Source organism: Eleutherodactylus coqui, chromosome 7, assembly GCF_035609145.1.
Source record: "Eleutherodactylus coqui strain aEleCoq1 chromosome 7, aEleCoq1.hap1, whole genome shotgun sequence".
In the NCBI taxonomy this organism is placed as follows: Eukaryota; Metazoa; Chordata; class Amphibia; order Anura; family Eleutherodactylidae; genus Eleutherodactylus; species Eleutherodactylus coqui.
Genome location: NC_089843.1, coordinates 73,227,999 through 73,351,196, shown reverse-complemented (window position 1 = coordinate 73,351,196; position 123,198 = coordinate 73,227,999). Strand labels below are relative to the sequence as shown.

At 43.3% G+C, this 123,198-nt stretch overlaps 1 protein-coding gene across 1 annotated transcript; it reads right to left on the bottom strand.

The window, feature by feature from the left end:
• Positions 1-43,341: 43,341 nt before the first annotated feature.
• CCKAR (cholecystokinin A receptor) lies at positions 43,342-105,210 on the bottom strand. The gene is made up of 5 exons (XM_066574628.1): positions 104,998-105,210; positions 104,016-104,267; positions 59,415-59,676; positions 51,597-51,715; positions 43,342-43,917 (listed from the first exon to the last, which is right to left on the bottom strand). Exons 1-5 carry the CDS (start codon positions 105,128-105,130, stop codon positions 43,373-43,375), a joined length of 1,311 nt encoding a protein of 436 aa, XP_066430725.1. The 5' UTR covers positions 105,131-105,210; the 3' UTR covers positions 43,342-43,372.
• Between the last annotated feature and the right edge of the window lie 17,988 nt (positions 105,211-123,198).

The window sequence follows — 123,198 nt, the reverse complement described above, 5'->3', positions numbered from 1 at the left end:
AAATTTAGCTTCATTGGGGTGATACATTTCTGTGAAGGTGGCTACTGCCTTCAACAATATGGCCAGTCATGTTGTATAGCAAGGCCACAGTTCAGGATGCTCATTCGCGAACACTGGAAAGACGCGTTTCACAAACTGTTGTGCCAATCTTTTTCTACATATGGGCATATTCCCTATAGAGGGTTGGAGTTGTTACAAGTTTCCCATGTATGTACAGGCTTTTTCATTTTTATAGAGGCTGTAATTTGAAACCCAAAGGTCCTTTCCAAATCCCTAGTTATAGCATCATTTGTACCATATTGGTGCAGATTAATACAACTTGTCTTTTAGTCTTCTGTGATTTACGACTGTGCCATATATGAATGAGATCTGTTATTCTCTAGTCTAGATATCATAACCTTGGTCAGGCTCAAGCACTCGGTGTGTCATGGCTGCTTTTGAGGGTAGGCTCTTACGTCAGTTCGGAGGCACATACTTGCTGGTCTTTACCAACCACGTTGAGCACTTAAACATAGTTTAGCAAAGCGCTTTCCTCCCCTAACTTATTCCTGTCCTCACTACAGTCAGTAGATGACAAGTACTTTTACACAAGACTGTTTCTCTTGAGCTTTCGCACAGAAACGATAGTCGATCGGTGAATAGAGACGCCAGAGATCTTTCGGCCGCCTGTTTCTATTCACTGTGAACTGTGTCCTGTGCGTTTTACACGGGGCAGCTATCGTTTACCATCACTTGTTTGAGCGATTTTTTTTTCGGTTGCTAGTCCGTGTAAAAGTACCCTGAGATAGTGTGATGATCGAGGCTTTTTGTTCCACAACTAGGACCCCCAATAGTGCCCTGTGTTGTGGCTGATATACCTCTACATCAAGGTTTCTCCATTACAGTTCTCCAAAAAAAAACTCCCAAGAGGTCGTGTTTTTCAGATCTGAAGAGGGAAAATCCGTTGCAATAGTTTCACTCAATCGCTAGGTCATTTTAAAGTCCTAGAGGGAGGTTCCCTGATTGGGAGGTCCCTGTTGCATCGGAGGGCTGTTGTCAAACATTTGAATGACCGCCATGTAATACTACTATTTCAACTGTAGAGGGCGCTGCAGGGGAAATGTACAGCTGACTGCAGTTTCCTCCTGTTAAATTCAGTGGTGGTGTCCTTTAAGCCTCGCTGTAAACCTGTTGAGGTTTCTTGGGGAACTAGAATTGAGAAACATTTACTCTGGACCATCAACAATCAGGTGAGGAGTATTTTGGCCAGTTAGAACAATGTTGCATCATCTTTGAGGTCAGTTCCCCATTTCTTGATCACTTTAATTATAATTCTTTCATTGCCAGCCTGGGCGACCCCAGAGACCCAGGAGTTGACACCCTACTTTTGTTGCACTAGAACTTGGTTATATTCAAAGGGCAGGTCCTCAGAGTTGCTCATTGTAGAAGGAATGGTCTTGATGTAGCTCATTAACCCCTTCAGTGGCAGGTTTCTTATTACCATGTCATGCCTCACAGGGCAGGTTTTTTAAATAAGAGTCAACAATGCAATTTAATCTCGCAAGTATTTATTATGGAATGCAACAATTGCATTGCAACATTTTTTTAGTGAAAGAATACATTATAACAATTTTGGAAAATAATTTCCAAATTTTGGAGGAAGGAGATTTTCCGGGTGTGCCACTAAAAGGTTTTTTTTCGGGATAATAAAAATTTTTGCCAAAGAGCACTGAGTGTTAAACACAATGACTCTTACCTGGTGACTCTACCACTATTTCTGCCGGTCTTGATTAGCTGTCCCACGGTAATGATATGCCGGCTCTTCACTTGTGGTTGCTGTAGGCAATCGCTGGCTTTAAAGGTAAGAGTTGCATGGTCTGCACATGACTGCTGAGGCCAGTGATTGGCTGCGGCGGTCACTCGTTGGCATGTCATCACTACGAGCTTCCTGAAAAGACCGATGGGAGGACCGGAGCAGCGGGAGACCTGACAGTTGTGTAACAGTAATTTAAATGCATTTCCTGCTCTCCGGCAGATATTTTAACATCCAGTACAACCCCTCTAATTATATTAGGACTGCTTCCTTCCCGAAATGGCGCTACTCTTCATGGGCTGGTATTGCAGTTGGGTGTCTTCAGGTGAATGCAGTTGTGTGATATTTTTTTTTTCTCCCTCGGCTTGTATAATCCCTTTTTAACAATAATGGTATACTGAGAAAAGCATTGTGGGAGAATCGTGGTACATATTCACAATGCAGCGTGTCGGTTCACAAGGAAATGATATTTTAGTGTTGTCCTCATACGTTGATAGGTTTCTCGGTATGGCACACTGGCGGCTTTAACTACATCCCTACAAACTGCCTTTAGCTGTACAATAACCTCTGGATAGAACCTGTAGGATAGTCCTAGTGTGCGGAGAATGACTTTCTAGGTCTCTGTCCTCGAGGCAGTGGAAGACTGCTCGTTGCTGTAGACCATTTGTGGTTAGAAGCCTCTCTATGTCCGTGGGCCCCCCTGGTTCATTCCCATAAGGGGTAAAGACTTCAGGTTGTATTGTTGATCACTGTGCCTGTCGCACAAAAGAGAAAAAAGTATAAGAAGCATTTTTATAAGGTCATTTATTTGACGAAGCCTAATTTTTTTTAATTATTTCTTTGCTAATTTACATAGCATCACGTGCCTTCTCCGTGTGCTTCTTATTGACATTAACCAGCAAAAAAAAAAAAAAAAATCCAATGTTTTTCACTAGCGTTATAATCCGATATGTCGTGTGTGTCACATTTATTCCCTGTATTTGGTGCAAATGAAGTAAATACATTCACAGCTAAGAACGTTCTCTTACCTGCGGACATATATCTTGGCATTAGCCTTTCTTGTATATGCTATGTTTTTGTTTTTCAGTTGCATTTAGAAAAAAAACTGCCTTGCCCTCATCTCTTGTCAATGACCAAGAACTGAATCCATTGTGGCCTTATCTCTTGGCTTTTCCTTTGACTAGTTTACTGGAATTCATGTTGTCTTCTCTTAACTTTCTTCTGCGCTACTAGTAGTAACGTGAACGAGTCTAGTGAGTTTGACGGTGGGGGGAAGTGTTTCTATCTTCACTGTGCGCCGATTATCTTGGCTCAGCATTGCAATTGAACTTTTTTTTTAACTGCAAGATGTATCATAATTACCAAAGGATTTTTTTTTTTTTTTCGGGGTTAGGCGGGAGGGGTCAGCTTTTTTTTGTTAATCTTTTGTGGCTAAGCGGAAGGGTAGACCGTTAGACCAGCGATGATGTTACTTTTATGTCGTGTTAAGTCTCTTGTATATATCACCAGCAGATATGACCCAAACACTACAAGACATTAACGTGTAAAGTTGTGCCTGCCTGAGTTAGATTATGACAACGCTGTATCTCTAGGGCTGTCTTCCATAGTTTGTGTCCTCTTTAGATTTCGGATATATAGCCTTTGTTCCATAAATGGTAAATATGTTACCGGCAATTTGTACTCCTGATGGTCTGCTGCATTGTAACTGTGTGTGGTCTTCTGTATGTAGAATCTGTGAATGTGTGTTGGCAAACAAACGTATCCTCCTTTTTTTTATGCTGAGTGGATGGCCATGTTTTACTCCGCTACTGGGCAATTTTGCGTCAAATGTACTTCAATATCTACCTTTTTTTTAAAAACGCCTTTAATCAATAACCCTTTAGATGTTCAAGTGTCAGATGTCATTTTGCCAATCACTCAAACGCCAAGAATAATTTACTTTTTTTAATTTTATTTACTACAATAGGGCTGCAGGTCCCCCAGTATGAAACCCGAGCAGTTGTAATATGGAGGCTTGATGTATACCAAATAATTTTGCAAATCCTGTTTTAAGATCATATATTTGTGTTAATTTCCTTTTTTTGTATGTGTGCTCTTATGAATTGAACAAATGTATGAACCTCTTTTGCCAGGTATTCGTTTTGTTGAGAAATGTATTGTTTCACTTCAGTGAGGTCAGCCATTGAGTTACTCTAATATATTTGAGAATTATAAGTTTTTCTAGAAGCATCTCCGTGGAATGAACCACTAATTGTCTTCATACCTCAGGGATGACTTTAGTTCATAGATAAGCCCTGCCCAAAGTAAGCTGTGAATTGTACCGGTCTGGATCTGTTACATGAGAGCAGCAGGTGAACTGTAGGGGTCATTTGCATGACCGAATTAGAGGTTGCTATCAAGGGCCCTCCTACACGGAACGATTATTGCCGGATCGTTAGGTGTGACCGCTTCCACCGACTGGCAATGGCAATTCTTTTGCTTATTGTTCATTGTTCAGATAATGCTGGCACAAAAATCACACCGTGATTGACCAGCCTGTGTAACCAGGCAGTTGTCCATCTATGAATGGAGGCGGACAGCTGGAAGAGATCTCCGGCCCACTCTGCCTCCATTGATTGACTGATCGTCAATCCTATGTCAAAGTATGGGAGCGATAATCGCTGGGATGTTTGTTGGGTGCTTAAGCGCCCCATAGTCTTCCCATATAAAAGGACCCTTCTGTTTCCTCTTTGGTCATGTAAATAAAGCCTTGAATGGAACTAAAGTCGTGGGCGTACAGAACAGGGTTGCCAAGTCTGAGGGGTGACTTATACTCCCCTGCTTCCCATGTGAAGCTGCCGCTTGGTGCATTGAATGCACATCTTTTCATTGTGGTCACATGCACACACGCTGTTTATAATGTAAGGACTTTATCTGCATGCTCATCCAATCAAGAGAGGAGTCTACTCCATGCACTGAGCAGTGGCTTTGCATTGGAGTATAAAAATCACAACCTTGGACTTGGCAACCACTGTCCTATGAGCCAATCACTTTGGTTCTATGAACCCCATAAAGTAGACAGGTTCCCTTTTAAAAGGACCTGCCATGTGCAGTGGAGACTGGTATGTACACGTATGCAAGCAATTGCTTTATGCAAATTGCTCCATGATTTTGTGTCGATTGGGGTGTGTCATCTACTTTTGTTTATTTTTATTTCGGTTCTTAAAAAATTGGACAAAAAAAAAACACCCAAAACTTTTTGTATTCCTTTTTAGATGAAATCTGAGACATATGAAGGTATAGTAGTCCACCATAGAAGTGTATGGGTTTCTTATTGGGACCCCATACAAGCCATATGCATTAAGTTCAAATCAATATTTAATATTTGCAAGTCACTAGTTCCTGGTGAATTGTTACATTCTTGCAAATTTTACTTAAAGGGGTTGTACCACAATGCACTTACCACCTATTTATAGGATGGCTCATAAGTCTGTTCAGTGGGGATCTCAGTATTGAGACACTTAGATACCAAGTGTGGGGGTCTCGCAACACTCTTCTCACTGCACCCACATGTACAGAACTACTTCCATTCATCTTTATTCTGACTTCTGAAGATATTAGTCAGCCCCATTGAAGATGAATGGAACGGTACTGTGAATGTACGACCACCGCAAACCACCTCCTCACTGCGGGTGTTAAAGTGATCCCATGGAAAGGGATCAGTGGGAGTCTGAGGTCAGACCCCCAACTACCATTCAGACTTTTATGACCTATTCTATGGACGGGTGAGAAGTCGATTGTGGTACAACCCCTTTAATTGCTGCCTTCACTGTATATACATGACAGGTCTACTATAAATCCCAACTTTGGTGAAACAATGTCCTCCCAGGTTATAGTATCTCTTGCATGCTATAATGGGTTAATTACAAATGGGGTTGCTGGGTGACCCTTTCAGAATTGCGTCGTCGTCTTGTTCTCCTCTAGCTTTGTGTATAATCTGGCTGCCTAGGAAAACTGCTATACAATGTTTGTAAAATTTTCGTCTCATCATAGAAGCCAAACTTCTTTCCAGTCTGCGAGCGGTTACCTTGTACAACTTTGGTTTTCTAGCAATAAACTAGTTCGGCCACAATTATCATTTTCTTTTTTTTTTTTTTGTAGGACTCTGGTCAAATTTTCATTCAAAAAAGCAAATTCCTGCTATATGGGTAGTCTCAATAAATGTTAAATGCAAACACGTTAACTGTTGTTACTTCATATGTTTTCTGATGATGTCTCGCTATTACATAAAGCACAGCCACATAATACAGAGTAACTAACAGCTGTTAAGAGCTTGCCGTCATTAGTTTTGCTTAATGTGAGCCAGATCTTTAGTCTGGATTCAAGGTGCACTCTATTCTCCTAGACCTTGGCAGCAAGGTTACATTTTTATACCATTGTGTCTAATCCTTGTAACTGTTTTATTTGTGTATATATTTTTGACAATTTTACACATTAAATTTTGTTAATGCTCTATTTCCACAGACAAGTGTGTCGTATTCCCTTTTTATGAAGAAAGTCGGCGCTTAACATTTCTCAAGACAAATTTGGTCTTCACATGTCGCCGCAGTGTCCACTGCGTCACAACAATGTAAACAGAAAACACTTTTCCCCTCGTCATCATGACGCCATATACATGGAGGTTGTCCTCTGGACTCCTGTAGGGACAGGAAGCGGAAGAGTATAAGAATACTTTTCTCATCACCTCCCCCAAACCACCTGATCACCAGGTGTCCCTACAGGACAGCCATAGCGGAAACATCCATGAATGCTGCCTGGCCTGCCTGAGCGGGTGGGCCTTCACTTGTGCCAGCATGGTCATGGACCCAAGGAAAGGTTCCCTGTCTGTTGTGACCGCTATCCAGGCGGTCACTATTCCTGCAGCCTGGCCCCCCCAGGAGGTGAAAGGCCTACCTGGCCTCGCGCGGGCCAGGGCTCAAGGAAGAGTCTTCCGGCTTGCAGCCACCTCGTGGGTCTTCTCAGCAGTGAACTGCTTCTGGGTTTTGACACCAAAATTATGTTAGACGCCCTGCACGGGGGCGCAGGTTCAGGCGCAGCCCGATGGAGGTGGCGTGGCCTAGCGGGAATCCCACGAAATTAAAAAAAAAAGTTTAAATGGACGTCTGCCTCCAGTATGCTAACCTGTGGCTCCCGAGCTTACAAGTCGAATCTAGAAGGCCGAGCAGAGGAAGAGCTCTGAATCCTCCAGTGTTCGCTAAGGCCCTGCTGGATCTGCCAATGAGTTGTCCGTCAGAGAGGACTCTGAGAAACCACAAACAGTGAGTGATCTGGTGGGCCGACTAATGCACACTGCCACCATGTCACACACTAGAATATCTGCACTCCATGTCTTGTATGCGGCATGTACCACAAATAGTTTGCAAGGACACTCCACCAATCCTCTCTACATCGCTAGAAGGGCAAGGCTTGCAAGGTTATCATGGGAGGTGGTGAGTTCTCTTTCAATGGAAGTGTTCAAACAAAGGCTGGACAAATATCTGTCTTGGATGATTTATCGAATCCTGCATTGAGCCGGGGGGGGGAGAATGAACAATGTGACCAACATTGGTGATCATGGTTCCCATATACGTGTCATGAAGAGGGCGGGATGTAATGACAGTCCAAGCTCTGCAGCCTGATCCACATGGGTAAGGTTAACGGCTGGAGGCTCCATCTCCCTATCATAAGAGATGTGTGTATGGGTCTCTCCCTCACAGTGTGAATCACTGGTTGCTGCTTAGCTTTACAGGACATTGCTAAGAGCATGCCGTAAGCCGTTGGCAGTAGTGGATGGGGGAGTCTTTCACCCTAGGGGTTACTGCCCTCCACCCCTATGTGTATATCCTTGAGTGGTGGCACGGGGGATGTGGCACATACTTAGATGTTATGTTTTGCCTGTTTTCCTTGTTAGGCCGGCTTCACACAGCCGTGACGTGCTCCGCGGAATTCCATTGACTGCAATGGAAGCCGTCTGCGCGTACACCCGTGGCAAATAGAGCATGCTGCGGGTGAGGACGGGAGATTTTATGGTGCGGAATTCCGCACCGTAAGCATTGTGCTATTAGGTTCAATAGAACCTAATAGCTGCGGGCAACGCAGCCGATTTACGTGGCGGAAATCTGTCCGTGGGAAGGAGCCCTTAGTCTGTAGCCCTCAGTTTTAAATTGATATCAATAAATGTTAAATTTTAAGGCACTCTTCTGTGAAATGGTCCCTTTGTCATTGACCTAACAATTGGGTCTTGTAAGTTTGGAAGAACTTTTAGGCCCAATCAGCCTATGTAAATGGGTTGTACTGGAATATCAAGTTATCCCCTATCGCCTACAGGATAGGGAATAACTTGCTGATCGGCAGGGGACTCGCCACTGAGACCTCCGCCTATCTCCAGAACAGGACAGGGTCCTGTTTCCCATTATCCTCCTCACTGCAGGGTTACTGCACACCCACCAAGGAGGGAAGGAGACTGAATGGAACACTGATGGGTTTGCGCAACCTGCATTCTATTCACTTTCAATGGGGGTCTGTAAGGGTTTAAGATTGATGTAGTAGAGCTGTGTGTGATGTCTGGGGATCAGGATGGATGTAGTAGAGCTCTGTGTGATGTCTGGGGATCAGGATGGATGTAGTAGAGCTCTGTGTGATGTCTGGGGATCAGGATGGATGTAGTAGAGCTCTGTGTGTGGAGGTCAGGAAGGAAGTCCAGTCGGCCGTGCAGTGACTGTGTCAGGACCCGAGGAGGAGAGTGGAGGAGCAGTACATACAGTACAACGAGGTATGTACCATGTACTGCATGTAATCTTGTAGGTGGTATATGTTATACCAGCTGTACATATAATTATGTACAGGACATAACCAGCTGACATCAGCATCACTCTATACAGGGGATGTTGGGGTAACCTGGGTTTCTCCTGTATATAATTATATATGTACTAATGGTATAAGCTAAACATCTGTATATAGTAATATGGAGCATGCTGGTATATCACTATATACAGCAGTTGTACATAATATACAGGAGATACCCAGGTTAGGGCTCCTTCATACAGGAAGCGCGATATCTGGTTGTGAATCACAGCCCAATATCAAGCTCCCCACCATGGGAAAGCCCCATGGATGTGAGGAGTTTTCATGTAATAAATAGCCTGCAGGGATGGAGGGAATCCCCACTGCGGCTGTCACAGTTGCGGCAGAGGATCGAGAGCTTAGCTGCAAGTCAGCAGGGAAACTGGAAACATGATGCAAATAGCGCATGTTTCACTTGCGTTTTTTGGGTCAGTGTCTATTTTTTGTTTTTTGTTTTTTTTTAGATGTTTTTGCTTAGATTTCTCCATGACTAATGGCAGAGAAGAATGCATACTACACATAAGTAAACAAATAATCGCCACCCAAAAAAACACTTGTGAAAAACTCTTATGTCGTTTAACAAAAAATCTTTTTTGGGGGGGGTGGGGGCCGGGGGGTGCCTGGCCTATATACGCTACCATCTGAGCTGTCTTCCCCATTCCCTCGCCGGCTCTCCGCCTCTCTCCTCCCCTCCGGCTGTTTTCAATGGGAGGGAGCGGGACGGGGCGGTGGGAGCTAAGCTCCGCCCCCTCCCATTGCTGGCTGCGGGGAGGTGAGGAGAGAGGGAGAGAGCTGGGAAGGGGGAAGACAGCTCAGGTGGTAGCGTATATCGGCTGGCCATAAGCCCTAAATCAGAGATCATTTTACATGGACTGACTTTGTGCTGGTATCATTTACAGAGAGGTGTGCCTATCCGTGTTGTCATTTACAGGGAGGTACGTTATCATGTCCATGGAGCTATCCGTCTGTGGATTTACATGGAAGCAATAGTATCTATTTTGATATTTTGCTAATCTGTTTTTATTAAGCACTATGCTGCCATTATTCTGGTCCCAACTAATCACATTAATGCCCCTAGCTACCATAGAAAGAAACAGATTCATAATGCTTTGGACTATGGGTAGCGGAACATGTACACTTTTGCTAGTAAACATCAAACCAGCTTGATTACTCCATGTTTCCATTACTTTGCATTCAGTGCCTTCTATGCCACCTGCTCAAATTGCTGTAACTTGGATATTCTTATTGTGGGCAGGTTTCTCAAGAAACTCCGATTTAGGCGTTGTAGCACCAAGAGACACTTTTGCATAGAGAGTAATGTAGCTATCAAAGCTTGGAAATTCTTTATATTTGATATTAAGGAATTGCATTAACAGAAGTTATCAAATATCCTTTTATTAATTCTTTTATGCCTTTTTATAATAGAAACACCTGTGTTAGCAACAAGTATGATCTGGAAAAAATGTCTCTAATTGATGAAGGTTGTCATCCAACTGTAAGGGTGAGTTCACACATCGAGGATTTGCTGAGAAATTTTGGCTGCAGATTTCACACTCATTCTGCAGCAATGTACAGTACAATGTAAATAAATGGGGTTTAACAAACTTCATTCACTTACAGCAGAAAAAAAAAATCAATATCCAGTCCTGTAGTGGGAACTGACCAACAAAATTGGAAATAGGGCAGGCTGAATGACTTGTAGAACACAAGGGGCTTTCTGATTAACCAGATCAGGAGTCCCCAACTCCAGTCCTCAGGGACCACCAACAGGTCATGTTTTCAGGATATCCTATGGTAAGAACACCTGTGGCAATGTCTAAGGCACTGACAATAATTACATCACCTGTGCAACACTGAGGAAAGCCTGAAAACATGACCTGTTGGCGGTCCCTGAGGACTGGAGTTGGGGAACACGGAACTAGATGTCTAAGACTACAACTGATGGTGGTAAAAACAGAGATGAGGCCTAGAATCTTTCCCCTTGATTTGCCCAGACTGGACCTGACAATAAAGCAGAACACCAGCCCCAAAAAGGGCAACCCCACCGCTAGAGCATAAACTAGTTCCCTATACATCTATAGGTATAATATTGAAAAGAAGAAATTAATGAGGAAAGAGAAGGACAGAATAAATAAGCCAAGGACGAAGTTTGAGAGCGACTAAAGTCAGTACCAGAGAGAGAAGCAGATAGTCATAGTCTGAAGTCCAAACTCTAAAAAGAAGGCACTCCGAAGCAGAAAGGCAAAACACTGCAACCACTGAGCAGGGACCAGTATACAAATGTATTACCAGCATGCTCTACAAAGAGTAGGTGGAATAAATATCCCAAATCAGCCACAGGTAGGTTTGTTGAGATGATAGAGAGCTCAGCCAGCCTATCAGGGCTACAACCGAAGGGACCTCGGCATCCAGTGGCAAGTGCCACTGCGCATGTGCCAGCAAGAGCATCATGTGGTCCAACACAGATTCCATGACATCACACTGAAGCTGCGCAAGTGCCAGATCCCCGATGGTGCCAGCGGAATCATGGCAATCTGCTGTGGATTTTGGAATCCACAGCATGGTCTATTTGTTGCAGTAATGGTGAGGATTTTCCTTGTGGAATCCATTCATTTGCAACACAGTGAGTGAATTCTGCAATCAGAATCTGCACCAAAATCCAAGTGCAGATTGTGGTATGGATTTTCTCAGTGATGTGTGAACCTACCTTAAATTTTTTTTAAACATTTCGTAGTCTACATTGTTTCTGCTCTAATGGGCAGCTATGTGTACTCTTAAAGGGGTTGTCTAAGTTGTAATATTTCGCTTCAACCCCTTCCCCGTGCAGTAACAAGAACTTGCCCATCACCCATCCCACTGTGTTCCACGGCAATGCTCAGTTTCTTGCTCCAGTCTGTGTTTACAGCTACAATCCTACCCAGTTTATGGGACATCACAGAGGCTACAGCCCCCGTGATGTCCAGTAAACTTTGCAAGACTGCAGAACGCAGCAGGGGACCCGAGCATCGGCATGGGATAGAGCAGGAGTGGTGAGTATATTGCTATTTCTTATGTTACGGCATGGGGAAAGGGCTGTGCAGAGATATTACAACTCCAACAACCCTTTTAAGATTCCTGCAGACAGGTACTTCAAAGCTCCTGGGCCTTTGATTCAACATCTGTAACAGGGCCCACATCTATCATGAGCCACTTCTAATACTGGTGTCTTCTTAAGTGGCAGAGGGGCCTTTAAGCACTCTAGCCTGGGTGTGACTATTATCTACAGCTACACCCCTGCTTATCTCTCCTAATTTACATTTGAAATTGCAATAGTTTTATGCAGTTACTTAATATGTTATGTGAACCTTGAAGGGCGATTTATGAAGGTTGGCCACAGAAAAGTATCCTGGCACCGCAGCCTTATGAAGGCAATTTTATAGAAAATCTGTCGTAGTAACCAATCACAGTGCAGCTTTCACTTTTTATACTGCTGAGGTAAAATGAAAGCTGTGCTGTGATTGGTTGTTATGGACAACAAAAACACATTTTCTTTCAGGCAACTTTCACAACAGTGTGGTGCCCACTTATTTTTCCGTGGCCCGCTTTGTGTAAAGAGAGGCTGGAGGCATGTGATCCACCAGCCATGCCGTGGTGAGAGGAAAACCCATCCATCCTCTCTTGTGTTTGGTGTTATGATAATTTAGTGGTTTCTATCGTTAGTTTCGTCTGAGTTCTTTTTCTTACAGATTACACAGCTTGGCTGTATTTCCTTGCATTGATGTGCAGTTGAGTAGGTCTACATGTCCGCTTCCTGGCAGCATCCATGCACAGTTGAAAAGCTCTTAACGAAAAATGGGACTTGAGAACATGGATGTTTCATCGGAAGATGTTTATTTGTTTAATATTGTTTGTTGTGTTGAAAATAAATATCTGTGGTCTATCTTAACCATACGAGACTCTCGGCGTTGTCTGGGATCCAGGAATACTTGGGGAAGTTAATCTTACATCCCCAGTGTTAGATGGTGCAAACCGAATCTCAGAGAGATGGGGCCAAATCTTGTGAATGCTATAACTAAATTAGTGCTGTCGCTTCTTCCAGGTAGAGTATTGCATGCAAGTGTCATGACAGAATACTGTGAGCTAGGAACATACAGCCAATAGCAAATGGCACCATTGCAAGAACAGTAAATAGACCTCTAATTTTTGAGCTGCCCATACAATGACAGTCGGATGCTAGACATAGGCCACATCCCATGGCACTCCGGAAAATCATCTCACTGTTGTGCTAATCCGCCATCTGATAATTCTATTAGATCTTTGGGACCCACATATCTCTAGTTACACTCCAGCCTGGTTAAATGTAGCAGCTGTTACAATACTTGTAGTATGCACAGGTACGCACGATGCAGAACCATTACAATACTAGTAGTGTGCACAGGTACGCACAGCGCGGGACTCCCTGACCCTCACCCACACCAATGTCCCTTCCTGGAGGTATCCCCAAAGGTGGACAGGTCCAGGCCACCAACACTGACCCTACGCTGCCTAGTGGCAAGACAGGAAGGAACTGCCGTACCTATGCAGAAGACATCTTACTAGGACCGACAGGCTAGGCCGAAAGAATAGACCAACATGACAGGAAAACCACAGAAAACAGGCAGAGCTGGATCGAGATAAGGTAACTTCCACTGGGGCAGGACCGCAGTCAGACACACAGGGAACGGATCTAATAACTGGTAAGGATGCAGCAGCTACTTAACTGCAGTAGCAGAACACCTGGCACAAACAGGGAACAGGTCAAAGCACCAGAGCCAGAAACTCAGCAGGACTGCTCAGGGATCACTGGAGAATAATCGGCCACTGCCAGGCAGCAAGAGCTGGATCTTATAGGGAGGCGGGAAAAGCTGATTGGCAGACTGTCAAGTCAATCACCAGCACCCCTCTCAGACACTAGCAGGGTAATTAACCTAGACTAGAAAGCACAGGAGCTGTTAACCCTGGCTTGTCTGGACAGAACCTACAGAAACAAGGTGTGCTGGCAAATAATTAACCTATGTGCTGACTGAGACATGACAGCGGCTGGGCGTGCTTGGGACTTACAAAACATCCAAGTGGGCATTGCTATGCTGTTTCCTTAACTCCCAATGAATTCAGTAGGAGTTGTGGAAACGGTGTACCACAGCAAGCTGCTCTTGCTCTGTTACTCCCAGGTTCTAGTAGACAGTAGAACACACTATTATTCTTTTAAGATAGCACCCTACAGGGTGTAGGCTGCATATATGGTATGTCTGCCTTTGCTGAGAGTGCTACAGATGGCACAGAGCAGAATGTATGTGGCACAACTACTCTTATTGTATTAATGAGGAAAAACATTGCTCATGGGCATGTCTCCGTTCAAAAGAATGGAGTTCATATTCGCGCGAGACTTGTGAGTCTCGCAATAGACAAATCTTGCATATTTTTCACGTTCGCGTAAAACCGGCCGCAGGGCCCGTTTACACGGCAAAGGGCCCAGCAAATATACGCCGATGCCATGGGGCCTGGGGAGACATTCCCCTTTCTCTCCCCCTTGCCTACTCATCTCCTCTCTCCTCCCCTCCAGCTATTTGCAATGGTAGGGGGTGGAGCTACGCTCCTGTCCCTTGTCCACAGCCAACAATGGGAGGGGGGAGCTAAGCTCCCATCCCTTGTCCTTAGCCAACAATGGGAGGGGGCAGAGCTTAGCTCCACCCCACCCCTCCCATTGCAAACAGCAGCAAGGGGCGGAGAAGAGGAAGGGAGTTTAGCAGTCACGCTGCTAAACTCCCTCCCACCTCCCTTCCCCGGCAGCTAGCATAGGCTCCCATAGGTGAGGTGAGTTCCGTCCAATAGCGATAGTGACAGAACTCATGCATGTAAAGAACACATTGATTTAATTGATTTTGCACTCGCAACAATGCTGCGAGATTGAAAAATCGCTGCATGTTCTATTTTTGGGCAATTCCTTATTATTTCCTATGGGATCTTAAAAAAAAAAAAAAAATGACATAGCACTCACGTGCCATGCAATTTGTATGCGAGTTCGATGCAATTTTTACCACTGAAATCTAGTGGAAGCACTTAAAAACATCCTTTCATGCGCAAAACTGCATAATGCTCAAATACAGAATAGCAAGTTTACAAGTGCGATATTGGTCCGGGTTTCTCGCCCATGTGAGTACAGGTAAGGGTAGCATGCAAATTGTGAGTTTGTAGAATCTATTCGTACATATCTATCTCTAAATTCTTCTGCGGTCTTTCTTGTATCCATTACAGCGCCTTATGCTTCCTGAAGAATGTGATTATTACCACATTCATACATTTAACTGGTGAACTAATTACATGGTGCAGCTGGGCCCAAAGTATTTAGCAGCACTGTCACATAATCACTATGCACAGCGGTTCTGTTAAGCGACACTCAATGGGACTTGTGTAGGAAAACTCATCTGCAGGTGACTGGAAAGAAAAGGCTGCAGCTCATATCCAGCAAGCTACTACCGAGGTCTTATTTACTAACTGTATAAGCCTTTATATAAGACCTGAGGCACATTTAAGGTATAGGAATCTATAACATGCTTCTTTGTATGAGAGCTTAGAACATAATATGGTACTGTATGGAAGCAGTGTATTCTTTTTGCTACAAATGAAATCAGAGTAACTTTTCTGAGTAAACCTTCTAATTAGAATGTTTTCCTGATTTTTAAATGAGTTTCCAAGCGGCAGCAAGAGAGGTGGCAACATTTTCCTACTTCCATTCTCGGCTATACTCAGTGTGCAAAGTGTGTGATGTATTGCATGCAGAAAGTTGGTAAAGTGCGGTGTTAAGGTCCCCAGTACACTAGTGTTGCAGAAAGTTGGTAAAGCGCGGTTTTAACCCTTTCCAATCCTATTTGTATCCTGGTTTTCCTAGGGGGCTTACTCTTTTTCTGCTGTTATACAATGGCGCTATATGCTGGCTAAAGCCAGTACTGCATGAGGTGACACATTGGATAGGCTCCGCCAGCAGAGAGGCTGGCAATATACAGTAAGAGAACCCCAACGGACGTCTTCTAACATCGGAGCTGTACAGCCTTAAATCATAATGTCTTCAGACGTCAGACAGTGGATTGGAAAGGGTTCAGGCCCCCCCAGTACACTAGTGTGTAGTCTGCATGGACAAAACTCACCACATGCGCCATTCTGAGTCAGTTTACAGATCAGGCAATTAAAGTCAACAGGGAGAGACTAGTAATCATTCTGATCCACCATTCTGATCGGGTTTATGGAAAATAAAGTCAACAGGAAGAGACTAGTAATCATTAGGAAATTATAGTGCCAGTATTTCTGGTGGCGCAATGCGCCACATGTTTTGCTACGTTGCTTTCGCATATGAGCTGCATGTGATTTACGAATTTCAGCTGCTCACTTAGGAGATCTGTTCGCTCGTAGCTTTCACATATTTGCTGCCCGCGATTTACGAACTTCAGCTGGTGGCTGAGGTGAAATCCTGGCTTGCCGCTGTCATGTAAGCTGCATTAGCTTCACGGCGGTGTTGAACCCTCTGTGGTGATGTTTGCACGACAGCGACGGTTTGTTTCAACACTGGACAATGGTTGACGATTAAGGCTGGATTGGTATTGGTGGCATTAACACTTGAGATGACATGATATAATGTTCAGGAGATGTGAAGATAGTGGTGAAGGACTATGCTTCAATGCTGTTGGTTAATATGCACCACCAGCTATATATATGTAAATTTGTGAGGTGTCATTTATTAGAGTCTCCACACAGGGGTCCAGCAGACTCACAACCAGTTACAAACTGCCAGACTGAATACTGCTGTATCCATAGCAATTGAGGCCGCAGGGGTTTGTGGGAGATGTAGTCCACCTATAAGCCCTCATTCAGTGCACAAGGAGGATAAAGGACCTGTCATGACATCACCATCATATGATCAGCGGGCAGGGCTAAGAGCCGATAACTCACATCACAAATGCTGTTAGGCTCTGCATGTAACTCACACAGCAACACACAGACTGACGGACAAGTAGTCATTAGCACTTTGAAATAAAATGAAAATGGCCGTTTAGTCCGGCTTCTTTTCAAATCCCACGTATATTGCTATATGTTTATACTTTATATAGCTCTAGTGCTAATTCTGACCTTTTTATGTCTAAGCTTGAAAAGTGACTATTGGATGAACCGATACCCAACAGTCTACAGGAGGCAACTTCAGCCTGGTGCTTGATCCTACAGAGGATGGGTCACCAACTCTTACATGGGCTGGTACACAGCAAACTTTTTTGTTTAGCTCAGCTTCTTAGAAGTCATCAAGCTCTGAGATGCTTGGCGGCTGTTGTACCTGGCTAATTGTGAGTTCACATTCTTCTCCCATTTACACAGCTTATTATCCCGCATTAGTTACATGCTGGTTTCTCCACTTGTGCTGGCTCAAAGGTGAATGTGAAATCTTTGATAGGGTTATAACTAGAGATGAGCGAGCACCAAAATGCTCGGGTGCTCGTTACTCGAGTCGAACTTTCAGTGATGCTCGAGAGTTCGTTTCGAGTAACGAACCCCATTGAAGTCAATGGGCGACCCGAGCATTTTTGTATATCGCCGATGCTCGCTAAGGTTTTCATTTGTGAAAATCTGCAAAACACAAGAAAGTGATGGAAACGACACAGAAACGAATAGGGCAGGCGAGGAGCTACATTTTGGGCTGTATCTCAAGTTCCCAGGTCCCACTATTAAGCCACAATAGCGGCAAGAGTGAGACCCCGTACGCGGAATGAATTGTCGGGAAGGGCTTAAATATATAAGCCCTTCCCTACAATTCATCCAGAAATGTGTAAAAATAAAAAATATATATATACTTACCTGGTCCCGGCAGAACGATGTTAGCCCATTGAATTCAATGGAGCCGGCAATACAGCCGACTCCATTGAAAGCAATGGGCTGCCGGCGATCGCGGGATGAATTGTCGGGAAGGGGTTAAATATATAAGCCCTTCCCTGCAATTCATCCAGAAATGTGTAAAAATAAAAAATATATATATACTTACCTGGTCCCGGCAGACGGAGTTCAGCGCGGCAGGCTGCAGTTCTCCTGAACTGCTCTGAACAGCTGTGAGTAGTATTCAGCAGCCGGGGATTTAAAATCCCCGCCTGCTGAATGAGATGCCTCTGATTGGTCAGGCTGTGACCAATCAGAGGCCTCTCATTCAGCAGGCGGGGATTTTAAATCCCCGGCTGCTAAATACTACTCACAGCTGTTCAGAGCAGTTCAGGAGAACTGCAGCCTGTCACGCTGAACTCCGTCTGCCGGGACCAGGTAAGTATATATATATTTTTTATTTTTACACATTTCTGGATGAATTGCAGGGAAGGGGTTATATATTTAACCCCTTCCCGACAGTTCATCCCGCGATCGCCGGCAGCCCATTGCTTTCAATGGAGTCGGCTGTATTGCCGGCTCCATTGAATTCAATGGGCTAACATCGTTCTGCCGGGACCAGGTAAGTATATATATATTTTTTATTTTTACACATTTCTAGATGAATTGCAGGGAAGGGCTTATTTATTTAACCCCTTCCTGACAATTCATCCCGCGATCGCCGGCAGCCCATTGCTTTCAATGGAGTCGGCTGTATTGCCGGCTCCATTGAATTCAATGGTCAGTGCTCGTTTAATCGAGACGAGTACCGCGTGGTGCTCGTCTCGAGTAACGAGCATCTCGAGCACCCTAATACTCGAACGAGCATCAAGCTCGGACGAGTATGCTCGCTCATCTCTAGTTATAACTGATCATCTGTATGTAGGTTTACTGGCCTAGAGGAGAGTGAGATGACTTTGTAGTATTTTTCCTTCTATTTCAAAGAAGACCCCAATTTATCTGACCTACTGCATGGTTGTAGGCAGGACCTTTGTCTGGATAATGCTCAAAATGTTGACAATCCACTGCATAAATGACCTATGATGCAGGTTTTGAAGGGGTATTCTTATCTCAGCTTTTCATGGCTGAGATGAGAAAGCCCGGAAGCTCTGTTCCGAAATCTGTCAGAAAGAGCTGAGAAATTAGCGCAGTGCTGTTTCCGTAGCCCTCATTAAAGTAAATGGAGCTAAAGAAACGACATAGTACAGCGAGTTACACTGCTTCTGTAAGTTGGGGAGTTATGGAAACAGTGAAGCGCACTGTGCTACACTGTTTCCGTAGCTCCTATTCACTTCAACAAGAGCTACGGATACAGCACCGTACTAATTGCTCAGCTCCGTCCGAGTGGCCAATAACCATAGCAGTGGTTTCCCATCTTGGCTATATGAAAAGCTGAGATGAGAATACTCCTGTAAATCCACAACATGCCGAATTATGCTGTGAATTTTCACTGTGGATTTCACCTCTTCAGATCTACTTATTGCATGTGGATTTTGGTACAGATTTTGACATAAATCCACACCAAAGTCCACCATGGTGGATGTAGCCTGAAGAGCTGCAACATCTCAGTGATGAGCGAACACCCCCTTACACACACACTTTAGGACACACACAAACACAGCGGCACACTCAAGGCCCATACACAGCTGCATTTAGGGCTTCAGTCACAATTCCCTTTCCCCATTCCATTTTTGGAGCAGAAAAATGGAACTGAAATCAAAATATTTTTTTTTCTTTGAATTTCAATGACTTTTCAAACAAATAGAGACCTCTTCTTTTAGGTTTCTGTTTTTTTGGATGGAAAAATAGCGCAATTTGCAGAGTTATTCTCCGTCCTCAAAAAAATGAAACCCTGATGGTACGGAAGCCTTTCCGCTTGCTTTCCATTTTTTTGAAACCCTATTGAAATCAATGGGGAAAAACTGATCTGTTTTATTTCAGTTTCTCTCCTCGAAAAACATAGGAGAGAGACGGAAACCCTGAACTGACCCTAACGCAGGTGTGGAAGCAGCCTAACACACACAAGTACAAACAAATATGCTTCTACACATACATACATATACACGCACACAAATAAATATGTACATACCTATAGCATATTTTCCCTTAGGCAGCCTGCATTCCCCACAGCACGGTGAGCTTGCACAGAGACAGGGGTTTTAGTTCAGTAGAAGTTTATTTATGTGTTTTTAAATCTGGCCTCCAACTCCATCGGATGCTGCACCACCCTGAGCCGGTTGTCGCACCACCACCGGTTATACATATGGTGCGGGATAACTTTGGAACCTAATTGTGTTGGTACTGTACACGGACTCATTAAGAAAAAAGGGAATTAGAAATGATTGATTTTTCACCCCTGCCAGCCAATGAAGTTAGTTTTAGGCCTCTTTCACATGGGCAATGCGTTTTCAGGCTGGCCGCATCGCAGCCGGAAAATGCATGAATGAAGAATAGCCACAATCAAGTCCCGAGCTTCAGACACATTTTCTCGTCCATTCACATGGGCGGCTGCGGCGTTTTAGTAAAAATATAAGCTGCTGCTGCTTGGAAACCCCCATAAAAACCCCCGGAATGACTTATGATAGTTAAATAGAGCCAGCTGTAATCATTTTGCAATGTTGGACGCAGCTAAACTCCCTCCCCCTCTGTTTTTTTATTTACAGCTCCCATAGGAGTTTATGGGAACCTCCAGCATATCTCGGCCAAAGATAGGACAAAGACCTATTTTTTGCAGCTGTGTATAAAATCGTTTTTCCGTTTTCGGTCGCCGATGTCCTATTATTTCTGGTGTGATTTTTTTACGCGGCTAAAAAGTGCTCCTCTGAATGAATACATTGGTAACCAATGCTTCAGATGGTCGCGATTTTTATTGCGGCTACATTAGCCGCGTAAAAACGCTTGTGTGAATATGGTCTTAGAAGTAAGATGGTGGTGACAGGTTCCCTTTAAGTAGAGAAAGTTGTACTGTTAAAAAGATAATTATAATTATGCCTATATTATGTCCCCAAGAGCCAATGGAACTCTATAGGAGGCTTTATACTCAAATGGCGCATAATTGTTTACCAGCATTCCATGTTAACAAAATGCCTCAACTCTCGGAATGGTGAGGCACTTCCATCTTTCTGGTTACCGTCCTTCTTCAAAAAAGTACTGCATACTTCATTTCCGGAGGTCCACGGCACACACTAATATCGCAGCCTCAATACACCGTAAGTATGCACATACTACAAACCGTCATCTATACATACTTTCAGAGCTCCGCCTACTTGTGCACGCGACACATTATGGGTGCATAAGGCACATTAAATACAGCCGCATTAAATGCGGTACATCACTTCCATATTACAGCTTCTCTATTGCGCGTAGTGCCTCCACGAAGTGCCCTGACATATACAACATTAACCCCTGTATAACCAATACTCCATGTTGACCCCCACATTACCAGGGTACATATCAACACCTAATCATGTATGTCCATCAGAGTCCATAAAGTCCGTCAAGTCTACACACACTTAGTCACTGTAGCCTGGCCTCACATATCTGTCAGCTTTCCATGTTCCAGATCCATTTTGCGGTCATTTATTTCAGGACCCAGTTGCTGCAGGAAGGAAGCCTCCCTCTTCTTCCAAGCGGTCTGTGTCTTTTTCGGCCCTCTCGGTTGACCAGCTTCGGCCCCCATCATCGTTGTTTCTTATCGCTGCATTGTTCCCCCAGCATGGCGACAACGCTACGGTCACAGTTCTTAGATGGCTGCCACTATGTGATCTCATCTCTAGGAGGCTTCTACAAAATGGTACTGCCCAGCACTTGCACAACATGGCCGTCGCTTGCAGATTTTAAGCAGCAGAGTCATCTGGACGAGAAGAGTCACGCCAATTCATGAGCTGCCGAACTAAGCACACCCTTTGCAACCCAATTGTCATGTTGCATGAGCACATTAGGATAAAAGAAGTGATTAGAAGTGATAGATTTTCCATTCCTTGCTGGCCAGTGAACTTAGATCTGGGAGTAAGAGCTTCTCCTTAAAGGGGTTGTCCCGCGAAACAAAGTTGGGGTATACACTTCTGTATGGCCATATTAATGCACTTTGTAATATACATCGTGCATTAAATATGAGCCATACAGAAGTTATTCACTTACCTGCTCCGTTGCTAGCGTCCCCATCTCCATGGTGCCGTCTAATTTTCAGCGTCTAATCGCCCGATTAGACGCGCTTGTGCAGTCCGGTCTTCTCCCTTCTGAATGGGGCCGCTCGTGCCGGAGAGCTGCTCCTCGTAGCTCCGCCCCGTCACGTGTGCCGATTCCAGCCAATCAGGAGGCTGGAATCGGCAATGGAACGCACAGAGCCCACGGTGCACCATGGGAGAAGACCTGCGGTCCACCGAGGGTGAAGATCCCGGCGGCCATCTTCGCAAAGTAAGTAAGAAGTCACCGGAGCGCGGGGATTCGGGTAAGTACTATCCGGTTTTTTTTTTTAAACCCCTGCATCGGGTTTGTCTCGCGCCGAACGGGGGGGCTATTGAAAAAAAAACAAACCCGTTTCGGCGTGGGACAACCCCTTTAAAGTCTAAGTAAACTTTTGCAGTCATTGCTCCAATGTATCTAAAGTATTTTTTTTAAATATATATTTTTTAAAATAGTATTAATGAAAAACCTCTACAATTGTGTGTATTCAGTTCCCATGTAACTCTGTGTATCCATGGTTAAAGCGACCCTCAGGGCCTAGACAAACAAAGATGGCTGCACCTGCTTCTCTGACTACCTGATGTAGACTGTACAACTTCTCATTCCCAAGTTGTTGAGGATAATGGCACCAACTCTCTGACGTGATATCCCCAGATTTGTAGCAATACTTTTGGCTGATATTCGGCGGTCCACCATGATGATGTCATAGATGGCTTTCAGACTTGAAGGCAAGGAGACGGAGACAGGGCTTTAAAGGTTAGACACAAACTCTCATCCTCCAGTCATGTAACAAAAGTAGAATTTAAAAAACGCTCCATAGTGAAGAAGGGCAAAGGATATCAAGAAACGGCATAAAGGATGATAGGAGTATTGGTACCCAGCAGATTTGGGCAGTGGCAGAACAACTAGATGAACCTGTCCCCCCGCAGCAGCCCCCCAATACGGACCAGCAAGAACTACCATCAAGCAGCTAAAGAAGGTATGGAGAGAAATGGGTGGATTGAGGCGCATTCACAGGGCCAGAGGGTTATGTCAGGATCAGCAGGATCATCTTATTAATTGGTAACAATTCCAGATTAGAACCTTCATCAGGCCTACTTACAGCAACCTGACAGATCTTTAAAACCCGCAGTCAAAGGTAGCAGGTGCCGTCAGCAAACCATGTGATTGCAGTCACATGATGTGTTACACAAAGTGCTACCAATTAACAGTTAAACAGAAACATCTTATAAAGTCAGAAGAAGTAATTAAAACAAAGTAAAATGAAGAATATAATGTTTGTGTATCAACAGCAGCAATATAAATAATTACTTAAGACATAAAGGAAATAACATGTGTATACCTCTAATTAATTCTCCCCTCCTTTCCCTCCTTTCATTATTTGTACAGTACCAATTAGTGCTATTCAGTAACACTCATTGCTAATTTTAATTGGAGTTTCTTTGCATTATTAGTTCATAAGTTTGTTTATCATCTTTTGTTTACCGTGCTTTTGGAAGTTTCTCGTAATTGCTCATTTTATGTGGACATGTTTCCTTACGTCACCTTTAGAGATGAGCGAGCACGCTCGTTTAAGGCTGATGCTCGAGCGAGTGTCGGTCTTTTCGAGTAACTGATTACTCGTCTGAGCACTATGTGGGGGGGCGGGAGGGGGGAGAATGAGAGAGATCTCTCTCTCTTCCCACCGCTCCCCCCGCATGGTGCTCAGACAAGTAATCGGTTACTCGAAAAGAGCGACACTCGCTCGAGCATCAGCCTTAAACGAGCGTGCTCGCTCATCTCTAGTCACCTTACATTTGTTTGCTGGCTTTAAAGACCTGTCTATTGTTTGTAAACAAACTACATGAGGATTCCAGTTCGGAACAGAAGTGCGCTGCCAGGTTAATAAAATGATCCCGCTAATCCTGACGTTCTCTGCTCCTGTGAATGCGCCTTAAACCCCTCCAAACTGGCCAGCAGAGGGAGGGGGAACGACTGATATTCGTTCACCCAATTTAAAACTCAGATAGCTGCGCTGTTTTAGCGCGGCTATAGCGTGGCTATCTGAGCGTTAAAATGACGCTCGTATTAAAGAGCCCTAAAGTACACCGATATGCATGCAAAAAAAAGCCTGTGAAGCCGGCCTAAGAAGGGAGGAGGATAAGAATTAAAGATTGCAAGGGCTTATTCACACAGGCGTATGCAGTTTTGGTCCAAGAAATACACAGCATTTTTGCTGCACATGTATTTAGTGCATATGCATATTTGGCGCACAGAAACTAATTTTTTTAAACCACTGTTTTCTGCCATCATGTGTAGAAACGCAGTGAATAGGCATGTAACTGCTTACTTGCTGCATTTTTACGTGATCCCATAGACTTTAATAAGTCATTTCGGTCCATTATGCAAACCAAAAGAGGACATGTTGCTATTTTTTTACATGCAGAAAAAATGCATATCTGAATAATTCCATGCAAATCAATGAGGTTCCTGCTGTCCGTATTATAGACCGAAAATACACTAGTGTGAATGAGCCCTAAGGCTGGGTTCTCACACGCCAGAATCCCGGTGGAAATCTCGCGGTTTGGCTGCCGCGAAAAAACGTGAGATTTCCGCCAGGAAAGCGCTGCTTCAAAGCCCGCAGCACTTAGCCACGGGTTTTGAAGGGGCTTGACTACACACTTTTCCGCTACAGTCGGCGCTCCCATAGAGGTAAACGCATCCGCAATGGAAAAAAATGAACATGCTGCGACCGATGAATCCGCGCCGCAATGCCGGCTTTGCCACAATGGATTCGCTGTCCCGTGTGGATGAGATTTTTGACAAATCTTGTCCACACAGCCGGGCAATACCGGGATAAGCGGCCGCAGGCGGATGTACCACAGCGAAATTGCAGACGGAATTGCGCGGCAAATCCGCCCAGTGTGAACCCAGCCTAAGCATGCAGGCTTCTTCACATGGGGGTGAGAATTATGGCTGCATAACAAGACGACACAAAACCATTAATATCATTAGCGGTATTCTCACCTCTTAATAGTATGGACGAGAAAAGATAGAACTTGCCCTATCTTTCCCACCTTTAGCATTAACTACACGCAGGAAAGATGGGGCAGGACCTGTCTTCCCGTTGTTTATATCAAACTCACACACACTATCGGGGAGTTTGTAAAGCCGGAGAAGAAAAGAGAAAACCCGTTCATGTGCAACTACACTCCATAGCAGTGAAGGTGTACATAAGTCTGCATAAGAGCTGTATACACAGAACAATATGGTATTTTTCATCCAAAAAGCACCTTTATTTCTTATTTTAGATGCAAGGGAACAATAGAGCAAACTGGCTGCAGCAGCGTACGCACTGCTTGACGGGGGCTTGAACTCCCTCTCCTGCTCTATGATTGCATTGAGCCCATTCAATTTCCACTGACAGAAGTATTTTAAAGAATTACTAAATATGCCGTTACCTGATATATAAGCATGTAGTGACGGAAAGTGAACCTTTAGGCCTGTGTCGCACCACCGTATGCTTGCATGCATCTGCGACCAGTTTTTACACATTGGACGTTGCATATTTGTGCGCGCAACAGCATATTTTTTTACTGTACTTTTCACGTCGCAAGTCAAGGGCACTTGCATGCAAAGAAACACGCACCAATGCCCTCACCTATTGAAATGGCTAATTAGTTTAATGGGTTCACGATGTGTTCTGTCCCTGCACAGATGCCCAGAAAAATAGATCATGCTGCGGCCTGTTTTGGGAATTAACCCATTGAAATCAATAAGTTCTATTTCCTGCATATTGCATGCACAAAATTTTCATGTGCAAATACATTGATGTGACACAAGCCCTAAGGCTTATTCACACGTCCATATATCGGCCGGGTTTTCACGCCCGGCCAACATATGGTGTCCCTTTCTACTGGGAGAGGAGAAGGGACGGGAACAGTGCATAGAGCTCCTGCCCCCTCTCCGCCCCTCGCCACTATTTGCAATGGGAGGAGGCGGGACGGGATGGAACTTAGCTCCGCCCCATCCCATCCTTCCATTGCAAACAATGGCGAGGGGCCAGAGCTCGGTGCACTGCTCCCAGCCCGGCCCGACTCCTTCCCATATGTTGGCCAGGCGTGAAAATCCAGCCCATATACAGACGTGTGAATAAGCCCTTAGGCTTGATTCACACGAGTGTAAGCGTATCTGCGCCCCGTTTTTGCACAATGGACATTGCGTATTTGCACGCGCATCAGCATTTTCTACTGTACTTCTTCCGTGAGCTCGCAGCTATTGATATGACCAGTTACTTTAATGGGTTCAAGATTAGAGATGAGCGAACGTGCTCGTTTAGGACAATTACTCAATCGAGCATCGCTTTTTTCGAGTAACTGCCTACTCGGGCGAAAAGATTCAGGGCGCGGCGGGGTGGAGCGGGGGTTAGCAGGGGGGAACAGGGGGAAGCTCTCTCCCCCCCCCCCCCCCCCACTCTCCACCGCAACCCCCGCTCACCCCCGGCACCCCCTGAATCTTTTTGCCCGATTAGGCAGTTACTCGAAAAAAGCGATGCTTGATCGAGCACGTTCGCTCATCTCTATTCAAGATGTTCTGTGCTTGCACAGGTGTCCAGGAAAACAGAGCATGCTGCAAGTTTATTTTTGCAAAACTACTCAAGCTCAGGTCATGTGCATTAAACAGACTCCCAAATGCTAAGCACATTGTTCATCGCTGATAGTATCACAAATCTGGGCTGCACAGGAAATGACCTGTTCGTTTACCACAGCTGCCACTAGATGGCAGTATTTAGATGCAAATCCAGTTCTTGCATATGCAATGAGGGCCATTAATCACTTTGGCAGTGTCATTTTGTGTATAAGTTTCTGTATAATTCAAAGGCACCAGATAAACAGGCTTCACGCGGTACTTTTTATTTTTAATGTGTTAACTAAATGCATTGTGTACAACGGTGTGCGGCGAGTGTGAGTGCTGCGAGATAAAGAGCAATGGCTGAAGGTTACACAGGTGCACTCAATCACACGGGGTTGGAACTAGCTACAAAGCACAAATAGAGATATACTTCCAAGCAGTGCGCAAGGACAAATAACAGCAAATAGGAGACAAAACATCACCCGGCACTTGGCAGAATGTAGCCGATCATGTGGGGCTGATGGGGCCAACCAGTCTAAAGACATGGGGGTTTGCCATCAGTTCAGTGACTTACAACGGGCGCAATGTCCAAATAAGTGCCAGCATGGGGAGAGCTTACAGAAAAACAAGTCTGTAGATTATAGCCACCTCACAAGACACTCGTAATATCATCTCCAGGTGTAGAACCATGTATGTCACTGGGGGGTTATATGGGCAACTACAGCATAGACAAGGCCTGGAATCCGAGGCATTGTACTTCAGCAGCGAAGGCTGATGTCTCCTCCAACGTCTACACATCGGAACAGTTACTGACACCCCACTCTTATTATAGCTGTCTGGAAGCTTTCATTTTACCTCAGCAGTATAGCAACCAATCACAGCACAGCTTTAATTTTCCCGCTCACTATAACAACCAATCACAGCGCAGCTTTCATTTACCTCAGTAGTATAGCAACCAATCACAGCACAGCTTTCATTTACCTCAGTAGTATAGCAACCAATCACAGCACAGATTAGTATAGCAACCAATCACAGCACAGCTTTCATTTATCTCAGTAGTATACCAACCAATCACAGCGTAGCTTTCTTTATCTCAGCAGTATAAGAAATAACAACCAATCACAGCGCAGCTTTCATTTTACCTCAGTAGTATAGCAACCAATCACAGCACAGCTTTCATTTACCTCAGTAGTATAGCAACCAATCACAGCACAGCTTTCATTTACCTCAGTAGTATAGCAACCAATCACAGCACAGCTTAGTATAGCAACCAATCACAGCACAGCTTTCATTTATCTCAGTAGTATACCAACCAATCACAGCGTAGCTTTCTTTATCTCAGCAGTATAAGAAATAACAACCAATCACAGCACAGCTTTCATTTTACCTCAGCAGTATAAGGAATGAAAGCTGAGCTCTAGGAACCAATCCCAGGACAGCTTTCATTTTACCTCAGCAGTAAAGCAACCAACCACAGCGAAGCTTTCAGTTTACCTCAGCAGTATAGCAACCAATCACAGCGCAGCTTTCATTTTACCTCATCAGGATAGGAACCAGAGCCCATCTTTCATTTTATCTCAGCAGTATATTTATGAAAGCTGTCCAAAAGAAAATGTGTTTTACCCATTGCAACCAATCACAGCGCAGCTTTCATTTTACCTCAGCAGTATAAGAGAGGAAATGTAGTGACCCGAAGGGCCTGCAGAGTAGTCAAAAAGAGTTAATAAGTTCCTGTGACCTCACTATGAGCCTGTCTGCCTCTAGGGGACATAGGAGGTGCCCCACCTGAGATAGGCGCTGCTATTGCTGGGATATCTACCCCAGCAACAGCTTAGTGATTGGTGCTTTGATTGTTTAGCAACCCCAGCGCCCGCATAGAAAAGGTAATTTTTAGTGTGCGTACGCTGTCAGTTGGGAGTTGGAGATTGGGAGCAGGAGGGGGATAGCGCGGTGAGACAGTGAGTGTGTCATCAGAGGAGATAGAGGGAGGAAGAATGGAGAGTAGTGGAGTTTCTCCTCCATCCTGAGTAAGGAAATCGGAGCCAGTCAGAAAGAGAGGTCATCATAAGGCTGGGTTCACACAGGGTGGATTTGCCGTGGCCGCTAATCTCGGGATTAGCCAGCCATGTGGACGAGATTTCTCAGAAATCTCGTCCACACGGAACGGCCAATCCGCTGCGGTAAGTCCGGCTGAAACCGCGGCTGTGGCGACCGCAGCTGCGGTTTCAAAGGATGCAGTATGTCTATTTCCTTTTTTTTTTTGTTTATTTTCGTCGCGGCCGCGCTCTCCTCTATGGAGCGCTGGCCGCAACGGAAAAGCGAGCGGCCAAACCGCGAGATTTATGACGGGAATACGCCCCATGTGAACCCAGCCTTATAGTTAGTGTTCCCTCCCCTTGTGCAGTTAACTAACAGTGGTATATAATCTACCCTGCACGAACCCTTCCAGCCTGTCTCTGACAGCCCCGGACAAAGTAAAGGGAAAATCTTTATTGTAGCCAAATAACCTTCACCCAGAGAGAAGTAAAGGCCATTTAGACACAACGATAATCGCTCAAAAGATGTCGCTCAAGCGACTTTTGAGCGATCATCGTTGTGTCATTTACAGCATAAGATGATTGCTCAAGACATTGTCCCCACTTGTCTTCTGCATCCAGCTGTTTCTTCGCTCCGAGCGACGACTGTCATACAGCCGAGTGCTCCCAGCGGAGGATGCAGAAGACAAGTGGCGTGTCCCCGCTTGTCTTCTGCATCCAGATGTTTTCTGCACGGAGCGCCCGGCTGTTATACAGCCTCCTATCAATGTGGGGATGAAAGGAATCCCCTGCCTCAACTGGCACAGCCACGGCAGACGATTGTAGAGTTCTCCCATTGCTTTCAATGGGGCCGGCGCTGCGAGATCTTGCAGCAATATAGGACATGCTGGGATTTGTTTTTTGCATAGCATCGCAGTGCATGCAGAAAAAAATCATTAATGAGAATGAAGCCCTTCATAAGAATGGGGTTCATATTTGTGCGTTTCGCAATGCACAAATCTCACATGATTTTCTCACCAATATGAAGGCGCACGAAGAGTACTTTCACACAGACTGGAATTAGCCTGCAGGACGCAGCCAAATCTGCAGCTGCGAAATTCCATACCAAATTCGGCAGGTGTAACTGTAGATTTTAATGCAGAATTGCAGGCAGATTTTAGGCCATTTTCAATTCTGTATCAAAATCTGTAGATAGTCTGTGGATTTTGGTGTAGAATTTAGCGCAGCTATTGGTGCACCCTGTGGGCTAATTCCAGCCTGTGTGAAAGCACCCTAACTCAGTCTCAGTGGGCTCTCCAGGGGATCTTTGCACCTGCTATGCTAACTGCCAAGGCTCCACTGCTAAAAATCTTAACTAGAGATGAGTGAGTATACTCGCTAAAGGCAATTGCTTGAGCGAGCATTGCCTTTATCGAGTACCTGCCCGCTCGAGATGAAAGGTTCGGGTGCCGGTGCGGGGGAGCGGTGAGTAGCGGCTGTCAGCAGGAGGGAGCGGGGGGGAGAGAGGGAGAGAGAGATCTCCCCTCCGTTCCGCTCCGCTCTCCCCCGCAGCTCCCTGCCCGCCGCCGGCACCCGAACCTTTCATCTTGAGTGGGCAGGTACTCGCTAAAGGCAGTGCTCGCTGGAGCAATTGCCTTTAGCGAGTATACTCGCTCATGTCTAATCTTAACCCATTAAGGACCGAGCACTGTAAATTTACGGCACTTGGTCCCGGGCTTTAATCCCAGCCAATAGTAAAAATACGGTGGGGGATTAAAGCCCCTGCTTTTGCAATCAATCAGAAGCAGGTCGGGCTGTCAGTTGTTAGTCACAGCTGATAACCCAGAGGAGGACAGAGAAGTATTTTTTAACCCTTTCTGCCTTCTCCTTTCTTTAGTACACACCGCTCAATGAGTGCTATGTACTAAAGAATGCAAGTGAAAATGTTTCTTCCACTATGCGAGCTGGCAGTCATGTGACTGCCGGGATCCCCTGGCACAGCAGAGCTACAGGGTCCTAGCAGACCCTGCTCAGCTCTGCCAGTGACTATTGTCACTACAGGGAGATGTTTCCCTCGTAACTGGGGCTCTTATGGATGTCTCAGCTACAGTGGAAAAATGTCAAATAATAAAAAAGACCATGTGAATGTCCTCCAGGGGTCTTATATGACATCATCGGGGACATAGATAGTAAAAAAAAAATAGCATAAATAAGTAAAACAAAATAACAGAATAAAATAAAAACATATACATAAGAAAGAAAATAACCCAAAGCCGACGCCAACCAAACCCATCACCATATGCGCCCTGTAATGCAAAACCATACATATTATACATCAAAACGTCTGAAACAAAATGAGGAACCCATTTCCATACTTTATTTAGCGTAAATATAGTAATTAAAGAAAAAATTATAAATGTTAAAAAAAATCATTTTTTTAGTATTTTACTACCAATAAAACTAAAAAAGTCAGTGAAAAAGATATTAAAAAATTAGCCCTATATTTCATGGGGAAAAAAATGCAGCAAAATTAATTTTGGTAGCTGAAGGGAAAAAAAATAGGGCAGTTAAACCACCACAAAAAAGTGTCTAGTCCTTAAGGTACAAAACAGCCTGGTCCTTAAGGGGTTAAGCATAGTCGCAGATTTCTACAGTAGTTTTACAGGCAGGCTCCATACTAAGAAAATGAACTGACTCACCAGCAGGATGCACGGACGTGATCGAAATGACTAAGAGCTGCTGTGACAGCTTGAAACGCATCAGTTGTCACGCCATTGTATGTACTTCCTGTTGGGATTTCTATATGTCTCAATAAAACCATGATCTTATGGATGCTGATTCCTTTTTTTGCTGTCCACAGGCAGGTTCTACGTTGAAAGTTCTGTGGTTGACTCTGTGTGAACATCCTCTAAGGATTCCTTTTCGCACTCATTTTTAGCATTTATGAAAGAGTTTTCCAGTTCTTAATAAATAATTAATGAACTATTCAAGGATAAGTCGTCAATAGCTGAAAGGCAGGGGTCTAACATCCCGGACCCCAGTAGATCATCAGTGGCTGGACCACTGTCACCATATAAAGAGCAGGAAACAGAAAACTCTTGTGTAGTGGCATGGCATTGTAGACACAACGTCCATTAATTCATTAACCAATGATTAAAGGGGTTTTCTAGCACCTCAGGATAGGTCTTCAATATCAAACAAAACATTAAAAAAAGCACACACATACATACTCCAATAAATTTCAGGTTGGCCACGGTTCCATCATTGAAAATCAAAAGTTTTTTGAATGATTCTTTGTTTATTGAAAATATTTTGAAATAATTAACATAACAAAGCAAACTTGAGCGGTAATATCTGGGGTCTAGAAACAGACTCAGTAGGCCTATTATAATATGAAAACAACAAGTATTAAAAGATGTGTACTTTTATAATAACTGCATGAATATCCCCCCAAAATAAGGAGTAAAGTTTAAAAATAGCAGTATTAGAAATAGAAATAAAAGTAAAGTGTCCACTAGAGATGAGCGAGCGTACTCGCTAAGGCAAACTACTCGAGCGAGCATTGCCTTATGCGAGTACATGCCCACTCGTCTCTAAACATTCGGGTGCTGGCGGGGAGGGGAGCGGCGGTAGAGAGCGGGGAGGAACGGGGGGGGGGGGAGGGGGGAGATCTCTCTCTAACTCTTCCCTGCTCACTCCCGCAACTCACCTCTCTCCCCCGACGGCACCCAAATCTTTAGAGACGAGCGAGCAGGTACGCGCATAAGGCACTACTCGCTCGAGTAGTTTGCCCTAGCGAGTGCGCTCGCTCATCTCTAGTGTCCACTATCACTGAGAGCCATTGAAAAGAAAAAGAAGAAAAAACAAGTCGAAGCAGGAATGGAACAGGTCAAACAAATTAACAAGCCTTATTATTTCCTATGACATTCAGAGGCGGCCCAAGCAACGCAGACCTGATTAAGGAACAATATAGGTAGTATATGCATTATAAGTTTTTTAGTCAAATATTCTGTCCAAGGTGTTCAGGAAAACAATTAGGAAGTTCACAGAAGGTGCATCTTAAAATTTCCATTTTTTGCCAATTGCCAGACAAGATGCAAGGAAAATATGAGAAATAATAACAGGATAAAAAGGTGGGGTTAAAGCACAAAGGCGTAGATAATAAGTAAAGAACCAGTGCCGTCTCCAGGTCACAAAATGGTGTCATACAATGTAGACAAAATCAAAAATCGAAAAAGAACGAATTACAGGGCAGGACTAGCACATATGGAAATAAGTACCCCCGAGGCTACATCGCCTCCAACATGTTCGGCGATAGAATTGCTCATTTCTGCAAGACAAGGAGGTGTTAGGTACCAACGCATAAATGTTTTTTGCAAGGACTCCCAATGTCTGAATCCATGTCTTAGTCCAAGACAAAGCTGTTCTCCTTTCCTCCAGTAGGAACTGATGTTTAAAGTCTTGTTTTCATAAATGCATATGAAGAGATTTACTTTAGGAAGCTAGGGAATAGGAGTTGTCATAGAAGGTAGAGATGCTTTTGGATATCCGAGTGAGCATAGATAGAAAAATAAAGGCGGACTTGGGAAAAGCAGGCTTAAGAATGTCCACAGATTGAAGAGCATGTTGCCATCTTAGAAAGGCAAAAAAAATACTACAGGGTATTGATGACGATTAACAAAGTGTAGAAAAATCTAATATAGTGTTATTCTCATACAAATCTCCAATTTTACTTATGTCCAAAGATTCCCAAGGAAGGACCGAGATTGGAACCAGAGAGGCTGATGAGGAAACGTAATGCTGCCAGACCTAGGCCCAGATTAGTAAACTCGGCAAGAAGTGAGACAATATAGGGGGAGATTTAGCCCCCAAAACAGAAATCAGGGGACTCCTAAAGCAGAGGACTCGATCGATACCCGTGTTTTATTTAAAGAAGGTGTCCACCAACGCTTGATTTGGTCCAGAATCACTACATGAAAATAATGTTTGATAACAGGGGCTTTTATACAGCCCATTTCATAGGACTTGGCTAAGGTAGAAAATTTAATTGTAGCATGAGTGTCACCCCAAATGAAGTTGTGAAGAATAATCTGTAGTTTAGAAATGGCTACGGTTCTGAAAATGTAAAGAATGCGTGGTGAAATCATTATTTTAACAGCTGCTATCCTTCCTGTCCAAGAAATAAAGGGTTTACAAAAGTTATTAAAGAGTTCTGGAATGTAAGTAAGCATAGGCAAATCATTTTTAGTGAATGTATGGAAGCTAGGGCTTGTTAAATGGATACCTACATAAGGTATGGAATGATCATTTCATACATACGGGAAGAAATTAATTATATTGTTGCTTAGTTTTACTGGCAATTCCAACCCCCAGCATTTGAGATTTTGTATTGTTTACCCTCTAATATGAAATTTTCCCAAAGTCAGAGATTACAGATTGGACATGCTTTAAAGAGGAGTTAGGGTCTGTTAAAGCTAAAATGACATCATCTGCATATAATCCTATTTTGTGTTCCTGGTGTCCTGATTAGAGATGAGCGAACACGCTCAGTAAGGTCAGTTACTCGAGTGAGCCTTGCTCATCTCGAGTAACTGCCTTCTCCTCCGAGCGTGCTCAGAGGGGCGGCAGGGGAGAGTGGAGGGGAGCGGTGGGGAGAGTGAGAGATCTCTATCTCTCCACCCAGCTCACCCCTCCCCCCCTTGAGCACGCTCGGAGGAGAGGGCAATTACTCGAGATGAGCGAGGCTCGCTCGAATAACTCACCTTACCGAGCGTGCTCGCTCATTTCTATTCCTGATTTAATTCCTTTAATGTTATTATTAGTTCTGATCCACTTGGCTAGAGGTTCCATAAGAATGACAAATATAAGGGGTGAGAGAGGACAACCCTGTTTAGGAAGAAATTGTAAATAAAGGGGAAATATAGCCAGATGGAAAAAAATATATATAACACCAGGATCACAGATTTAATGGAGCCAGAGAAACCAAATATCCCCAATGTAGACTCCAAGTAACCCTAGTGAATCTGACCAAACACCTTTTCTGCATCTATGGCTAAGAACAAAGAAGGTATATGACCAAGTTAAGGAACCTTTTAAAAAAGCTTCAGGAACCAGCAGAGTCCAAAATTGAAAAATATATTTTTTATAAAAGCCATAAGAGAAGCCATCCGGCTCTGGAGATATATAAAGTTTTAACACTTTTATGGCTTCCAAAACTTCGGACACAGATATTGTTGTAGCAAGAGAAGCTAATTGGTCAGGTGAGAGGTACAGGAAAGTAATTTTCTGGAAAAAGTCTGAAATTTTTTTTGGTTGAGGCTGATGTGTATTTCTATCTTCTCTTAGATTATAAAGAGAAGAATAATATGAGTCCAATGCATAAATAATCTCTTGAGGATGACTAATTTTATGCCCAACGGTATCTTAAAGATATCTAATACTTTCCTTACAGTTAAGACTTTTAAGTTGTTTGGCCAATAATGCCCCAGTACGATTATCATGTGCATAGAATTGCATATTCATTTTTTGAAAAAATAGTATCATCAAAAGACTCTGAAGCTTGGCCCGTAACCTAAATATCTCTTTTGTTCTTTGAGGCATAGGATTAGTGTTATTTAAGGAGTTGATGGTATTAATTTGAGAGGTCAGGAAAGTTAATTCCTCCTCTCTTTTTCGTTTAGACCTAGAACAGTATTTTATAAATAAACCTATTATATAGACTTCATTGGCATTTCACACTGAAAAAACGCTAGGAACTGATGGAAAACTGATGCTAAATAACAGTTCAAATTCAGTTTTTAAATTAGATTCATTTTCGGTGAGGGAAAGAATATATTCATGAAGTCTCCAAGGAAAGGTATGGGAATAAGGGAGCCTTTCATTAAGTAACAAAGACACTCGGGCATGTTCTGATGAGGTGTTAGTTCTTATCTTGGTCCATATAATCTCCCCCAAGCCTCTGGAATATAAGAAAAACAAATCAATTCTAGAAAAGGACGAATGAGGCAAAGATAAAAAAGTATAGTCTCTCTCAGAGCTATGAAGATACATCACACATCATATATTTCCTCTTTCTGCAAGAGCTAGACTATAGGGGAAGGTAATCTAGATCCAGAAGTGGAATCCAGAGCCGGATCCATAACTGAATTGAAGTCACTCCCAATAATCAAAGTGCCCTTTCGTATCTTAAGGTCTTTTTAGACACAATGATTATCGCTCAAAAGACGGCTTTTGAGTGATAATCGTTGTGTCTAACTGCACTGACATCGTGCAGTTTTCGGTATGCTGTCGCTTTTCGTTGTCTATCAGCATGCTGAAAGACAAAGATCAGCCTTATCAGGAATTCACAGCGGGATACAGCTGATACTATTGTTTCAGCTGTATCCCGCTCCCTGAACAGAGGTCGGTTATGTAGAACAGAGCAGTCCAGTTGTGTTTTTCATACCCCGTTCCCAGTGTTCGGCTGTATAACAGCCGGGCACTCCAAGCAGAGAACAGCTGGATGCAAAAGACAAGCAGCACCGCTTGTCTTCTGCATTCCCCTGCTTGGAGTGCAAGGTGATCGCTCAACGTTTGAGCAATCACTTTGCGCTAAATGCACACAACGATTATCGCTCAAAAGTCGCTCAAAAGACATCTTTTGAGCGATGATCGTTGTGTCTAAGAGGGTCTTTAGCTGTTTCTTTCCAAAAGTGAGAAAAATCTAGCTTTCCGCTTATATGGGAAGTATACATTCAATAAGGTGAAAAGGGCATTGTTAATCTCACAGACAAGGATTATAAATCAACCTGAAGGATATAGGTACAAGCCTTGCTGAGACAATACCAAATCGATGAATTCTATTAATACTCCTTTTTTGCTTATAAGGGTTAGAAGCAAATAAAAGATGCAGGAATTTCGGGTGAGAACATTTAGAATGTTTATATTTTATAACATGTGTTTCTTCGGTCACAGGAATAGGTCGGTGAGCTGCTTGAGGGCTTCAGGCTACGTTTAAATGTACTATTCAACCCCTTAACATTTCAGTAAGAAATGGTAATAGGCATGACATATAAATGAACAAAAGAAGCTACACTGTCTTCATGGTGGACAGAGAATGGTGGACACGTAGCATAAAGACAGAACTCTTGTTAATATAACAGAAACAAAGATAACAGAAAAACAGATAAGAAAACTGAAAAACAATATAATAATCTTCACCTACTGCACATGGCACAAACAATGAATAATAATTTGGGGCTACTAACATATCCAAACTTTATTAATAATAGCTCCATAAGGCAAGTAAGTGTTAAAACTAAAAAAGGGATTTAAAAAAGGCAATTAAATAACATTATCAATAAAATACTTATCATTTAGGTATGACAACCATTCTTGCCAGTGGAAGACCATTCTTGTGTAATCTAAGGGAGTGCCTACTTGCTAAAGAAGGTGCTGCTTGGTTAACAGGAATGTTCCATTTCTTTAGGAGGAACTAACCTTATTTGCATATTACCCAGAGGAGCGTGCGTGGCCATTTGAGTCTCCTCACTTAGTTTATAGTATTGCTCTCCCTAAGGAGAAAAGAGCGTTTCTGACCCCTGTCCCAGGCCTCTCACTAGCAAAAGCCAGACTCCTACTGTACACTGATGATGGGCAATAACCCGGAAACAGCTGTATGTACATGGAGTCTGGCTTTGCTTTTGATTCCCAGTCATTGTAACAAGACTTGTATAAAAAGTCCCACTTTGACTCGAAGGAATGCTGCCTTTCAATAGGTGGCGCTGTGGAGGATTTATTCCATCTCCCTTATTTGCATATTACCCAGAGGAGCGTGCGTGGCCATTTGAGTCTCCTCACTTAGTTTATAGTATTGCTCTCCCTAAGGAGAAAAGAGCGTTTCTGACCCCTTTAGGAGGAACAGTTCATCTGACACAGAAGCTGCTACAAAGGACACACCGTTTCTTGAGATGAGAAGCTTGGTAGGGAAGCCCATTTATATTTAATGTTGGCACCACAAATAGCAGAAGTAACTGGTAAAATTTGTCTGCGTAGTTATAAGGTTGCTGGAAAAAGACGAGGAAATAGTAGTAAAGCATTATATGGGCCTGCTAAAGATCCTCTTTGCCTTCCTTCGTTCAGAATTTTCTCCTTGGTCTGATAAAAATGAATTCTGGTACAGAGCAGGCTTTAGGAATTCTATGTGCTCTGTCAATAATATATTCCAAACAAGATAAGGATGGGAGTAAAGTTGAAAAACGCTGGAGTAGATATTGAGGGAGGTCAGCCGGAGACGCGGATTTCGGAATTCCCCATAATTGTATGTTGTTTCTTCGTAACCTGTCCTCAAGGTCTGTAACTTTTTTGCGAAAGAAAGTTATCTCTTCTTCCATGGCATTGTATCTACCAACTCATTGTGGCCAGTGGAAAATTCATCCATTTTTAGAAATGGTTAGAAATTTTATGCATATCTTGGGAAATATCATTTTGTAGAGACCAAAGCAGTTCCTTCAGTGTATTAGTGCTTAAGGGATTATCCGTACCTGCATATGATTGTAAATTATAGGAGAGGTTTACTATGTTTAGATTATCTGCAGTGTTAGAGTGAGATGTTATTTTGGAAGAGGGACCCTTGGAGTTGGGAGAGGCTTGTAGAGAGCTCAAAATTCTTCTCTTAGTAACTTCTCTGGAAGCAAGGCTTTGCTCCGTTGTCTCAGAGGAGGAAGAGCAAGTAGAAGAATGGTATGATTGAGAACTTCGTTCCTGAGAGGTCACTGCAGTTTGTTCTGGTTCTGAGCTGTGATTATTGGGGTCTGCATCTCCACTGGCACCTAAAGGGCCGGATGGAAAAAAACATTTCTAGGATGGAAATGTATTCTAGGACCTGCAGACTTGTTTTTTTTCTGCCCATTTTAGGTTGGAAATAGCACAATTTTGGGAGATTGGTGATATTACCTTTTATAGAATATGAAAAAAAGTAGTTATCTCAAGGAAATTATTTTCATACTACATGAACAAATATCGTATTTTTCCGTGTATAAGACGCCCCCTTGTATAAGATGCACCCCCTACTTTCCCACCCAAAATTAAGAAAAAAATATTTTAAACAGAAAACAGTACATAGTACTGTTCTATGTTTAAATCTCACTCTAGGTCCCTGTTATACTCACTGGACTGTCCTCTTCGTGCTGCCCGACAGGTCTCTGTAGCTCTTCACAGCACCCCTGCTGACTCGCGAGAGCTTGCTGTTTACAGGTTGCTATGGTGACCAAGCAAGAAGACAGAAGAGCAGCCAGCAGCGCTGAGAGGAGACAACTGGTGAATAGACTGTGTTGTATGTATGTGCTGTGTGTGTAATGTATATGTGTGTGTAGTGTGTATGTGTGAGGGTGCAGGCATACTTACCTAGCCGCACCGCTGCCCTGCTTCTCTGCATCGCTGCCCTGCTTCTCCACGCTGCTGCTCTGCCTCCCCGCCCCGATAGTGTGATGGAGCCCTAAGGGCTCCCGCACAGACTGTGAGATGTACCCTGCAGCCAACATTCATGTACGGTAAGTTTTTGGCAGATTATTTCTAATGAAAACTTACATCTCATGTATGAGGCGCGGTGTGATTTTTGAGCAAAATATCTGTCAAAAAAATCACAATAACTGATTAGCATGGTCATGCCATGAGACTTCTAGGGCCACAATCAACCATGGCTTCATATAATGTTCATGCTTAATATAATGTTCATGTATTGCGGATGCAGTGCGCCCAGAACCATATATTGTACATGTCTTATTATCTTCACCTCCCTTTGCTTCACACTAGAGACCCGACAGAATTCAATAATTTTCCTTTTCTTTTTCTTTGAAATCCACAAAATACACCTGAGAATGGAGGCCACTTGCCAGGGGAGCTAAGCTGGGCTAGCATCCTGTCACCCAAACCAGCTATAAGGCAGATGGGGAGAAACCCCATCTGCAGCAAAACCCACAAACCCGACACATGGATGAGGAGAGTTCTCAACTCATAGGGTCTCTGCAGGGACTCCCCTCTCCCTGCCTAATACTCCCGCTAACTGGGCTGCTTCCACCATTTATGCTGTAGACAGTTTACTCAGTGGGTGGGCAGTCTGAAAGTCCAGCCCGTGCCCTCAGGCCTAGAACTTGGTTACAACCTCTCAAATCTATCTATCCCAAGGACTGAGACTGTAACAAGGAGGCATCCTCTACGTCTAGAAGAAAGAAGTTTCTACACCGACATAGAAGGGGGTTCTTTACTGTAAGAGCAGGGAGACTATGGAACATTCTGCCCAAGAAGGTGGTAATGGCGAACTCACTAAAAGACTTCAATAGGGGCCTGGACACCTTTCTTCAGCATCACAATACTACATGTTATAGTCACTAATTACTTCAGAAGGGTTGTTGATCCAGGGATTATTCTGATTGCCAGATTGCAGTCAGGAAGGGATTGTTTTCCTCTAAAATGAGGAAAATTGGCTTTTACCTAGTGGAGTTTTTTTGCCTTCCTCTGGATCAACATTGGGGGTTAATAGTCTGAACTAGATGGAAATATGTCTTTTTCAGCCTTACACACTATGTTACTATGCATTTATCTAGTCCAACTTGAGTCATGCCACAGTCTCTGCAAGCACGTTGATTCGAACACACAGTCAAATGTTGTTCAGCAAGTGGCAATAATAGAGTTAAAATTCATGATTTCGAAAATAGGCTTCCTAAGTCAGGAGGAACATCAGAAAATACAGGCAAGTTTATACATAAACACAGAATGAAATGTAGTGATAAGTTCTCTTTAACGGATGCCAAAGCAGCGCACAAAGCTAGTAGCTGACAAATGTCTCAGCGGCCATTCATTATGTAGCCGTCTACAATGTGCCAGCATGCTACACTGAGTTCAAACAGATAAAAGCACCCTCATCATCCCAGGGGATACTGCTGTTTAGAAGATTTCTCGATGCACGTCATTACGAAATTTACTTCTTGGAGGTTATGTCAGCAGCAGTTTGTATTCTGTTTGAGCTGCTTTATTTTATTGTGCAGAAGAACTGATGTTAAAGTAACCCAATAGACAGGAAAGTTACAGCAAGCTCTCCTCAGAGGCATATAGGGGGCTATGGACCCCACAAAGGAATCCCACAACTACCTACTTCTATTTAGAAGACTGTTGTCTTCTTATATGACAAAGGGGCCCTTGGATATCCTCAGACACCAGAGCTCAGGATTGCAACATTTGCACCCCCTATAGCTTCACCCCTGATTGTTCACCCCGTGACATATGGCTGTGGTGAAGCCCACAATGCAATTTTACTTTTGCACCTTGAGGGTGCATTCACAGATGCCTGATTTGCTGCAAATTTTGCACAGTGGAAAAAATCTGTAGCAAATCCACACCAAAATAAGTGACAAAATTCTCACCATTTGGTGTGGATTATGACGTAGATTTTGTTGCGGATTCTTGCTGCTGTAGAAAACCTGCAGCGAATCCGCCACGTGTGAACATACTCTTACAATTACTTCTGACATAGTCTTTGGACTAGACTTCAATTTGCGTTCTGTAACTAAATTTCCCTTCTCCTTCTTTCTTACATAAATTGAAATTAGCATCAATAATATAATTTATGTAAATCACTTAAATGACAGACAAATAACAACAAGTGTCATTGTAGTTGATTTATGCATGCATGTAGTTTAGAGTAACCATTAAAGGGGTTTTCCTGACAAACAGCATTGATGACCTAACCTCAGGATAGGTCATCAGTAGTTGATTGACGGGGATCCACCGCTTGGAATCCCTGGGAGTCCGCTGATCGACTGGCCTGTTTTTAGTGCATTGGGCCAGATGTCATCATCACTGTTGGAGCAGGAAATCTCAATGCCAGTCTTATTCCATTGATTTCAATAGGAGTGAAGCTGCCTCTGATACGTTATGCTCCGACCCCAATGATGACGTCTGGCCCAGTTGCACTGACAGTATACCCAACTATCCGCTGATCGCCGGGGACCGTAACTACTGTTGACTTATTCTGATGATAGGTCATCAATAATATTTGCCTGGAAACCCCCTTTAATATATTTCTCACATTTAAAGACAAACTCCAGCAGCTGAACTCTAGAACTGATGATATGATGACCACTTTCATACTTCCAAAAAGGAAATATACTACTTTATTTTATATTTTGGGCAATTTGTTTGACTTTTTTAATTGTATATTTTTTATACTCTTTCCTTTCCATAGTTGCCTCTTACCTGAATTGCTTTAACAACAGCTCCATAGCTTTGCTTTAGAGCAGAGATCCGATATATATGTATATATATATGAGCTACCTTTTATTGTAAGCTTTTCTATGATGCTAACGACATATTCCCATCATATATACAGTATATGCACTGTAATATAATATATATATATACATTGTGGCAAGTCAGGGTTACTTGCCTCCTGGATCGCCGACCACTTGGTCCAGAACAGGCACTACACGTGCAGAAACACTCAGGAGACTTGTTTTTCTTAAAATCTTGACAGTTTTATTCAACATCACAGCAACATATGTACAACAATGTCCCCATCGCTAACCCCCACAAGGGGCGTCCACCTCTTTCAGATGGGTGAGATGGGCCCAAACTAGTCCCCCCAGACCTTAGGCTCCAAGTTCCTGATGGCTGCTCCTACAGCCTGTCTGTCTCTGGCTAGCAGCCAACTTTGTCCTTCTGAGTGTGGCAGGTACTGATCATTTTATCTCACCTCCTGCCACACCAGCAGGTGTTGTCTCTCTCTGCAGGTATCAGAATGTCTGTCTATCACCCTCTGCAGGCCATTCTGTATACTGCACTCCTACAATATATGTTTTTTATGTTTTTTTGTTACTTAAGACACGTATAAAATTAATTTCAATCACAAGTCTTTCTACTCCCTTTATATATCAACCTCTCTCATGTCCCCAGAGCAAGATAAAAAAGAAGAGGGGAAAAACATAAAAACCCTCGTACTTCTAGTTTAATAATCCTTCAAGGATGTAAGATAAAGGCAGAGCTATACTTGTAGTTATACAGTTCCTTTTATAGCCATCAACAGTCTATTCCATATCACAAGACGGCAAAGCTGTGGTTGAAAAAGTCATACACCAGCACTAAAATTAGGGATTCAGTCAAACCCCACCCAAAAATACATAACCCTTCCTATCCTTACAAGTGCTGCACCTTCTTACATTAACAAGTCCAAACTGCCCCATAGAAATATGTAATCTAATTCAAGTAGTTGTCTACTTGGTTGATGGCTGATCCTTAGTATAGCACCATCGATATATGAGAGATGGGGTTCCGAGAGTCCAAGAACAGCGCCCTACAGACTAGTGTGCTTGTGTCTGGTACTGTAACTCAACTGTATTTACAGTGCGGTGCCAGGATAAACAATGTAACTTGTGTATTATTTTGCTCACATCCATTATGTCAGCCATAAGTGAAAAGTTACCTACCAAATTTCCACCATTTTGACAAATGGTTTATCCAAACAGCTAAAACATCAGTCTGAACAAAACTTTTATTACAGAACATTATAGAGAAATAACAGAAAGTCCCACTATTTTACAAGAACATGCATGGGTGCAGCTAATCAAATATGAATCCATGTTTCTAACATGGGAGTATCCCATACAGACAATTCATGATGCTCAAAGAACCAACAGTCTTCAGAAATATTGCATTTCAGTCCTATGTGAGGCCTTCCTCATGGCGCATATACTGGAATCTATAAAATTATACAGACAGTATAATGAGTAATTGAACTGAACTCAAGAACTGCAGCTAATGAATAATAATGTAACAACCAGACACTGTACCGTGATTGATCTAGCAAGAGTCACCCAGTCGGCGTTCATAACATTCTTATTAATATAGTCTATTTATAATCCAAATTGTGGTATGAAATGTTCCTTCCAACAATAACATACTTTGATTGACTTAATCACCGTTTAGAAATGGCTCAGAGTATTTTTTTCGGTGAGAGTGCATTAACCACTCATGTTGGGGCAGTAGCAGTAGCAGAAATGCTTATGTTGGTGTAGGTGTACCTGGACAAAGAAGCCCCGGTGGTCCTGCCATCTTCTTCTCCTACTCCGGGCACCATCCCTCTGTTTTGAACATCTCTTTTTGAGCAACAGCTGAAGGTAGCCAGAAATCCAAGCCGAAATCGCTTGTTCATAAAGCAGTAAATAATTGGATTGACACAAGCTGAAGTGTAGGAGAGTAGGTGAATGAAAGAGATGGGCGCTCCAGACAGAAGGATTCCTGCAGTGTTGGCATCAAAGGCTCTCCAGGCATTGACACTGAAAATAGGAGTCCAGCAGATGAAGAACAGGATGACAATGACAATCAACATGCGGATAACTCTTTTCTTTGCCACTAAGTTGGCAGCTGAGCTGTTGCTGCGAACTCTTTCAATTTTAGCACTGCTATGGACGATAGACAACTGATGCATTTCTACTTTCTTCTTCCTTTTTGTCTTCTGGAGATAACAGCCATCTCCATTTTCTAATTGATTACTGCTTATGCTGCTTGTCCGTTCTGTAGAGAGGAGGTCAAAGAAGGAGGAAACAACTTAATAATGAGTAATATAAATACACAAACCAACAAAATAACTTGTACTGTCCAGAGGAACAGATATCCGGACATCTGCTTGTTGAGTTACCTAACAGTGTTTACAACACGGACTGAATGGCATTAATTAGCTTGTTATTTAGTAAGGAACAACATGACCTACACACAACTCTAATATGATTCAATGCGTTCATTTGCTTTGGAAATTTTAAGTCTGAGCATCATGGAATTTTAGTAGAGGGTATTATTTTGTTGGCTTAGTTTCATTCAGTGTCTAATAACTTAATGACCAGAATGACTGCAATTTTCAATTATTACTCACCAACTTCAGTGTTTATAAAAAAGAAAACTACTTCCATTAAAATATCGTGGGCTGAGATCACCTGTTACATAAGCAGATATCCATTCCATCTTGGTTGGTTGTAAAAAGCATGTGTGCACCACTAGCCATAATAGCCATTACTGCTACATAGTCTGAAGATAAGGGGGAATCAGTACAAGTCCACATTAGAAATGGTTTAAGTGTACTCAAAGGTAGTAGGCCCTTCTTCATTAATAATGGAAGTGAAGACCAGAAAGTGGTGATTGTGATACTGCCACTGGACAAGAGGAAGGAGGATAGGGCATGGTGTTGTGCTGGTAGGGATGGGTTGATTAAAAGGGAATGGGAAATATTGAAAGATACAATTAAGGTGAAAATATTGCAAGGGATTGTGAAAAGTAAAATTCACATTTGTTAAATTTGAACTTCAGAAAACACATGAAATCATAGCCACCACTCCATAATCTGGTCCACAGGAAAAATGTAGTATTACATGGTGGCTATTCAAATGAGTGGTTTATCATCATGTAATACATGGGTGTAAGAACCACTTTTTGTTAAGAACCACTTTTGCTAACAGAGGTGGGATCCAAGCAGAAAGCCCCCTCTATGATGTCTTCATGAGACAACTACTTACTTAAAATATAAGCCCTTCCCTGAAAAGCATCCTGAAAATTTGTAAAAGAAAAAAAAATGTATACTCACCTTTTTGCTGCAGCCGGAGTTCAGCCGCGTCCGGCCGGCAGTTCTCCTGAACTGCTCTCTGTAATATTCAGCAGGCGGGGATTTAAATTCCCTGCCTGCTGAATAGGCTGCCTCTGATTGGTCACAGCCCTCACCAATCAGACACAGCTCTCACTCACCCATGCATGAATTCATGAATGGCTGAGTGAGTGCTGCCTCTGATTGGCTGAGCACTGTGACCAATCAGAGGCAGCTCTCAGTTGTCATTCAATAGCTGTGGCACAGCTGTGGCAGAAGAGAACAATCTTTAGTATATGTTCTCAATGGGGTTGGCGTTGCTCCTGCCAGCCCCATTGAGCGCATATACAAGCACCGAATTGGTGTGTCATATAATTATCGGCACATCCGCATCAAAAACGGACATGTGACCGATCCCATTGCTATACATTGGGTCTATATATCTGCAGATCGCAAGTGCGTCTGCAAGTCGGACCCAAAAACGCCCGTGTGACCGAGGCCTCAGGCAGGTGGGGAAAATTGCTGCAAAGTAAGAATTCTTTCAAAATTAGAAGTGTTAATTGTTTATTTTTTGTCAATTTACAAAATGCAAAGTGAATGAACAGAAGAGAATTTAAAATTTATATTTGGAGTTTTGCTTTTAAAACAGCCTTAATTCTTCTAGGTACACTTGCACAGTTTTTGAAGGAACTTGATAGGGAGGTTGTTTCAAGTATCTTGGACAACTAACCACAGATATTCTATGGATGTAGGCTTGTTCAGATCTGTTCATCTCCTCATGTAACCCCAGGCAGACTCGATCATGTTGTCTGGGCCTTATCATTACTTCCAAAGCTCCCTCTTTTTCTTTACACTGAATATAGTTGTTAATGACATTGGTTGTATGTTTGGGGTCATTGTCCTGCTGAAAAATAAATTTGGAGCCAATCAGACACCTCCCTGACGATACTGAAAGATGTATAAGTATCTGCCTGTATTTCTCAGCGCTAAAGACACCATTAATCTTGAGCAAATCCCCAACTCCATTTGCTGAAATGCAGCAACAAACTTGCAAGGAACCTCCATCATGCTTCAGACACTCATTATTGTACTACTCTCCAGCTCTTTAGCAAAGAAACTTCCTTGTGTTACAGACAAATATTTCAAATTTATGATTTCAAGAGCACCTGCTGCCATTTGTCTGCACCCCTTTTCCTAATAATGAATTGAGGCTTGCAATAGAGGCCAAAAGCAATAAAAAAAGCATTTGGGAGTATGTCAAAGCCAAAAGAAAAGTCAAAGATGCTATAGGATTTTTACAGGATGAAAATTGTGAATTGGTCAAAAAGTATGTTGAGAAGGCCAAACTTTTAAATTCCTATTTTGTATCTGTTTTCTCTCAAAAAGTAGATGTAACATCAACTGATTTTTCATGTGCTACTGGGGGAATAAAAGAATGCAGGCTATCTATAAGCAGAGAGCTGGTGAACACTTAGCTAACATATGAATTCAAGTCTGCAAGTCCAGATGAATTACATCCAACGGTAATAAAGGACATAGCAGAGGTAACTGCTGAATTGGCGTAATCTTTGAAAATTCCTAGAGAACAGAAGTCCCAGAAGATTGGAGAAGAGCAAATGTTTCTCTATCTTCAAATAAGGAAATAAAGAGGACCCAGGAAACTACAGGCTTGTATACCAGGAAAGATCTTTGAACAAGTTATTAAACAGCATGTATGCAAGTACTTGGATGAGAATGGAGTAATTAACAAACAAGTCATGCCAGACAAATCTAATTTCCTTTTATGACAGAATCACTGACTGGGTTGATCAGGGAAATGCTGTAGATATCACATATCTTGACTTCAGTAAAGCATTAGGTATCTCACACCATCCCTATTGAAAAAATGACCAAATATCGGATTGACAAGGCAACTCTTAGGTGGATTCACAACTGGCTGAGTGATTGTACTCAAAGAATAGTCATAAATGGCTGCACATCCAATTGAAAGAATGTCTCAAGTGGAGTACCACTAGGCTTGGTCTTGTACCCAGTGTTGGTCATGACTATCAGAATGGCATTTAACAGGGAGAAATGCAAGGTCCTACATCTGGTGAAGAAAAATTAGAAAAAAAAAATTCACATACAGAATGGGAGGAATTGAGATAAGCAACAGAACATGTGAAAAACACTTGGGTATAACAATAGATTATAGACTGAACATGAGTCAACAGTGTGATGTAGCAGCAAAAAGGAAAATACAATTCTGAGGGGTATTAAGAGAAGCATGGAGTCTAAATCACGTGAAGTAATTAGTCGCCTTTATTGCCCGACATTCGTCCTGTGTAAATGGACCTTTAGTCAAACTTCATCTGGAATACTGTGTCCAATTCTTGACACTCCAATTTAAAAAGTAAAAAAAAAAACATAGACAAATTGGAGCAAGTTCGGAGAAGAGTCACCAGAATGGTGAGTGGACTGCAAACCATCCCCTATGAGGAACGGTTAAAGGGTCTTGGCATATATAGCTTGCAAAAAAGAAGGCTGAGAGGAGACTTAATAGCTGTCTACAAATATCTGAAGGGCTGTCACAGTGCAGAGGGATCAGCCCTGTTCTCATTTGCACAAGGAAAGATTAGAAGTAATGGGATGAAACTAAAAGGGAGGAGACACAGATTAGATATTAGAAAAAACTTTTTAACAGTAAGGATGATCAATGAGTGGAACAGGTTGCCACAAGAGGTGGTGAGTTCGCCTTCAATGGAAGCCTACAAATAGAAGCTGTACAGATACTTGTCTGCAATGATTTAGTGAGTCCTGAGCAGGGGGTTGAACCAAATGACCCTGGAGGTCCCTTCCAACTGAATTCTATGATGCCAATGTTTTTGTGGATAGTTGAGTTGCTTGGCCTTGTTTCTACATTGGAAGTATGTATTTTGGCCCCAAATCATCCATGAAGACCACTTCTGGCCAAACGTCTGCAAACAGTAAATTGGTGTGCATGGGTTCCACTGGTTGCTGCTAGTTCTGAGCGGATAGTAATACTGGACATCTTCTGATTTCGAAGGAAAGTTAGCATGATGTGTCTTTCATCTGCTGCACTGTTTCTTTGGCCTACCACTGCGTCTACGGTCATTAAAGGGGTTCTGTCACTAAAAAAGAAAAATGCTATACTTATCTATTCCTCCCCATCAGTCTACTTACCAGATCTTCACCTCCCCCATGTTCTCCTGTCTCCTGCAGTCCGGGGGCTCACTTCACCTCCAGCTGCCTGATTCTTCTCCTTCCTGTGAGGTTGGCAGTCTGCCAATGTACATTACGTCACAGCTCACAGGCCAGCAGGAGGACTGCCTATCTTCTTCAGAGATTGCTCATGCGAGCTATCTCTGAAATAGATTACAATTCCTTCCTAGGCAGTGAAGCTACAGCACAGGGATGTGACCTTCACTGACCCAGCAGGAAGGAGTTTGTGATGAGCAGCCTTCATAAAAAGCTGGGCCCAGCCTGCAGTGAGCTGACCTGGGGCACTGGAGAAGCTCAACCAGGAGAAGATGTGATAAGGAGACTGACAGGGAAGGAATAGGTAAGTTTAGATAATTTTTCTTTAAATAACAAAACCCCTTTAATGTTGCCAACCACAGTCTGCTTTGAAATCTTTGCCTGGAAGAGACCTTGCTGATGCATTACAGCTACCTTGTGTCTTGCTGCTGTACTCAGTCTTGCCATGTATGGCCTGTGACATGAAATTGTCTTTCACAACCTCACCTTTTTAGCAGAGTTTGGCTGTTCCTCACCCAGTTTAAAGCCTCCACAGCTCTTTCTGTTTCAGTTAATGACTGTGGTTCAGGCTACATATGAAAATGCTGATCATCATCAGTTGCTAGGTATTATTGGTTAATCATACATCTGACTATAATCCTACAAAACCCTTGACTTGGTGTAAGCGTATCTAGAAGAATTGATGCTGTTTTGTGGGCAAAGGGTGGTCACACCAAATGTTAGGGGGTTATTTATAATCCTAAAAGTGGTATGAAAAGTTGCAAATTTTGTCACAAACTTGAGGCTGGATTTATATGAGTGTATGCGTATTTGTGCACGCATTTGCGCATCGAGCGTTGCATATTTGCATGTTCATCAGCATTTTTTACAGTACTTTTGGTGTTCACAAGTCATGCACAATTGCGCACTGATGCTCTCAGCCAATGAAATGGCCAATTAGTTTAATGAGTTCAAGATGTGTTCTTTCCATGTGCAAATGCACTGAAAACAATTAAGCATGCTGCATTATTTTTTTGCGCAACCAAATTGCTCACGCCAAATATGCGCCTGTGAATGAATCCATTGAAATCAATGGGTTCTATTTTCTGTGTATTGTGTGTGCAAATATTTTGTGCACAAATAGACACGCAAATACGTCCGTTTCAATCTTACTTTGCCTTTACTTGCACAAAGGTTAATTTACATGTACGCCGACTCACACTAGTGTTGGGAAAGGTGGGCGAGGCTTGTCGAGATGGGGCGTGATGATAGTTTTAAAGGGGTTGTGCCACAATAGACTTTTATCACCCATCCATAGGGATCTCTCCGCTGAGACTTCCACTAATTCTGAGAAAGGGGGTCCTATGTCCCCTTCTTCTTGTCACTGAGGACTTGGTGCACCCAGCCACAGTAACGTCAAATTGAATGGAGCAGCACTGAGCATGAGCAACTGCTTCTTGTCGTTGCTGGGAGTGTAGAAAACACAAAGTAAGGATGAGAGGGGAACATGGGAGACTCAGCAGTGAGACCCCCACAGATCAGACTGTTATCACCTGTCCTATGGATAAGTGATAAAAGTAAATTGTGGTACAACCCCTTTTAGAATAATTTATGCCAGAAACTGTAAATTATATTTGAAATCCATTCCTGCTCATAGCTGCATAGATTTATCATTAGGTACATCACACATATGGGGGAATCTTATTAAGACCGGTGCTTGAAACACAGGTCTTAATAAACTCCCTCCATAGTGTGTAATACCACATCAGTACTGAATCATACTGCTCGCAATACAGTCTAACACGTAGTTCTATACTGTGCACCGAAATTCATGGATAAAAAAACATTTATTCTGCCATAGTTTTTTTTCTTACAGCAGTAATCATGCAATCTAAATTTCACGGATGGAGCGCTGTGAGGGCTTTTTTTTGTGTCGAGCTGTAGCTTTTATTAGTATCATTTTGGGGTACATACAGCTTTTTGATCACTTTTATCACATTTTTGGGGGGGCAAAATGAATAAAATATGATTTTTACCTCCATTTTTTAAACTTTTTTCATTTTTTTGCAGTGCAAGATAAATAATGTGTTCAATTTATTGTACAGACCATTACAGATATGATACTAAATATGTGTTGTTTTTTTAAAAAACTTAATTTGTGAGGAAGGAACGCCAAAAAAGGTTTGTTTTTTTTACATTTTTTGTGTTTTTTCTTACACAATTTTTATTCTATTTTTAAGTAATTGTAGGGGACGTGAAGCATAAAAGCTCTGACCGGTGTGATAATGAATTATAGTACTTCTGCACTCCAATGCATTATCACTCACAATAGCGATCACAGGCCACGGCTGGCCTGGACATCAGTGTCTGGTTGCCATGGCAATCCATCGGTCCTTCATGATCATATAGTGGAGGGCCGTTGACATCACAGAGGTTGCACGCTCTCCCTGTGAAGCCTTTATATGCCGCAATCTACATTGTTTGCGTCATGTAAAAGGTTAACAGCGGGGACCGATGATCTCACTGATCCCCACTGTTGCAGCAAGAGGCTGGCTATCAGTCACAGCCGGCTTCCACTGCAGGATGATGCAGGCTCATTTCTGATCCCATGTTATCCACAGGACATAAGTTTACATCCTGTTGCTTTAACCACCATCCTGCCAGGACATAAACTTACGTCCTGTGGTATTAAGGGGTTTAAGGAGGTTACTATCTGATTTTCAGCTACTATTATACTGTACATACTGACCACTTTTTAATGCAATTTTAGTGGTCTTCCTAAAGAGGTTTTCTGTATATAAAGTGGATCTTCTGGTCTCTTGGTTACACATTTTAGTGGCTGGACAAAGAAAAAACAAAGGTAAGTACTAGAGAAGGGGGGGCATTGAGATTAGGCTTAATTTAATTAGAATTAGCATTTGACTTGATCAGATTAATAGAAAAATTAAAAAATGATTAATTCATTTTTAAGAGGAAACATAATCTTCTATTAGAAATGAAGATTCCCTGAAGATTCGGGTGCCGGCACGGAGCGGGGAGCTGCAGGGGAGAGCGGGGAGGTAAGATCTTTCTCTCCCTCTCTCCCGCCCGCTCTCCCCTGCTCCCCGCTGCGACTCACCTGTCAGCCGCAGCGGCACCCGAATCTTCAGGGACGAGCACAGCGATACTCGGATAAAGCAAATTACTCGAGCGAGTAGTGCTTTTCCGAGTACGCTCGCTCATCTCTATCTTCTATCATTCCGTTATAGTCATACTATAATTTACCAAATAGTTTTATGTTTCTGTAATCTGCAAAGCACAAAAGATCACTTGCAGGTCCTTCTGTGCAGATTACAGAACGCCATCTAAACATACAATACAGTGTTATTATGGAAGATATTGTTACCTTTCTTCTGATTTGCATCAAATCGGATTCCTCTGTATAATTCCATGGATATTAAGGCATATGCAATAGTCATAATGATCCCCGGAACAAGGAAGAGGATCAGCAAGAGAAATATATACCTAAGATCATAAAGATAAAAAACAGTCACATCTGAATAGTTTAGAATGAGCATGTAACAAGCGGTGTCACTGAATCGCTACACTGAATATTAAGAACGTTATAAAGAGTTGTAAGAAAAAGTAATTGAACCCTTTTGAATTACCTGGATTTCTGCATTTATTACTAATAAAATGTGGTTTAATTGTTCTCCTAATTGCAATTATAAACAGACAATCTAACTAGATTAATAACAGACAGACTGCTGTACCATTTATGTTTTTTATTTAGCGTATTGAGTAAAGATTCACTGTGCAAGGGGAAAAAGTAATTACACAGGCCAAGAATCTCACAATTCTCATTTGCCCGAGTGAACGAGCTGGTGACGTCATCTCAGTGCAGTTCTTGCGCACTAATCGTTCAGTGTTTCACATTCCTTTGTGGGTTGGGAGGAATGTCGTCTCTCCTTAATGAGAGCACCCAGAAGGTGTGTGGAGACACCTAGTGGGTGAGTGGGTCAGGAGGGGCATCATCTCTCCCCAAGGAGAGCACCCAGAAGGGGTGTGGAGACACCTAGGAGGTAAGTGAGGACACTTATAAGGCCATGCACGCTCTTCTAGGTAATATATGCAAATAAAGAAGATGTAACAGTACCTCTGCAGCGCCACCTCTTTAAACAAGTCTTTAAGACTATGATTAGGAATAGGAAGCCAAGCCAGAAAACCATACACAGATAGCTGTTTCGGGCTGTTTGCCACCAGCAACACCACCTTGAGGGCATAGTGTGGTCTTTGATTTAAATCTATGCTCAGTTATATGTGAGTAAAGATTCCCAGCGTGCTAACTAATCAGTAGAGTCTGCAATGGAGGCGCAGAAGTCAGGTGAAATCCCTGCCTGGTTCATTTTTATAAACGTCAGGTGATCCACATTATCTCTGGACAGGCGGATGCGTCTGTCAGCTTTCACCCCCCCCCCCCCCAGTTATGCTGAACACCAGGGCAGGCAAGCACCCCTAGAGCATTTTTTGCAAGCTCTGGCTACTCTCCCAGCTTAGACAAAGGGGCCAATGCCATGTCTGAGTATATCCACATGGGAGCTGATATACTCTTGGACCATTATGGATAAGTGCTGCCTGTGACTGTCAGTCCTACTGTGCTTCTGCTGCAGGCTGCGATGGGCCGAAAAACCTATGCCACAGCTCTGCTAGTCTTCCCCTGCCCCTGATGGTGGTGTTGTTGCTGGTGCAGCTTCCTGAGCTACAGAGCTACAATCCATTGCGGCTGAATCCCTGTGGCCATGGGGAAATTCTGTGCTCAAACTGCTTAACAATCTTTTCTGACACTGTTGCATTTTGAGGTCCCTCTCCACTGTTGAAATTAGATTTTCATTTTGACCTTGTAGTGGGGATAAAGAAGGGTGGCTACCCACTAATTATTTGATGTTTTCATGGGGGTTCCTTAAGGTGATGTCCCTTATTCCTCAGGGTCAGGCCTAAGATTATCCTCTGGCTGTTCCTGCCATTCACGTAGAATAGCTGGGGTTAGTGATGGATGGAAGGAACATTGTGTAGCCCCCTCTTCAGCCTCTGGACCTATATTATCCCCCTCCTCTTCTTCCTTCTCTATACTTCCCACATTAGTGGAGAAACGTGGTGGAGAAGACACCCCCCCCTTTCTTGCCCAAAGCCACCCTATCTGCGGTGTTGAGTAATGACGGACTGGCCAAAGAGTTGTGAAATTTGTATCCCTGCCTCCTCCTCCTGTGACAACAACACATTGTCCCTACGGCCCTGCAGCATATGTTCCAGCAGGCAGACAACAGGGATGGTCATACTGATCAGTGCATCATTAAGACTGACCATTTTGGTCACTCCCTCAAAGCAGACTAAAACGGCACATAGGTCTTTGGATTGCAGCAACTCAACAGGTGTCAGGTAACCAAACTTAACACAGCGCCTTTTAACAGCATAGACTATCTGATACTGCTTGATTGCTCTCAGTTGATGGCTTATCCTCTGCAATGTATGCAACATGGAATTCCACCGGCTAGGCACATCACAGTAGAGACGGTTGGGTCTTTCTCTCTCTTTCTAACAACAGACCTTGTTTAACATAAGCATATAAATGTGATTCAACTTCTGTGTCCTGTGCTCAACTGTAAAATGACTGCTAGTTACACTGTGCCTATGTTATACATGACTTGGTCATATGATGCAAGCATCCAATGCAACTGCTGACCATATGCAAGATGTAAGACACATTTGGGGATGTCATCAATGTGCCTTAGCTTCTGATTGGCTGCAATCTGACCTCTGTAGTAAGTATTTTGAGAAATTTGATTTTCACGTGATTTTTCCCAAAAATCGAGTTAGACTTATCAGATTCATTTTGGCAAAAATCTGATTGATTTTATTGCTGGCAAATCAAGACAAGCAACACCAGTCATCATTATGGCAGGTCCTGCCTTCCCTTCAGGCTACTATCCAGTCTTCCGATCTCTATGTATCTATCATCCCTGTTTCTACCCCTCAACATGGGAATATTACAAATGCATGGTAGTGTAGAGATTTAGTGCTTGCAAAAGATCATGAAGATTCTGTGCCTGAACATACTGTTCCAAGGGCTAAAAGGATAGCTGAAATCTGCTATAAGGAAACCTTATCTTGTGACATTTCGCCTCTTGGGTTTCTTCGGCCTATATCTGTGAAGGAAAATAAATTGGTGTAATGACTATGTGGACTTGTTATCCTTACCTCCAGCATCTAAGGACTTTGTGTCTAGGCTGGATAATTCAGGATGAAAAATTTGAGGAAGAAAGGAGGCGTCCAATTGCTTGGACCTTACAATGCTCGATCGAGTAATTGCCCTTAGCGAGTATGCTCGCTCATCTCTAGTTTTAAGTAATGTTCTGGATACAAAATTTCGTAACGAATGTTCAGAAATCTTCCAGCATTTAGAAACTGTTTTGGGGGTTTCAAAAATTTTGAGGTCTTGGGTGATTTTATTATGACAAGATTTTCCGTCAGTTGTCAGTTTTTCCAAATTTCTGCTGGATGTGGATGTGGGCCTCTGGCTTAACCCTTTGCAATCCAATTTTGGATTCAGGGTTCCCTAGGAGGCTTTATCTTTTTGCCATTATAGAATGGCGCCATTTGCTGGCTAGAGATAGTACTGCAGTACGGGACATGCTGGAAAGGCCCCCGACAACAGAGCGGCCAGTAATATACTGTAAGAATACCCAGCCGGATGTATTCTGACATTGGAGCTGTACAGCTCTTCAGACGTCAGACAGTGGATTGGAAAGGGTTAACATTTTCTTGATACAGGAACCGTCTGTATCTAATTCCAAAAGCCTGGGTTATTCTACATGTTCTAGCTTGCTTAAAAAGGCACTTGCTTTGCTTTGCTTAATGAATCTCAGTATCAATGGCCTATTAAATGTAAATATAGACAAGAGTGCTCATTATAGGTTAATTAAAATATTGCACTTGACAGTGGTCCTAGTGCATATGTGGACAGCAGAAAATAACTAATTAAACTGCAAGATACCAGATCACTGATGTGTTTCAAAAACAGCTAATTGATTTCAACTGGAACTATGTAAAACCCAATTTCCCCTGTGAAGGCGCTGCAGGGAAACTGAATATTTACTGAACAAGTGAATGCTGGGCATCCAAATGCTGTAATCAGTGTATTTTTGGATCATCTTTTTAACAAAAATTGATTTTACAAAGCGGAAAACCCCTATAAGGATGAACTCCCATGATTTCTTTTCCATTTATTATATAACCAACCCCCAGTACATATAAATCAGCTAATATTACCTTGTTTGGTTATTCCTTTCTATCTGAAAAATTCCCTTCAGTTGGGTTACGTGATCTCATGGTAACCCCCCCCCCCCCCCCCCCCACAGGAATTTCTAACCTTTATGTTTTCTAAAAGGGGTCTTAACTAGAACTTCCTGTACATGAAATTACTTGGCTTGTACCATGCATACTGTTCTCAGGGGGACAGAAACTCCAATTAAATTACTGCTGATGACTAGAGGCTCCTGTCGCACAGTTATAATAGAGGAGATCACAGCTTATCCTCCATAACTGTATACTTATGGGATTTAGTTTACCTCGGTGAATGTAGAAGTTAATGATATTTATACTGTTCACCCAGTATCAGAAATGGTATAGCCAATAGCTAATGCAGTGCTGATGCATTTTTGGGTTGATGTGAAAGTGAAACTAAGAGTCCTTTTACACAGGACAATTGTTCGGCGCTTCAGCATCTAACAGTCGTCCCAGCGATGCTCGCTCCAGTACTGTCTCACAGAAACGAGGATCACTCAATGAATGAAGGCGGAGCGGGTCAGAAATCTCTTATGGCTGCCTGCCTCCATTCACAGTAAACAGGCACTCGTTCGTAAATGAATACACGGGCTGATCTTTGTTTGATAGAAACATATGTTATCAATGGAGTGTTTCTTCAAGAATTTTCAAAAAATGATTTCATTACTAAAAATTAAGCTGTGCAAATTATGAAAAACTAGTGAGGTCAAAATCAATGAGATCCCTAAACTTTATACTTTGTAATACTATTTTATACTTTTATTTATAGCATTAATGCAAAATATGATCCATTTGGAAAGTAAAAGAGAAAAAATACAACATGAACAATTTTTAGAAATTTTCACATTTTGCTCTATAGTTTAACGCACATTACAAAAGTAATGCAATTAGTGCAAAGTTCTATGCAAGAATCTATAATTTTATGTTGGTAATACTACTGGGTGTCACGTCTAAACAGGATGCGATGGATCTGTAACCTGAAATACTACTGCAAATGCACACCCAACAGTGGTAAACAATAAAGACAACTGCAGCAAGGTAAAAGCTGTCCCTAATAAACTGCACTCAAGCCAAGCACCAGGCCAGGCTAAATAGCTCTGACAAGTTACCCACAGGTGAGGCCAGGCATGTCTCACCTAATACCACTCCCACCAGAGCCGGAAGACAGAGAAACACACACAAGACCTGCACCAGACTATCTAGAACAGAAGTAATCCCAGAACCGCCGCAACACTGGGTCACTCCAATTCTTGTGTCACAGGATCAGCTAAGTCTGCTGCCAAAAGATGAGTAAATAGAGCTCAAGACCGTGACATCCAGTGAACAAACACACTGTGTAGTCACTTTATTAGCTAGCTCTTTCACGATTGGAGCTTCCTTGTATGGAACTTAGGCACGTGACCCTGAAGTACAGCATAAAAACAAGTGAACAAGTTTTCTCTGGACAAGTTTCAGTGCAAGTTCACATCTGAGTGACATTGAATGAGGCCTGGTCATTGGTGCTAGACTAGCCAGGGACAGCATTTTAAAATCTGCCAACCTTGTGGGGTTTTCTTGACAGCAATGTGGAAAGTATACCAGGCACTTCTATCATTGTTACTGGTGCTGACCACTCTGCTCCTGTCACACAGGTATAGTAGAGAATATCTCAGCTCATCCTCCATGACTGTATATTTATGGTCTGTAGCTTAATTAGGTGAATATAGAAGGTAATAATTAAACTGTCCCCCTAGCAGGCAGAAATGGTATAACCTCTAGTAAATGATGTGTTAATGCATCATGGGTTTGATTTGAAAGTGAAATTAAAAAGTGGTTGCAATACATAGAGGTGACCTCCAAAATAAGACAGGGAATCAGGTAATGGAAGCTGGGAATGAAAAATGTGTTTTCACCAATATAAGTAAACCTGGACTGGCATGATCAAGATAAAACATTGAGCGAAAGGGGATTCTGTGGAGATAGGCAACTTTTTCGTGAAAAGGACCAGAGGAGCATGTAAAGAATCATTCTGATGAACAGGTGATGCACAGTCAAGCAAAATTCAGCTGAATACTATGGTGGTGCTCCAACTTACATGTCCAAATGCACAACTCATCGTTCCTTTGTACAGATGGGCTATAACAGCAGATGATTAGTTAGAGTGCTATTGCTGTGTAACAGAAAGGAAAGACTTCACTGGACAAAAGATGGCAAAAATTGGATCACTGAGCAGTGGAAAAACCTTGATGATCAAATGCATCCATATTACTGTTGCATTGTGCTAATGGAAGGGTCAGAAATTGGTGCAAGGAGTATAAATTGATGAACCCTTCCTGTCAGCTGTTAAAGAAGTTTTTCTTCAGGATAGGTCATCTATAGTTGATTGGCCAGGGTCCACTGCTCAGGACTCTGGCTAATCTGCTAAACAAGTGCCAGCAATCAGCTGTGCTGCTCCGACCCCAGTGTAGTGGCCGACGATTGTAATTGCAGGACAACTCTCATTGAAATCCAATAATGTTTTTTTTGCAGATTGCTTTCCAAATTTCGCACAGGAGATTTCTGTTTGGTTCTTTTTTTCGGTCCTATAAACAGGTAGATTTCTTTGCGCAAATGGAAAGCAGATGCCAATATGTGAAATATACCAGGGGTAGTATTGACCAAGAGAATCCAACAGTGTGTTGTAGATCTTCTTGGTTTCCAGGGCCCATGTTGTGTTTACATTTAATGTACAACTTTATTTTTACTGGCGAAAACACATTTTTACATCTCTGCCTCCCTGACCTGATTGCCTGTCTTACTTTGTAAGTCTGACACAATGCATGCACTTCCATGCAGTGAAGCCCCTGTCTGATGCTTATCAGACATCATCTTGAGAGTAAGATTTTTTACTTTCACTTTCAAATAAATCCTATGATGCATCAACACATCATTAGCTAGAGGTTATACAATTTCCGCCTGCTAGGGGGACAGTTTAATTATCATTACCTTCTATATTCACCTAATTAAGCTACAGAGCATAAGTATGCAGTCATTGAGGATGAGCTGTAATTTCCTCTATTATACTTGTGTGCCAGGAGCTGTGTGATTATCCCCAGTAACTATGATAGGAGTGCCTGTATGCCCCTGTAAGCATGTTCTGTGATAGGATTCATGCAACAGCATCCCACAGACTAGAGAAATGGACTAGTTTAACGTAGTATCATAGTATGTAGGACCAAAAAAAGACATATGTCCATCTAGTTCAGCCTATTACTCCCCAATGTTGATCTAGAGGAAGGCTAAAAAAATCCAGTGAAGTAGAAGCCAATTTTTGCACATTTAGGGGGGAAAAAATCCCTTTTTAGCCTCTATCTGACAATCAGAATAATCCCTAGATCAACAACTCTTGAAGTTTCAGGCAGCACGACCAAGTATATATGAGCTAGTCAGAATTGGGATCACATGATCATCTGAGGAAAAAAAGCCTGGGAGTTTCAAATAGAAGGGAATAAGGTAATACTATCCTACTTATATATACTGTGATGATAGCTATATCATAAATGAAACAAAATCACCGGAATGGCCCTTTATTGGTCCTTATTTTCTGATTGTATTTTTTTTTATTCTGTTTTCCGTATATGACAATGAGCTTCTCTGATCTGTAGACAGCTGTTGCATAGATTTGCTTTATAACAGTCACATGAACATAAGAACCCTCAGTAAGAAAAAGACTCATTGGCATCCCGGGGACAGTGCTGCGGGCATGCTCTGTGACCTGTGTAGAGGTCATTGTGCAGAAAAGAGCAATTATTCAATATATCATTTATAAAATAATGTTTTAATATTAGGCCAAAAAATTATTTGCAGGCAGTTCCTGTTATATGGTTGTGTTCATTACTAAGGCAAAAAAAGGATCCATTCTTACCATGATTGCTGGGTGAGGTTGTTGGGCCACTCAAGACGACACATGTGCCCAGTTGTATTTTCATACTTTGGGAATGGCACTAAAGTGCTATAAATTGGGTAGGGTGACATGATTGTAAATGAAAGGAACCATGTAACCGCAATCACCTTCAAGGCATGAGACTTTGTCTGCCATACTCTTGACTGTAGAGGCTTACAAATTGCACTATATCTTTCCAAAGATATGGCAACTAGATTGAATGTTGACACGCTTACGGAGATACCTATCCAAAGAAATGAAAATACATTATCATCTCGTGCATTAAATAACTGATAACACATTGGGATGTTGTGGAACATGCATCTTACATTGACATCACATAACCCTATTAGTAATGAGGAGCTGATATGATCAGATGCTATTTAGGTGCTCTGAATAATGTGGATCTCACATCAGTTTGGGTAGACAAGTACATAAATATATATGAGATAGTAAAAGCGTGTGTTAACTTAAAGGCATTCAACAGAATTAATAAATAACTTTGAAATTCTTAAAACACCAGAGAAAGCATCACTTGCAAAACTGTAAACCAATTTTTTATCTTGTAATACCAGTGTCATAGCTTGGCATTGCTTCACCCATGGCAAAGAACCCCTGCCCTAGACCTTTATATAAATACCCTGGCAAAGGCAGAGTGGCTTAGTGGTACCTCACTGGCACCCGGGGCACATACAGCCCCACCCCTCTGCTTAGAGCAACCACATCCAGGAAAACTAATGAAATTCGTACTGGTGCCTCAGAGGCGACATCAAGGTTTTTACATTTTTTAACTTCCTATTACTAATGCAACTAATGCAAAAAATGGCTACGGCAGTTGGGATTTGCATGAAAGAAAATGTTTAACAATCAACAGTGCTTGTTGCAGTCAGATGCTCACTGAAGAGCTGAAGTCTAAAATTCAAACAAAGAAATAGAAAACATATCTAACTCGAAATTCGACACACAAGGAAGAGACCACACAGTTGAGGGTATGGAAGGGAAGGGGAGAGAAAGAAATTGAGAATTCAAAGTCTGTCACTTAGTCTAGAAAATGTACATTAGATTAGGGGTCAACCAGGAAAGTTCCCATTTATGATATCCAAGGGGACTAGACAACTTCAAACTTTGATACGGTATCATTTACTATGCTGGTGAGCCAATCGCTGACAGTTATCCACCCTAGTTTATTCCTAACCCGCTCTAATGGGATAGAACTAGTTTTTGAGCTGCTGGCTAGAGTCATTTGAGCTGCCAAAAACGTATAGTAAATCAACTTTCTGGCGGTTTTTGGAACATCATGGATAGGAATATTTAGCAAGGCTTGTGTTGGATCTTTCTTAAGATTAACATCAGTAACAGAGTAAATCATATGGTAATTATGGATCCAAAATCTATGATTAGTTGAGCACTCCCACCATATATAATAGATTGTGCCCACCTATCCACACTTTCTGAAGCAAAACGGCAATACTCCAGGATACATGCATGACAGTGTAGCCAGTACCATATATAACCTAAGCAGGACTTTCTATCTACCTTCCACATATTGATGTCCTAGGGCAGTTTCATATCTACGTTGGAACCTCCAGTTGGAGGTTCCGTCGCAGATCTAGCTCAAAATACTGGAAAAGCGCTGCATTATATATAAAGGCCAACGGCTGAGTGGAAATTGAACAGACCCCATTATAGTCAGTCCTGTCCTGAGATGGAGCCATTCGGCCGAACGAAGCAGGAAAACAGAACCCGGGCACAGATATGAAACCACCCATAGCCATGGTTTGCGCTAAACTCCCCCAGTGGTCAAGATCCAGCACCTTCCTGATATCCACTGCTGCGTATAAGGCAAATTATCTGTCACAGACAAAAGCAACTTAGAAATTGTGAAAATATCTTCCCTAATCTCTGATGGGTTTAGACAAACAGATTCAAAAGAGGTTTTTGAAGTAATGCCAACATTATCAACTAAAAGTTGGAACTTTTAAATACTGGTGCTGTTGGTTTATGGACAGACCTCAAAGAGAACCTGGAACGTAGTCGATATCACAGGGCCACTGAGCAAAGCAAGGCCGGACATCATATAGCTGGCCTTCTTTTAGAAGGCAACCATGGGAGGTGATCTACAGTGAATCCAGAAACAGGTGCTACCTCTAATTCTACCCATATCTAATAATATGAGGTATTTCTAGGCTGCCCTGACCTTGTGAGGCAAAAAAGTCTTAGTTCTTATGCATCTTTCCTGCATGCCCCATATGAATTTCCAAAGTTCACTTTGGAGGGATTTTAACTGTGCCAGAAGGACCTTAATCGGTAGGGCCCAAAAGACATGAACCAAGATATTCATTTTGGCAGAGGCTCTCCAGCCCAGCCAAGACAAATATAAGTTAGACCATCTTTGCAAATCATCCTGTTTTGCTTTAAATAGTAGCAGGTAGTTGGCCCCATATAGAGAGGAAGTTGAGAGAGTAAGTGTAACACCCAGATATGGTAAGCAAATAGTCAAAGTTTAACTAGAGAAGTTTCACCACCCTGAGGTTGGTGTACACTGAAAATAAGGAACTCTGATTTAGTGTAATGTAATTCCAGGTTTGAAATGTCAGAGAATCTTTGCAGCAAATGGTATAAATTAAGGAGAGTGGTCAGGGGGGAAGAGACCATAATGAGCAGTTGCTGACAGTAATAGCGCAAATATTAGGACATAGCCAAATAGAAGACACCAGGGACTCAATAGCTATGATGAGATGTGGGGGGGGGGGGGGGGGAGGGGGCATCCTCGCTGAGTATACTGCATTTTTTTCCGTTACAAATATTTTTAGTAAAAGAGGAAACTATGTTTGCAATCAAAATTATTCAACTGCTATTGCAAATTACATTTATTTGCCACATTAACAAACTTCCAGCTGTTTGCTAAAAGCATTAAAGCAAGCAATTTAAATAGCTCAGCACAACTAACATAACAAGTGGTTTCTCCAAATTCAACACAAAATGCAATTTTTAATGAATACTGCAGTCTGAGGGCGAGCACCCACTGGCGTTTTTTTACCTGCGTTTTGCGTTTTTCCTGCACAGGCATAGAGATAACATGTGTTCCTGTCCACTGGCGTTTTTTTTGCGTTGCGTTTGCGTTTTTAACATAGGAACAGTCAGTTGCATATGTGTCCTTATTTTTCTCCTAATGCACCCATGAAAGTCAATGGAAATTAATGGAAAAGCCGCGAAAACGCCGCGAAAAACGCGCGGAAAAATAGCGGGAAACGCGGCGAAAACGCTGCGGTTTTTTCCCACGGAAAACGCAAACGCCAGTGGGTGGGCGCCCTTAGAATTATTCAGCCTTCCTGACTAGAATCCCCCAAAAGAGCACACTAGATGCAAATGATCAATGGCTTCATTAGTTGCATCAGGTGTTCTTGAGATAAAACACATCAAATACCTGGACTGGATAGGGATTTGTTAGCTGTGATGTTTGATTACATGTGAGAAACATGGCTAAGTCAAGAGAGTGGTCCAAAGCATTGACAGAAGAGATCATTACCTTACACAGTCAAGGAAAAGGATACAAAAAGATAACAAAGGCACTGAATGTTCCTAGTCTGGGGATAAGTATAGGTGGTGCAGAGGGTGCAGTCACACCTTGGCCCAGGAGCTCTAGGAGGCCCATAAAGTCTCTCTTCCCCATATTGCAAACCAATATCAATATGAAGCTTTATAGTTGGGGGCCCAGTTCCAGATTCTGCACTGGGACTTAGCAGCTTTAGGTTATGCCTCTGTTCCTAGTAATATAGTTGGAAGCATAGTTCACAAGTTCAAAGTTAAAGGAGCACTGGCTACATTACCAGGATGTGGCAGAGAGAGGAAACCGACTGCCACCAGATTCCTGAGGAGGCAGATGGTCATAAAGTCTGAAATGACTGCAAAAGATGACCTGCAGCAAGATTTAGAGGCAGCAGGCACAGTAAAGCACATACTAAACGGTGAAGGTCTTCATGCCCGAACTCCAAAACGTACACCTCCATTGACCCAAGAGCACAAGACAGGTTAGCTCCATATGCTCAAAACCATATAAAAAAGCCACATGAGTTTGTGGATTCTGTTCTGTGGAGTGAAGAAACAAAACTAGAGCTCTTCAAGCATATGGATCAGAAAAATGAAGCATACACTGAAAAGATCACTCAGTCTACGGTGAAGCAGCACAGGGGCTTGGTGATGTACTGGGGCTGCTTTGCTTCCTATGGCACTGGAAACATAAAGCACGTGGAGGATGAGATGGATTCAATCAATTATCAGTAAATCCTAAGAGAAAACGTCATGCCTTCTGTAAGGAAGCTGAAGTTTGGGCGTCATTGGTCCTTCCAACAGGACAATGATCCCAAACATACCTCCAAGACCACCAAGGCTTGGTTTCAGAAGAAGGTCTGGAAGATTCTGGAGTTGTCGTCACATTTATCTGACTTGAACCCCACAGAAAATCTTTGGTAGTATGTGAAGAAGGCAGGTGCAGCATGCAAATCCCAGAATATTATTGTACTGCAAGCCTTTGCCCATGAGAGATGGGCTAAGATTTTTCAGGGACACCATCAGAAGCTGCTGTCTGGCAATGCATTATGTTTGCGGTAGGTCATAACAGCAAATGGGTGCTATACTAAGTAGTTGAATTTGCAGACTGCAGTAGTCATTAAAAGTGCCATTTTGTGTTGAATTTGGAGAAACCACTTGTTATATTAATTGTGTGGGGCTATTTAAATTGTTCTTGCTTAATTGTTCTTTTTTTTTTTTTTTTACAAACAACTGAAAGTTTGTAAATTTGGGAAAAAATGATTTGCAATGGGGGTGTATAATTTTGTTTGCAACTACATGCATGTTATTGCTTTGATTGCTTTGTTACTGCTAATGAACAGTACAATATTAAGCTTTATGAGTACTCTATAGCTGAACACTGTACATCTGCATTTAGATGACACCGATTCTTAGATGAAAACATATCACACATGCTGTAATGAGAGCAATAGACCAGGGAGGAATTAGATACAGCTGCTGCACTGAGTTAGGCCCCCTGTCCACAGGCGAGGCGGAATATTACTAGCGATATTCCGCCGCCGGGGAGCAGGGGAGAGAACTGACAGTCGCTGTGGTGAGCCTATCTGACAGATACGCTCACCGCGGCGAATTGCAGCATGCCGCAATTTGAGTCCCGTGAGCGAAGAATCACTATGATTCTCCACTCGTGGACAGGGAGCTGCGCTTTCCAAAGCAACACTATGGCAAGCATGCACTGCTTTACTCGTGGCCATATTATCGCCGTGAGTAACGCAATACACTATCGCCCGTGGACAGGAGCCCTTAGGAAGATGTTTATGCAGCAGAGAGTAGTTCTGGGAGAGAGAGGGACAGAGTCAGAGGGAGCACTATAAATTTGAGTGGCACTATCAGAGGGGGAACAGTCAAGGGTGTACTATAACTGGTAGGGTCACAGGGAGGAACTATTTTCTTATAGGACAACCAATATGGGCACTATTATTTTTGGGGGCAATAGAGGGTGCACTATTAATGGAACCACAGAAGGGTATTAATTTGTGGAGCCACAGAAGGGGCACTATATCTTTGAGGGCCACAAAGGGGGCATTTTACTTTGTAGGGCCACAGAGGATGCAGTAAAACTATGAGGGTTCACTGGGGAGGTAGCAGTAAAATAGAAACAGTGTGCAGAGGCGAGTTGAGATTGGAAGAAATCTCCATGGCAGTCTGGGCACAGATTAGCATTGTCCCTTTTGGTTTTTCTTCTCAATCAGAGGAGACGTCACCTGTGATCGTTGGAGGTAACTGCACTACAATTCCTATCACTGTGTAAAACTGGTAACTGACTATTATATGGTGATTGCATTATTAAAAGCCACACTAGAACTGAACAGCTGTGTCTAGGCCCCTAAGCTTGCCTTGTTATAAAAGTTGTTTTATAGATATGCTATGATATATATTTCTCTGTATATGCCCACAGCGGCATACATCACCTATTGACTCCCATTGAAAAATATGTATACTGCACAAATATTTTTTTGGGGGGGCAATTCTTAATTTTTCTGTATGGGATATGTGTGGGGTCCAATGAGTTCTATGCACACCCATGCTTTTCGCTTTGATATTGTCTGTGGCTTATTTTGTTAAGCATTTATATCGTACATAACACCATGGAAATTATAGAGACTTCTATTTGAATGACCAGAATGGAAAATTGTTAAATGGTCCTCCTATATTATGTAAGTCTAACAGGTTAATTTTATTAATTGGCCAAAGGGGAAAACAAATTTCAATGCTCCAGGTGCAGGCAAAGATAAAATTTGTGACCGGATAGATAGAGCTTGAAGAGAATAAAATACATTGACTAAAGGCACAACCCTTCTAGTCAAGAGTCATATTGCAATGAGGGAATTACCTAGTTCTTCTTTATTAGTATGCTTAAAACACCCAGCAATCAACGCGTTTTGGAGGCGCAGCCACTTCTCCAGAAATGGCTGTTAATATGTGGAAAATGTAGGAAGCAGGGTTTCCATTGCACTGTAGAGCAAAATCATGGGTCACCCTGAAACTCCCCTAATGTCCAGGTCCACCAAAAAAATTATCCCAATCCAATATCACAAATAAATTAGTTGGTCTATAGCAGCACACAGCCTTACCACAGTCAAGGTGGGAAGCAGGACACGATGCACACTCCCTGTACAGATCCCGACCACAGATCCATTCGTCAAGGCAATCCAAAAGAGTGAGCAGGAGCAGCAACTGGTGCATCCTCATATGCAGCCTTTATTAGCTCCACATGAAGGTCTTCATGTGGAACTAATAAAGGGACATCCTTGGCATATGAGGATGCAATAAGTTTTTTTGCACCAGTTGCTGCTCCTGCTCACTCTTTTGGATTGCCCAATCCAATACCAAATGTTTCAATCCATATGATGTGGAATAAAGCTAATTTATTACAACAACCTATCGGCCAAGGAGATAGTGGTGTGGGTGTGGACAAAATGTTCATATGATGTCACAGTGCAAGGCAGCTCAGGTCAATGTATGTTAAAATCCTATGAAAACTGTAAAGTTTCCAAAAGTAATTTTCATCAGTGCTAAAATAAATCCAGAAATGTATACAAGGGCGAAGAGGTTCCAAGTGCAACTTGCTTAAACTGCTGAGCTTGTTGTTGTCATCTATCTCAAAGAAATCCATACTAGAAATTCAATACTATCTACACTGCAAATATACAGATAGCTCAGGAAAAATACATTGATTTCTATTGGGATAAAGTAAAAAGCTCCAGAATACCAAATGAGTGTACATCCTCGAATTAGTAAAGTAGCATAAATCAAGAGCTGCCAAGTGGTTAGAAAGAAATGAAGTAGATAGAACATCCAACTAGAAGACGTCATGATCAGAGCAAAGCTATTGGCATGATCCCTATGTGACGGCACAGGGAATCCTTTTGGATTTGTATTACAGAGCTGTAGGAACTCTGTGTTGCTGTTTGGTGTCTGTCAGGCACAGTTTTCACCACTAATCTAATAACTAAAGGTGTGGGAGACAAAAGCTGGTGCCCTGGCACAACTCTCTAAAGAAAGTCGTAAGGCAATAGGATGAAATATCCAACTTCTCTTTTATTTAGTGAAATTAAAAGCCAGCAAAAGATACTCATTTTGGGGTGAACCCCTTCATCAGTTAAGCCAGGAGAAATATCACTCTTGGGGTATCGGCGGTATGAACCCAAAAGTGCTGGTGACAAATTTGAGCAGAGATGATTAGTGCTGTCATACCAGAGGAGAAGCAGGAGTGAAACGCGTATCTTTTGCTGGCTTTTAATTTCATTAAATGAAAGAGAAGTTGGCAATTTCCTATTGCTTTACGACTTTTATTGGAGTGTTGCACCTGGTCGCATATTTAGTCTGCCCACCATTGGTGGATCACCTGGCTGGCAGCAACTCCACTTACTTTCTATAACCCTTGTCAAGGCTATTTGAGCCCTGGGTATACACCTGGGTCTCAAGACTTAAATATTTTCTTGGGTTTGCTCAACTCCCTTCCACTCTTCTCCCTTATAAATAAAGGGGTTTGTCCCAGAGCCTAAATGCGTACACAGATCCGTAGTGTCAGAGCCTTCACTTCTGACCCGATTCTGACACCGATACTAATGTCATCAAGGCGACTGATTGTTCAGATCACATTGATAACTAAGCCAGCCCTGTCTCTACATTGCCAGAGAGATGGACTATACCATGTGATCCAATGTCAAAACTGGGTCAAAAGTGAAGATTCTGACACCTTGGTCCGTGTAAGTTTTTAAGCACTCCTGACAACCCCTTTAGTTTTATGTAATAGTTTTGTGATAACATGTAAACTTTAAGAGGTTGTCCTAGTAAATATCCTCAGGATAGGTCATCAATAGCAGATTGGCAGGAGTAGCCACCACCCAGGATCCCCAGGGATCATCTGTTTTCCTGGGCTACAGTCTTTGTGTACTGATCTGCCTTGCTGCAGGTGTAAGAGGAAACCCTGCAAATGCAGATGCCAAAATAAAGCTCCGACCCAGGGAACAGGACAGGACTTCCGGAGGTAGGTAGTTGTGTGAGAAGAGTGTGGAGAGTGAGAAGACAGCGGAGAGAGTCACCAAGTACACTGGCTATCTGTCCTTGAGCAGGAGTGGCTGAGAGGCTATGTGGACTGCTAGTTGTGTCCCAAGGAGCGCTGTGCTCTGAAGGAGTGCTGAGTGTTAAAGGGGTTGTCCCGCGAAAGCAAGTGGGGTTATACACTTCTGTATGGCCATATTAATGCACTTTGTAATGTACATTGTGCATTAATTATGAGCCATACAGAAGTTATTCACTTACCTGTTCCGTTGCTAGCGTCCTCGTCTCCATGGTGCTGTCTAATTTCAGCGTCTAATTGCCCGATTAGACGCGCTTGCGCAGTCCGGTCTTCTCCCTGGTGAATGCGGCCGCTCGTGCCGGAGAGCTGGTCCTCGTAGCTCCGCCCCGTCACGTGTGCCGATTCCAGCCAATCAGGAGGCTGGAATCGGCAATGGACCGCACAGAGCCCACGGTGCACCATGGGAGAAGACCCGCGGTGCATCGTGGGTGAAGATCCCGGCGGCCATCTTGCTACGGTAAGGAAGAAGTCGCCGCAGCGCGGGGATTCGGGTAAGTACTAAACGTTTTTTTTTTTTAACACATGCATTGGGTTTGTCTCGCTATTGAAAAAAAAAAACCCGTTTCGGCGCGGGACAACCCCTTTAAGGTTGTGCTTCTGGTACCTGTGATTCTACAGCTTTCCTTGTGCACACCTTCACAGGTAGGGGTTAATTGAGTTGGCTGGGTGTGCTATTCTCCACCAGCCAATCCCCCTTTTCTGCTGCAAATAAATACCAGCAACTTTTGTGGAGAGATTGCTGGTCATTTTAGTGCTTTATTGTTCTACTCGGTGTGAATCCCACTCAGAGCTGGTGTTTGCATGCTTGTCTGTAGAGACCCTCTCTCCTCCCCTGAAGACTGTCTGGGCACCTGCTGTCCCTCCCCTCCTTGCATTCCTGGGTGCATGCGTTGTTTAGTGTGTGGTATGGTGACCACACAGGTGCAGGCAGCCTGCAGGTTTCTCCCTATCCCTGGGCAGGTGTGGCCCCCTGATATTTGATGTCTTACGTGTGTGTCAGATGGGTGATGCCTGACACTGTTCCCTCCGTCAGCATGGTGGCTGACTCTCTATTTCCCTGGTGTAAGGACACCTGAACTGGCTATGGTTTACCATCCTTATGCATGTGAGCTCTGGGTGGGGTTCCTGTTATACGCACAACCTGGTATTTTGGTGTGAACAGTGACGTGTGTAGTATGTCTGTGCAGGTGGCCAGACATGTGCTTTATGTGCAGTCCTGTTATGTGTTCAGTGTGTGTGAACAGTGCCTAAAACCCCTGCCTAATAGTGGGGTGCTCGTCTCGATAAGGTCAGCCCCACCTTAGATCTCTTTCTCTCCCCCCCCCCCCCGCCGACACCCTTCCGCATGGTGTTCACACGAGTAATCAGTTACTCAAAAAGACCAATGCTCACTCGAGCATCTGCCTTAAACGAGCATGCTCGCTCATCTCTAATGGTAAACCATAGTTAGTCCAAGTGTCCTCACACCAGGGGAATAGAAAGTCAGTCACCGTGCTGACATAGGGAATAGTGTCAGGCATAACCTGTCTGACACACACATAGGACATCAGACGTCTGTGGGCCGCACCTGCCCAGTGATAGGAAGAAACCTGCGGGACACCTGCACCTGTGTGCTCACTGTAGCACACACTACGCAATGCACGCACCCCAGAAGTGCAAAGAGGGGAGGGACAGCAGGTGCCCAGACCATCTTCAGGGAATGAGAGAGGGACACTACAGACAAACACCAGCTCTAAGTGGGATTCACACTGAGTAGAACAATAAAGCACTAAAATGACCAGCAATCTCTCCACAAGAGTTTGCTGGTATTTATCTGCTGCATACAGGAGGGATTGGCTGGTGGAGAATACCACACCCAGCCAGCTCAATTAACCCCTACCTGTGAAGGTGTGTACAAAGAAACCTATAGAACAACAGGTCTCAGAAGCACAACCTTAACACTGAGACTGTATTGCTAGAAATATGGCAAGAGAGTGGTTCAAAAATTTAAGAGAAGAGATTATTGTATAAATACAAAAAAGGATACAAAAAGTTAGCAAAGACAATGAATATTCGTAGAGATGGCAAAGGTAGAAGTTCAGAGTTAAAGAAACACTGGCTACAGTACTTGGTTGTAGCAGAAAGTAGAAGCTATCACTGGCTGCCACCAGACTCCTCAGAAGGCAGGAAGTAAAAAACCCTTCAATGACTGCCAAAGACCCATAGCAAGAATTCGTGATTGCAGGCACTGAGGTTTCTATTTGCAGAGTGTGGTGCATACTAAACGCTGAAGATCTTCATGTCTGAACTCTAAAGGCCCATTTACACCAGCCGATGATCGCTAAAAAAATCGCTAATCGGCGATCGCTTTAGCGATAATCAGTGCATGTAAATGTGCGCCCATAGTCTGCTTTTCGGGCAGTGTTAGCTGATCGTTAAATTCAAGCTAACCTAAAAATTGTCATTCACTTTTATCTGTAGTTCTCCACGGGGAGTGCTGATAGCATTATTTCCCAGTGGAGAACAAAGGATCTGAGCGCAAATAATAGCCTTGGGCTATTAACTGTGTTCAGGACAGGCTTCATTTGCATACCTAATTGGTATTTAAGTAGCTGAGAAGCTACTTAAATACCAATTTATACTTTATGCAAAATGATCGCTCCAAGCTGTCACTCAAACTGTCGTTTGAGCGATCTTTGAGTGATCATCGGCCCGTGTACACAAGCCTTAAGAGATACACCTCTATTGACCTAAAAGCACAAGAAAAATTGGCACCAATATTCTCAAAACCATATAAGAAAGCCACTGAAGTTTTGGGATTCTGTTCTGTGCAGCCATGTAACAAAACTGGATTTTGGGGGGCCTATGGATCAGCTGTATGTCTGGAGGAAGAAGAATAGAGCACATGATGAAAAAGCTTGGTGATGCTCTGGGGGTGCTTTGCTTCCTCTGGCACTATCAACCTGTAGTGTGTGGAGGACAAAAAGGATTCATTCAAATATCAGGAAATCTTAGGAGAAAACATCATGCCTTCTGAGAGGAAGCTGAAACTTGAGCATCATTGGACCTACCAACAGGAAAATGTTTCCAAGTATACCTTAAAGTCTTGGTTTCAGAAGAAGTCCTGGAGATTCTTGAGTGTTTGTCAGAGTTGCCTGACTTGAACCTCATAGAAAATCTTAGTGGAATTTAAAGAATGTGCTTGCAGCCCACAAACCCAAGAATATTAGTCAACTGGAGGCCAATGTCTATGGGCTAAAATTTATGACAATAATGTCTGGCTATGCATCACATCTTCAACAGGTCATAGCAGCAAATGGGTTCTCTACTAAGTACTAAAGACACTTGTGATGAAGAGGATGAATAATTCTGAGACTGCAGCAGTGGCATTTTGTGTTGAATTTGGAGAAATCAGTTGTTATATTAGATACGTGGAGCTATTTAAATTGTTCACCTTTGATTGTTTTCTTTTGCAAACAGCTGAAAGTTTGTAAATTTGGCAAATAAACATAATTTCCAAAGGGGATTAAATAATTTTCATTGTAACTGTATGCATGCTTTGTTATTGCTAATTAACAGCACAGTATTAAGATGTATCACTACTCTATAGCTGAATACCTTATATCTGCATTTACACTACACTGGTTCTAAAATGAAACCACATCATATGTATTGTTATGAGAGCAATAAACCGTGGAGAAATCTGACAGAGCCGCCGCACTTGCAGTCAGTTGTATGAGTTAGGAAGATGTTTCTGCAGCGGAGCTTAGTCCTGGGAGACGGGGAGCAGTCAGATGGGGAACTTTGAGTGGCATTATTAAAGGAACACTAAAGTTTTCAGCTGTATAGGGAGGAAATATTCCCTATTGGTAAAACGGAATGTTTCTAAATTTGACAAGTCAACTTAGTTTGTAATGGGGGTTTAATAAGTTTGATTGAACAACTTTTATGCAATATTTAGTGTGTGAATAATGAGGGTATTTTGCTATGCAAACTTTTTTGCCATAAGCCTCATTTGGACTTAAGCTGCCAATGCAGTCATTCAATTTCTAGAAAATTCTAGCAAGACGTAGAACGGTTGGGCTTTAAGATACTCAATGCAGGACATGCTTAGACAGTATTGCTGCAGGGGTTCGGACTGGGAATTCACTAAAGTCACAGCCATAAGGAGGCTATAGGGGACATTTCAGAGATTGAACCCCTCCCAGATGGTGCAATCCTGGCTACAATGGATGTGGAGTCCTTATACTCCAACATCCCACACAAAGATGGACTGACCACCTGCCAGGCGCACCTTGAGGCTAATAGGGTTACCTCTGAATCGATGTTACAACTCACAAGATTCATACACACAATTATTTCTCCTTTGACAAAGAGATATTCCTGCAACTTACCGGGACCGCCATGGGCAGTAAAATGGCACCACGATATGCCAACCTTTTCATGGCCAAACTGGAGAGTGACTTCCTGGCCTTCTGCTCCAGCAAACCATTGGCCTACTTCCGCTACATTGATGACATCATAATCATCTGGACCAACACCGAACAAGAACTAATAAAATTCCATGAGATATTCAATACATTTCACCCCACCATAAACCTGACATTAAGCTACTCGTATACAGAAATCAACTTTTTGGACACCACCATAAAAAAGTCGAACAACTCAATACAGACATCCCTGTACCGGAAACCGATTTATCGACCCACATACCTCAGATGGAACAGTTTCCATCCTAAACACATCAAAAAGTCCATAGTCTACACCCAGGCCATCAGATACAATTGGATCTGCTCCAACCCAACAGACAGAGAGGAACATTTGCACAATCTCAAAAAGACATTTTTAAATCAGAGCTACCATCCCACATAAATTGATAACCAAATCACCAAAGCCACTAGGATACCCAGAAATCAACTACTCTAATACAAGGAGAAAGAAAAAAATGGACGTGTACCTCTAGTAGTGACCTGCAATTCACAGCTAGAGGTACTAAGAAAGGTGGCAAAGAAACTCCATCATACCCTACACAAAGATGACCGTCTGAAAACTATATTTCTGGACCCTCCCCTTCTGTGTTACAGGCAACCTTCTAATTTGATGAACTGTATCAGGACTGCATTGTCCTCTGACACACAAAAAGGAACTTATCCCTGTAAGGTAAGGAGCTGCAAGACCTGCTCACATATACTGACTGCTGAGATATGGATCCCCAAGGCACAGCAAGACTATAAGATCACTGGGACATTCTCATGTTCTATGCCTGATGTTGTGTATCTGATCCGATGCAGTAAATGTCCTGTTGGGGGCTTTATATCAGGGAAACAGGACAAAAACTGAGAGGGAGGATGATATCTCATCGCCACTCAATTAGAGAGGGAAAGACTGAACTACCTGTTCCAAAACATTTTTGTGGACAGGGACACAGCATAGAGCAAATGAGAGTTATTATACTGAAGGGCAATTTCAAGTCGCAGCATTACAGAAGAATTTGGGGATACAAATTTATGGCCATGTTTGATACCTTCAAGAATGGAATGAACCTCAGCCCAGGATTCTTGCATAAGTGGAAAATATGAAAGGCCTGAAGGAGGTCAAGAGGGATTTCCTCTTCCTAATCATAATTTTTAATTTTTTTTCCTTTCTTTAAAACATCATAAAAATTCAGAACTTGACTTGTAATAATGTTGCCATCCAATAAGTGGTGCTACATCTCCTTTCATGTGCAGGTTGAAGGAGAGATAAGACACATCATAAAACTGTCCTGAGCTCAGTGGACTGATTTACGATTTATGTCTCAGCCCAGTTTGTCTGTTGTTTTAGGTGTTGTGTGTGAACATTTATTTAGATCAAGAGGAATGTGTTCCCCTACCCTCTGCATCTGTATATTATAATTATGTGCCATCAAAACTAGTTTCATTCATTAGCCTGACGAAGGGGTTGATATCCCCAAAAGCTCACTATAACATCATGCATTTTTGTTAGCCATTAAAAGGTATCATATCTGCAAGATTACTTGGTTTCTCTCACCGAGAACAATCACACAGAGATTGATCCTTTCTTCTACAGTTGAATACTCTGGAGACTGATGATGGACATTGCACAATTCTGTAACCCCATCGTCGTGAGAAGGACACTGGAGTTTGTTCGTGTGCACACACTTTGTTTTTACTGGGGTACTTTCCTCACTTACAATCAGAGAAAGACTGTAAGCAAGCTTGCTAGGTAAAGACTTTGATATACATCGTTTTATGTATCCTTGCGTTGAAAGGAACTTGTCTTTTCCCTTGTTGGTTTCTCGGACATCTCCTCATTAAATATTGACTGTACGTGGAAAGCTGCTATCTTTATTGAATTATCACTGACTTTATAACCGTGACTTTCTTCTGTGAAGGTGTTCCGCAACTGTGCATTGTTTACCGCATCTGCCACAGGCTCCGATCATTAGGTACTTATAGACAGGCCTTATCATTACATGTTAAAGTGTTGCATTGCAGTTGCCAATATTTTTTTTATCTCGTTCAAGCATATCTACTTGTCATTATCAGTTATAATAAAACCCTGCTCTAATTTGAACATCTCGTGCCCGCCTCCAGGACCTCTCCAGAGCAGCGTCGGTCCTCTGGAACGCTCTACCCCAAAATATCTGGACAATCCCTGACGCACAGAACTTCAGACATGCCCTAAAAATGCACCTCTTCAGAAAAGCATACCAAACCTCCTGATCAAATCCCCCCACAACATGCCCCCTGCCCCTCCCTATGGCTCCCCACACTTTCCACTTTGCCTATCGTGTACATCTCTGGCCCCTGTACCTCCTTATCACCCCCTCCCTATTTGTTTCCAAATAATTGAATACCACATGTAATGTCATTTTGTTTGTCTTCCACCATGCTTTAAAAGCGCTGCGAAATAAGTTGGCGCTATACAAATAAAGATTCTTCTTATTATTAAAAAGCTATATTTTTGTGGACCAGTGTCCACATTGTATCCTGAACCTTGTGTCATTTACCATTGTTTCACAGGAAGTAGATAGCTCCATACATTGTGCAGTGGCTTGATTGGTACTGCAGACTGAGTCCTATTAAAGCAAATGAACCTGTAGTACGAACCCGGGCCACTGCGCAAGGTACAGAGCTGTCTGCTTCCTGCAGCAAAACAGCTCAATACACAAAGACACTGACTGAAACCCTTCCTGCCAGTCTGCTATCTATCCTGAGGATGAGCCATCAATAGTTAGGAATGAGACAACCCCTTTTAGGTTGAAAATTATACATGGACAGATATTTAATAATAGCTGTACAATATACAATAAAAACACATCAACTGCATCTTTCTCATTCTGAAGTGCCGTGGATTATTCTAAACCAATATCATTGTGGATTTTAATATCTTTCTAAATGGCACTACTTATCTACTGGACTGCTTAGTTTACCATTGTGTAGTACATGAACGTGCATGAAAAAGTTTTTGAACAATGAATCTTGCAAACATTCTATCAATTTGTTGGATGGTCAAAAAAGCCACTTATGTCGCATATGTTATTTTTTAAACAAATCTATACACTTGAATAGAGATGAGCGAACGTACTCGTCCGAGCTTGTTCGAGATGCTCGTTACTCGAGACGAGTACCACGCGATGTTCGAGTTACTTTCACTTTCATCTCTGAGATGTTAGCGCGCTTTTCTGGCCAATAGAAAGACAGGGAAGGCATTACAACTTCCCCCTGCGACGTTCAAGCCCTATACCACCCCCCTGCAGTGAGTGGCTGGCGAGATCAGGTGTCACCCGAGTATATAAATCGGCCCCTCCCGCGGCTCGCCACAGATGCATTCTGACAGAGATCAGGGACAGTGCTGCTGGTGCCGGAGCTGCTATAGGGAGAGCGTTAGGAGTTATTTTAGGCTTCAAGAACCCCAACGGTCCTTCTTAGGGCCACAACTAACCGTGTGCAGTAGTGTGGAGGCTGCTTTTTGCACATTTTTTTTTTTGTATATCGGCCGTGCAGAGCATTGCGTCCTGCAGTAATTTTACATTGTCCAGGGCCAGTAGTGGTGAGGCAGGGACAGAAGACATATTTAGTGTATACAGGCAGTGGGCCTTTCCAAAAACATTTGGGAAAAAAAATCTATTTGGGCTGCCTGTGACCGTCCTCAGTGTACTGGGTCTCTGCTGGGGGTAGTTGTCCTAATTCATACGCAGCCAGCTAAGTGTTACAGCAGGCTTGCGCAAAATTCTTTCCTGCCTCTGTGTTGCCTCTTACATCACCGCTGTATTCCTGTCCACAAGTGTACTGGGTCTCTGCTGGGGGTAGTTGTCCTAATTCATACGCAGCCAGCTAAGTGTTACAGCAGGCTTGCGCAAAATTCTTTCCTGCCTCTGTGTTGCCTCTTACATCACCACTGTATTCCTGTCCACAAGTGTACTGGGTCTCTGCTGGGGGTAGTTGTCCTAATTCATACGCAGCCAGCTAAGTGTTACAGCAGGCTTGCGCAAAATTCTTTCCTGTCTCTGTGTTGCCTCTTACATCACCGCTGTATTCCTGTCCACAAGTGTACTGGGTCTCTGCTGGGGGTAGTTGTCCTAATTCATACGCAGCCAGCTAAGTGTTACAGCAGGCTTGCGCAAAATTCTTTCCTGCCTCTGTGTTGCCTCTTACATCACCGCTGTATTCCTGTCCACAAGTGTACTGGGTCTCTGCTGGGGGTAGTTGTCCTAATTCATACGCAGCCAGCTAAGTGTTACAGCAGGCTTGCGCAAAATTCTTTCCTGCCTCTGCTGTGCGTTCCATAAGCGAAGTCAGCCTCCAACCACAGGCCAATAAGCGGCACATTTAATTACAGCGTTCTGTTTCTGCACTGCTGGTAATACAGCATGCTGAAGGGTAGGGGTAGGCCTAGAGGACGTGGACGCGGGCGAGGACGCGGAGGCCCAAGTCAGGGTGTGGGCACAGGCCGAGCCAGTGCGGTGGCCAGGGGTAGAGGCAGGGCCAGACCGAATAATCCACCAACTGTTTCCCAAAGCGCCCCCTCGCGCCATGCCACCCTGCAGAGGCCAAGGTGCTCTAAGGTGTGGCAGTTTTTCACAGAGACGCCTGACGACCAACGAACAGTGGTGTGCAACCTTTGTCGCGCCAAGATCAGCTGGGGAGCCACCACCACCAGCATGCGCAGGCATATGATGGCCAAGCACCCCACAAGGTGGGACAAAGGCCGTTCACCGCCTCCGGTTTGCACCACTGCCTCTCCCCCTGTGCCCCAACCTGCCACTGAGATCCAACCCCCCTCTGAGGACACAGGCACGAGTGCCTACCGGCCTGCACCCACACCCTCACCTCCGCTGTCCTCGGCCCCATCCAGCAATGTCTCTCAGCGCAGCGTCCAGACGTCGCTAGCGCAACTGTTTGAGCGCAAGTACGCTCAAGCGTTAAACGTGCACATAGCCAAATTGATCAGCCTGGAGATGCTGCCGTATAGGCTTGTGGAAACGGAGGCTTTCAAAAGCATGATGGCGGCGGCGGCCCCGCGCTACTCGGTTCCCAGTCGCCACTACTTTTCCCGATGTGCCGTCCCAGCCCTGCACGAACACGTCTCCTGCAACATTGTACGCGCCCTCACCAACGCGGTTACTGCCAAGGTCCACTTAACAACGGACACGTGGACAAGCACAGGCAGACAGGGCCACTATATCTCCCTGACGGCACATTGGGTGAATTTAGTGGAGGCTGGGACAGAGTCAGAGCCTGGGACCGCTCACGTCCTACCCACCTCCAGAATTGCGGGCCCCAGCTCGGTGCTGGTATCTGCGACGGTGTATGCTTCCTCCACTAAACCACCCTCCTCCTCCAACGCAACCTCTGTCTCGCAATCAAGATGTGTCAGCAGCAGCACGTCGCCAGCAGTCGGTGTCGCGCGGCGTGGCAGCACAGCGGTGGGCAAGCGTCAGCAGGCCGTGCTGAAACTATTCAGCTTAGGAGAGAAGAGGCACATGGCCCACGAACTGCTGCAGGGTCTGACAGAGCAGACCGACCGCTGGCTTTCGCAGCTGAGCCTCCAACCGGGCATGGTCGTGTGTGACAACGGCCGTAACCTGGTGGCGGCTCTGCAGCTCGGCAGCCTCACGCATGTGCCATGCCTGGCCCATGTCTTTAATTTGGTGGTTCAGCGCTTTCTGAAAAGCTACGCACACTTGTCATACCTGCTCGGAAAGGTGCGCCGGGTCAGCGCACATTTCCGCAAGCCCAAGACGGACGCTGCCACCCTGCGGACCCTGCAACATCGGTTAAATCTGCCAGTGCACCGACTGCTGTGCGACGTGCCCACACGGTGGAACTCTACGCTCCACATGTTGGCCAGACTCTATGAGTAGCATAGAGCTATAGTGGAATACCAACTCCAACATGGGCGGCGTAGTGGGAGTCAGCCTCCTCAATTCTTTACAGAAGAGTGGGCCTGGTTGGCAGCCATCTGCCAGGTCCTTGGAAACTTTGAGGAGTCTACCCAGATGGTGAGCGGCAATGCTGCAATCATTAGCGTCACCATTCCTCTGCTATGCCTCTTGAGAAGTTCCCTGCAAAGCATAAAGGCAGATGCTTTGCGCTTGGAAATGGAGGCGGGGGAAGACAGTATGTCGCTGGATAGTCAGAGCACCCTCATGTCTATATCTCAGCGCGTTGAGGAGGAGGGGGAGGAGCATAAGGAGGAGGGGGAAGAGACAGCTTGGCCCACTGCTGAGGGTACCCATGCTGCTTGCCTGTCATCCTTTCAGCGTGTATAGCCGGAGGAGGAGGAGGAGGAGGATCCTGAAAGTGATCTTCCTAGTGAGGACAGCCATGTGTTGCATACAGGTACCCTGGCACACATGGCTAACTTCATGTTAGGATGCCTTTCTCGAGACCCTCGCGTTACACGCATTCTGGCCACTACGGATTACTGGGTGTACACACTGCTCGACCCACGGTATAAGAAGAACCTTTCCACTCTCATACCCGAAGAGGAAAGGGGTTCGAGAGTGATGCTATACCACAGGACCCTGGCGGACAAACTGATGGTAACATTCCCATCCGACAGCGCTAGTGGCAGAAGGTGCAGTTCCGAGGGCCAGGTAGCAGGGGAGGCGCAGAGATCAGGCAGCATGTACAGCACAGGCAGGGGAACATTCTCCAAGGCCTTTGCCAGGTTTATGGCTCCCCAGCAAGACTGTGTCACCGCTCCCCAGTCAAGGCTGAGTTGGCGGGAGCACTGTAAAAGGATGGTGAGGGAGTACGTAGCCGATCGCACGACCGTCCTCGGTGACGCCTCTGCCCCCTACAACTACTGGGTGTCGAAGCTGGACACGTGGCCTGAACTCGCGCTGTATGCCCTGGAGGTGCTTGCTTGTCCTGCGGCTAGAGTCTTGTCAGAGAGGGTGTTTAGTGCGGCTGGGGGAATCATCACGGATAAGCGTACCCGCCTGTCAACCGACAGTGCCGACAGGCTTACACTCATCAAGATGAACAAAGCCTGGATTTCCCCAGACTTCTCTTCTCCACCAGCGGACAGCAGCGATACCTAAGCAATACGTAGGCTGCACCCGCAGATGGAAGCATCGTTCTCTATCACCATCAAAAACGGGGACCTTTTTGCTTCATCAATCTGTGTATTCTATTCATCCTCCTCCTCCTGCTCCTCCTCCTGAAACCTGACGTAATCACGCCGAACGGGCAATTTTTCTTAGGCCCACAAGGCTCAGTCATATAATTTTTGTAAACAATTTTTATACGTTTCAATGCTCATTAATGCGTTGAAACTTTCACCTGAACCAATTTTTATTTTAACTGGGCTGCCTCCAGGCCTAGTTACAAATTAAGCCACATTAACCAAAGCGATTAATGGGTTTCACCTGCCCTCTTGGTTGGGCATGGGCAATTTTTCTGAGGTACATTAGTACTGTTGGTACACCAACTCGCCTACAGTGTAATCCAATTAATTTTTTGCCCACCTGCATTAAAGCTGACGTTACATCAGCTGTGATGGGCAATGCAATGGGATATATTTATGTACCGCCGGTGGCTTCCTGGCACCCACCCATGCTGTGGGTCCACAGGGAGTTGTAACTGCATGTGTCCACTTCTAAAGAACCCCAGTCCGACTGGGGCATGCAGTGTGGGCCGAAGCCCACCTGCATTTAATCGGACGTTACCTCAGCTGTGATGGGCACTGCAATGGGATACATTTATGTACAGCCGGTGGGTTCCAGGGAGCCACCCATGCTGTGGGTGCACACAGAATTCCCATTGCGGAGTTGTACCTGCCTGTGACTATTTATAAAAAACCGCGGTCTGACTGGGGCATGCAGACACCTTGACAGAATGAATAGTGTGTGGCACATAGGTTCCCCATTGCTATGCCCACTTGTGCAGCGTTGGCACAGGATTATATTTCTCATTGCTTCTGTACAGCATTGTGGGCTATCGCCCCGCCCCTTTTAAAGAGGGTCGCTGCCTAGCCGTGCCAACCCTCTGCAGTGTGTGCCTGCGGTTCCTCTTCATGGCAGACGCACTTATAAATATACATGAGGGTGGTGTGGCATGAGTGCAGCTGAAGGCTGCGCAGGGACAGTTTGGTGTGCGCTGTGGACACTGGGTCATGCGGGGGGGGGGTTGGGCAGCATGTAACATAGGAGAAGTGGCAGCGGAGTGTCATGCAGGCAGTGATTGTGCTTTGTTGGAGGTAGTGTGGTGCTTAGCTAAGGTATGCATTGCTAATGAGGGCTTTTCAGAAGTAAAAGTTGTTGGGAGGGGGGGGGGGCACTCTTGCCGCTATTGTGGCTTAATAGTGGGACCTGGGAACTTGAGATGCAGCCCAACATGTAGCCCCTCGCCTGCCCTATCCGTTGCAGTGTCGTTCCCATCACTTTCTTGAATTGCCCAGATTTTCACAAATGAAAACCTTAGCGAGCATCGGCGATATACAAAAATGCTCGGGTCGCCCATTGACTTCAATGGGGTTCGTTACTCGAAACGAACCCTCGAGCATCGCGATAATTTCGTCCCGAGTAATGAGCACCCGAGCATTTTGGTGCTCGCTCATCTCTACACTTGAACAGTTTTTGATCTGCTATAGAAATATTCAGACCCAAATGACTTCAAATTATTATATAAGATGTTGTATAATATGCAGTTAGAACCCAGGATGACTTTCTGGACCATTATAGTAAATTTGCTAATTTATCAGAACACAAGAACATTAAAACTTCTCCGAAGTTTCAAATGACTTTTTGAGTAAGATGCCATGCCGCAGTAACGTAGCTATAGGAGTCGCAGTTGCGACACAACTCCTCAGCTAGGAGGCTGCCTTCAGCACACTGTAAACCTGTGGTCCTCTCCTTTACTATTGTATATATCCTTCATGCAATTGCAGCACCTTGATATAAGAGGCTGTCATTGCAATTTCTTACCCACCCCTGTCTCCTCTAATCTGGTGATCCAGAACACCACCAGAGAGATCCTTTTTTCTGGTGTTCTGGGGCAACGGATTGGAAGAGACAGGGATGGGGAGGAAATGTACTGACAAACTGTGATATCAAGGTGCCGCAGTCACATGGGGATGTGAACTGTTCGAGGAGTGAGGGGGCAATACATATAGCAACACAAAAATAATAACATAATATAATCACCTTTCTAGCTTTCCTCCACAATCTGCTCCGGTCTGGTCCCTTCTCTCTTTCACTAGAGTGGTCATGTGATAAACGTTATATGACTAGTATGGCACCTGACGCCAGAGATAAGAAGGAAGGACAGAAGCTGAACTGATTGGGGAAGCAAGAGGTGAGTACTGTAGTAAAAGTTTAAACTTTTACAGCAGAAAGAGGTAATATAACTGATGAGGGTATACGAAGCGCATTATGGGGCTTAAGGGGTGCATTATCCTACTTGGGGCATAAGGAGGTGCATTAGTGCAGATTTCAGCATAAAAGGGCACATTATTACAGAAGGATGCATAATGAAGGGCATTATTTCAAATGGGGCATAAGCTGCACTTTATTACAGATGATGGCATAAGGGGTGCGTTATCAAGGTCCAGAAGAATTACATCCTAGGATACTAAAGGAAGCAGCGAAGGTAATTGCTGAACCACTCACCATAATCTTTGAAAATTCCTAGAGAACAGGAGAAGTCCCAGAAGATTTGAAAAGGGCAAATGTTGTCCCTATCTTCAAAAAAGGGAAATAGGGTGGATCAAGGTAACTACAGGCCTGTGAGCCTGACTTCTATACCAGGAAAGATCGTTGAACAAATTATTAAACAGCATGTATGCTAGTACTTAGGAAAAATTGAGTAATTAACCAGAGGCAGCATGGGTTTGTAACAAACAAGTCATGCCAGATGAATCTAATTTCCTTCTATGACAGAATCACCGACTGGGTTGATCAGGGAAAGGCGGTGGATATAGTATATATTGACTTTAGTAAAGTATTTGACAAACTATCTGTAAGGACTGTGGATATGGAACCACTGTGTCAACCTACCGGGTAGGTAAAGATCCGATCCAGTACGACTGACAGCCAATCCCAGCATGGGAGGTAAGATACCATATGAACAGCCCTGTATACGGATGGAAACTAGGGAAGGTATCTTGCCCTGACCTGATAACCAGGAGAAGGAAACCCCTGCCTATAAGTGGAGCACTCGTCCCAATAAGGACGACCCCAGGGTCTTCCTCTAGGTGCTGACTGACCCTGGCGGGCCAGAAGACCTATAGGACAAAGATAGAACAACAACGGGCAGTACAGAAACAAAGAAGGAACGAGCTGACAAGAATAAACAGAGAAGCAGACAACGGGAATAACAGACCACAGAGTACACGAACGAAGAACACAGAATACAAGGTAGAAAGAAAACTGCCGAAGCAGTGGCTGGACATGAAGTGAAGGGAACAAACTCTCAACAACACTGCAGCAAGGTCTGAAAGCCCCAGGGCAGCTATATAGGGTGGTGATTGGAAAAGGTGCATCAGTTGAACAAGAGATGAGAAGCTATTAACCCTAGAAGTGCTGGAAGAGAGTGAATATAAGCTCAGGGAACAGAGAGAATTGAATGATGCCCATATTTGCCAGACACAGAAGCAGAAGATTGTATCTTAACAGTGCACCTAACAGTATCTCATACCATCCTTATTGAAAAAATGACCAAATATGGGATTGACAAGGCAATTGTTAGGTGGATTCACAACTGGCTGAGTGATCGTACTCAAAGAGTGGTCATAAATGGCTGCACATCCAAGTGGAAGAATGTATCAAATAGGGTACCACAAGGTGCTATCCTAGGCCCAGTATTCAACATGTTTATAAATGATGTGGAGGAGAAAATTGATGGGAAACTGATCAAATTTGCTGACGACACAAAGCTAGGAGTGATAGCTAACACTAGGCAAGAGAGAAAGAGTATTCAAAAAGATCTAGAAAAACTTGAACAGTGGACAGTGACTAACAGAATGGTATTTAAAAGGAGAAATGCAAAGTCCTACAGCTGGGCAAGAAAAATGAAAAAGCACATACTGAATGGGAGGAATTGGGCTAAGCAGCAGCACATGTGAAAAAGACTTGGGTATACTAATAGACCATAGACTAAACATGAGTCAACAAGTTGATGCAGCAGCCAAAAAGGTAAACACAATTCTGGGATGTATTAAGAGAAGCATAGAGTCTAGATCACGTGAGGCAATTTTCCCCCTCTACTCTTCCTTAGTCAGACCTCATCTGGAATACTGTGTCCTGTTCTGGGCACCCCACTTTAAAAAAGACATAGACAAACTGGAGCAAGTTCAGAGAAGAGTTACCAAGATGGTGAGTGGTCTGTAAATCATGTCCTATGAGGAACGGTTAAAGGATCTGGGAATGTTTAGCTTGCAAAAAAGAAGGCTGAGAGGAGACTTAATAGCCGTCTACAAATATCTGAAAGGCTGTCACAGTGCAGAGGGATCAGCCCTATTCTCATTTGCACAAGGAAAGACAAATTAGATATTAGAAAAAACTTTCTGATAGTGAGGGTGATCAATGAGTGGAACAGGTTACCACGGGAGGACTTCAATGGAAGTGTTCAAATAAAGGCTGGACAAATATCTGTCTGGGATGATTTAGTGAATTCTACATTGAGCAGGAGGATGGACCCGATGACCCTGGAGGTCCCTTCCAACTCTACCATTCTATGATTTTTTGTTATTACAGATAGGGGCATAAGAGGAAAGTTCTTACAGAAGGAGGCATAAGGCATGCATTATTACAGATCTGGGCATAAAGGAGAGCATTATTACAGATGGTAAATGCTTTATTACAGATTGGGGCATAAACTGGAGCATTATTACAAATGGGGAATGCATTATTACAGAACGGACATAAGGGGAAGCATTATTACTGATGAGGGCTATAAGGGAGCTTCATTACTGTATGGGGATATAAAATAGGGCACTGCTACTGTGTGAAGAGGACAAACAGTGGCACTTACTGTGTGGTGCTTAATTACTATCTGAGGCACTATAGATGGGGAGATATTGTAGAGGTGTGGACAATGTATGGACCGTGCTGGAAAAGTAAGGAATCAAAGATGTCTGTATACCATATCCTGAACACACAAGTTGTGGCTGGGAGAGGTCATCATAGTTGTCTGGGCCAAACAGAGAAGAAAAAAGAAAGTGAACATTTGTAGTCAGAAAGGATGTCACCTGTGATCACTGGCAATAATGCTACTGTGATCACTTATATGGTCTTCAGAGTACCTGTGTAGAGCTGGTATTTACTGCTATATGGTCACTGTATGGGTGTAATATTGGTCTGTATTTTTTTTTTTTTATCTGTCCATTTTTTACTCTTATTCTTTTATTTTCATGGTACGTCCCTGGTTGCCTGGCAAGCTATTAGCCCTTGCCAATGGTAGCAGATGAACAGACGCATGGTGTGGACAACAAATAAGAAGAAAGGTAGACCCCAGTGGTCAGTACTTTACAAGGATTTTTCAGCACAAAAACAACCTTTTCAGGATCTGTAAATAAAGCAATTTGCACTTTTGCTAGTTAACATGTTGACGAACACAAACACAAGTTCTTTCAAAGTACAGTGACTGTTTAAGGGTGGGTTTAGACGTGACAGGGTTCTTCCACAGCACATTTTGCTGTGAATCCAGGGAGAACGCAGCCATATTATAGCCATGTGAAACCAACCTCAATGCAATTTGTTTTAAATGCAAGTGTGAATTGATTCACAGGTTAAAAAAGTTAATTAGCCATTTTGCCACCTTTGACACTGTGTGAGCTAAACCGCCACTAATAATACAGTGTTTGAATTGTTTGGCAAAAATATTTTTCAATGTATGCAGTCTATTACAAACAGTTAATAGAAATATATGAGCAAAACACAGAAGGCACTTATGTCGACAGGGATTCGGATGTATCTCTTATGAATTCCAATGTGTATGCAGTCATAAAGTAATGATCCCTCATGAGTTGCTATGGCAGTTGGATATTTTATTGTAAGGGCTATAATTGCTGTGTGTGTTTTGTAATAAATATCTACACACAACAGAGACTTGCATTGTGGTAAAGGACCTCTTCCGTCACCTTGCTGTGTACTTATTTACTCGTGTAATGATTCATGCTTCAGAGCAGTGGAAAATTATTAATACATTGTAAGATTTGCTTTGATGTGAATGCAATGGGGATGGGTGAGAAGAAGGGAAATTACTCCTCATGTCTTCAAGCCGCCGAGCAGCGCTTTCCATTAACAGTCTGACAGCATTGTTCAACACAAATAAAACCATATGTCTGCTTATCATACACAAACAGAATATCATGGGGATGTGATCTCATTTAGCGGAGCTAGCTATGCAAGACTGTAACTTCCCACAACATTCAAACATTAAGAGTATAGTATACATGAATACGTACACCAAAGATCCCCGACTTAACGTCTGTAAATATAAATATATAAATAGTTTATGTTCCAAATTTACAAACTTTCATCTGTTTGCATAAAACCAAACAAGAATAATTTAAATAGATTAAATATAACAAGCAGTTTTTCCAAATTCAGCACAAAATGCTACTTCTCTACTTTTAATGGCTACTGCTGTCTCAGAATTATTCAAACCCCCTGTATAGAATCCTGCATAAGAGCACACATTTGCAAATCAAGTGTTGTCTCAAGGACACTTGATGCAACTACACAAGAGCTTCCTTAGTTGCATCAGGTGTGCTTGAGATAAAATACATCAAATACCTGAACTGGCTCTGGTTTTGTTGACCGTGCCATTTGACTGCATGTTGGAAATATGGCTAAATCAAGAGAGTGGTCCAAAAAGGTAAGAGAAGAGATCATTGCCTTGCACAAGTAAGGAAAAGCATACGAAAAGATAGCAAAGCTATTGAGTGTTCTTAGAGATAGCAAAGGCACAAGTTCGGAGTTAAAGAAAGACTGGCTACACTACTTGCTTGAAGCAGAAAGTAAAAGCTGTCACTGGTTGTCACCAGATCCCTGAGATGGAAGCAGGAAGAAAAAACCCTCAAGTGACTGTCAAAGATCCATAGCAAGGTTAGGTGACAGCAGATACTGAGGTACATAGCAATAGAAATTTATGGTGCAATAAAATCCAAATTCCTTTATTCCTCCCTAACAGTTAACAGCAGCAACATTTTGACCCTATCTGTTTTTTTTTAAACTTAGCAGGTAGGCACAGGAAGGCACATACTAAACACTGATGATTTTCATGTCTAAACACTAAGGCCGCATGTCCACGGGCAAAAGAAGAATTAAAATCCGCAGCGGATTTTAACTCTTTTCCCGCCTGCGGATCCGCACCCCATAGGGATGCATTGACCACCCGCGGGTAGATAAATACCCGCGGATAGTCAATAAAGGGGTATTTTAAAAAATGGAGCATGTAAAAAAACGTGACATGCTCCATTTTCGTGCGGGTCCTAAAATAAGAATAACTTACCCGCAGCGGACCGGGCACCTCTTCTCTTCCTCACGACTGGATCTTCTTGCTTCGGCCCGGCGGATGTGCTCGGCGAATGCACGCGGCACGCCGCCGACTTGCCGAGTAAATTCGCCGGCCGAAGAAAGAAGATCCGGCCGTGAAGAAGAGAAGAGGTGCCCGGTCCGCTGCGGGTAAGTTAATTCTTATTAATTCTCCTTTTCAGCGCTCATGTCCGCGGGGCAGGAGGGACCCGCTACAGATTCTCCATGGAGAATCCGTAGCGGGCCTGATTTTCCCCGTGGACATGAGGCCTAAGAAGTACACCTCTATTGGCCCAAAAGCACAATAAAAGTTGGCTACAATATACTCAAAACCATATAAATAAGCCACTGAAGTTTGGGGATTCTGTTCTGTGCAGCAATGTAACAAAACTGGATTTTTTGGGGCCTATGGACCAGCAGTATGTCTGAAGGAAGAAAAATGAAGCATATACTGAAAAGAAGAACACCTGTCTACAGTAAAGCATGGCGATGGCTGAGCGTTGCTCCAGGGCTGCTTTGCTTCCTCTAGCACTATCAACTGTGAAGGGCAAGATGGATTTGATCAAATATCAGGAAATCCTAGGAGAAAATATAATCCCTTCTGTGAGGAAGCTTTAGCTTGGGCGTCTGTGGACCTTCCAGCAGGACTATGATCCTAACCTTACCTCAAAGTCCACCAAGGCTTGGTGTCAGAAGAAGTCCTGGAAAATTATGGAGTGTTTGTCACGCGAACTGCATAGAAAATCTAGGCCATTGTCTATAAAAATGGGCAAAAATCCTGATACGATCAAAAGCTGGTGTCTGGCTATGCATCATGTTTTCAGCAGGTCATAAGAGCTCTACTAAGTACTATAGACACTTGTCATGGAGAGCATGAACAATTCTAAGACGGCAGTAGTCATTAAAAGTGGCATTTTATGTTGAATATCAGTGAACTGGAGGCCATTGTCTATGGGCTAAAATTCCTGACACTGACAAAAGCTGGTGTCTGGTTTTGCATCACATCTTTTACATGTCATAACTTGAAGAGGATGAATAATTCTGAGACTGCAGTAGTCATTAAAAGTGTCATTTTGTGTTGAATTTGTAGAAATCACTTCTTATATTAGATTATTACAATTGTTCTCGTTTGCTTGGTTTTTGCAAACAGCTGAAAGTTTGTAAATTTGGCAAATATATCTAATTTGCAATGGTATATTAAATAATTTGATTGCAACTGTTGCTTTGTTATTGCTAATGAGATTGAAAACACACAACACTTTAGCTTCACTAACTGAAAGGCTCTGTATGTACTAAGCCACAACATTGCCTTAATACAATTGCATGGATCAATACATTTTTAAACACCACTGGATGCAGCCGCCTGGATGACTTTTATTTCTAGTACAGATAATTGTATCTAGAGAAATAAGTGATGTTTTCCTTCCCATCTGTTGCTCAGTCAGACTCCTCAGCTTTTTACATCATTGGTTTTCAAAGATAGATGTTATTTAGAGCACTTCATGCAACCACAGTCTTTAAAAAAGACAAATAACACTTGAAAGTTGACATATTTGCAGATGGTTAGCAATATACCAGCAAGTCTACAATAAATACTAATCAAACTGCAATAAAAGACACTTAATACTTGATAGCCAAAAGATTCATAAGTATAGATAGAAATGTTCCAGAATACTTCTAGAAATAAATAGATTTTAATTGCAGCTTCTGGGAGAGTTGAACTGTATAAACCACTAAGATCTTGGAAATCTGACAATATAGAACGGTTGGTGGCAGCACAAGAATAATAAAATCCACAGTGTAAGGCTTCTTTCACACGAGCGCATATTGGACGGCCATTTTCACGGGCGGCCAATATACGCTACTTTGGGGGCAAAAAAACTAGTGAACGGGCGCACAAATCAAACATTTGTGCACCCGTTCATATGGTCTGGTGAGGCCGGCGCATATATGCCGACCTCACCAGGCCATCTCCCATTTCCCCTCCCTCCCCATCGCAGGCTTAGCTCTCTTCCTCCCCGCTTGTTCTGTGCAATAGGAGGGGGCGGGATGGGGGCAGAGCTAAGCGCCGATCTGCCCCGCCTCCTCCCATTGATGGCTATGGACAAGGGGTGGGAGAGGGTGGGCACTTAGCTCCGCCCATGTCACGCCCCGTGTCCATAGCCATCAATGGGAGGAGGCGGACGGATCAGCACTTAGCTCCACTCCCACCCCGCCCTTTTGCACAGAACAAGCAGGAAGGAAGAGAGATAAGCCTGCAAAACTCTGCTAAACTCCTTCTCACCTACGGCTGCTGCCATGGGTTCCCATAGGAGCCCATGCAGCGGCCAACGTATTTCGGACCAAAACATAGTTCCAAGACTATGTTTTGGGTCCGACGTAAAAACGCCCGGAGCTATATTGGCTTGGCCGGGCGTTTTTACATCTCACAAATACACCCATGATCTGATGCATTGGAATCCAATGCATCAGATCAAAGCGCATATCGGCCGACAGTGAAAACGTCCGGCCGATATGCGGTCATGTGAAAGACGCCTAACAGTCAGTCATAAGATCTCACTCTTCCATATCACTTTAGAAAATGCAAGGTATTAATGGTTTGTACAAGATACATCACCTACTGTATATGTGAGAGGGCCTCAGGGTCAGGGATTGGATTCCCGTAACCTCTGGAGAAGGGGACCCTTTGAGGGGTAGGAGGCACTACTGGGAGTGCTAGGCCCAGTTCCTGCAGTGTTACCATTGTCTCTTGGTCCACATATTCAGGTACGGGTGCCAGCAGGGCCTTATCACCTGACTCCAGCTAGACCAGCACAATGAAGGGCCAATTTTAAAAGTAGGCCCAAGGGATCACAGTCACCCATTGCCACCGTGCGTAACTCCGATGCTCTCCAGAGTCTGACACTGATGCAATAAGAATTTAATAATTAACTGAAAAGCACAAGTCCTCAATGTCTTTTCCCAGCTGGCAGGTGTATTCAAGCACAAATAATTTCCCATTTACCAGGCAGCAACAATTCAGTAATCAAGTCCTCATAATCAGTCTCTTACCCGGGTACCAGGAATACTCATCTGCAGCCGCACTAGATTTCACTGATGTTATCGGGCAAAAGGAGAGGGCAGGGAAGCGAGGAAGAAGCAGCCTCTCTGTGCCACTCAAAGAAATACTAGACTTTGTTCAAATGAGTCTGATTAGTAAAGAGCTCCAACCCATAGGGCCTTTTTTCTGCACCACACAATTTTCTCACTAACCGGATACCGTGCACCTTGCTCAACAGCGTAGCGGCACAGACTGAGCACTTCCTGTGCCTTCCTACTCAAGAGAAACACTCCTTGTTCCCATCCCTCTAAGACCGGCTTCACATGACCGGGGCAGATTCCACATGATGGATCCCGCAGCAGATTCTGTCTGTGAAGTCAGCTGGCGACTCTGCGTAACTGTAATTTCTGTATTGCGGATGACCGCAGACACTTGCCATCGGTCATGGGCAGTACAAATTTTTTTTTTCAAAATTTCAATTTCCCGCACCCTTACTAAGCGATGGCGTGGGTACCCGCAACCCATACACAATGTTAATTGCGTATAGGCTGTGGGTTGGATGGCCTTTCTTGACTTCAATGGAGGCCATCTGCGCAGAGCCCGCAGCAAAATAGAGTATGCTGTGATTTTTCCTCCACCCGTGGAATACAAAATTCATATCCGTGGGTGTAAGCGAAAAACCGAAAGTACATGCCTTTCAATGCGTGTGATTTGCTGCAGATCCTCCGTGCAGACGCAGTTCGTGGATTCTGCAATAGGAATCTATTCGTGTGAAGCCGGCCTTAAAGTCACAGTGCATAATCTTCACACAGCAAACACCATAAACAATCATCATATTCCCCTTACGTATATTCCTTACATCATTCAAATATATTAAAGCACATCCTTTCCACATAGCAAAACTCTACACAATATGGTATAGGCAAAGCAACAAAAGAGTAGCTGTCTTGGTCACAACTATATTTGAAGTATATCTACACAATTGTTTTTTCCGCTCCCTCAGCACCTACAAAACCTCAACAAACATATTTGGATATCTTAGTAAGACATGCAAAATCCGATGCTGGGTTCCAACCACCATCTGGCTGTTCTTGGCAGATGGAACCAGAAATTCTACAATTCTTCAATATATGCCTCCAGGCTTTGTACTGAATTGATCGACACTAGCGGATCTCCACAATAGCTTGGAGATAAGTTGATGTCATCTATTGACAGGATTCATTGTTACTGATCAATGGCATAAACATATTAAACATGCTGGTTAGCTAACAGAGGCAGTAAGCCTGTACTTTTTTGAATAACAAGGCTATAAGGACCATTTAGGGAATTTTTGGACTGTAAACAATAAACTAATAATTTAATGAAAGTAAACCAAAAAGTGGAGCTATTCCATAGTTTAAAAAATTTGGCTGGGATTTAAATAAAGGTGTCATTTTTCTTCATAAACAGCAGCAAGCATGCCCGTGGGCTATGTCTAGAATTGCTACATAAACAATAGCAAGGTCTAAAATATTCCTGAGCTTGAGGCTAGGTGCCCTCTTGACGTAAGTGCATATTGCACTCGATAGACTCGTGTTGGACAGCACATTGACAATAGTTTGTTTGCTGTCTGACATGCACGGACACAGCATATTCAGATGCAATGGCATGTCCTATTTCTTGTCCATGAAACAAAACAGGAATAAGGCATTCCATGGGATTTTTTTAAACCACTGGTCTGTGTGAAAAAATGTCCATATGCATAGACCCATGGGCTATAATGAGGCCATGTGCCATCTGTGAAATTATATGGACACCAAAAGGGCTTACAAGTACTCTGCAAATGTTTTTAGAAGGCATGGAAAAAATGCTGCAAAGTAAGAATGCTTACAAAAATTGAAGTTTTAATAGTTTATTTTTGTCAATTAACAAAATGCAAAGTGAATGAACAAAAGAGAAATCTGAAGCAAATGAATATTTGGATTGACCGCCCTTGGTCTTCAAAACAGCTTCAATTCTTCTATGTACACTTGTACAAAGTCAGGGATTTTGTAGGATTATAGTCGGATATATGATTACGCAGTTATACCAAACAGGTGATAATGATCATCATTTTTCAACTATGCTACCAAGTTGAGGTTGTGGAAGACAGTTTCATGTTACAAGTCGTACACCACAGTAAGACTGAGCACAGCAACAAGACACAAGTTACTAATAATGCATCAGCAAGGTCTCTCCGAAAGCAGACTGTTCAAGCTCTTTTAAAGAACCACAAAGAAACTGGCAAAGTTAAGGACTATAGACACAGTGGGTCAAGGAAACGTAGTGCAACAAATGAGGGACACATCATACTAACTTCCCTTCGAAATTGGAAGATGTCTAGCAGTGCCTTCTGCTCAAAGCTAGTAGAAACCAGTGGAATCCAGTCTCACCTATCTGAGAAGTCTGGCCAGAAGTGGTCTTCACAGAAGAATTACAGCCAAAAAGCCATAACTTCAATGTAGAAACAAGGCCAAGTGACTTAACTATGCATTAAAACATAGGAACTGGGGTGCAGAAATATGGTAGCAGGTGCTCTAGCCTGATGAGTCGAAATGTGAAATATTTGGATGTAACAGAAAGCAGTTTGTTGCTGAAGGACTGGAGAGCGATACAATAATGAGTGTCTGCAGTAAACAATGAAACAGGGTGGGGGTTCCTTGAATGTTTGGGGCTGCATTTCAGGAAATGGAGTTGGGTATTTGGTTAGGAATGAAAGGGTCCCCAATGCTGAAGAATACAGGCAGATACTTTATGGAATACCATCAGGGAGGCATCTTCAGCAGAACAACAACCCAAAACATGCAGCCAATGTCATTAAGAACTATCTTCAGTGTAAAGAAGACCAATAAGTCCTGAAAGTGATGATATGGCCCCACAGAGCCCCTCAACATTATCACATCTGTCTGGGTTTAGAAGGAGTTCAGCAAGCCTATATCCACAGAGTATCTGCGCTTGGTTCTCCAAGATGTTTGGAATAACCTCCCTGCCGAGTCCCTTGAAAAACTGTATTCAAGTATACCAAGATGAATTGATGGTGTTTTGAAGCCAAGGGCTGGTCACACCAAATATTGATTTGATTTACATTTCTCTTTTGTGCATTCAATTTGCATTTTGTTAATTGACAAAAATAAACTATTGACACTTCTATTTTTGAAAGTATTCTTACTTTGCAGCCTTTTTTCTACACCTGCCTAAAACTTTTGCAGAGTACCATAGTTTGCCAAATTCTTAGCCCATAGACAACAGTGGGATGCCAGGTTTCAAAATCTTTTTGTAAAAAAAATAACATTTTCAAGCAGCATATACTAGAAAGAAACATGTCATGAGTGACATTTAGCCAGAAAGGTCATCAAGCATGTGGTTGACTAAATGCATCCAAAAACATACGTTTCTATTGATAGTCTGTTATCTTATGTGAAAACTCAAACATAAAGCCCACTGAGAAAAGCACACCCTCTCTGCTTTGCATAGTGGCACAATTAATTTAACGCAGTATTGCCTACAGCAAGAGAACTAATTAAAAAAGGAAGTGTTAGTTTTCCTAATCGTCAAGTTTCAGGACTGTGTTTGCATCTTACAAAAAAAAAAAAAGCGTAATAAAACTATTTGTACAAAGTTTACTCCAAATCAATAAGTTCTGTAAGGACATGAAGAAAATGAGGCTCATGGGACAGGGAATTTGAGACATAACATTTCATTCTCAATTAGTGGTCAAGTAGATGAGTGAAAGATCAACGATGCTGCAATTTTTCAACATGATTGTTTATCTCAATGTGTCTGCAAGGGCCAAAGGCCTAAGATTCTTGTCCCCTATTGCAAAATCTGTTTAAGGACCCTTATGGTACAGTTCATTTAGTGAATTTCCATTCATAGTGTAGTACAGTGGATTATATTAAAGGGGTTTTCAGGGACTAAAAAAAATATCTAATGGTAGTGAATGATGAAAAAAAAAATCACGCTCGCTCCTTAAATTACTCCCAGTTCAGCACAACTGCCCTACTCCCTGGCGTTCCAATCCCAAAACATGCTACAGTTCATTGTACACATGACTACTCATCCAGTTAGGGGCTTCAACAATATTTTCATATAGATCATGTGACTGCTGAAGCCGATGATTGGCATCTTCAGGGATTAGAGCAACAGGGTCCAAGATGGCTGTGGTAGACCTGGGGGCCATTTAAGAGGTGAGTATGGCTTACATTTTATTTTCCACCATTCTCGTACCATTAAAAGTTTTTGCAAGGCCATACATCACATGCTCCCTACTGTTTAGTCAAACTATAACTAATTTGAGTCAAGATGAAAGCATTCCTTAGAATAATAGACTACAGGTATTAATGAGGGTTTGGTTGAGGCAATTCATAATGCAGGAAACATGTGATTTATGTCCCGATGGTTGGGCACAAATGTTTGTTTGCTGTTTATTCATCAAGCCATTTAAAGCTGCATCTGATCAGCCAACAAATGAGCAAAGTCTTGTTGGTCGGCTGATTAGATCTTTTCCATGACTGAGAAAATCATTATTGTTAGCAGCAGATCTCCCAATGTAAATGAGGGATGTGTTGTTGACAGCAATGGAAGTTTATGGGCAAGGGCATAACTTTAGGGGATGCGGTTGCACCCAGACCCAGGAGCATAAGAAGGCTCATAATGTCTCTTTTCTCCATATGGGGAGCCCAGTACTATTAATAAAGAATTATAGTTGGGAACCTTGTTACAAGTTTTGCAATAAGGCTCAGAAGCTTCAAGTTACACCCCTGGTATGGAGGATGTACAATCATATGAACAATCATTTGTTCCTTACATATTTTAAATCAGCCTTTGTGAAGGTCAGTTCAAGGAGTGTCAATTATGTTGAGCAGTGTGCGTCATCAGGAAGAGCCCACACCTGATAGGAATCCATGTCTGCTGGCACCATGGTGTAATTTTTGCCATCTTATCTTTGTGTCCCAAGACCTTTCAGCTTCTAGGACAAGTTAAGTATCTTGTAAACTTATCTTTTAAATCTATTAAACAGTCTTTCTGCTGACATCAAGCGTAGCACTGAGCAGGGACCCAATGATCCTAAGGAACAGATCAATGCCTCAAGCCAACTCAGTTATAAGATCAATAAAAGATTTATTGCAGTATAAATAAAAATAAAGGAGTGTAAAAGAATAATAGATACAGTAAAAAATGTACAAGATTCTTAGCTTACCCGGAGAACAGGAAAATAAGACGGCAAAAATTGTACCACGCTGTAAGCAATCAAGAACAACTCCCTGGTGTAAGCCTTCCTGGCATCTTAACACTTTCCGATCCAATTTGTATTCTGGTTTTCCTAGGGGCCTTACTCTTTTTCTGCCGCTATACAATGGCGCTATCTGCTGGCTAAAGCCAGAACTGCATGAGGTGAAACGTTGGATAGGCTCCAACAGCAGAGAGGTTGGCAATATACAGTAGGAGAACCCCAACGGACGTCTTCCAGCATTGGAGCTGTACAGCCTTAAATTATAATGTCTTCAGACGTCAGACAGTGGATTGGAAAGAGTTAAAGGTCTTTTACATGGCCCAATGAGCAGGCAAGAATGTTTGCTTGAAGGTTCTTCTGTCTAATCACAAAGTCATTAGAGATGAGCGAACGTACTCGTAATGAGTACTTACGCACTCGAGTACCGCCATTTTCGAGTACTTCAGTACTCGCGCGTAAAGATTCGGGGGGCGCTGGGGGGCGGGGAGAGGCGCGGCGGTGCGGGGGGTAGCAGCGGGGAACAGGGGGGAGCCCTCTCTCTCTCCCTCTCCCCCCCACTCCCCGCCGCAACCCCCCGCGCCGCCACGGCGCCCCCCGAATTTTTTCGCCCGAGTACGGAAGTACTCGAAAATCGCGGTACTCGGGCGAAAAAGGGTCGGGGCCGAGCACGTTCGCTCATCTCTAAAAGTCATGTAAATATGTCCACAATCAACCGATGATTGAGCAAATACTTGTTCATCAGCTGGTCATGTCTGCTCGTGGACTGCACATGGAGACGTGCAGCTGACCAACTATAGCTCTATGGGGACGAACAGTAATAGTAAGGATCATTGGTTCCAAAACAGCAAACCTCTGCAGTGTGTGAACAGCAGTAAAGAGCAAAAATTGGCATAGTTTATCAATGGCCCTTATTACAATGGGACAATTCTCGGCCTGTGCAAAGGAGTTTTATTGTTCTCTTATAGAACAGATAATCATGTGCTTTCAGCCATAAGAAACCCCTAATGAAATCTCCTTCTAATACCTACAGTCCATTTTTCAAAGAACTGTTGATTCAAACTTGCAATGCCTAGACTAAACAGCGAGAAGCTCATGATGTATGGCATTGCAGTTTCATAAATGCTGTATGTGTCAAACAACAGATCATGCAACAGAATCTGATTCAACAAAATGAAAAGAGTCACAACCTTAAATAGATTTTCCGGGACAAAAAATAAATAAAAATCTAATACGGTAGCCCCATCTAGATTAAAGATGAAGGAGCGATGATGTATGGCCTTGTAGTTTCAGAAATATGTGTTAAATAGCATATTGTATCATGGAATCTGATTTCACCAAATTGAAAAAGTTACATTAATCTATTCTACTGTACTGCACTCTGAATGGAAAAAGTCACAAACTTCACTCTAGTACAGCCCCCCAAAAACCATGGGGCCATTTATATGGCAGAAGGGCCTTACTTCCCCCTCAGACACCAGTGACTTGGTGCAACTGATACCTCTGCACCCCCTATAGTTATACCTCTGCCAAGGATGTAAAGATCCAAGGAACGATGGTTAAAGGAGATGTCCCGCGCCGAAACGGGTTTTTTTTTTTTTAAACCCCCCCCCCGTTCGGCGCGAGACAACCCCGATGCAGGGGTTAAAAAAACCACCCGCACAGCGCTTACCTGAATCCCGGCGGTCCGGCGTCTTCATACTCACCTGCTGAAGATGGCCGCCGGGATCCTCTGTCTTCATGGACCGCAGGGCTTCTGTGCGGTCCATTGCCGATTCCAGCCTCCTGATTGGCTGGAATCGGCACGTGACGGGGCGGAGCTACACGGAGCCCCATAGAGAAGAGGAGAAGACCCGGACTGCGCAAGCGCGGCTAATTTGGCCATCGGAGGGCGAAAATTAGTCGGCACCATGGAGACGAGGACGCCAGCAACGGAGCAGGTAAGTATAAAACTTTTTATAACTTCTGTATGGCTCATAATTAATGCACAATGTACATTACAAAGTGCATTATTATGGCCATGCAGAAGTGTATAGACCCACTTGCTGCCTCGGGACAACCCCTTTAACAATCTGCAGAGACCTGATCAGAAAATGAAATATATATGTTTTCAGAGGCTTTGTAACTTGAAGCTCCTGGGCCCCAATGCAAAACCTGGAACGGGGCCCCCAACTATAATGCTTTATTCATAGTACTGGACTTCCTATATGGAGAAGAGAGGCCTTATGGGCCCCCCAAGGCTCCTGGGCCCGGGTGCAACCGCATCCCCTGCACCCTCTATAGTTACGCCCCTGTATGTTTTCTAAGTGCATAATACTTAGTATGCAAAGACTATATGCAAAAGTAGCAGAGTACCACCAGTTTTACCTCCTTGAGATTTGCTGAATATAGAAGCCAAGCAGTGATATTTTAAGCTGTTTAAGGCCTCCTGTTCATGGGCGATTCTTCATTGCATTATCCGCGGCGATAATCCGTATGTGGGTAACGCATAAAACGCTTTCAATAGGATAACTATAGAAAGCGCAGGCGATGTACACGAGCGGAAATCCACCGAGATTTTCCACTCGTGTGTAAAAATCACGGCCTGACGTAATTTTCCGCGATGACCCTATCATTTTCTGCGTCGAAAATCCCCTTGCGTTAAAATGCAACGCCCGTGGACAGGCGGCCTAATATTTAGCCTTTGTTTAGCCTTTGTATGGGTCATTTCATCCCAACATTGTAAATTATTTGTGAAAGTGATGTCATCATGACTGATGCTGTGAGATTATCTGCAATTACTGACATCAATGGTCTATGGCATTGTATTTAATTAGTGGAGGTGGTTTCCAGTTAAGACTTTGCAATTGCATTTCTATGGCAAGTCCAAAAGGCTCAGTAGATTCCTTAATGATAAACTTTGAATGCTATTCTTCTGTATAACCTCTTTTTAGATTAAATGTGATATTACAAGGCACACATCAGGGCCGGGAAGAGGGGTAGGTGTTTAATATGGGGGTTAAATAAGTTGTCTGTAGTAATTTTGAGGTTGGAAAAGGGGTCTAATACTTTTGAGGCTGGATAAAAGGTCTATTATGGTAATTATTGTGCCTGATTTGGGGGCCAGTGAAAAATCTGCAACAGAGACCCACATCTGCTATGTGTCATTTATAATACTGTTGTCTTGTTTTGTGGCAGAGGGGACTTTGGGCATCTTCAGGCTCAAGGGCCAAAAATTTTGAGACTGGCACAAATTTTGGTTTTCACAAAGTTTGCTGCTTCACTGTTTTTAGATCCTTCAGTCAGATTTTTCTATGGTATACTGAAGTACAATTATAAGCATCTCATAAGTTTTTAAACTTTTATGGAACCGTAAACTGTGAACTGTTGTCATCAGGCCCATCCTTCTTTAATCATTATTTGATGGAAAATCATACTCAATTTCAAATCTAGAACTTTATGCATCAATCTAATACACCCTGTGAAATTATTCTTTGGGCAGGAGATGGCTATTTAGCCTATGATTGATGTTCAGGCTGACCTAGCTGGTAGGTGTTTTATTGTTATGTATGTTCGTTTGTTTTTTTTGGCCTTGGGCTATTTTTTAATGCATTTATTAAAAGTTATATTTTAGGAAGAAACTTAGTTACACAGTGAAGCACTTTTTGAGCTAGTCCTATCCTGCTACAGTGATATATATTTATTGACAAATACATCAAGTTTAGGTAAGACTATTTACAGTGTTGACCCCCTGGTCAATCCTCAAAAAGCGGATGGACAAATAAAAACACAGACATTGTGATAAACTCCAGGCAATGATTAGGCAAGAATGGGTTGCCATCCATTAAGATTTGACCCAGAACCGTATATCCAGCATGCAAGGGTAAAATGCAGAAGTCTCAACAATGTAAAAAGGTCCGACACTGTAAATATTGAGTCTTTGCCTGAACTAGATGTATTTGTCAATAAAAGTTTGACATGCTTATAACTGAACTTCAGTGTACCATAGAAACATCTAACAAAAAGATTTATGAATACTAGGGCAGAAACCACAATTTGTGTCAGTGTCAAAACTTTTGGCCACAACTGTACATCTGCACCCACTATAGCGATGCCCCAGCTAAAGATGTTTCGGCAGCAAATCCGCAAGCTCTGCAGTCTTCAAGAGAAATCGTCAGAACGGTCTGGGTCAAAAGGAGTAGAAAAGTGAAGTGAGTCACCAGATTATTTATTCTACCTGTGTCTTTTTCTTTTAACATGTCTTTAACTCTGTCATTAGAGAGTAGGGTAGTTTTTAATCGATACTGGAGGTTGCAAGATAGGGAATCAATCTGCCTAATCTGCCTACAGCGCTAAATCACCTTGTCCTGGAATTGATGCCCATGCAGTAAATGGGTGACCATCTATAATGTAGTGATGCCAAGTCTGCCGCTGTGGAAGCCTTCTTTGCAGCAGCTCTCCACTTTGGCTCACAGTGAGCATTCTGAAGCTTGGAAACCCACATGTATATAGTCCCAAAGCCCTAATAAGGTCATATACAGTAGAAGGGGTTGCTCTGATTTTGCAACTCCTACAGGCTAGGGATGGATATTTATAACACAGATTTAGTATTTCACAAACCGTATATTCACTCCTCATCCCTTTAAGAGCAAAGGATCGCTTTTTGTTCTAAAGACAGCACCACCATTGTCCATGCTCTTTCTCTGGTATTGCAGCTCAACCCCATTCCCTTGAACTGCAAACCTGCCTAACCTAACTAATTATGCAGCTATTTTGGATCGGGCATATAAGACGAACCCCAACTGTCGACTTATACGCTGGAAATATGCTGTAGAAAAAAAATCAATACTTACCTCCCGCGACGCTGACTAACTTAGCGCTGCATCAGCCAATGAAAGCTGGCACTGTGTTAACCAATTACAGCCATTCAATGATGTTATCATTGGCTGACGTTGCGCTTAGTTAGCCAATCAGAGCATTAGATTTCCGGATTCAAGCCCCGCATCCAGAAAGCAATGGTCTGTTGGCGTGGAGGAGGGAACGACAGCCTGCAGCAGCTCTGCAGATCATTGCAGAACGCCGCGGGAGGTGAGTATTGATTTTTTTTTACAGCATATTCCTGGCATATAAGATGACCCCCGACTTTGGAGAAGATTTTCCTGGGTTGAAAAGTCGTCTTATACGCCGGAAAATACGGTATATTTCACTTTATTTCATTATTTTTCTTAATTCCAATAGGGGTCTTCACAATGTAATCTGCTCATCGTTTCTATAAAGTTTTGGTATATTCAATAAATAAAGTAATAAACTGACAGGCAATCTATTAGTCTATGTCTTTGGAACAGCTTAATAGGCATATAGCTATGGCCGGCCACCTTTGTTAGGGCCCCGGCTGCCACTGTAACCCATTGGCATGTTACATCAGGGGGCACCGATGGGATGACAGAGGACACACCTACTGTCTGAGCACCTAGATGCTGTGATTGCTATTGGCCATGGTATCTAAGGAGTTAATGCAGCAGTGCTTATGTGCTGGATCCTCCCTATGGATGTTGCTGTACAGTACAGTTGCGTTCCCATGGCCCAGCTGCAAAATTGGCCATGCGCACCTTAAAAATCCAGCTTCTGCATAAACACAGTACTAAATAGTTAAAAGCATACCACTTGGATATTTAAAGTTAGTCTGTGGTACGAAGTGGTTAGGGAGGTATTGTAATTTAAAGGGGTTTTCTGAGACTCAAATATTGACAATCCAAAAAAAAGATGGCCGAGTGTCGACCAAATAACTATGTATAAATATATCAGGGACAATACAGAGATCTCTCATCATCTGTTTATACCCAGGACTGTGACTGTATCAAGGATCGCCCTCTACGCCTAGAGGAAAGAAGGTTTCTACACTAACATAGAAGGGGGTTCTTTACTATAAGAGCAGCAAGACTGTGGAACTCTCTGCCTGAGGACATGGTGATGACAATTTCGATAAAGGAGTGTAAGAGGGGCCTGTTTGTCTTTCTTTGGTTATACAATATTATATGTTATAATCACTGATTATCCAGAATTCTTGTTGATCCAGGGATTATTCCGGTTGCCAGACTTGGAGTCCGGAAGGAATTTTTTTCCCTCAAGGCCTCGGTCAGATGAGTGTTTTTTTCTTGCGCACCTATGTGCACAAAAGAAATGCGCTTCATGGATGTGCAAAATGCACGTGACCGAAGCTCAGTGCTACTGGAGCGACTGTGCTTGTAGAAGTGCAGCTGCTCCACGAAGATCCCCTCATCACTGAACACTGTGACAGCACTGTCACAGTGTTTAGTGATGAGGGGACTGCAGCGGGGATGAAAGAATCCCCTGCCATAGCTGTCACAGCTGTGGCAGAGGACCGCAATGTTATCCCATTGCTTTCAAAGGGGCCGGCACTGCTGCCGCCCTATTGACAGCAATTGGATGAAGGCAACCCCTGCAGCGATGATTTTCGGGGAAGGTCTTGAAATATAAGCTGTACCTCGAAAATCATCCCTAGCTGTTAAAAAAATTATGAACTCACCTATAAGCGCTGTCCGGCTCTTCTCCCCGTCCCCAGCAGTCTTCATCTGTATTCTGGCTAATGAATGAATGGCTAAGAACTGCCTGTGATTGGCTGAGCGCTCAGCCAATCAGACCAGCACTTTCCGGAGGCGGGGATTTTTAAATTCCCAGTCACCAGAAAGTGCTTCAGAGCAGTGCCGGCATGAAAGAGCAAAGACGCGCCGGAGCCCCGACAGCGGCGGAAGGTGATATATATATATTTTTTTTTTTTACTCCAGCTAGGGATGATTTTCAGGGAAGAGCTTATATTTCAAGCCATTCCCCGAAAAGCACTGCAGGGGTTGCCTGCATCCCATAGCTTTCAATGGGGCCGGCTGCAGTAGCGCCGGCCCCATTGAAAGCAATGGGCATGGAGCTTCGGTCACGCACATTTTTAACATGCGTGGAGCAGGGGGTTTTTTTGTGTACAAAAAAACCCCACTCATCTGACTGAGCCCTCAATGAGCAAAATCAATGTGCAGAATTCTAACATGGATAATCATGCTTGATGTGGTTTTTGAGGCAGAATTCACCATGGAAAATTCTGAGGCAAATTACGCCATGTGAACATATCCTTATAGTCCAGTTTAGCCATACACCTATGTGTCCATCACATCACCAGGAGAGATTTTTATCCACTAGATATAAACAATGAAGGTTCATACTGAATAACAGCAAGCAGAGATCTTGAAAACTGTGAGGAACTGCTACAGAAAATACGTAGCAAAATTGTATTAGTTTTCATTATGCAATGAATTTATGTTTATTTGTTGAAACCAGAATACCCCTCCCACCCATTTTGGGGGATAACACACACAACCTCTGTGATGTATGAAGTTATAACATGGATCCTCAAGACTTCCATTGTGCTCTACTCAATATCACTCCAATATCATCCAGAGCCATATAGAGGTGGAATATCCCACTGGATGCCATTTACAGAGCTACTAGCTATAGGTTTACATTGTTCCTACAAGCTCTAATATCAGACATAGTGGTCATTATACCATTTAGCTCCACAGGAATTAATATATAAAACTATATATATGTATATTATGAATCGTGATGCATTAGTTGAAAGGATTTAAAATACAATAGGATTATATAATGAATACAGATGAGCGAGCACGCTCAGATAAAGCAGTTACTCGAGCGAGCATCGCTCTTCTCGAGTAACTGCATTCTCGTCCAAGCAGGCTCGGGGGAGCGGCGGGGGTGAGCAGGGGGCGGCGGGGTGTAGCAGGGGGGAAAGAGAGAGAGAGATCTCTTTCACTCTCCCCCTCGCTCCACCCCCCCCCCCCCCCGAGCCTGCTCGGACGAGAATGCAGTTACTTCGAGAAGAGCGATGCTCGCTCAAGTAACTGCCTTATCCGAGCGTGCTCGCTCATCTCTAATAATGAATTACCAGCATCCCCTTCACAGAACTGTCCCTTTATTACTGAAGTATGTAATTAACTTTGTTTTCTTTCTGATTTGCTTTTATTTTGATGACTTGTCTCTGTAGTGGTCTTATGACTGTGTTCACTATTGACCAGAAGAAGGGCTGATGATAACTAGCAGGAAATCTAAAAACTAATGCAGTTAGGATTGTAATCTCATGCCTACAGATGTAGCAGAGCCGGAATTCCTATTTGGAATTTTCTCGCATTCTATTGTAGATTATTAGACCTCATCAAAGTACACAGACCGGGAAATGCAATAACTTTTAGATTATAACTGTTGTGGCAGGCAATGATGTCCCTCCATGAAAGTAGTCAGGATGTCATATTGCATAATTAAAATAATGAAGTTATAAAAACTGAAAACTCATAATCAATGTCTACATTATGCAAATGATATTCTTAGAAGCACAATGCAGAGATATTAACTAAGGGAAATGTGGTGGAATATGTGCCATAGTTTAGATACCAACAAGCCACTCTGCCATGGTACTTGTATAAATCAATACCTTAGGTGAAGAATAGCCTTGCCACGGTTTGCCTCAACATAAAGAACACCAGTTTCATCTTTTGACACATTGATAAACAATTTGTTCTCATGGCTTTTGAACAAGATAAGGTCTTGTCTTTGTATATTTACGGTTCAACACACTGTTAACTTACCCATGAAATAGAAAGCAGCACTGCAGACTGTTCTCCCAAATATAAAGTCCTCCAGCAAGTTAGGAATAAGGGTGAAGGGTATGCAGAAAATACAGAGCATGAGGTCACTGACGGCCAGGGACAGTAAGAAGATGTTGGTAACGGTCCTCATCCTCTTATTCCTTATTAGGACCACTATAACCAAGCTGTTACCCAACACACCCAGTAGAAAGATCAAGGAATACAAGGCAATCCTCACTGCCTGGTGCAAATCTACGAAACAAAGATGTGTTTATTTGGATTTATAGATGAAAAGTCATTATTTGTTGTTTATTATACTTCTATTTACAAACACATAAAATGTAACAAACGATAACAACAACTATGTCTAAATGTAGCAAAGTTGTAGATGTCATTGAACTCTTTGGGGTTATGCTGCTTGTGCATCGTAGTAACAGATTCTGATATTGCAAAGAGCTGTGCCTGTTGACACATTCAGCTCTGCTTCATCCTTGAGGTTGCTTGGGAAGATGGTAAGTTAAGATAATGTAGTCGGCTTAACCGTAGTCATTTATAAAGCCAGTTGACAAAGGACAAACTACAAACCCCGCTACACTTGAGATGCTTTGCTAGATCTGTATACTACACAGCTAAAAAACTGATTTGATTGCATGAGCGCCTCTTGTAATGAAAGTTTATCATTTCAGTCAATACACATTTGTAAGGTTCCATTACACACTGATGATTACAGCATATGTTTGATTACAGAGTGTCAGAATTACTTTTTTTTATCAGTGCACACATTGCTTAATTGTGATCGAGTGTATAATAAAAAATCCAAACATCTGAAAGTCTACAATCCGGCTTTCCCAGGCTACAGGTCTTAAGTACTACAAACTAGTTCACAAGCTTTGACTTGTAGTTCCACAAAGCACTCTATGGAACTATAGCACTTACTGTAAAACTATCTGCAAATTCTAACCATACAGTTATGCCCACGTACCTTTGCTAGGGATAGTTGTATTATGCATATAGTCCCCTGCGCAGCTGATGATGGCTCCATTATCGGTGACCTCACAAATGATCCCATTGTCACCTGTGTAATTCTCCACATGAAGGTTATACAGTGTTTCCATGACTGCCAATATGTTCTAGGGTTTATAAGAGACTACTGGCTTCCCATGCCTGTTTGTAAGAAGATGCTTGCTGAGGTCTGAAGCAGAATTCCTATGAGAGAGATGTGTGTGCCGCCCTCTGTGTAGCTCGAACTCCACACGCTGCATGCACTGCACATACAGTAGACTGAAAGGTAACACATTCTGCAGTGTCCCACCCTCTCTGGTTATTGGTCAGGACCTCCCCACTTCTAGTCTGTAAAAAAAAAAAAAGTCTGTTATCAAAAGGTAGAAGACAGCACACCTGACATTTTCTGTTCACTTTTCCTTCTGCTCCGCTCGTATAGTACTGGTGACCAATTACCAAAAAGTGACATTTGAATCGCGGTGTATTATATATAAAAGTTTTAGACGGGTGTGGAAAAAATGCTACAAAGTAAGAATGCTTTAAAAAAAGAAAAAATAGAAATGTTAATAGTTTATGTTTGTCACTTAACAAAATGCAAAGTGAATGAACTAAAGAGAAATCTGAATTACATCATTATTTGGAGTGTCCGTCCTCTATCTTCAACACAGCATCAGTTCTTTTAGATACACTAGCACACAGTTTTTGAAGTAACACGGCAGGGAGGTTGTTCCAAACATCTTGAAGAACCAACCACAGATCTTCTGTGGATGTCGGCTTGCTCAAATCCTTCTGTCTCTTCATGTTATCCCAAACAGACTGGAGGATGTTGAGATCAGGGCTCTGAGGGGCCATCATCACTTCCAGGACTCCTTGTTCTTCTTTACACTGAAGATAGTTCTTAATGACCTTGGCTGTATGTTTGGGGTCGTTGTCCTGATGCAGAATAAATTTGGAGTCACTCAAATGCCTCCCTGATGGTATTACATGATGGGTAAGTATCTGCTGTATTTCTTAGCATTGAGGACACTATTAATCCTGACCAAATCCCCACCTCCATTTGCAGAAATGTTGCCCCAACCTTGTAAGGATGCTACAACTTACTGTTGCCTCGAGACACTCATTATTGTTCCGCTCTCCAGTCCTTCAGCAAACGGACTTGTGTTATAGACAAATACTTCACATTTTGATTCATCAGCCCAGAGCACCTACTACCATATTTCTGCACCCCAGTTCCTATGTTTTAATGCATAGTTGAGCCACTTGGCCTTGCTTCTACACTGAATATATGTTTTTTTGGCTGTAATTCTTCCATGAAGTTCACGTCTGGCGAGACTTCTCTGAACAGTAGATGGGTGTATCTGGGTCACACTGGCACTGCTAGACTTCACTAAGTTTCCTTGGCTGACCAATGTGACTATGGTCCTCAATGTTGCCCAATTTTTTGTGTTTCTCCAAAAGAGCTTGAAGAGCATATCTTGAAATGCAGTCTGCTTTGAAGTCTTTGCCTGGGAGAAACCTTGCTGACGCAGGTATAACTACCTTGTGTCTTGTTGCTGTACTCAGTCTTGCCATGGTGTATGACCTGTGACATGAAACTGTCTTCCACAACCTCACCTTTGTAGCAGAGTTTGTCTGTTCCTCACCCAGTTTTTAGCCTGCTACGCAGCGGTTTCTATTTCAGTTAATGACTGTATTTAAACTAACATGTGAAAATGATGATCCTTATCATCTGTTCGGTATAGTAGGTCAATCATACATTTGACTATAATCCTATAAAGTCCCCAACTTTGTGTACCTAGCAGAACTGATGCTGTTTTGAAGGCAAAGGGTGTTTACAGCAAATATTGATTTGATTTAGATTTCTATTTTGTTCATTCACTTTGCATTTTAGTTCCAAAAGTTTTTATTAAGTTTTCATATTATAGTTGCGTTAAGCTTATTTGAGTCCCCACGCAGGGGGTGCCATAGTATTGAGAAACATAAAACAATAACATAACATATTTATTCTAGGTTAGGATTCCACCATGTTCTTAATGTGTATAGTAGGTTGGTTTAAAGGGGTTGTCTCGCGAAAGCAAGTGGGGGTATACACTTCTGTATGGCCATATTAATGCACTTTGTAATATACATCGTGCATTAATTATGAGCCATACAGAAGTTATTCACTTACCTGCTCCGTTGCTAGCGTCCTCGTCTCCATGGTTCCGTCTAAATTCGCTGGCAGCTTGCTTTTTTAGACGCGCTTGCGCAGTCCGTTCTTCTCCTTTCAGCACGAGCCGCTTCAGTGTGCTCCCCGCTACAGCTCTTCTGCGCATGCGCAGACGAGCTGTCACTGCTCGGGAGCGCGCTGGAGCGGCCATTCTGTACCATCCTCTGTTAGAGGAAGGTGCAGAGCCGCCGAGCTGTTCCAAGAAGCCGCCCAGCTGTCTCAAGAAGCCGCCCAGCTGTCTCGCTGTCCTGCCGCCCAGGTAAGTGATGGGCCGGGGGGGCTGCCGCTGCGCCGGGGGGGCTGAGTCGGGGGGGGGGGGGGGCTGTCGCTGTTCCGGGGGGACTGTTGCTGCGATGGGGGGGCTGTCACTGTGCCGGGGGGGGCTGTCGCTGTGCCGGGGGGACTGTCGCTGTGCCGGGGGGGGGGCTGTCGCTGTGCCGGGGGGGGGGCTGTCGTTGTGCCGGGGGGGCTGTCACTGTGCCGGGGGGACTGTCGCTGCGATGGAGGGGCTGTCGCTGTGCCGGGGGGACTGTCGCTGCGATGGGGGGGGCTGTCACTGTGCCAGGGGGGGGCTGTCGCTGTGCCGGGGGGGCTGTCGCTGCGATGGGGGGGCTGTCGCTGTGCCGGGGGGGCTGCCGCTGTGATGGGGGGGCTGTCGCTGTGCTGGGGGGGGGCTGCCGCTGTGATGGGGGGGCTGTCGCTGCGATGGGGGGGCTGTCGCTGCAATGGGGGGGCTGTCGCTGTGCCGGGGGGGGCTGTCGCTGCGATGGGGGGGGGGCTGTCGCTGCGATGGGGGGGCTGTCGCTGTGCCCGGGGGGGGGGGGCTGCGCCGGTTACCTGCTGCCTGGCGGTGGGTGACTGGTCGGCCGTGTTCAATCCAGGGGTCCGGTCGGCGGCTGCGGGGCGTCTGGTTGTCAGGGAGTCACAGCTGGTAGCGTCTCGGGAGCGCGCACGTCGGGCTACAGCAAGCGATGGGAAAAGAGCCGGCGGCCATCTTGGGAAAATTTTTATAAGTTGCTGAAACGCTGGAACTGTAAGTAGAAACCAGCTAGAAAAGTCATTTACAGGGGGACTTAGTAATGTATGCTTAATTAGGGGGACTGGGCAAAAAAAAAATTCACTGCTTCCTCGAGACATCTCCTTTAAGTGTTCGAGTTCTTCTTCTCTTCTGTGTCTTTTAAATCCACCATTGTGTGTTTTGTGCTTTTAATGTCCCTCCTCCCGCCCCCTCTTCCTTTCCCCATCCCTCTCTCCATTATAATCAATTTTTATTTGTTCTTCTAGCGGTTTGGTGTCTTATGAGCTAAGGGGTCTAGTTAGGCCTTGTATATCTAGTGAAGTGGCCCAGGGCGTCCAGGTCTTGAGAAATAGATCCATTTTGTCTTCCCTCATGGCTGACAGTTTTTCATAGAGCATCATTCTTGATGTTCTAGTTATGATTGGTTCTATCTAAAGAGAGGGTTTCAGCCATTGGGATGCAATGTAGATTTTGGTTGCCATACAGATCTGCTGTGCCAGTTTGTGTTGTTGGTTATTGTATCCCATGGGTTTGTCAGCCAGGAGGCATGCGGATGGAGTGAGGGGGAACGTCTTACCCAGTACTCTGGATATGAGGTTGGTTACTCTTCTCCAGAGGGCGGCTACTGTTGGGCACGTCCACCATGTGTGGGAGATTGTACCTAGGGTATTGCATCCCCTAAAGCAATTTGGGGAGGTGGTGGGGGAATATTTGTTGATCGTTGTGGGGACTAAATATGATCTATGGAGTATTTTTACTGCGGTTTCTACTAAGGATACTTGATGACTGCCTTTTGTTGCGGATGTGCAGCAATGATGCCATCGTGGTAGAGAAAGGGTAATACCCAAATCTGCCTCCCAGCGCGTCATGAAGGGAAGTTTAGTGTCTTCTGGGCCACTTTGCATTTTAATTGACAAAAATAAACTATTAACACTTCTATTTTTCGAAAGAATTCTTACTGTGCTGCTTTTTTTTGCACTTTTGCACATTTCTGTATATCCACTTTGCAATTACTTATATTCCTAAAATTTACAGTTTAGTCCTCTTTCATACAAGTCTATTAGTACATGTTCCTAATGCAGACATATTACAGATTAAATTGCATCAGTATTTCATCTGTATCTACATCCATATTTGCTTTCGGTGGTTTTATTTTCTACTGTGCAAAACCGATAAAGCAGATTTTACTATCAGATTTCTGAATTGTGTTATAGTTCGCACAAAAATGTGTATTTCCTTTTGTTGTATATAAATGTTGTACTTCCTTTTAAACAGATTAATTACATGAATGAGCCAAAAAGCTTTTTCCCTGCACTCTGCTCGCCACTTTTATATTTTGGACTTGACAGTGGGTGTGCCAATCAATTGTCCATCTTTACAACATATTTATAAACGTTTTAGCCCATTTTTGTTGCAAATTTGTGTTGCAAATTATATCAACTCAGTTCTGGTATAAAAAGAGCAAAAAACCTATTAGCAGTAGTGCATTTAATGTGGCGAATGAGCAAAATGTATGTAGTCCCATGTGCCAGAGTAATAAATACATCTAAAACATAAGTCAAAAACCTTTAGGGCTCAGTCACACGGGCGTTTTGCGTGACCTAAGCGGGCATCAAGGTGGAAAAAACGCTGTTGGCAGCGTTTATCCGCTCAAAAGGCCTTAGTCACACAGGCGTTTCCCGCTATCCTTTGCTGTGGCTGTGACAGCTGTGGTAGAGGATTTCATCATCTCCGCGTGGAGTCCCATTGTCACTAGACACTGAAAATGGGCTGCCTCTGATTGGCTGAGCACTGTGACCAATCAGAGGCAGCTCTCAGCTATTAAATGACAGCTGAGAGCTGCCTCTGATTGGGCCCTGTGCTCAGCCAATCAGAGGCAGCACTCACCCATTCATGAATTTTTTACACCTTTTTAGATTGATTTTCAGGGAAGGGCTTATATTTGAAACCCTTCCCAGAAAATCACTGCAGCACTTGCCGGCAGCCCATTGCTTTCAATGGAGCCGGCTGTATTGCCGGCTCCATTGAATTCAATGGGAGAACATCGCGCTCCTCTGCAACAACTGTGACAGCTGTGGCAGAGGAGAACGATCTTTAGTATATGTTCTCAATGGGGTCGGCACTGCTGCGAAAGCATCCAGGGATTTCACATACATAGAACACTGGTTTGCCGCAGTTACATGCGTTCTGCGAATCCGGTGTCCTATAATTGTCGCCACAGGCATTTTTCCGCATGTAAAATTTGCACACTTACGCTTTTCCTGCGCATTTTTTTCACGTGATATTGCTGCGTTTTTTCACAAGATTGTCAATGGGACTTAAAAACGCATCACAAGTTTGTGCTTTGCAATTTTTGTGCAATACATTTTTAACATTGGAAAGTCCCATTCACAATCGCGTGAAAAAAAAACGCGCAAGAAAAACGCAAGTGTGCAGGAGCCATTACACACAGTGTGGAAAAAACACCGTGATTTTACTGCTATTTTCAAACGCAGGTTACTGCATTCAACAGCGGTTTTTAATGCACCCCATCATTGTGATGGGTGATGAGGCGTGTTAAAAATCGCAAAAATGCAACAAAATAGAGGATGCTTTCTCTATGAATCATGACAGCATACATTGTAAACAACTGCCCTTGTATAAAGGAGCATAGAAGACCAAACTTAAAGGGGGTCGTCCAGGATCACAAAAATAAGACTGCTTTTTCCAAAAACAGCACCATACTTGTCCACAGCTTGTCTGAGGCACATAGCTCAGACCCATTCACTTTGATAGAGCTTTGCTGCAATTCCAGACACAATCCTGGACAGGTGCATCACTATTTGTGGTTTTGTAGATAGACATAAGATATAAAATAAAATGGTGGATGTCATCAAGGAAAGAGGTATCAAAGGCAAATACCATGGTGTAAAAGTCATTTTTATTTTTCGGCACAGACTAATTGATATGGGTATTGTATTATTCATCATTATTTCTTCTTTTCACATCATTGGACTTCACTTCCAACAACCTAAAGGGGTTATCCAGTTGTAAACTATTGATGGCCTAACCTTAGGATAAGCTATCAGAAATAGATTGGCAGGGTTCCGCCACTTAGGATCCCTGCTGATCAACTGTTCACTGGGATGTGTTCTCATGCACTGAGTTGATTTCTGCAGGAAGCAGACAGCTCCATTCCTACTGCAGTCGTCAGGCTTGGTATTACAGACCATTCACTTCAATGGGAACTTTGCCTGTAATGACAAGACTGGCCACTGCAGTGGGAACGGAGCCATCTGCTTCCTGCAAAAAATCATCTCAGAACACAAGCACCGTAGCTCAGGTGCCGCTGATCGTCGGGGTTCTTCGAAGCCAGCTGCATGTTGATCTACTATTGATGCCTATCCTGCATCAATATTTTTGATTCAGGATAGGACAACACCATTAAAGAACATATCTAGGAAACTGTAGAGGACTCAAGCTCCATGTAAAAGCTCATTAACACAGATATAACAGAGCTAATTTTTTTAAGCTAAGGCCAGGTTCACATAAACTCAAAGCATCATAGTGATCTAAGATACTTTGAGTTCAGGTCACAAGGCTGGGACACTCATCCATATTACGGATGCATTAATGCGTCCACAGTACACTCATGTGAAACTGGTCTAACTGTGATAATGCAGTCAGTTATGGCTACTCTCACATCTATGTTGTGAGGCCAGAGCCAAACGTGAGAAATAATACTGGATCCCAGGTGCAAGTATGAATGTGCCCTAAACTGAAATCCTAGAGCAACCACAAATAACACATAATGTCATGAGTTGAGCCAAAAAACAAATTGCTTCACTAGTTTTGTAAGTCCTCTAACTTAACTTTACCATGTTCCCCAAGTCTCATGTGCATTCAGATTACGCCTAGGTAAAGGATGTCTGCATCGGGGACCCTCCAAAATACCAAGGTACAATATAAGATTTATGTCATTAGCAGGAGGAAATAGCATTACATCATTATTATACACGTCAGTGAACATCCTCCATTGGTGTGTGGGTAAAGTATAATCGTACTATACATCTATTGCGATGTTATAACCTGCCTATTATACAGAGATGAGTAGCACTACATCAGCGCTGACACCTTCCCCTGCAGAACGGATCTGATAGGATTTCTTCCTCCAGTCTGAACTTTGCTGCAGGAAGAGGACGTTACAAGGGAGCAACTGCAGGGTGGGGTGTGCTCATAACTATGTGAATGGCAATATTCTCCTGACGGGATGATGTGATTTACTGTCTAACGTTTCCTACATTGATAGATGTAGCGGCCGGTGGACCTGAAGCAGATGCTTTTGTAAAGTAGCAACTTGCAGTCCTCTATAAATTCATATAGTCAATCAGTAAAAACACAGGGCCCCAAAATCCTCCATGTGCAGCATACGTCAGGCGCCGGAGGTATTCATCATATGACAGATTACTGCATTGTGGCTTATGGCATAAACAGAAGCCACAATACAGATGTGAAGAGGACCTAACATGATTATGATGAATAGGATTCCTGTAAAAGTCATAAGCAGAATATAAGGGGGATTTGTGGCAGTCCGTTTGCGGGTGACAGAGGGGTGATACACATTAGCACATACTAATCATAATACTTTAATACTCGGCTCATATTTGATTTTTCTTTTTTAATCAGATTTAAAAAACTGACTTTTCTGCTCTTACTGTGAAGATCACCCGATTTATCTGGTGGCGACTTTAAGCCGTGGAGGTGAGGATATAGTATAATCTAACTGAGCATTTTGGGTGTCTAGAATAGCTACAAGACTAAATGGACCATCTGGTCTTCTCCGCCGTCAGTCTTTTATGTTACGAGGATTAAGGGTTAATATCTTGTCACTATTTTTCATCTTATTTAGAGAGAACTGTACAAGAACCAGAGGATGAGGATCTAATCCTGGATTGAGCATTTTTGAATGGCACCAATAAAAACCTGTTGATGAAGGTAAATACAATGCAGATTAGTAAGGGCTGACTGACACGGGCGTGTGTTGTCTGCATGTTAGGACAGTTTCAGAAGAGCGCAAGCGCAACTACGAAATCCCTCGGCCGCCAGAACAATGAAGGAAATCCCCGTGGGGACAAAGGGATGCTCTTCATCTCTGCAGGGATTTGGCAGCATGCACTGCTAAACTCCCTCCCCCTCCCTTTGCCGACTGGCTCCATAGACTCCCATAGGAGACTATGGAGCTGCCGGTGTTGGGCTGTCAAAAGATAGGACTTGTCCCATCTTTTGACAAAAAGAAATCCTGTCAAAAAATCATGCCTATCTTCTGACGTGAGATTTTTAAGGCGCGTCAAAAAATCTTTCATCTAAAAGAACCCATAGGAAACCATAGGTTCTCTTAGACACAATTTTTTTGACGTGCCTACTCTGCGTCAAAATGAGACCCATGTGAAAGAGGCCTAAGGTGTTTGTGGCCCGCAATGATAATGACAATGGACATTGTATAACACTGTAGGTGTCGGGGTATGACAAGTACTTACCTTTAGTACAATCTTGAGGGGACTGCACCAAATATTCATTCACTGTTTGACCGAAAAACCCCAAAACAACTGACTGGAGTGTAAGGGTACTTGTAGATGGGACGACTATCACTTCTGTGCTTAGTCATTCAGTGATTGGAGGGGGAGCACGCCGGGGATTTCTTCTGGCCACCCATCTCCTTTCACTGTGAACATTTGTTCAAAGATGAATGACTGCCAGTTTACACTGAGCAATAATTAGCTGCTTTGTTTCATTGATCTAAAACAAAGTGCATAGCGACTAATGAGTGATGTACTCAAGGTTTACTAATGAGTGAGGAGCTCAGCCAATCACAGGTAGCTGTTACTGAATAAATGAATGACAGACGAGAGCTGCCAGTGATTGGCTGAGCGCCTCAGCCAATCACAAGCAGCGTTTTCAGCAGCTGGGGATTTTAAATCATCGCCTGCTCAAAGAACTGCATTGCAGAGCCAGGGACAATGCAGAGAGTGTGCGGCTGAGCCCCGGCAGCTGAAGGAAGGTGAGTATGTTTTTTTTTACATTTTTTACACTACTTTGCCTTGTTTTTCAGGGAAGGGATTATATTTAAAGCCCTTCCCTGAAAAACAATTACTGGGTGTGACAGCTGCAGTAGGGAATTCTTTATTCCCCGCAGGGATTTAGAATTTCTTTGCCATATCTGTCACAGTTGTGGCAGGTGCACCAGGGAATTCTTTATTCCCTGCGGGGATGAAGAAAACATCTGCCGCATGCAGCAGATGTGTTCTTCATCCCCGCGGGGGACACAGCAGCGGCGGACAGGTAAGTATTAGAGATGAGCGAGTATACTCGCTAAGGCACATTACTCGAGCGAGTAGTGCCTTAGTCGAGTATCTCCCCGCTCGTCTCTAAAGATTCGGGGGCCGGCGGGGAGCGGCGGGGGAGAGCGGGGAGGAACAGAGGGGAGATCTCTCTCTCCCTCTCTCCCCCCCTCCCGCTCCCCCCTGCTCCCCACCGCAACTCACCTGTCACCGGCGCCGGCCCCTGAATCTTTACAGACAAGCGGGGAGATACTCGGCTAAGGCACTACGCGCTCGAGTAATGTGCCTTAGCGAGTATACTCGCTCATCTCTAGTAAGTATATATATTTTTTTTTTTTTATGCTAAAATGGTTGTTTTTCAGGGAAGAACTTATATTTAAAGCTCTTCCCCTGAAAAACAATTAAGTGTGTCGGCAGACCATTGTCTTCAATGTCATTTGGGCACGGACCTGCGTTCACATGTGTTTGTGCACATACATGGGTGCGCAGCTTTGTGCGCACCAATCTACGGCACACGCACATGCTTGTGTGAAGCCACCCTTAAGGGTTAAAGAAAAAATACACTATGTTTAGTGGAGGTGATTGCTGCTAAAGGGATCTACTTGTTATTAAGTCAATAATTCACTCACTTGTACTCCTTGTACTGTAGCTGTTTATTTGGTGTTCTCAATAAAAGACATGAACGATACAACTGTTTGTGTGGTTACTTTATTTTTAATCAATTTTTATTGATTAAAATAGAAAAATAACAGTAATAAGCTGGTTGCTCAGAACCAAACAAAGAAAAGTTAAAAGGTGGACAAGAAATAGACTATCTCAAAGTAACCTGTAAACTGTAATATCTCACATAGTTAGGGTGGCTTCACACGACTGCATGTGTAAAATCGCTCGCCGCAGCACTGCAGCATGTTGGCACATGAATGAGGTTGGATGAGGTATATTTGTGTGCATGCCTGCACATATTACTATACTTTTTGCTCACGCAGGGCCAGTTCACACATGCGTCTGCACACCCTTTCTGTGAAATAAAAGGCTAATTACCCTAATGAGGTCCAGATGCGTTCTTTTCACTGTGTTTTGCACAGTGCTTTATGTTTCCCCTTGCGTATTGGCGCACCTCCCATCAATTTCTATGGGGTCTTTGCTGTGCAAAACACAGGAAAAAAGAGTAGGTCCTACTTTTTTCCGCGCACGCCGCTTGAAATCAATGGGTTCTATTCTTTGTGTTTTGCTTGCGCAAAGTTTGCACTCGCAAATGCCTGCGCAAACACGGTCGTGTGAAGAAGCCCTTAAGGTCAGGAGAAGAGGAGCATAAAAATAAGGGAAAGGAGAAGAAAGCAAAAGGAATAGAAAGTGAGAGGGAGACAGAGAAAAGTGGGGGAAAGAATAGAGGGGTGATGAGGGTGGATGGATGGTATTGGGGCCATATTGTCGGAAAAAGCGGGAAATGTGGGAAGGAATTCTGTTGGTAAAATCTCTGTTCCGTAATATCAGGGGAACATTTGATGAGGGCAAGTGTCAAGACAGCAGCTGTGGACCTGCTGTGTCACAAACCAATTTGGCTTTTGGCTAGTTCTGTGGTCACAACTTGGAATTCCCTAGTATTTACCCTTTAACCTCACCAATTGGGATCTGGTCTTTTCTGCAAAGATCCCAGGCGATTTCCCCAAAGGTAGTCTTGATATTGTGGCAGCTGACACAAACTGGTCAGGGTAACCACAACATGGTACTGGAGGAGCATGCAGAGACGTAGTGGTAGAACAAAGCTAATGTCAGGAGAGAAGAATTCGTGAAAGTTGGATAGAACAAGCACGGGTCAAACCTGTAATCAGAACAATTGTACACCTTTGCATACCAAACCGGACTAATTGTTCAGGCACCTTCTAGCAGGGGAGGGTGCCTTGAATAGAAGTTTCCAGATTCGCTGGAGATGGAAAAGCTGGGTGTTTGCACCAGCCTTTTAAAAGGTAGGTCGGCACCGTGTGCACTCTGTGGGGAAACTGACTTACATGGGACCTACATTGTATTTGGGAAACTGTCATGATAAGCGGTGTCTGCCACAGACAACACAGAAAACATAGTGCTGGCGACAAGCAACAGCAGGAGGAGGTTGGGGACGCTGTCAGCCGTGACCAGCAGTCATAACTGCAAGCACAGATAAGTAATAGACATGTTCCAGCTCAGGAAAAAAAGCTTGAAAAAGAATCCAGGATTGCGATAGCATCAGGAATTTCGCACAGCTTATAGAGTTTTCTGTTGACAACTCCTCCATACCATACAGATAAGATATATTGTGTTGCCATTCTGAAAAGGAAGGTGTATGAGTGATGTGTCAATGATGCGTGATAACTGAAAATGCTGCAGTAAGGAAAAAATGTAGGAGATTCCTCTTCTGAGATCTAATGGGGGCTGGATGTATTGAAATCAGAGATGTGAACTCTTTGGTGCGTTATTAGTGTAATAAGATTGTGTTTGCCTATAATTGTGACCTAGATAGCAATCAACCACATTTTATTAGGAATCAACGCAGAAATCCACGTCATTCCAAAAGGCTTACTTTTTTTTCTTCCAACTACATGCAAGTAACCTACGTACATAAAAATAAGCTTTTCCTTGACGTTGTACCCTAAGGTAATGATAGATAATTAGTCCTAATGACAACAAGAAGACATTTAGTCAATTAAAGCGATGTTATTAAAAGTGCAATCTTTGAATTCACTATGTTAGAAAGCAGAATGATCATTTTGTTCAGTTGGAGAAAAAGCCACTTTCCTGGTAAGTAAAGAACCTTGAAAGGGGGTCAGTGTTTATAGGTTTTAGGCCAGACTCGAGGATGGCACAGACAATGACTCGGACAGAGTATGTGAAAAGGGGTGTATTGGTTACAGTCTCTTAGTGGGGACATTGGCATAGTAGTTACAGTTCTTTACAGAGGCAATAACTTGGCAGTTACACTTCTGTACTGAGGCACACTACTTAGCAGTTTACAGCAACACAATCTGTAATGGCTGGTTTACACAGGACGAATGTTGGGCAAACGATGGCCCACACTCATCCCTGCGTGTCTTCGCTCCCGTGCTGCTGCACGGGAGCTACTATAGCTGGCTCGCTCACATAGCTGCCAGCAGGGGGACAGGGTGGCAACAGGAGATTTCTCTCCTCTCGCTCTCCCGCCCCTCTCCATTGACATAACATAGCGGCTGTTCAGTACTGAACAGCCGCTAGATACACTGAACGAGGAGCGATCAGCTGATTATCATCGTTTATGCAGCATATATGATAGATGATCAGCTGATCGCTCCTCGTTCAGCTTAAATAGTGGCCGTTCAGTACTGAACGGCCACTATGTTATGTCACTGGAGAGGGGCTAGGGAGCGAAAGGAAAGGAATCTCCTGCTGCCTCCCCTCTGAGAGCTAGCAATTACAGATGAGTGAGCGTAGTCGGTAAAGACAGATACTCGAGCGAGTATCGTCCTTACCGAGTACCTGCCTGCTCGCCCGCAAAGATTCAGGAGCCGGTGGGGGTGAGAGCTGTGTTGCGGGAGTGAGCAGGAAGGATCTCTCCCCCGTTCCCTCCCGCTCTGCCCCGCCCCCCGCCAGCACCCGAATCTTTGCGAGTGAGCAGGCAGGTACTCGGTAAGGACGATACTTGCTCGAGTATCTGTCCTTACCGAGTACGCTCGCTCATCTCTACTAACGATACTAGCTCCCGTACAGGTGCACGAGAGCTAGTATGTGCGGGGACAAGAGTTGGACATCGTTTGCCTGACACATTGTCCTGTCTAAACGAGCCATAACAGTTAACTCCAACTGGCAGATGCTGGAAATAACAGCAATAATTCTCTTTGACACAGTGTTTTGCATACACTGTGATGCAGTTTTATCTGTGTGCATAGTCACTCTCTATGACAGGCATTTCAGGTAGTTTTCCACTTAGGAGGATTCGCTTTTGCAATCTCCAAACCCATTCCTTAGGGCAATAGAGCATGCTTAAATATCCTACAGTCTTAAAGGGAACCTGTCGCTTGTCTAAAGCACCATAAACTAATTTATAAGCCTCGTGTGGGCGCAGAGTGCTTAGGCAGCAGAAACGCAGTCCTGAACTCTTGCTCATGACCCGAAGGTTGCGAGTTCAATCCCTGCATTGGTTCAGGTAGCTAGCTCATGGTCATCTCAGCCTTCCATGCTTCTAAGGTCAGTAAAATGAGTACCTATCTTGGTGGTGGGGTAATAAATAAAATTACTATAAAGTGCTGCAGAATAATTTGTCGCTATACAAATAACACGATTTCTTTTTTTTCACTTTTAGTTTATGGTGTTATTAGGCGAGGTGACAAGGAGCAGGGTGCTATATCTTTTACTTAGTTCCTGGTTCCCGCCATGCCAGTCTGTGAGTAGCTACAAAGGACATGTACATCTATATAATATGCCCTTGATGGAGACTAGGATGTAGAGACTAGTGGAAGGCCAGGCAAGACTGTACGTAGCAGGTTGAATATGGTGAATTGTTGCGGCAGGTTTTGGTTTCCATTAACAGAGGTCTGGTTTATGGTAGTTCTGTTTTGGATTTTCTTCTCAGCTTTCTCTAGCACTGGTGGTAGTCTCTATGGGAGTGTTCTGCTACCAGTTGCACCTGCCTAGCAATTAGGAAGGGCTTTTATTCCTGTCTTGGCTGTGGACCTGTGCTAATCATTCTCAGTCTACATCTGATGGTTGTTGAAATCACAGCTGGATCTTGGTCTCCTGTTTGTTCCTTGTTCATCTCAAGCTACATACGTGGTTACTGGTGGTAGTTGTATACTTAGTTACTTATTTTTGTCCCAGGTAGGGACAGTGAGTTGCTGAAGAACGTGTGTTGGGTGCGTTCCTATCAGGACGGGACATCCGCTATAGGCAGCTATGGTCTCTTATTCTGAGTCATATAGGGAAAGTTCCCCTCTCCATCTGTTATTTTATACATTACCCACAGTGGTTTATGTTCTTTGTTCCACTGAGCCCGGGAACTGTTTGAGGGACCGGTTTCAGCACATCTTGGTCAAGCATGACATGAATATTTCATTATTATTATGGTATGTTAGATGTTTAACTCGGTTAATACCAGTACCAAGAGCTACGCCGGACAACGGTCAAAGCAGAGCGACCTAAGCAATGCAAAAATTAAACTTGTGTTGTTTGTGTGTGTGTGTCAGGGTCTAGAAACTTTCTGACAATGTGACTTGTCTTTAGTACGGCTGCTTTCTGCAGCAACATGAATATGTTTATATGCAAAGTTTCTAGACTTGTGTGGTGTATGTGGTCAGTAAGGTGGACAGGCACAATAAGTACCCTATCCATTCTCCACGGTTGTGTCTCACCTCCTGTGCCGGTTCAGTGTATTTAGTGATGTTCTCAGTGTATGTATTGTGAATGTTGGGAGTGTTAGGGATAGAGATGTCTATGATAGATATGGTTTTGTTATGCTTGTCCAAGAGTGAGATGTCTGGTCTGTTGTGCTGGATTGTTTTGTCTGTGAATATGGCTCTGTCTTAGTACAATTTGTTGTTTTCTAGGACTGTCCGTGGAGGGTATTTGTAGGATGGAATATGAGTGTCTGATAGTTGGTGCTTGTTTATGAGCTCTTGTTGGATTAGATTTGCTATTTAATTATGTCTGTGCAAATAACTTGCCTCTGCCGAGAGTTTGCAACTGGGGGTGATGTGTTGTATTGTTTCTGCCACCATGTGACATTTTCTGCATGTGTCATTAGTAAGTGTCGTGTATTTTAGGATGTGTTTTGTGTAGTTTTTTGTGTTTATGACTGGATCCTGTATGGCAATCATGAACCCCTCTATTTCTCCAAAGAGGTTACCCCTAGCTAATCAGTAGTTTGACGCAGTTGTGTCAACATGATTCCGATTGAGATCAGAGGCAATTCTACCATTGAGCTCCTTCTTGGCCCATGATTGCTTAGTGGTGGTGTCATTTTTCATGTGTTGTGCAATGTCTAGATTACAGAAATCAGAACAAAAGGAAATAAAATCCCTGCGCTCTAGGCGAATGGTTAATCAATGAAAAAATTAGGTAAACTTACTTTGTAGAGGAGTCCACTGTGGGATGGGACTCCTCTAAAATCTAGAATAGCCTGTAGTAAATCCAAGTAGATGGTGCAGAAATCCATTTATTTGATTTATTTCTGTCCGAGACTCCCGGCCTCTTTTTCCTCAGATATCATGTGATCCCGGTTTGGTCAGCCGCGGCGGATTGCTTATTCCGCAAAGTGATGCGAGGCTGTTTTGACATAAAATGCCCCGCATCCATGGGGATTTCACGTGGATGGCGAGCGCGATATGGGACCATGATTTACAGCCCCATGTCGTACTCGCCTGTGTGAAGTTAGCTTGAGTATACAATATAAATAAAAAAAGAGAAAAACAACTACATTCCAATATTTCCTCCCATATTGTGTCAGATAAGCTGAAAAATTGGTTTGAAGTACAAACTAATTAAATGCAAAAACATTGGTAACAAGCGCTGATTATAGTGCAAGCACATATCTCAAGGGTCTAATAAATGTAAAAGTAATTGGCTTTAGACATACTTAAAATGTTTCTTGTTTGTCACATTGCATCTTTTCTTGCATTTCATTAGCAAATGTGTCAAGTGTTGTACTGTCATTAACAATGGTAGATTCAATGACAATTTATGTTCATTTGTTTTAGGCTGCTTTCACACCTCTATTAGGGCTCACTTCAGGGTTTCTGTCTCTCTGCTCCATTTTTGGAGGAGAAAAACAAAATTAAATGGGGTTTTAAAACAAACACTGTAAATAGCACAGTCAACAGCATTATTTTTCCGTAAAGAAAATGGAAATCTGATGGAATATAAGCAAACAGAAACCTTTCCATTTGCTTTCCGTTTTTTTGAAACCCCATTGATAACAAGAGGGGAAAAAAAATGGATCCATTTTTTTTCAGTTTCTCTCCTCCAAAAACTGAGCAAAGAGATGGAAACCCTGAAGTGAACCCTAATGTAGGTGTGAAAGCAGCCTTATTGTTGGAATACATATATGTAGGGTCAGAATGCATTATAAGAAGTATTGAAATAAGTCAGCTCTATGACTTTAAGATGACACAATATCCTAAGCTATTCTAAACATATACAAATGTAATTGTATGAAGTGAAATATTTCTAGTGGGCTTGGATGGTAGGCAGCTATCTCAGTAAAAGCTTTAACCCTTTGAAATCCAAATTTGCATTCAGAGTTTCCTAGGGGGCTTTCTCTTTCTGCCATTATACAATGGCACCATCTGCTGGCTAGAGCCAGTACTGCAGTATGGGACATGCTGGAGAGGCCCCAGACAACAGAGCGGCCAGTAATATACAAAAAGAATACCCTGCCGGACATCTTCCAACATCAGAGCTGTAAAGCCTTCAATGTCTTCAGATGTCAGACAGTGGATTGGAAAGGGTTAACACCACTCTCGCTTTATTCTTGCAATTAGCAGAGGTCACAATGGTTGGATGTCCACCAATTGGACTATGATGGCATTTCCTAGTGTCCTAGTGATTAAAGGGATTATTCATGTTATAAAAGGCCATCTCACCAAGTCCCTTATGGTGTAAAATAACATAGGAGCTGATACTCACTGCTCCCCGCTAGTTCCCCGCCGGCAGCTCTGCTCTCCGGTGGATCAAGGGATGCAACAATTAACTAGGGGACACATAGTGAAGCATGTAATGGGGTCTCCCAACATCACAACCACTTACAGCAGCTATAGAATTCAGGATATGAAAATCTTATGTCTATTTGGTCTTCAGTCTTTCTTCTGTGCCTTTTTCCTTTGTCTCCCAGCATTCAATTTTGCCCCCTTTATCTCTCCTCTTCCATCATCTCTAAGGACTCGTTTACACAAGCACTGTGGGTGCGCAGGATAGCCCCGTGCAAAGCTATACTGCACTAAAGATCGCATGAACAGGTTAATTCCAGCTACTTGAATTAGCCCGTCCACACGATCCGGGGTGCATGCTTTCCAGCTCCCATAGGAGTCTATGGAAAGCACGCACCAAAGGTAGCTCAGGTCCTATCTTTTTTCGCAAAATGGAGCTTGGATGCGACCTTGCAGCCGCATGTCCTATCCTTGTTAGGTGCGCAAATTTAGCGCGTCTAACATTCTTTCATGTGAACGCTTCTATAGGAAACCATTGGTTCCTATAGAAGCGCTTTCTGTGCGCGGCTATACTGCGCACCCACAGCGCTTGTGTGAACAAGCCCTAAGAGATTGGTATGCTGGCACTGCCTGGCCTGTAGCAGTAGATTTGCTTGCTATTTAGTTACAAAGTGCTGTTAGATGCCAATAGTTTTTGCAGCTCTTCAGGGTCGTTAAATGATGTTTTCAACCCTGCAGAGCTTTTATTTCGTTATTTAGGAAAGACTTACAGGTGACCATTATCTTCCCTCTATGTCCCAGGCATGGTCAAGACTACTCATGCAGCTCTCCAGCATCAGACCCACATAAAACACCTCATATTGGGGTTAATGTAGAAAGTTGTTTAAAAGGAAACTAATAGTTACCCATAGTGCAATTTCGTTTCTTAGGTTTTGTTCACACAGTACGGATTTGCTGCATGGAAAATGTGCATTATTTACAGTAGCAACAA

What these genes read in the sequence shown, in the direction of transcription:
- CCKAR (XM_066574628.1), bottom strand. Translation starts at nt 105,130, where the DNA reads ATGGAAACACTGTATAACCTTCATGTGGAGAATTACACAGGTGACAAT. An exon ending in AACCTCACCCAGCAATCATG is followed by an intron (nt 51,716 to 59,414) that starts GTAAGAATGGAT and finishes TTATGATCTTAG; the next exon opens with GTATATATTTCTCTTGCTGA. An exon ending in TGATGCAAATCAGAAGAAAG is followed by an intron (nt 43,918 to 51,596) that starts GTAACAATATCT and finishes TCCTCTCTACAG; the next exon opens with AACGGACAAGCAGCATAAGC.